General features: G+C 37.5%; 2 protein-coding genes across 10 annotated transcripts; one reads left to right on the top strand and one right to left on the bottom strand.

Moving 5' to 3' along the window:
• Window positions 1-6,303: 6,303 nt before the first annotated feature.
• mRpL2 (mitochondrial ribosomal protein L2) lies at window positions 6,304-7,523 on the top strand. Its single transcript, XM_083139636.1, has one exon. It carries the CDS (start codon window positions 6,467-6,469, stop codon window positions 7,370-7,372), a length of 906 nt encoding a protein of 301 aa, XP_082995762.1. The 5' UTR covers window positions 6,304-6,466; the 3' UTR covers window positions 7,373-7,523.
• Window positions 7,524-35,778: 28,255 nt separating this feature from the next.
• On the bottom strand, window positions 35,779-137,298 carry LOC146002475 (uncharacterized). 9 transcript variants are annotated; one of them, XR_014443717.1, is made up of 25 exons: window positions 136,994-137,298; window positions 119,833-119,960; window positions 117,566-117,639; window positions 116,559-116,670; window positions 113,351-113,496; window positions 109,414-109,584; window positions 105,296-105,432; window positions 102,500-102,637; window positions 101,305-101,477; window positions 99,520-99,652; window positions 98,579-98,824; window positions 92,136-92,281; window positions 91,764-91,835; window positions 79,527-79,623; window positions 78,894-79,018; window positions 76,369-76,579; window positions 74,826-75,050; window positions 71,879-71,998; window positions 66,707-66,836; window positions 65,969-66,156; window positions 62,293-62,439; window positions 60,231-60,467; window positions 52,751-52,897; window positions 47,375-47,519; window positions 38,090-38,226 (listed from the first exon to the last, which is right to left on the bottom strand). XR_014443717.1 is itself a non-coding variant. In XM_083140346.1 (24 exons), the coding sequence occupies exons 1-24, from the start codon at window positions 137,046-137,048 to the stop codon at window positions 37,970-37,972; spliced, it is 3,615 nt and encodes a 1,204-aa protein (XP_082996472.1). In that variant the 5' UTR covers window positions 137,049-137,298; the 3' UTR covers window positions 35,779-37,969. The 9 variants fall into 9 exon arrangements, 7 of the variants coding, with proteins under 7 accessions (XP_082996472.1, XP_082996473.1, XP_082996474.1 ...); XM_083140346.1 differs by lacking the exon at window positions 47,375-47,519 and having other exon boundaries at window positions 35,779-38,226; XM_083140347.1 differs by lacking the exon at window positions 47,375-47,519 and having other exon boundaries at window positions 35,779-38,226; window positions 76,369-76,576.
• Between the last annotated feature and the right edge of the window lie 6,881 nt (window positions 137,299-144,179).

Genomic DNA, 144,179 nt, shown 5'->3' with positions numbered 1-144,179 from the left:
TTCCTCTCTTTGACGTTCATGTTTTTAAGGAATACTTTGTCAAATTGGGTTATGACCTCACCAACCCTCCCCTGGGCACGTCACTGGAGATAAATGAATAAGCATTTAATCATATTGGGAGAAGAAACACTAGATGTGTTGGGATCGGAAGGGTTTTCATTGTGAATTAATTGTTTCGAACTGTATTCGAGAAGACTTACTTTGTTTCGTGCCAATATATGACAAGACTGCGGAAGTTGTGACAGAAATTGTGAACACTTGCGAGTGCTTAGGCCTCAATATGAATAATTTGGTGGGTTTCGGCTTTTATAAGAACTGTAAACATGGGAGGACAAGACACAGTAGTGGTGTTGAGGCTCGAATCAGAGAGAAATATTCGAGAAATTTCTGCGTCCAGTTCGCAGCCAACAGTTTGAGTCTCGCGTTGTCGAGTGGATTGTCCATACCGTGCGTGTGTAACAGCTTCGTAAAAACACTCGAAGACGCCATAGATGTTTTGATGTCTGATGATAAGAAATGGACAAACACACATACTGAGATGGTTCCGGCACACAATGTTAATGCATGGAAACAGAGGAGTTGAGTGGTAAAAAATGTTCCGATTTCACGTTCTGAATAATTTGGCAGCCTTGAACAGTGGCGACGATTTTGGGGATAGTTGCTCCCCATTCTTTTGCCTTCACACTATGACCTCTTTATGCTAACCCTTGTATACCAAGGGAAGAGAAAGTAAACTTTTCTTGCACCCTCACTCCCCTTTTGAACCCAATTGCCACCACTGGCCTTAAACATACAGTTGTGAGGTTCTATCTATACACCTTAAAAATATGGTGTTCAGCCCCCCACGAAGGGAATTCCTGGATACGTGCCTGACTCGCAGAGAACACCTATGCCTATGCTGGGACTTGAACCGGGCCGGCGAATGAATTAGATGATGGTTATTGTATAAATGGTGTCTTTTCGGGAAACATTCAAATAGCAATATTTCTTTCAGGTAATATATCCTAGGAACTTCATTCTTGCGGGCTTACTAGGTTCTGGCATGTTGGCCAACAATCTGTGTAGTACTCTGTACTGTTTGTGATCCACATGGATTTGTGATCATCCATTTCATCTACTCACCATTCATTTTCATCTTTGCGATTAGCCAAGGGGTAAATTATACTTGAAATAAAACAAAAGCAATACAAATACAAAACAAAAATAATGGAACGATTATGCTGTTACGTTTTCCTGTATTTTAGGCACGTCGCATTTATCAGCCAACAGTCGGAGATTGCTTTTCGGTCGAATGATACTTCTAATAATCGGAGGTAAATGCAAGCTGAGAATTATAATTTGATCTCTTATCCACCTGAGTTGAGGATCTAATTTTTTGGATTTTATTTGTAACAATATTTACTACTGCGAGGAATTAAAAAAAAACTTACGGCTAATTTCGCCACTGGCTTCCTATTCTAAAATAGTTACATTTGTTGTAAGGACATAATACATTAATTTACTTTGTATAAATATTACATTATCCATCGCTTTTCCTAATTAAATCTCATACCATATCCAACACACACATAAAATGTGTTTTACTAATAATACAGGTAGGTTTGGTTTGAGTTGGTTTTTTAAGTCTACTTTATGCACAGTAAGGCTAATTGGGACTGGACCCACAGTTTAAAGTGGGATCCGAACCACTTTGTGCCTCCACCGGGTATCGAACCCGGGACCCCTTGATTTCAAGGCGATGACGCTACCACTGCGCCATCGGGGAGGACGTGTTCCTTGCATTTTTCTTCCAGACGGCCAAGGGTACTTGCAAGGGGCACAAAGGGGCAATTGCACCCTTCGATTTAAAATTTTATACAAATAAAAATACCTAGTCTTACCATAAATACTGTCCCAAAGTTGTAAGTAAATAGACACAAAATGGTGAGAGATATTGTAATATCAGAATAACATGAGGTGCATGGATGCATTATGAACCAAAATCACAAATAATTATTCGAAATGGCCACCATTAGCACTGACACACTTCTGAAGTATTCATGGCCACTCATCAATGGAATTACGCAACACATCAAGTGGAAACTCCGCAGCTGCCTTCTGAACAGACCGCTTTAAACTGTCAATATTGGGATGTCTCTTCTTGCAAGCCATCTCCTGAAGCTTGGACCACAATTTGTAGTCCAAAGGGTTTAAGTCTGGACTGGAAGAGGGCCAATCTGACGTGGAAATGAAGTCAGGAACATTTGCCTCCAACCACTGCTGGGTGGTGCGTGCTTTGTGTGCTGGGGCTGAGTCCTGCTGGAAGCTCCAATTCTCTCCATGGAAGATGGTGTCGGTAAGATTCTTGCATAGTTTCTCAAGCACTGTCTGCTGGTACTTTGGCTGATGTTTTTACCCATTTTCACAGAAATGGAGCGTGCCCTCATAGCAAATGTTCCAGACTTCATTTCTACTTCAGATTGGCCTTCTGCAAGTCCGGACCTATACCCTTTGGACTACAAATTGTGGTCCAAGCTTCAGGAGATGGCTTGGAAGAAGAGACATCCCAATATTGAAAGTTTAAAGCGGTCGGTCTCTTCTGAAGGCAGTTGCTCATTTTCCAGTCGATGTGTTGCGTAATTCCATTGATGCGTGGCCACGAAGACTTCAGAAGTGTGTCAGTGCTAAAGGTGGCCATTTCGAATAATTATTTGTGATTTTGGTTCATAATGCATCCATGCACCTCATGTTATTCTGATATTACAATATCTCTCACCATTTTGTGTCTATTTACTTACAACTTTGGGACAGTATTTATGGTAATACTAGGTACATTTCGTAAAATTATCTTGCTCGCTTCGCTCACAATTTCTCCTATTCTTATAGTCCAAGTTCAGAGCCATAGCTATATGGGGCGGCGGGAGTCGGCCCTGGGAGCCCCCGTAAAATTATTTGCGCCCTATTAAAACAATTTCTTTCTATGAAACTTAATATCAAATATTAATGATGACACTGTAATCCAAGAAGTCATTGGTCAATCAAGGGATTCCTATTTTTGTCAGGTGTCGAAACATGTATTTCAACTATAATATAATACAATTCACACAATATTTTGCAAAATGGTTAACGTAACCAGTAGGCAAACATTGTATGTAGTGATACAAGAGTCTCCCCTTTGAAGGAAATAGAGTCCGTGGTGGACTAAGGGACCCATGTTTTAATGTTTTAGCAAGGTCAAAAAAAGTATTACAATTTTTTCCACAATTCATCAAAGTGCAGATCCTAACCATTATTATGTAATTAATCCGATTTTGCTTGTACAACACAACACAATGGTGTTGTTGGATTCTCGATAGATTCCTTTGTGCGTAAAAAATCTTGCGTACTGGAAACTAGAGGGAATCATTATGAAGCATGATTTATAAAGGGCTCCCTTAATCAGTTCTGCAGAGAGGCCCAAAGCTGTTGTTAGTCATCAATTAACATTATCGACCTGTAAATATCAAGTAGGGTGAAGGCACATAATGGTTCGGATCCCACTTTAAACTGTAGGTCCAGTCCAAATTTATTTATTTATTTATTAAGTGTGCATAAAGTGGACCTTAAACACCAAATCAATCAATTACAATATCAAGTAGGTACAGTCTCTATTAGCCTATTTATGTTAAACTTTATATTCTTTGGCAACCTGGAAAGGTCATTATCGAAATATTGCTATTTGATGTTGCTCGAAGTTTTTTTTTTTTTTTTTTTTTTGTTCGTTGCAGTTTCAAGATACCATCCCTTTTCTGTTACTTATAGCTTTTGGGGGAGGGGGGCAAGTGCCTCTGTGTACTCTACCATAACATGTGCCAATGCGACACAATATATTAAAATATTGCCCCCTCTAGGATTGACTTCGCCCCCCCCCCCTACAAAAAATTCCTGGCTACGGGCCTGATAGAATAGCTTCTTTGGTCATTATTTACATGGCAGCTCTTCTCATTGATTGACGAGAAGATTGAAAGGATGTGCAGGGGAGAAACGCCTGTCCTGTAAGTCGTACATTATATTTTCAGCACAATTTCTCAACAAACGCACATAAAGTAAAGTAATAGTGCAATTGTTAATTAGTGTTCGCTACCTACGAGATGTTCAAAGTATTATTGTCGCGGACGATGTTTCAACTTCAAAGCTAATAAATCTTATCTTGCACTCAATATTCAATGAAGCAATACTTAGAAACTGAGTTCCGATTGTGTAAAGGTTTTTGAAAGTTGCATACGTGATGATACGGAAGGCGAGTGTGGAAGAAAAGGCCAGAGGCGCAACCACGATTTTTTGTCTGGAGGGAGAAAGTACCAGAATAAACGTACCAATAATAATAATAGTAATAATAATAACATTAATAATGTCATTATTATTACTAGTGGTAGTAGTGGTAGTATCAAAGACGTTATTATCCTCATAAATTACGCAAAAGGTAGGTAGATGTCTGTGCTAAAGCATTTAATTGGAACAAACGATTTGAAATATTTTTTCAACACCAGAAATTTTACATTAGCTAATAATTGAAAACAAGCACACAAACTGTATTTTTGAATGTCAGAAAATGAATGATAAATGCGTGCCGAAGATATTTTTTTGGTACATATAACATGTATAACTTTCATATGTTTTACACATAAGCAACATGGAGCGACATAAAATAAGAAAATACATATGCAAGATGCTAACACTAAATTATGTACGTATTCAAAGTTTTTTCATTACACATATACAAGACATATTATTTAAATACATCACATTAAAAAAAAAAACAATTATATTGCGAGCGAAGCGAGAAAGTAAATTTTTTGATCCAATTTTTGCAATTTAAAACAATATTGATTTAATAAGGAACAAATAATAGCACATGGCGCCAAGGCATTCTCTCTTTCACATTTTTTAAAAATTAGATTATTTGGCGCCCATGACCGACTCCCGACGCCCCCTAGCTACGTCTCTGAACTTGACGAGACTGAGAAAAGCTGGCACTGCAAGCAAAGCGAGCAAGAAAATTTTAGGAAATGTATTTTTATTTGTATAAAATTTGAAATAGAAGGGGGCAATTTCTCCTCTGTGCCCCCTGCAGGTGCCTTTGGCCATCAATGTTTGCCCCCCCCTAGAATTGACTTCCGTCGAAGGTTGGGGGACAATGCCCCTGCCCTCCCCTGTGGTTGCACCACTGAGTAAGTCCGAAATTTGGAGGAACAAATTGAATCAATCCTGCTGCAGCAACTTTTTGGGAAGCGATTATCACTTTATTCCAGGCGATTTTCTTCTATTATTATTGCACGTGGCAGGAGCACAAACATGTTGATTTGTTCTCATTCTACCGGCATTCAAGAAAAAGTGTGTATAAGTAAATAATCGACCCATTTATCTCAAGTTTCCGTATACGATAACGAAGTAAATTCCATTCTGTCCGCTTAATGACGTCTTAACGCGCACAGCATCATGGGAATAAATCTCGGAACCTCGGGAATGGCATACCTTATAAAGGTACCTTGGGTGGACAATATGAAAAGCCGGCCAAGGTTTCTTTTCGTATGTAATGGTATTAAATACAGGTGCACACATCGATGCGACCACTTCTTTAGCAAAGTGTACTTCCCTTACGCAAAGGAGCATTCGTCTGCAGCGTGATTTTCTGAGAGCAAATATGGTTCCATCGCTCCACACACATTTTAAGGAGATTACCAAGAGAACAGGTGAATGAGTAGTAGCAAGCACAATGTAGTAGAATAAGTTTGCAATGGATTGAATTTCTGTGTTAAGAAAGATAATGCTCATAAGTCATAAACAATATACGCTTTTTTATTGGGTGAATTGAAAATAGGTTCTTTTAACAGTAGCACCTTCCGTCTCCTGTCAAATTACCAAAGGGGTTTACAGGGGGTACAACTCGATTTACGGGGTATAGTACCTCTTTCAACCCGTTCCTGCGCCACTGCAATCAGTAACACATGCCAATAATGTGGCATTTCCAATAAAGCACGAATACATCCTTGGGCACGCCACTATCTCCCTGCATAAAATAAGAAATGGACAATTTGCTTGATAAGACATGCTACACTCTACAGATACTACGATATGTACATGACTTTGAAAATGATTGTGATTAAATTATAACGGCAAGTATGTTTATTGATTGCAGGTTATGTGGCTATAAATACCATTTACGTTTGTAAATTAATACCATTCGCGTTTGTTATGAAGGATATATGTATATTTGTTCCATCTTCCTTTCTATTCTCCAAAGAATACAAGTCCAGTTCAATTTGTATGTTCGTAATACATACAGTGCAAAATGTTTTTTTTATATATTAGCACGAAACTGAAAGCGTCACAAAATTGATGAAGTTTGATCAATTTTTCACCTTTATTGAGTGGAACTGATAAGCTGAATAATTGACGTTGAGTGCATTATATTTATAATCAGTTGTTGAAAGTCATCTGAAGGAAAATGGGAACTTTACTTAGAAGTGCTGTCCATAGGTTTAGTGATCCTCTTTACAAACTTACCGGTATGCATAAGAAGTGGTCGATGGTGGTCATCCCTGTGAGATGTCAAATGTATGAAGTCAAACTTGACCCTCCAAAGCCAGGAGAAGGAAAAAAACAATACCGACGCATTGTTCATTATCCAGAAAATTACACCGTCGAACCACTAAGAGTGACTCGTTTAGGAGGAAGAGACCCTGTTACAGGACGTGTGGTAGCCAAAGGAATTGGTGGTGGTCTCAAATATAAAGTTCGTTGGGTTGATTACAAAAGAGAAGGACCCAAAGAAGGCCCACCAATAGTGGAAAGGGTTATTACAGTCCTGGAAGAATTTAGTCGTACAGCAAACGTCGCACTTGTGGGAAGAGGTGATAAATTAAGGTACATTTTGGCAACTGAAAACATGAAACCTGGTGACATCATTAAAACTTCTGGTAATATTCCTCGCATAGCTGTCAAAGCCAACGAAGGAGATGCATATCCACTTGGTGCATTGCCTGTGGGTACCAAAGTTCACTGTGTTGAAATATTGCCTGGCATGGGTGGGTATTACGCTAAAGCAGCTGGAACATTTTGCAATATAGTTCGCAAAGTTGGAGATCGTGTTGTTATTCAAATACCATCTAAGCGTGAAATGTCATTAAAAAAAGAATGTATGGCTGTTGTTGGAAGACTTTCTAACATAGCCCATGCAGATACACCTATTGGAAGTGCACGACGGAGCCGTCAACTAGGGAATAGACCAAGATCGGGATTGTGGCAACGTAAAACTGGACGCTTTGGGCGGAAAATAAAGCCACCTCGCCCTGTTAAAATTATAGAAGACATAAAACCTAAACCAAGAAAACCTATGATGTTAACATTATAAGGGTTTTTAATGCCAGTCACTTGTAAATAGTTTTTATTTCATAGATAAAGCAAGAATAAATATGGGATAGTGTGTTATAAACTGTAGCAGTGTGTATTAACATACTAATGATGTGAAAAGACTTGATCTGAAATACAAATTGCTTGTTACTCTTAAGTCTGTGATTCATATAGCCTGATTAAGTAAAGGGTAAATATGCGATAACGCCCGGACACCTTTAACTCATTTATTTCCTTAATTTTACCACTGGTACTTACCTTTTCTGCATTGCGGAACATTCTTTAAGGTGAAGTTATGCCTTTTTCCATAAAATAGTGTCAACTTTTCATATTACGAGTGATTATTTGTCTTCCTTGTTCCGCTTGGGTAACAGGCAATATGGCATGTCATGGATCATCGCACCGTGCTTGTGTTTTGTCATTTTGGAGTGGGTATGCAGTGTTTCAACCTTCTTAATCGAAAAATACCTACTTTCGTGTTCATTATGTCATCACAAACCACTGACGGATAGCCCCAAAAAACCATTCACAATAGCCCCACAAACCATTGCCGGATAGCCCCAAAAAACATTCACAATAGTCCCAAAAACCATTTCTGGCAAGGTTAGGTTAGGTTGGGTTAGGTAAGGTAAGGTAAGCACAGTTAAAAAAAAAAAGAAAACAAAATTCTCGTAAAAAAATGCACGTTTGGAAACACTGACGAGACCGCGTGACTTTCGACGCTCTCGCCATCTGCACGCACACAATGGAAACAACGGCATAATATGGCAGGCAATGCAAGTTTCTTACGTAAAAAGTTATTAATTCTTGTTCGGCAGCATTCAAATACAAAGTTTTTAGTTTCCCGCAAAAGAAAATACCTCCAAGAACGTCCAGAATGCTAAAGAAACTCATTTCAGTAAGTACTTTCTCCTGTAAATTTGAAGAAATCCGTCCGGGCGATATCGCATATTTACCAAGTAAAGCTCCCTGTAGTAAACTTTAATATTGTGATGACGTTATTGACGAATGTTTGGGCATTTATAACATTTTCCAGCACCATTTAGTGAATAATTATATTTTTAATATTTTAAAGTGTCAAAGGGAGTTTCCTGTAACATGCATTTATTTTTCAGAGTGACTAGCTTTACCAGGTGATGAAACTAGCTTTTGACCTATTTTCTATTTAGGAATGTAATAATAATATAATTTTCTATTAAACTGAGCATGTGTATGATCTACAACCTGACCTGACAGGAACATCGGTTTCTCAAACGTGCTGATAGCACCAAACCAACTTACATGAATTATTTACACAATTAGAATTCTTATAATGAGTACTACTTTACTATACTGGAGACACCTATCAATGATTTATTTCGCAATTTTTTTCATTGCTAACGTACTATTCTGCATTGCGGAACATTTCTTTAGATGAAATAATGAATTTCTAACGAAAATAATGTCTATTTCTTACATTAACGAGTACTTACTGTTGTTCCTTATTTCCCACAAACCATCCACGGGTAGCCCCAAAAACCATTGATGTGAGCCCAAAAATTCACGATAGCCCCACGAACCATCACGGGGACAAGGTATGCCTACTAGGTTAGGTTAGGTTCCATTAGCACACCTTTCGTTCAATTTAGCATATACGGACAACATCGGCTTGTAGCACAGCAATAGCGCGTCGGAAATAGATTTTCGTAGAAAACCACATGCATTCGCATTAAAATGGATCAAAACTACATTCCCGAACATCAACAACGCTACAGAAAATGATTTGCGTAAGTACTTTCTCCTGTAAATTTGAAGAAATCCGTCTCCGGTATAGTAAAGTGGGTAAATGTCTGTTATATTGGAGACACTTTTCTTCAAATTTACAGGAGAAACTACTTACGGAAATGAGTTTCTGTTCCATTTATCAAACTTCGTGGAGGTATTTTGTCATTATGGAATGCTGCATAACCGAAAATAAGCACTTTTGATGTAATAAAGTAGCCTTTTGTGTGAAGGGACAACATTATGCCGTTGTTTCCATTATGAACCTGCAGATGTCGAAAGTCACGCAGTCTCGCGAGAGGAAGAAGTGTTTCCAAACGTGCCTTTTTTTACCAGAATATTTTTATTTTTATTTTTTAACTATGCTTACCTAACCTAACCCAACCTAACCTAACATTGCCGGAAATGGTTCTTGGGGCTAACGTGAATGGTTTTTGGGGCTATCGTGAATGGTTTTTGGGGCTATCCGTTAATGGTTTGTGATGACATAATGAACACGAAAGTAGGTATTTTTCAGTTAAGAAGGTTGCAACACTGCATGCCGACTCCAAATCGACAAAACACAAGCACGACGCGTGATGATCGACAGCTGTGCACGAAATATTCTATTATCCGCAACGGAAGAAAGGACCCAAAAGAATTACTAGTATTGTGAAAGATCGAAGTTATTTTCGTGTAAAAAGCATAACGGCACCTTGAAATAGGTTCCGCAATACACAATTGGTAAGTACGAACCATTTGCAACTGAAAATATGCGTTAGAAATGTGTCTCCGATATAACAGACATTTACCGTAAAGTGTTACCCTTATAATGCCTACGTTGTTAGCTTAGGAGGCCAGGTTTAGGGCTGTTAGCAACCAATTTTCATGACATGTTAAGCTGGGTGTGCCTCTCACTCGACCTGACCTGTTACATGGATGCGTTCTTTAGTTGTTGCCATGTATAAAGGCTTATGTCGATGTGCATATATTTTCATGAGTGCAACAAGTACTTTATTTCTGCACATCATGGAGTTGGAAAAATACTGAAGATGTTCAGATATGTCTCGTGCTGTGTGAAGGGGTATTACATTCCTAAATGCTTTCCATGTTAGGTTATGTGCATCAGGTTTAGGCAGGGTTTTTAAAGATCGAGGAACCCATAAATTCTATTTGGTTCAGTAACAGTACCTGTACCTTTAACAACCCTGGGTAACGGTTCCAATTGTTTAATGATTTTTTCAAATTCTCTTAGCAGACTAATATCTTAGAATTTGGCAATCATTGTCACACGAAATTTGTACCTTCCTTAAAATAACGAGTACTGTTTGGATTTTGAAAAAAAAGTTATAGCTGTATGTTGTAAAAAGAACTTAAAAATTACTTTACACAAGCATGCATGCTCCATTCTCCGCTGATAGACGAAACAGTAGACTAGTGGGAATGAATGCATACGTAATTTGGAATCTTCCTGAAAATAAAATCTTCAAACCTTTTGGCCACATTTAGTAGTACAGAGCATTTAGGGATCTTATTTTAATGCTGAGAGATATAAACCAGACCATCCTAACCTAACCATGAAAGCATTTAGAGTTATTATTAAAATGGTAAGGGAACTAAACCTGACCTGCCTAACCTAACTACGAAAGCATGTATTGAACAAAATCTAAGTAATTGCTAAAATTCGGCAGTCTGTGTTAATGGACGTAAATTGAAATCAAACCGTGTAAAAAAATGGGTAACACTTTACTATACCAGAGACAGATTTCTTCAAATTTACAGGAGAAAGTACTTACACAAATCATTTTCTGTAGCGTTGTTGATGTTCGGGAATGTAGTTTTGATCCATTTTAATGCGAATGGATGTGGTTTTCTACGAAAATCTATTTCCAACGCGCTATTGCTGCTGCTGGCATTTGCTTTCTGCACGAGAGCACAATACCCTCTCGTATTGTCCGTATATGCTAAATTGAACGAAAGGAGTGCTAATGGAACCTAACCTAACCTAGTAGGCATACCTCATCCCCGTGATGGTTCGTGAGACTATTGTGAATTTTTGGACTAACGTCAATGGTTTTTGGGGCTACCCGTGGATGGTTTGTGGGAAATAAGGAACAACAGTAAGTACTCGTTAATGTAAGAAATAGACATTATTTTCATTAGAAATTCATTATTTCACCTAAAGAAATGTTCCGCAATGCAGAATAGTACGTTAGCAATGTAAAAAATTGCGAAATAAATCATTGATAGGTGTCTCCGGTATAGTAAAGTAGCATGATGAAATTACAATAAAACAAAGAAACTTGGGGTTGCTGTTAGCATTAAAATTACTTCCAATACTTGATTATTTGATTTCTGGTTTCCAGTACTTTCTTTTGCTCTCACCACATGGTAACAGCAGTAGTAACACCCATTTTAAATTTACATTTGTTTCTTAGCAGTAACTTCAGTTCAACAATACTGCCAATAAACATAATAAAATATGATAAAATACAATGTTAGGTATGATTCAGGTGATTATTTTTGCTGTTCTCAGCACCTAGTGAAAGCCACGACCTTTTTTTTTTTTACCATGCCTGTGCAACCAACAGCAAATTGTCCATTACTATTTTCATTCTACTTTCTTCTTCTATGGCACTCCGGTCCATGGCCTCCCCAATCTTCCTCTTTTATTCCATTCTATCAAATTCCTAGTTCTCAGCAGTTGTACTGCATCTGCTCCAACCGCTTCTGGGTCTCCCCACTGATCTTTTTTCTCCAAAACTACCTGGCATCACCTTCTTGGGGATTCGGCTGTCATCCATCCTTATTAAGTGTTCTGCCCACTAACGTTTTAGCTCTTATATAAGCTGAAATGGGTAAAGTTCAAGTAATTCCTGATTGGTTCTTATTCTCCGAATATCTTGCACTTCACCATTTCAGCTGCGATTTGATTAAATGTGCATGTTTCACTCCCGTATATAATTATGCTGCGAATTAGGGTTTTATACAAAGTGACTTTGGATCTATGGTTTACTCCATGATATTTTGTCAATGGTAGTAATGAGAAGTATGCTTTATTGGCTCTTCGTAATCTATTTCTTACTTCTATCATCTCATCATTTTTGTCTGTGGTGAATACGCCTAGATAAGGAAAACTTGATACCACTTCCAATTCATGTTCTCCAATTTTTATATGATTTTCTTTGAACTTTGCTTTCTTTGTTTGAACTAATATTTTTGTTTTGTTTGTGTTAATTTGTAATCCAATTTCCTTCCCTTTCTCGTCTAGTGTTTCCACTATTTCTTTAATTGATCTTTCTATGATATTGATGTCATCTGCATACTCAATTATTTGGGTTGACTTATATTCTAATGTTCTTCTGGTATATATCATTAGTTTCCTTATCACATATTCCAGAGACAGATTGAACAAAAGTGGTGCCAAGCCATCTCCTTGTTTGAGATCTTGTTTAACTGAAAAACTTTTTTGCTTGTATCTTCACACGTGCTTTGGTGTTCTGCAATGTCATTTCTACCAATCAAATTAATTTTTTGGGTTTTCTGAATGTACTCAATATGTTTCCAATCTTAGTTCTATCAATGGAGTCATGTGCTTGTTTAAAATCGACAAAGACTTGTGTTATATCCATGTTCCCTTCCCAACACTTCACCAGTATTTGTCTGTGTGTACTTGATCTATTGTAGACCTGCCTTTTCTGAAGCCGGCTTGGTACTCTCCCAATGCTTCTGCATATGGTTGTAGTCTTTCCCTAAGTATGCTTGTCAATATATTGTATGCTACACACAGCATTGATATTCCCCTGTAATTTTCACACATTTGTTTATCCCCTTTCTTGAATATGGGGCAAATTATAACCTCTTTCCAGTCATCTGGCATATGTTCTAAGCTCCAGACTTTGCGTAGGAGTAAGTGTAGGGATTCTAACGTCGTCTTTCCTCCATATTTCTGCCGGTAACCTGTCTTTCCCTGGTGCTTTGTTATTTTTTAGATTCCGAATAGCTTTTCGAATTTTTGCTAGTGTGGGTGGTTCTTCCGACTCTTCTTCCCTCCCTTGTCTCATTTCTTAGTCTTCATTTTGGGGTTCTGTGTTGTTCAGTAACTGTTCAAAATATTCAGCCCATCTATTTAATATTTGGTTTTCATTAGAGTTGCAAAAAAGCTGGCTTTTTTGAATGGATGTTTTTTTTTTAAAATTTGGCTTTTTTTTAAAAAAAAATGAAATGTTGGCTTTTTTGGCTTTTTACCAATTACAGCTAACCTATTTCACTTGAAGTTACTGTTATGAGTTTACAGGTTTTGCAGTAACATATTTCACAACCAGCTAAAAAATTTACATCATGTAGCAGCCAAAAGACAGTAATTGGCCAATCCCAGGTAAAAAAAAAAAGGTAAAGTGCCCCCCTGTGCATAGCACCACGCATATAGGGGGTGTGGGGGTAATGCTCCACACTTTCTTGATCCGGTTGGGAGTGGGGGTGATGTGATCAGCATCACGCCCCTGACTGCCTTTACCCCCCAGGGTTTCCCCCAGGTACCCATGTTATTCGACGCTGGGTGGGCGCCGGGGCCGCTTCCAACATTAGGAAAGTTCCTGGATTTGAACCAGGGATCTTTAGCATGGTAGTACCGACTGAGCGACCGTGGCCAACCAAGTGGCCAATCCCAGTGAACACATATATTGCATACTGGTTAAGATACAATTTTAGCCCTAGCGAACTGGGGAAATGGGGGGGGGGGGGTGTTCACAGGCCAACCACCTCTATTTTTTAGATTTTTCAACTGTTTGAAAATAATAAATTACATTGTTTCCTAGGATTTTCCCAATATTTCTTTATTACTTTTGTTCATAAAAAACACAAATGTAATGTAATTAGGAGGCAAAATGCACTTTGTGGGCATATCAGGCGCCATCTTTGAATGTGTCTCATTCGAGACACTCATACCAGTGACAGTGTACATATAACTGGTTGGTAATGATTATATTTAATAAACAAATACACTTCTGCAAACTAAAAAGCATTAATAAAAATTATTATTTTGTGAGTTTTTTTATTAATAATAGTTATTTTTGTAATTATTATAATTAATAAATTACTGCTTATGTAATCAGCAAAGGAAGCAGTGATTCAATAATAAAATGGTTTATTGAATTTTAGTGATAAAAAAAGTGTGGGCCTGTGAGTCGTCCCCTATATGTAAGTTTCTCGTACGACATGGGTAAGCTAGGGTTAAAACTGAACACGTAGTCCTGATGAGCACATCTGACCATGACATGGTTTGTGTGTCAATTTAAATGTTGTCATAAAATATGAAACAAATGTTAATATCAAAATATTCGATGTTTCGAGACAATTAAAAATCTTTACTGTTCACAACACATATGCAGAAGTATACGTATTACGTGAATGTGTGTATATATCCTGTTTAACGGAGCTTTCAGACAGAAGCGACACGTGGATCTTGGAAACGTACCCTTAGAAGTAAATGCAATCTTTCGAACCGAAGCAACATAAGCTGCAAGTCTCTCTCGTCACTTGGTCTGTTCAGTTTTCTCAGGGAACTTTCAGATCGAAGCAACAAGTGACATGTGTCACTTGGAAGCAGACCTCAGTAATCCATTCAACATTTTGAACCGAAGTGCGACAACAAGCTAAACATGTCACATGCATGTTGCTCGGACTATACCGTTTTCTCAATGGTGTGCATCGTGCCACTTCGGTCTTGTTCTTGCATGCACGGTGAATGTTTTGCTTTATACTGAAGGAGACTGTGTCACTTGTCATCTGCGACTTCAGTCTGAAAGCTCCTTGAATGGCATGCATCATGTCGCTTCAGTCTTGCTTGTGCATGCATGGTGGATGCTTGCTTAGACTGAAGGGGCGCTTGTCACTTCAATGTGACACCCCCCACTGTCATGTATTGCTTCGGCCTGAATGTTCTCTAGGTAACAAGATTGTTTGCTACTTCATCACAGATTAAGATTTAATTTAGCCTATAAATTACAGAAAACAAATTCGCAAGTACTGTTGGAAATAATTCTGGCATTTTGATAGAAGGTTCCTATCACAATCATGAATGGGCCTCTGGAGTGGAACAAAGTAATGCTGTTGCCTTGTAATAAGAAGGGGTCTGAGGTTCGATCAGGGACGGCGACAGGGGTGGGCAAACACCCACCCAAAAATTCCTGTGCCCACCCCATCAAATTCAATACATATATACAATTAGGGAAATTTAAACGGTTCTGTAAGTATAGGCTGGTCCTCACTCCATGTATATTTTACTTGTGAATATTGTAGATACTAGAAAATTCACAAGTTTCAATTCATCCCATAACAAGCTTTGCTGTCATTTGGCGAAACTTTTCTCTAATAAGTAAGTTTACGAAGATTCTTGTTGAATTAAATTAATTTAAGCTTTTCTTTCTACGTCCTTAATTTTGTCATTGGAAAGGAACTCTCAGAACTCTTTTTTAAAATGCAATCTAATGAACACTGCTATGATTAGAAGCAATCAATAGGCTTAGTAAGTTTAATGGGATACTACTCACAATTATGAGGTATGTGTATATGATCAAGAGTTCATCAGGATTTAGGAGGATTTGGAGGGTTGCAGCTCCCAGCTTTCAATGGAGAAAAATTGCTTTGAAATCAGCCATAAATTGAAGAAAATAGATATTAGGAATGTGGAAGTATAAAAAGTATAACTAACCATCTGACATGACTTGGGCTAAAGATTATAGACTAACTGAAACTGTGCATATATGGGAGTGAGTTCTTGTTGTCAGCACCGGCCCATAAATCTCAGCCTGATCAAAGTAACAAACATTAAACAAAAAAAAATATTCTTTACCTTCATCGCAATGATGAGTATGAATGGCGATGATGATGGGACACTCACAAAAACACCCATGCTCAGACCAGGATTCGAACCCGGGAGCCCTGGCGTCATAACGCACTGGGACAACCACTCCGCAAGTAATTTGTGTCACTTTCTTTATTCTATCACAGTTTCTTTTTACATAACTGTCATCTTCAAATAATGCAATGTTTCTAAAATTACAATTTTTAATTTGTTCTAATTAATAACGAGTAATCACAATCACTACAATACCGACGGGGCCAAATTTTAATGTAACAGTTTACTGAACTGATGTAATTAGTAGCTAGCACTATTTACAAGTTCTCTTCCTACATATAAATTTTCACTATCAGTTATGCAGTTCTTATGATTAACTTGCAAGAATTTCAAAGAAGATGAAGAAAGGGTGGAAAGAAACCTTCACTCGAGGGTGTCAGAGACATATAATGAGACAGCCAAATTAAATAAGAAAATAAATAATCAGGACAATAATCCAGGAGTGATTTTTTTTTAAAAGTCCACGTGCTCAAATAAGCTAATTGTCACTAGATCTTCATTTTAAACTGTAATCCTAACGAGTGTGCATTGACTTCCACGGGGAATTGAACCCAGGACCCCTTAATTATAAGACGAAAGCATTATGCAATCGGAGAGACGATATAGTACGGAAAGAACTCTCTCAACCGTATCATTTTATCATAACATAAGATGCGTCCATTTAAGAGGTGGATTACACTATTATTATGATTGGCCCATGGAGGTCCGCAGTATTTTTTCCAGGGAGGGACAAGCATGGTAACTTTTCCAGGGGCGGCAAACAAGACATATTCCCCCCGATAATAGTGCTGGAAGCTATCATGTTCCTACAGCACCCTTCCAATAATTAACATAAATTACTGTGAATGAAATAAAAATATATGTGTGTAATTTATAAGTTTATGGTAAGCCCCATTTTCTAGGGGGGCGTGCCTTCCTTACACCCCCTCCTACCGGACACCCATGGATTGGCCTGAGATTTAAACTATTTCTTTCACGTACGGACAAAAATATTTGAGACTTTTGAGACACGTCGTTGCTCGTGGAGTTATCTGTTTTGATAAAAAAAAAATGAAGCATTGTGGAGTTGAAAATACTCTCTCAACTTTCTAAGTGCTGTGAACTGTTGATACTCTATTTGTGGAAAGTACTGATTTGACTCATTGTTATATGTATTTCAACTTCAAGTCGATTTTCTGCTATTTCTGACCAATGGTGACGGTGAAAGGATCTTCACTGCAGTTTCAGGCGCCAGAGATTCATTTGCCTACGAGAATAGTTCCAGGATGTACTATTCAGAAGAGAGGTTGACATTTGAGTGTGTTCAAAAATATCACACTTACAGCCCAAATGATCTGTAAAAGAGATACGATGATTATGTTTGATGAATTCCTTGTGTCCAAATAGCTTTCTACACAAAGTAAGAGGGAAATCTCGAGTGTGAGAGAGGGGGGATACGTGTTAGTCAAACTCATCTTCAAAGTGTACTGCCAGATATTATATAGACAATTACAAAAATGGTGTGAAATTTTTTATGTTCTTTCTCCTCTGCAAGCTGGATTTCGGAAAAAATTTCAGACAATAGACAATGTACTTTTATTGCAGACATTGATACAAGAAAAACTAGGGGTCAAAAGGGGGAAATTATATTGCTGCTACGTTGATTTCGAAAAGGCTTTTGACACGGTAAACAGGCAAATGTTGTGGGACGTTGGGGTATCCACCAGAATGATCAGAGCTCTCCAAGCGGCATATGAAAAAGTTAAGTTTTGCGTGAAGTGTGGGAACGAGGGCGTAACAGGGGCAAATGAATCAATACTGGGGGTGAAGCAGGGGTGCGTTCTCTCCCCTCTGCTGTTTATCCTCTTCATCAACGATATCGTGGAGGAAATAACGCAGAGGGACACGGATCCACCAACGATATCCGACGTAAAGGTACCACTTTTGTTATACGCAGACGACCTGGTACTGGTTTCGAACACAACAGCAGATCTACGGAACGGTCTAGACACGTTACACAGATATTGCGGGAAATGGGCCATGCGAGTAAATATGAAGAAGACCAAAATAATGGTATTTAAGAACGGGTACGTATTTGGTAGGGATGAACAATGGAAATACGGGGAGGCAAGTGTCGATAGGGTGAAACAGTACGATTATTTAGGCATGGTGATGACAATGACGGGTAGGTGAGCAAGGCACGTACACAGGAATAAATGTAAAGCAATTTTTGCGTTAGAAAAAACAAGAAAAATAAAATACAAAGTACCAAATATTCCAATCAAAATTCTGGAGGGGGTCTACGAGGCCGCAGTTAAGGCAACACTATTCTATGGCATCGAACTATGGGTCTGGGAGGGAGGGGAAACCGTAAACGTCGTACAGTCTAGATTCCTAGAACAAGGGCTAGGAGTAGGGAGGAATACGGCAACATGTGGGGCACTTGGGGAAATGGGAAAATTAAGAGAGGAAGTGGATGCCAAAATGAGGAGCATTAAATATTGGGCAAAACTGATCACCATGGAGGGGGGAAATTTGAAGAAACTGTGTACAATCACAGGTAAGGGGGGGGGGGTAATGGGAGGCAATGGGTAGCAAAAATAAAGACGGAATTATAGAGTATAGGGCTAGGATGGGTGTGGGAAGAGGGAATAGAGGGGAGAATTGATACGCAGATGCTAGGTGCCATACGTGCCAGGCTGGAAGATATTACCAAACAGAAAATTTTGGCAGAATGCGACGCAAAAATATCGTTAACATCGGCGAAAATAGTGGATACGGATCGAGAATGGGGAAGGAGGAACTACGTAGATTTGTGTGGGGCAAAAGAAAGGTCAGGATTGGCCTGGTTCAGACTGGGGGGATGGGCACAAGTTAGACCTAAACGGGAGGACGGGAGCGTAGAATGCCCGTTATGCGGCGAAGACGAGACAAAATTTCACATTCTCCTCCAGTGTAAAGAAACAGGGGAGGCAAGACAAAAATATATCAGGGAAATAAATGAAGATAACATTGAGAATATAATGACAAGCGTTATTAGGAGGGAGAGACCGAGAGGGGGGGAGGTGCAAATAAGGAATCTGGGAACTTTCCTACACTATGCCTGGGTAATGAGATCAAAGAAGCTCAGTGGGGATAGCGAACATGTGTGAAAGGGGGGAGGGGTACTAAATAAATAAATTAATAAATAAATTTGAGAATATTTAGGAACCACTCAGGTAACAGGGCAAGTATAGGGAAAGATTTCAAATGAAATAGTGTTTGTGAATTCCCAAGCAGTGGTGAAGGTGGAAGCAGACTAAAAATGAGGAAGGGTGTAGGGAAAGTACATGAAAATTTTTCACTTGTATGGTATGTATAGCTGTAAAGGCTCATACTGGAAATAAATTCTATTCTATTCTAATGCCTTACGTTTGTACTGCCCACCCTAATTTATCAATATGAAGTTTCTGCGCACCTGGTCGAAAAATTCTGGCGCCGCCCCTGGGTTCAATCCTCAGTGGAGGTAGAATGCTTCAGATCTCATTTCAAACTGTAGGTCCAGTCCAGATTTTTTAAATATTTTTTTTCTTTTATTTGTGGCCAGTCTCATTTGCTTCTGCTTCAGTTTTAGTGCCAGTGTTTTTTAATCGCCGGTCTGCAAAAGGTCCGTTGCACCCAGGGGTTGACAACTAATTTAAATGTGATTTTACATTTGACAGCAAGTCTATACATAATTGAACTATCATTATACCATAGTTGATATATTAATATTAATTAAGGGTGCATATTAATATCCATATAAACTTTAAAGATCAGAGATGTATTTATGAGTGAAATTGTTGGGAACAGGACATTGACTTGTAAGAAATAAATTTACTGGGCTGTGGTCTCTCAAAGGTTGAGGACCACCGCAACAAACAGCCAAAATACATCACTAGTTGCTCCGTGAACAGGTTTAGGCTCCATTTAGCCAAATTATACATTATGTACTGGAAAGCCAGAATACAAATATATTTTACTGAACACAAAATTTAATGTAAAGAGATTTGATACTAGATTTTCAAAAGGTATAGCAGTATTTTCTTTTTTGCTTCATGTACGTGTTCGTATAGCAAATTCAATAATTGAAAATCATATCGTACTATTAGGTTTCATTAAAAACACATACAAAACTACTCTAGTTATCTAAATATGTTTATACTACATTGATATATTTAACAAGCCAACCGAAATATAAAGTTAACACTCGGAAAGAACCTCCCAATCAAAAAAGCCAGCTTTCTTGAAAACTCTGTTTATGGCTAGCTACGAATTTCATAGTGTAAATTGTATTTTATATTTAGAAGCGAGTGTTTATTTTACAGTAGGAAGATAAACGAAAACCATGGAACAGGAAAAATACTGCCAACTCCTGTATTTTCATTGATTTCAGACACTTTTGTGAGAAAGCCCAAAAAAGCCTCTGTAAAAACCTCCCCCCCCCCAAGCCATTTTTTTTCGACCACTTCCAACTCTACTTTTCATTCCCCAGTAGTTTTCCCTCTTTATCTTTGCAGATGTTTGTTCTTGGTTTAAATCCTTTCCTTGTATGCCATGTATGTATTTCTTTGTTTAAAGTCTTGATTGATTTTATTTATTTTCTCTGTTACATGTTTTCTTTCTTCATTCAGTGAAGCCAACCCTAGCTTTATGGTTCTAAACCTAGTATAATTTGAAGTTCGTTGGCACCTAACACCCTGTGTTTGGCATGATGTTAAAATCTAGCATCCTCTCGAAATGCACGTCCCTGGAAGACAGATAAATTGAATTCAATGCAAGATACTTTCAGGAAATGTATTTTTTTAGAGTTATATCTTATTTGTACTTTTCCAACGGACTTTTTTCAAACACAAGGAAGTATGACGGCCAAAGGAAAAGCTTTTACAATCACATCCCAGTACACCCTCTTTATCTTTTCCTTATCCTCCCCGATTTAGCAAATGAAAGGAAATCGGAAGAAAATTGGAGTTCACAAATGAAACACAAGCTGCCGTTCCCAATTGTGAATTTTTTTCCAACTTTTTTTACACTATACTGAATCCATTTAATTGGTTGGTTGATCCACTGTAATTGATTTGATGTGCGAAATTCTCAAATGTTGCCTAACTATAGTAAATAAAGGATAACCAAGTTCACACCAAAATAGCTGCACAAATTGAACTTAAAACTACATAATTAGTTGCATTTAGCATAATTTAAGAGTTGCAGAAGCAATATTCTTATCACTGGATTTGCAAAATACACTATGACAGGCTGGGAGGACTCCACAAATGTAGAACCACAGATAAACTTATTATACATAATACGTTTATCTGTGGTCGATCCAATCAGCTTGGTCCACTCAAAAATGGGTACAGTGTTGCAGCTACGAGGGTCACTATTTATATTTTGAGCCTTGGCAACACTGATTGAAGTTAGGCGCGATTTGATGTTTGCACGGAATCGTCTGGCATTATTGACCATAACATACTTCAAATGTTTTGTCAATAGCTTAATTTGTGTTGTTTATGTTGCCTTGGAGATTGCGCGACAACAATAAAATGGAATTAACTCGTGAACATTTTCGTGCGATGATTTTTTTACTATTTTCGACGTGGATTATCAAGACAAGAAGAGTGCATCGATCAACTTACTTTCACATTTGGCGATGAAGTCCCATCCTTTGCCACTGTGAAACGCTGGTATAACGAATTTAATCGTGGCCGCCATTCGCTCACCGACGAGATTCGCGAAGGTCGTCCAAAATCAGTTGTTGTTCAAGAAAACATTGATGATGTGCAAAACCTAATACTGCAAGATCGTCATGTGACATACTGTGAGATTGAGGCAACCATAGGCATTAGTTCCACCAGCATATATAAAATATTACATGATCATTTAGCTGTGAGAAAGGTATGTTCTCATTGGATCCCACACAATTTGACAAAAACTCAAAAAGACGCTCGCGTCAATTGGTGCAAACAAATGCTCAATAAATACAATTGTGGTGGTGCTTCAAAAGACGTATATAAGATTGTAACAGGTGACGAATCATGGATATATGCATATGAGCCGGAACGTAAACAGCAGTCGACTGTATGGGTGTTTCAAGATGAACCCAATCCAACAAAAGTTGTTCGCGCTCGAAGCACATCGAAATAAATGGTCGCCTGTTTTTTCGGGAAAACTGGTCATGTGGCAACTGTGCCTTTAGAGGAACGTAGAACAGTCAACTCTGAATGGTACACAACAATTTGTTTTCCAGAGGTCTTCGGTCAAATACGGAAAACAAACAAACGCCGTCGGATCATTCTTCATCAAGACAATGCCAGCTGTCACACATCTCGTCTAACAACCGACTTTATGAACAGTCAAAAAATCGAATTGATGGGTCATCCGCCGTACAGTCCTGATTTGGCACCCAATGACTTCTTCTTGTTCCCGAATGTCAAGAATAAATTGTCTGGACAACGATTTTCGTCGGCGGAAGACGCCGTTGATGCGTTCAAAAACCATATTATGGAGGTGTTTCAAGAAGATTGGAAAAACTGCTTTGACAAATGGTTCGAACGAATGCAAAAGTGTATTGACCATAAAGGAGAATACTTCGAAAAACAATAAAGCAGTTTTCAATGCCAAATTCCTGTTTTTTCATTGTTAGGCTCAAAATATAAATAGTGACCCTCGTAAATGCAATGGATAGTACAAGTGATATGTCTGCATCTTTAATTGAACGCATTTTCAAGTCTTTCCTTGGTCTGTTTACCATAACTTCCTTCATCTAAAAAAACCCACAAGTCGCAACTGTTAATTAAACATCTGGCTACATTAAACTGCAAGTGCCGGTAGCGTTTAATGTAATCAGGAGCATGCTATGTATTTTCAAATCTGAAAAGTGGCTCTATGGCTTGGAGCAATTGGGGACTTGATAATTACGAAGGTCATACTGAAAGTAATGAGCAAAAATTTTTCATGAACCAAGTTTTGGTTTTATTAAAGAAAAACATGCTACATCGTAATCTACAGACTTTTCTTTACTTTTCAACAAAGTCTCCATTTCTTTGCACACAATTTTTCCCATAATTTTTGGAAGCTTGAAAATACTCTTATGGTAGAACTCCATTCCAGCTGCCCACAGACACTGACACGTTGCTTTCTGTATGTCCTCCGTCGTCTGGTAGCATTGGCCTTGTAACTGTTCCTTCACAAAACTGAACAGATGATAGTCGAAGGGTGCAATGTCGGGACTATAGGGAGGGTGAGGCAGAAGTTCCCACCCCATTTTTCAGATTTCCTCAGTGTTGAGTGGAGTGCGGGCGTGCATTATCTTGTTGAAGGATGATTATCCCGCAATGCAGGAAGTGTGAATAGCTTGTGAAGTGTTTGGATATAATGGTAAACATTTACCCCCCCCCCCCCGCTTTCCATGTTGCATTCCGTGGGTGACTGTTCCGAGGTTTAACTTTGATGCTCGTGTTTCCATCTTTAAAATGTTTTACCCATCTTCTCACACTGCTAGCACCCATGCATGGATCTCTATATGCACGCTGAAGTCTAGTCTGAATTTCAGCAGCAGGAATTCCACCACAATTTTTAAAAAATTGTTGCTTATTACTTTCAGTATGGCCCTCGTACTTACCTTCACAAAAAGTTCTTACATTTTTGCAGTCAAAGTGCATGAAAATTTACTTCAGTATAAAACATGTGATCTACTTCTGTATCTTTCTACTATGGATGGGATAACAATGTGCATTTCAAAAGTTATACAGAGAAGCACATGGTTATGTAGTATACTTAGCATTAGGAAAAAAGATTTCTAGTTCCATACCTATTTTTTCTTGTTCATCGTAGATTATGCTATTTACAGATCTCTGCGTTTCATGTACACAACACCCCTCTACTGAAATTTTATGGGAAATAAGTGCCTAAATGAACCATGAATTCCTATGCATGCCTAAAAACCTGGATTGCACCTTAAAAACACTTTTTAAACCTTTCACGTAAGTCAAAAAATAACTTTTAAGAACAACCCTAAATTTCCACCACAAAGGCACGAGACCTTGAACGAATCTGAGCAGCAAAAGTAGCAATACAACAGCAAAAGGATATCAGTGTCTGCTGTGTGCAAATTACCACCATCTTTGAGCCTGCATCACGAAACTGGAATATTTGACATGACACTGACTGGATGAGGCATTCTCCATTCTTGAATGCTCTACTTGCCAGACAATTAGAGAACTGTAGATGTAGCACACTAAACAAAAATGCAGGCTTTTTTGGAACAGAATCCTAGCTACAAAATGAGTTGTTAAAGGAGGGCTTTATTCCCAGCCTCCAATAGCATAAGTGTTCTGGAGGATTCCAAGAATATACGTGTCTGGTTGGTTGTGATAAGTAGGAAAGGCAATCCAATCCCACAAATGGAAAATCATGTTGCCTATTTTCCCCCTTATACAATAGTCGAAGTGAAAAGGGTTCACATTGTAAACGACAACTGCCCTAGAATAGGGGGATGTTCAATGAGCAGAGAAGACACTGCGAACCTGCCCTTTTTTTTTGTGTGGTGGTAGTTGTTGTAGAGTCCAGTTTATGCACAGACAGGTTTATTGTGAATGAACATACAATTTAAAGTGGGATCTGAACCACTATGTGTCTCCACCAGGTATCAAACCAAAGGCCCCTCGATAACAAGGGGATGATATTACCCTATGCCATTATAATATTAAAAGGTTATTTGGACTTTTTGCATCGCAGTTTCGTTTACGCTAGAGCTAGAACAGATTTTTCCACTTTTACACTTCTAATTTACATTTTAAAACACTTAAGAAAAGCCAACAATTCTTTACTAGTTTTTATTACAAATTTCCAAATTAAAACAGTAAACAATAATTTTAATTTGCCCTGGAAAGCTGGAGGGTTTTGTTTTACTTAGTTGAAACTAATACGAAAGTTACCTCTGTTACCTTAGATTAATCTGTAGTGCCACCCTAAATTTATTATTTTTTTTATTTTTTATTATATAATTTTGGCTTTTCGTTTTTCTTTTATCAGTTAGTTTACCAGTTTTTTTTTTTTTTCAAAGTCGCACCCAGTCCCTTGCTTGGCATGGCGAGAGGGAACCGGGCTCTTCAGGCAAGTTACACTGGCTAGGGTGTCCTTTTTTTTTCTTAGTTTTTTCTTCCTTTTAGGTATTTGTGTGTTTGTGTGTGTGTGTTAGAGCCACTGTACAATGCTAAAATCTGCAACATTGGAAGAACACAGGGGAAGTTTGGGCGTCTTTGGGGGAAAGACAGGACACAAGGATATAGAGGTGAGAGGAGGAGCTGTATTTTGAAATGTGGCTAAATTTTGCGTATGGCATCCAGCGATGCAAGGAGACACATGTTGCCAAAGTAGGTGAAGTGTGGCTGTTGAGCAGCTGGCAGCACCGTGCAGCAGAAGGAGCGGTGTTTTGTTCCTGTGTAATTCGAGCTACTTCCCCGTGTTAATCACAACATGTCGCAGGAGCATCAGCCACCAAAGTAGGTGAAGTGCGATTTGTGACAGCTGACAGCACAGTGCAGCAAGAAGAGCTGTGTTTTTAATTTTGTGTAAATGGAACTACTTCCGTGTGGTTACTGAACAATACATGAAGCAGATCACACCATGTGACCGGAACATCAGCCAACCTGACCTGAAGCCGTGAATAATCCTCTTTTACCCCCCCCCCCCCCCTACAACAACGAACCACAGCCATCCCCTTCAATCTAAAGTAGGAGCAGTGTGTGTGAGGAAGTGCATCGCATAAGTGACAATAAAAGGTAAGGGATCCCAACAAACATTTACTTATGGCCATAAGATACATGAAGGTTATTTATTACTTGTGTTTGTATTTGTATGAGCTATGCCGGGTTAATCTACATATTTTCTTAAGATCAATAATAATCTTCATAACAAATTTCATGTTATTTACATATTGCCCCACCACAAATCTTAGGTGAGAAACTAGAAGTAACATAGGTTATTAAAGAGAAAATAAACTCTTTAACCTTAAAAAAGGAATATGGTCGCCCTCTACTTACGAGAACCAACTACCTTTGCAAAGAACTCGGCACTGCATTTTTACTTTTACTCTCATCGACACTTCGATATGAACACAGGTCCGTTAACTGTCACTTAGGCAAACGACTTAAAACATAAACAATCCACGAATAACTGTGACTTGCTGCAGATAGCACAATCAAGTTCGCAAAGTCTTGCTTTGCGGAAATCTCAACGCCAACTTCTGCATGCAAATTTCTGCAGCCAATGTGCGAAGTAACATGGTCTTCCACTCAAAGACTCTGCAAACACTGCTCAAAAAACGTCACCGTGTTTTTCTTTGTTCCTTTACAAACTGCGTAGTAAGGACAGTAAATTTTGCCCGAGGGGTGTTAATATCTCTATCCATCTTCTCGGAAGAAATCATCAGTCCTCAAAATAATCGGTTATACCATTGGGGAGGCCCGAACCTGCTTTGGGAATCAACATGAGTTGGATTTATGAAATTTGCACCAGTAACTTCCTCTGGCATGTAGAAAAGTTTCATGTACCAGTACCTTCTCACTGACGACCGGAAGAAATTCACCACAGAGAACATTGAAAAGCATATGGTGGTGCATCATAATGATAAAGGTTTTGTATTGGAGAAATTGTATCTCTTTTATAATGAAAGAATATAATTCATGGCACTGAAAATTGCATCTAGAACTAGTTATTTCATAAAATTATTATTAATTAATAATTATACATAATAATTACAAACACCTGAAAGTCCTAAAGTGGAGTTTATAAAAAACTTTTAAATTCCTCTTCTTTAACACCTAAGAATCTGTTCCCTACTTATCATACCTTATGCGTGTTTATTTTGCATCACATATTAATTGATATTATAACAGGATGCCTACCAGTCAAAGAGTCGAGAAAAAGTCAACAAATTATGCTTTATGTCAAGAACTCTTGCTACTTTTTACAGTATAGTGAACTTACATTGTTATATACCTGTACAGTGATTTGATAAAACTGAAAATTTGAATTAAGAATAAAGATGGACTATTTTACAGGCTGCAAAACAGCCACATGGTTTTCGTAACCGCTCCATTCCATTATGAAAGCTGAAGACAAAATGTTCTATCACTTCTGTAGGTCAATTAGCAATTACTTTGAACACCACATGATGAGCCACCTCCCAAGTTTGTGACTGTGTTTGAAATTTGTTTTATTTTTTGTGTCCTGTAAAAAAAAAAAGGTGAAAATTCCCCCCCAAAACTTATTCTTGAATTAAGTGCATAATGATATCATTTTATTCTTTAATTTGTTTTGTTTTTGGCAGATACTGATAAAGTACTACACAAATTTACTAATAGGCCTACCAAACTGATAATAAAATTGCAAGTGCTCCTTGAATGTTCGATGAATGGTTTAATCACCACCTAAATTATGTATATAAGTGGGTGTTTGTGGTGGGTTTTGCCTTTGGAAAGGAACTACCTATTTAGACATTTACTTTGCAAAACCATGACATTAATTACATGTTCTTAGTCATAAATTAAATAACAAGATGGCAGAATATTGCACTAAATTACAGATTGTTTATAAATGTATCAGATCGATAATACTACTGATAAAACAGATGCACCATAGGCCACTGTAAAATATATTTAGAATAGTAACGTACTGGGTATCAAGTACTCTGGAAAAAATGTGCAGATTCTGGAAAACTCGGGGAAATGCTTGCTACAGCAAACTCTGTACAGCACTCTTTGTTGTGGCCAGTCACATGAATAATTCAGTGCAAATCTTCGTCTTGGACCAATATATATTGCAGGTGGAAAGTTAAAGGGCCTGAACATAGTAGCTAACACCATATTATCAAAAGATCCCAAATTTGATTCCTGGTGTGGGCACATTGCACAGTAGTTTGAATTCCACTCTAAACTGTAATTACTGTCCTGATTATCTATTTGAACATAATGTGGATTTAAACAAACTTTTGTTGCTCCATTAACCAATGGTAGTGCACCTTCTACTATCTGTAATTTTTTTTTTTTACCGCAAAACATCTCTTCCCACTGCCAGTAACTTTGCTACATTTATCCATTAATAGTTCACATACCTTACTAGTTAATATTAAAAGAAGGAAATTATCAGACTGGTAAAGCTTAATCAGGAATGGACCTACAGTTTAAAGTGGTACCCGAATCATTGTGCAGTTTTGTCTATTTTCAATTGTATACATATGAAGGTATGACATACTCCAATCACAAAACAACATAAGTTATTTTTTTTCCCTTTTCAAAATGGGGGATGAGGGTTACATGTCCTCAAGCAGTGGTCTTTTGTTGTACTTTTCTGCAAATTTGGTCCATCCTGTGTCCATAGGGATGACACTAGAAGTGAATTTCCATATTTTTTTTTGTAAGATGGCAACACTACTTTCCTATTCCTAATACACTGTTAATATTTCCCCCCTCCCCCAAGAAGTATGTGGATATTTTCAACATTACTTCAATTGATTGAATTGCTTTCTTTTACTTTGCTTTTTGTGCCGCTTTTGGCCAATGTGCGAAGACAGGAATGAGTGATGATATGATGAATGGACACTCACAAACATCCATGTCCAGGCCGGGATTCGAACCCGAGACTCCTGGCATCGTAGCACAATGTGCTAACCACTCTGCCACAGGGGCCGGCAATGTAACTTCGAATGGTTGTAGGAACAAAATAGTGTTATGTGCTAGATTTTTTGTTTACTTTGGTGGTCATTGTGTTCTGAGAAATAAGAATTAATGTGTAACATTTCAATTTTTTTCTCTTTCTTTTCTAATGTCTCGCAATTGAGATGTAAAATAAGACAATTAGTTCTAAGATTATTTTGTACATGGCCGTGCAGTCTAAGGTGTAAAGTTTGGCCCCCGGATACGGGATTACAAGCTGGTTAGTCTCTCCTGGGGAAAGCACAACTTTTCTCCTGAGATTTCGGCCTGTGTATGGAACCGGTAGTCACCCACCATTGTGAGGAAATTGGGGTGTTACCAATGAATCATGGAAACGTGGGACAACTGGGGGTCCATCCTGCTGACCACACATCACCCTGTAACTGATTGGATAATCACTCACCTCAAGTGGGAGTGAGGCCGGCAGTCTGTAGGTAGGACTTGAACTTGAAGGGACGTTGCACCTCAGATTATTACACAGATCTGCATGGGTTCGGATGACTCACAGATGACTGTTGTCTCTGAATAATTTCAGCATACTGATTCCAAAAATGAAATCCATTTTTACCCATGTTGTTTTTTTCAGAAAATAGCAATATACGAGGGCTAGTCAAAAAGACTGAGAATGATTTTTTTACTTACGAAATACATTAGGCAGGCTCCAGGTTGATTTGGTCTTTTTCGAAGTGGTCCCCATTGAGTTGTATAAACTTGGCCCAGCAGGTCTGCTAGTGCTGGAAGACATGCTGGAACGTATTTTTACATCGTCTTCAGAACCACCTCCATCCTCTTTAGAATGGCCTTTGGTGAGTCGAAACGCTTGCCCCGCAGCTCAGATTTCAGACAAAAAAAAAGGTCACATGGAGCAAGATCTGGGATGTATGGAGGATGAAGAACACATTCAATGTTTTGTCTTGCCAGATATTGGTCAAGATAATTGGAAACGTGAAAGCGTGCATTATCCTGGTGTAGGTGCCAACCAGGTGGATGCAGATCAGGGCACTTTCGACAATGTGTTCAGCCAGGGTCTTCAAAACTGTCACGTAATACTGCCCAGTAACCGTGGTATGCGGGGCACTTCATGTTGGTAGACCATTTCACGGTAGTCAAAGAAGGAAATCACCATTACCTTATTCCCTGACGGAACAGCTTTGGCTTTCTTTGGCGTTGGAGAACTGGGTGATTTCCAGACTGTGCTCGCCTGTTTGCTTTTGGGATCGTAGTGGTGAAGCCAACTCAAGTCACCAGTTATGATGGAATTCAGGTAGGCCCTGCCATGATCCGCTACCAGACGTTGAAGCTCCTGAGACACCCCAATTCTCACCTGCTTCTGTTCAGGTATTATCAATCTCGGCACCAATCTTGCACATACAAGCCTCATGTGCAAGTGACCATGTAGAATGGTGAACGCATTACCATGGGAAGTGTATAACACGTCCGCCAGTTCATCTATTGTTATTCGGCGATCTTCCCAATCAATGACTGCAGCTGTGTTAACCATGATCTTGTTCACTGCGGTGGCCAGAGCGGCCACCCTGCTTTGTGGTCAAACACAGCCCTCCTTAAACTGTTTGAACCACGCGCTTGCAATTTTATCTGCAGATTCCATGAGACATGTTCTTCTTGCCCAAATATGTTTCATGGCTGCATGTTCACTGTAACAGTTGGGCTGAAAAGTTCGTAGGCTAACATAGTAAAAAATATTTTTTTGACAAAATTCGATTTTATTATTCAATATAGTTGCCTTCGAGGGCGATACAACGATTATAGCGGTCATACAATTTTTCGATGCCATTTTTATAGAACGATTTCTCTTTAACTTCAAAATAGGTCTCAGTTTCGGCGATTACCTCTTCATCAGTGCTAAATTTCTTTCCAGCGAGTATTCTTTTAAGGTCTGCAAACAGGAAAAAGTCACTGGGGGCCAGAGCTGGAGAATATGGTGGATGGGGAAGCAATTCGTAGTCTAATTCATATAATTTTGCCATCGTTTTCATTGATTTGTGACACGGTGCATTGTCGATTGTGAGCACGCGCGGCACCCATTTTGCACACAGCTTTCGCATGTTCAAATATTCATGCACAATATGTCCAACACGTTCCTTTGATATTTTTAAAGTCTCAGCTATCTCGATCAACTTCACTTTACGATCATTTAAAATTATTTTGTGGACTTTTTTAATGTTTTCGTCGGTAACAGCCTCTTTGGGGCGTCCACTGCGTGCATCGTCTTCGATCCTCATTTCGCCTCGTTTAAATTTAGCAAACCACTTCTCGACGTTAGATTTTCCTGGTGCAGAGTCCGAATAATGTTTATCAAGCCAAGCCTTGGCTTCAACAGTATTTTTTTTCACCAAAAAGCATTGCTTTATTAACACACGAAATTCTGTTTTTATCCATTTTTTCACAATAACAAAAGCTGCTTCACTCACAATGCTATATCTCACGAACTAATTATCCGGCAGCTGTGAAATTTATACACGTATCTTTTGAAGGTTAGTATTAAGTAAAAATCACATGGATTTAATTCTAGTAACGCCATCTATGAGTCAGCCTACGAACTTTTCAGCCCAACTGTTATGATATATATATTTTAAAAAATCATTCTCACTCTTTTTCGACTAGCCCTCGTATTAAATGCCTTAATTTCACAATAAAATGTGCAGTTCTATCATTTTCTCAATAGATGGCTCTGTTTAGATGGTGGTACAATATTGGTTTTCTAGAATACAAATCCTCCAATTTCGAACTATAAATGCACATAGAATAGTAAGCATTTAATCCTCCTCCTATCTTCACAAGACACATTGACATGAAAATTGTAAACTTTGATAACGTAAGTTCCATTTTCGAAATCCTTTGTAAAAAATTTCCTTCACAAAATGTCCAAAACTCCATCTTATAATACAGCAAGTTGATTTGACTTAATGACGTGGAGAAAAATCCTGACATGATCAGCATTCAAAATACTTCCAGAATCACCTATTGGTTTGTAAACAACCAAAATTTCCTTTGTTTAAATTCATTTTATTGCGTTCTGTAATAGGTGTAATGGAATGGTGAATATGAGAATTTTGATTGTGAAAACTCCTGACGTGATGGAAAAAATGGATGTCATTTCAGTGATCAGCATTCAAAATACTTTCAAAATGACCTATTGATTTGAAATCATCCGAATTATTTTTAAAAAACGTAGGGTGGTGGTATTATTATTATTTTGTATGTCGCAGAACATTTGAAAAGCATCCCAGCAGCAGATACTGGCCGTTAAAGGTTAAAACAGGAGTAATTTTATACCATGTATGGATGTTGGAGAAAAAAACAAAAGAAAAAAGTCATCCGAAAGTTTGTTTTAAGTCTATTTTATGCTCTGCCAGGCTAATCAAGAATGGACCTACAGTTTTAATATTGTATCTGAACCACTATGCAATGTGACTCCACTGGAAATCGAACCCCCGGCCTCATTACAATGTGAAAGCATTACTGTTACTAACTAACTCTCTAGCATTCTTAAACCCGAAGGTTAATGGCTGCAGCAACACAGGCCTTCCATCTGTCCCTATCTTGAGCAAGATCTACATACTCTTTTCCATCCCTACCGATTTCCTTTAGGTCCATCTCAACGTTGTCCCTCCATCTTCGTCTCTTACCATCAGGTTTCCCAACAAGAATCCTGCAAACTCCTCTTTCCTCTCCCATTCGTGCCACATGGCCTGCCCACCCAAGTCTTCTTGATTTAATTACTCTAATAATATCTGGACATGAATACAAATTATGTAGTTCTAAATTACGTAACCTTCTCCACTCACCTGTCTCCTCATCCCTTTTAGGTCCAAATATTTTCTAAGGATCTTATTTTCAAATACTCTCAATTTATGTTCCTTTCAATGTAAGGGACCAAGTTTCACACCCATATAATACAACAGGCAAAATTACTGTTTTGTATATTTTAACTTTTAGTTTTAGATATTAAACGACAAGACAAAAGTTTATGAAGAGAGAAGTAACATGCATTTCCTGAATTAAGCCTACTTTTTATTTCCTCTTTAATATAATTTTCACTTGTTAATATTACTCCTAAGTATTTGAATTTGGAAACTGGTTCAAACAAGTTGTTATCAATAATTAGATTTTGATTATTACCTAACACTTGGTTTCGGCCTGTAAGCATATATTTACTTTTATCTTTGTAAACTTCCATACCTATCTCTTTAGCAGTTTTGAAAAATATTTTAGCATTATTCTTAATTGTATTTATATCATCCCCTAATATATCTACATCATCTGCATATGCTATTTGGTCTAGGAATTAATTTGTGCGCCTGGACAAGAGATGGCGTAACGAGCGTATCGTCCCACAGTTCCATGTATCCACACATGCGTTGAAAACTCCTGTCAGCGTGCATCGTTCGTAGTATAGGGCAGTTGATTGACGCGTCAACAACAGCATTTTGTAGTCAACTGAACATGGCGCAGTTCGTGCCAGATAAAGTGTTTTTGCGGGGTGTTCTGCTTCATTACTTTAACATGCAGAAAAGTGCTACCGAAAGTCATCGTATTTTGGTGGAAGTGTATGACCATGCGCTAGCTGAGCGAACGTGTCAGAAGTGGTTTGCATGGTTTAGAAGTGGTGATTTCGGCCCGGAAGACCAAGAGCGACCTGGACAGCCAAAAAAATTTGAAGACGAAGAATTGAGAGCATTGCTCGATCAGGATTCATGTCAAACGCAGGAAGAACTTGCAGAAGCATTAGGCGTTGATCAAACAACAGTTTCCAAACGCCTCAAAGCCATGGGAATGATTCAAAAGATGTCACATTGGGTTCCACATGAATTGAAAGACAGAGACGTTGATAGACGAAAAACCATTTGCGAATTGCTGCTTCAAAGACAGAAAAGAAAGGGGTTTTTGCATCGCATTGTTACTGGCGATGAGAAGTGGATCCATTACGAGAACCCGAAACGAAAAAAGGCCTGGGTGAAGCCAGGTGAACCAGGTCCATCACAACCGAAACAAGATATTCACTGTGCAAAGGTTATGCTGTGCATATGGTGGGATATGAAAGGTGTGGTGTACTATGAGCTGCTGCAACCGGATGAAACTATTAATGGAGAATGTTATCGACGACAATTAATGCGTTTGAAGCAAGCTCTGGCGAGGAAACGACCAGAATGGGAGAACAGACATGATAAACTTATTTTTCAACATGATAACGCTCGCCCACATGTCGCAAAACCGGTCAAAACCTATTTAGAAAATGTCGGATGGGAAGTTTTACCCCACCCGCCGTATTCACCAGACGTTGCTCCTTCGGACTACTACTTGTTCGATTGCATGAATAACGATTTGATTGGACAGCGGTTCACTTCTTCAGAAGATATCGAAAAATGGGTCTCTGACTGGATCGTTTCAAAGGATGAGGACTTCTTTCGCCACAGAATCCGTAACTTGCCTGACAGGTGGGCAAAAGTGGTGGCTCGCGACAATATTTTTCTTAAGGTATGTATGTATTTTGTGTTTGAACTACAGCTTCAATGTGTGCGTACCAAACGCACAATTAATTCCTAGACCAAATAACAACTGAGTCACACCATTTAATTTTAGTCCTTCATTAGTTTCTTTTACCTTCCCAACAGCATATTCTAAGGCAAAATTAAAGAGCAATGGAGATAATGCATCTCCTTGTTTGAACCCATCATGAATTGTAAATTTGTCAGACACATTAATACCCACACGAATTTTACTTTCTGTTTCACTGGTGCATACTTTTATCATACTAACAAGCTTCTTAGGTATTCCAAACTCGACTAATATATTACATAATTTATCTCTTTTGACCGAATCATATGCTTTTTTGAAATCAATGAATAGCTGATGGACGTTTTGATTATATTCCCACTTTCTTTCAAGTGTCTGTCTAATGTGAAAAAATCGATCTGTAGTTGATCTGTTACGTTTAAATCCACATTGATAATCACCTATAATTTCATTAGCGTATGGGGTTAGTCTTGTTAAAAGAATGTTAGATAATATTTTATATGTTGTTGAGAGTAGAGAAATTCCACGGTAATTATTGCAGTTCATTTTATCACCTTTTTTAAACACAGGAACAATTATGGATTCTTTCCACTGTTGAGGGATTTCTTCTTTATTCCATATTAAACAAATTAATTTATGAATTTGACATATTAATGAATTTCCACAATATTTAATTAACTCAGCTGGTATTAAATCAATGCCAGGTGCATTGTTATTCTTTAGCCTTTTAATAGCATCTTTAACTTCAGTCAAGTTAGGTTCTGCTGTGTGCACTTCATTTACTTCTGATTTATCTCCTGTATGAACATTTAAAAGGTCATTAAAGTAGTTCTTCCATCTATTTAGAATATCGCTTGGGTCAGCTAGAAAATCACCGTCTTTATCATTTACCAAGTTTACTTTAGGTTGCCACCCCTTTCTAAATTCATTTCCACCTTTATATAAATCTCTGATATTTCTGTTAGCTGTTTGTTTCAATTTCATTAATTTTGCTTTTAAAGTAATATTTTTTTTTACTTCTAAACGTGCGGTTAACTTCTCGCTTTATTCTATTATAATTGCTTAGATTTTAATCATCAGAGTTATTTAACCACCTAAGTCTAGCCTGATTTCTTATTTCTATTAGATTATGACATTCATTATCAAACCATGGCTTACTTTTTCTTGGTTTATGGTATCCTATACTTTCTTTAGCTGCTGATTCTAGTGCATTACGTATGTGCTCCCAATTCTTATTTACGTCTGTTTCATTTATACTTTCATCATCATTTAAATCCTGCAAAACATCAAATCTATTTGACAGTTTAATTTGGTAATCTTTCTTAATTCTTTCATCAGCAAATTTTCCTGTATTAAATTTTATAACTTTTAGATTTTGTTGCTTATGATTTATCAATGCATTACTATTACATTACATTTAATAATAAATAAACCAAGACACATTTAATAATAAATAAACCACGACAAACTAGAAAGAAATCAGCTTGTGACCAACAATAAAGGAAAGATATCTTTATTTCATGCAAATTTTCTTCATGACCAATACAAAATCAGGAAAAAAAAATTACAATGTGATGAATTTTGAGAACGAAATTTCTTAAGATATCTCTTGAATGAACTTCTGATTTTTCTATCCTCGATTTATTTAACTTTGTGTCCTTATGTTTGTAGACCTTACTAATAATTTGTCACACTTGAAAAATCAAAAATAATGAAGACACTGGGAAAAAAAAATTCAATCACTAACAAATTTTCTTCTTCAGTTTACAACAAAGAAGCTTCACTAGGCTTTTTGATTGAGGTTACTTTTCTTTGTCTGAACTGCTTGTGGTAAATATTCTTCATTGCTATATATCTTTTTTCCTTTTTGAATGAAACAGGGGGAATGGGGTGCAAGGTATTTTTTAAACAACTTCTAGCATGCCGAGCAAAAATTTATTTTTTGTTCGCCTATTTTTTTTAGGAGAATTACGCTCGACCACTCGAAATACCACTCATTTTCCACATTCATTCTTTAACACATTCAGTCTCTCCCGTTCACACATCATGCTTAATATTACAACATTTAGAACACAAAGCAACTGAAAAATAACAAGAAGAGTGGAAGGAGAGGCTCGTGAACTGGTAGCAGACATTTTCTCTCACGAAAAAACAAAAAAACAAAAACAAAATGGAAGCTTGTTGCTCGCTGCTGCACACACATGCACTCATAAATGTAAAGCTACGGAGAGACTAAAATCATCAACGAAACTTAAAGAAATAAAAAAAAAAAAAATGATGAAATAAACTATCTCTTCTATCTCACATAATTTACATGTAACATATTTAATTCATCTCAAAAAGTAATCTCTCCACTGGTCCTGTCTTTGCCTCGCACTGAAATCACAAAAGAAAGATAACAACCTCCTCAATTTTTTTCTCTGGCAGTGACATATAGATTCTACTTTCCGCACATGTAATCTCGACGCACACACACACACAAGTTTTCAAAAGTAATCTCACAATGTTCTCATTTCCGACTTCATTGCACTTGCCTCTCAGACATTTATACCAAAATCATGATGCAAAAAACACTTAATTTTATTTTTTTTACATGTATTTATATGCCTCTGGAAAAATGCAGAATTTTCTCATGCACACGTATCATTCACATCATAAAGTCTTGAATGCACCAAAAATATGGCTTGAATCCTCCAGGAAGCCTCTCCCTCCACACTTGTACATGGGAAATATTTACAATGTCAATAACAAAGCTATGCACGACTAGGACACAACTTAAGGATTAACTATGCCTTAGCATTAAGCAAACTACGTGTAAGTGTCCGTTGTTATTCCTTGTTCATCTTATAAATAATCGCACAGTCTTCATATTTACGTCTTCTAGCATGTTTTCTTTTAAATATACCACCACTTGCACACTAAAAAAATGGAACTTATAGAAGTCTTTTTTTTTTAAACATTAAGTCAAGAAATATAAACTCAAACGACAACGAAACAGAAATAGTGGTTTGACCAGCTGAAAATTCATTCTGAACTTTGGAAACAAAACAACACTACGTAATCCACACACACATTCGCACTAGCTGCAAGGCCATTCATGCACACACACACTCACGCTATTTTCACATCAGAAAGAATAATGTGAAACTACTCAATGGTGACTCATGAATTCAAAAGATCGATGTTCAAGGAAACAATGACGAAAGGAGATCAAATCGCACGCATCCATTCGATAAACAACCAACCACACTAGAAAAATATACTTCTCGCTTCAGTTCCTGTACAGCAACTTTTCCTGAGCATCTAGTGAAGCATCCTAAATGCTAGTGTGGATCACAAATTCATCCACATCTGGAACACCCCTTTTATTCCTAATTCTCTTTCTCGTTATTCTCCAGCTGAGCACCCATGTTTTCATAAAAAAAAAAAAAACAACTCTCATTCACACAAAAAAACACATATATACATACAACCTCTGAAACTCAGTACTTGTACTATCGGAACACACTTCAAAGAGAACGCAGCCTCTTTTATTGTTTATATGACGTAATCCCACTTGGCAGACTTAGTTTCTTCTCTATCCTAACACAGCCTTTTTTTTTAAATGTTCTCCCTCCACGCACCACGAAAAAAAAATACACCACCACCTTAGCATTCAAGAACGCCAAAGCGTTCCCAGGACTGGCGATTAGTTGTGTACAGCCTCCGCCTGCTGCAACCTCTCCACTTCCTCCAGGCTTAGGGCGTTCTGCGTGGAGATTGGTGGCATGTCGGGCAGCTTCCCAGCCCGAGCTTGCTCCAAGAGTTCTGGCGAGAACCACCGAGCAAGCTGATTGGTTGGAGAGGAGGAGAGATTGGCATGATCACCTGAACTTAACGAGCTGCTGCAACCAGGTTGTGGGTGCCGCTGCTGGCGGACCAATCCTTGATTCATCATTCTGGAATCTGCAAAGAAGTGAATTCAGTTTATCACACGTTGGGGATCTGTTTCTTAACAAAAGTCACATACAGTGAGAGACTGCACACACATGGTGGAATTCTCTTAGACAAGAACATAATATTTCTGTGTATCTATTGTGAAGAAAGTAATTATTCACAAAAGAGACATGGAATCATTATTGACTTGTGTAAGAAGAAAATCACTTTTCGCACCTACAGATAATCTTCACACATTACTGTATTTTGTATTCTTATTACTTATTAATGCATTTGGCTAATTGTGACAATGAGGATGAGTGTTGATGTAATGAAATATAATTAAAGGACAGGGACATATGGAAAACCTTTCATTCATATTTAGGAATGAAAGAGAGTTCGTTAAAAATTATAAGAATTAATATTACGGCTTGGAAGTTAACGATCTAAAAATTTAAAAAAGACCTCTAAATTTACCATAGCTATTAACACTTAAGCTTCAGTTCTCCATAAATCACAACAGAGTCATGCACCTGTTTGACACAACGAGATGTTTGGTGGTTCCAACTATTGAAGCTAAAGAAAATATATTATTAAAAGTACTACAAGGGCTGTTTGGAAAGTTCTAAGAATCGGATAGAAAGAAACACAATATCAGTGATTGAGGTTTTATTTTTCAACATAATCTCCTTGAAGGTTAATGCACTTCTGCCAACGGGCTTCCAATGCATTGACACCTGCAGAATATGTGGATTCGTCCAGGTCTGCAATATAGCCTGTCACTGTGGAGATGACTTCTTCATTGGGCTGAAATTTCTTACCACACAAGAATTTCTTCAGGTTTGGGAACAGGTGGAAGTCACTGGGGGCAAGATCAGGGGAGTATGGGGGGTGGGGTAGCACTTGGAAGCAAAGCTCGTCAAGTTTCCAGCCTGTGACCATGGCTGAATGCACGGGTGCGTTGTCCTGGTGGAACAGCACTTTCTGTTTCTTCATGTGAGGCCTCTTCTCTTGGATTACCGCCTTCAATTGGTCCAGGAGGTTGCTATAGTAGTCTCCGGTGATGGTCTTGCCGTTTTCCAGGAAGTCTATCAAGATGACTCCTTTCGTGACCCAAAAACTGACGCCATCACCTTGCCTGCCGATGCAACTGCCTTTGCCTTCTTTGGTGGTGGGGAATCTGCATGCTTCCACTCAGGCATGTAGTGATGAACCCAAGTTTCGTCCATAGTAACATAATGCTGCAGAAACTCTGGAAAAGCACCAAACATTCAGTGGAAGTCACTGCGAGAACACATTTCTGCTCCGGTGTGAGCAGGCACGGCACCCATCTCACCGAAAGCTTCCTCGTGCCCAACTCATCAGTGAGAACTCCTCTGTCCACTGAGATGCCCACTTCATGAGCTATCTCCCGCACTTTCAATCTTCAGTCAGCCAGCACCATATCATGGACGTTATAGATTGTTTTTGGTGTGATGGCAGTTGGCGGACGTCCACTGCGGCAGTCATCTTCAACGCTGTCCCGTCCAAGCTTGAACAGAGTCGTCCACTTGCTTTAAGTGGCAAATGATGGGGCAGAGTCTCCTAACACTGTGTCCAATTCGGCTCTGATGGCTGTCGCATTTAATACCTTCTTCACCAGAAACTTGACCACACGAACTTCCTTTTGTTCCATGTTGTCACGTCACTTGCACTTTTGCTCCTTCAAGTGCCTAAGGAAACCAGACCAGGAAGAGTGGGGATGAAATTTTCCCTGCACGTTCAGAACAGACGTGACCTTCTAATGCACATGCTTTTGTTCTGATTGCAATGCCATCTCTGACCGATTCTCTGAACAACCATCGTATTGCACTTCTTATTTGCAGCTGCTTGCCACATTATGTTTTCGATTCATTCCCATCTTGGTCCTTATGCGAGACCAATCACCAAGAAGATGGCTGCTCTCTCTCTTTACTTGAACAAAATTAAAACTTTGATTTTCCATTATAGAATTGAAGCAAATGGGAGTAATGGAGCTTTCAGACTGAAGTGACAAGTGGCAAGCACCCTTCAGCCTGGTAAACAAAGGCATTCCCTGCACATATGACAAACAGAACAAACTGAAGTTTGTTCAAGTCCACTTTATGCAGTGGGACCCAAACCACTATGTGCCACCACTAGGTTGTCAAAACCAGTATCCCTGGATTCAAGCTTACGTTACCATAATGCCACTGAGGAGACCTGGAGAGCAGGGTTACCAGACGTCCTGTTTTTCCCGGACATGTCCTACATTTCGAGTGTCACTCGAATTGAGAAAAATACGTGTTTCAGTTGAACAAAGGGAAATTATGCAAGTTACAAGTCTGTGGACTGCTGTCGAAACTCAATAGTAAAATTTATTTTCATTCAATCATGACCCCAAAAAGAAAAGAAAAGTTTGTCCTACTAGAGAACAAATGGGAAATAGGAAGCAATTAATGAACTAAGTTTTGGGGCTACATTCTGATGATGTCACTGTTCAATAACTGAGCGGAATTTCTTGCCTTGGGGTTTACACTGATGGAACAAGGTGTTTCCCATTCTTATTTGATATTTTGATTGTGAAGCAGGGGGTATAGAGAATAGAGTTATTAAGGGTGTCTACCTGTCAAGAAAGTCATGACGGTCAAGTAAAAGTAATCAACAAATAGGTCAAGTGGTCAAAAATTTTTGCTATCACAATGACTGACTGATTGATTTAGTTTATTTTACTTGACTTTTCTACCCCCTTGGATAATCACTAGGATCAGGATGAATAGTGGTAAGATAAGATGAAGGGACAATCACAAACATATAGGGACAACTCAAGCCCTCACATAAGATGGTACTGATCGAGAGTCGAGATGCCAGAGCCTCAGAGCCTTGCTAGTCTGCCAAATAGAGTCCGACGGCATTAATAGATAAAGCAGGTCTAATTCTTTTGTTAAATACAGCTTCAATTTTCATCTTAACTGGCCTTTTGCTAGGGGTTTTTCTTTAAATATACAGGGTGTTTCCGGGCTGATGATACAAACTTTCAGGGATGATGGAGAAGGGCACATGTATCAATTTGAGATTAGGAACCCTGGTCCGGAAACGACTTAGTCGAACGTTATAAGCTAAAATCGGTGTATGAAGATGTAATACTTTTATTACCTGCACAAGTTTCACAAGCTGCTACATTCACAACAGTTGTTCAAAGTGGCGTCCCCACTTGATTTCTTCTTGTGGGGTCATGTGAAAAGTCTTGTGTACGAGACACCTGTCGAGACTGAAGAGGATCTCCTGGCAAGAATTCTCGCTGCCTGTGAAATTGTTCGAACGACCCCGGGGTTGTTCCAACGGGTACACCAGGACTTTGTGGGACGATGATGTCATGCCTGCAGCGAAGCTGGGGGACACTACTTTTAACAACTGTTGTGAATGTAGCAGCTTGTAAAAGCATTACATATTCATACACCGATATTCGCTTATAACTTTCGACTAAGTCGTTTCCGGACCAGGGTTCCTAATCTCAAACTGATACATGTGCCCTTCTTCATCATCCCTGAAAGTTTGTATCATCAGCCTGGAAACACCCTGTATATTTATTTTCTTAATTGCTAATCTTCAACTTTGCCTAAGTAGGGGTCGAATAAATAAAGGTTAAGAAAAAGGAAAAAAAAAGGGCCAAGAAAAGTCCTGAAAAAGTCAAGAATTTCGGATTTGTTATTTTGGTAGGCACCCTGTTTGTGAACTAAAAACTACCCAAGATGAAACTTCTGGAACCATTTCAAAATAAGGTAATTCCTGAATATTTGTTTGCCATACAGGTCATAATGCAAATGTTGAGAGAGTACTTTCATTACGATCAGCACAGCGGATTCACGAGAGAAATGCTTTCTTTCATAAAATCTATAAAAAGTTTGATACAGGTCACTATAATTTCGAAGAGCTTAACTGTCCAATCTCTCATGAGTATATTTTGACTAAACCTGAAATTTTGAGAAAACTTGCCTTCTCTGAGAAGTACCAGTTGAAACATGTAGTAAGAGGTGGTGCATTATTTAGTATGATCACAAATTTTGACATTTTGTATTTACGAATTCATTTTAAAAAAATGAAAAGTATCATTTTTAAATTACTTAATAACGTGTGCATGAGAAAGATTGCATTTACTTCTAAAGGTTTGTTTCCAAGTGACAAATGTAATTTGTGGCTTCTTATTTTGGTCTGAAAACTCCCTAATATGTACAAAATGGCCATGCAGAACTAAAATAAAGAGTTCAAAAAACCTTAATAAAAAGCGTTAAGTAAAAATTCAATAAAAACCTGTAAAATGAAACCAATATTTTCAGGTTCTGTCCGAAGGAAAACATGCTAATTTTACATAAATTAGTGCAAGGCACATTCGGAAACAAAAGTACAGTGGATTCACTTAAATCATAATGTAAATCAGACGTTTTTTTTAGATTTAAATCACTTTAAATTAATAATTTATAGAATAAAGTACATAAGGATTTTGTAGCCATCAGAATCACTTTTGGGTAAAGTACATTAATCTTGTAATCATTTAATGGTGTTTATTAGGTTCCAAGAAAGGAAACAAAATATATGTACTGATGGGGTGAAGCTCATACAAAAGGATATGTAAACCGTAAACACACTTACATTTCTCTTGATTTAATATTCAATAATTTTTATAGGCAAAAATAGTAAACATTTTATGTAGAAAAATATACAAAATACTAATCATATTAAACTGTAAATAGTGTCATTATCATTAAAATGTACATAAGCATGACAATAGATATGTTGCAAACTATCATTAATAAAACTGCCACAATTTAGCTACAAAAATATTTTAAGTTACAATTATAGAGTTTCATTAACACATTCAACAAACATTTCCATAGTAGATTCATATATATGGTATCAGAAACAGCAAAATGTACACTATGTTGCCATTCCTCACTGGACAACCCTCAAAAAGTGCTTGCAATCGTCTGTACATGTCATACAACCTATAAAAGGTGTTGCCGGTTGAGAATACACTCATACCAGCTACAGCAGTCAATATGGACAGACGACGCGAACTGAGTGAGGCAGAAAGAGGGATGATCATTGGAGACCACAGGTTTGGGCATTCGACCCGTGAGATTTCCAACAAATTTCAGATACCCCGGTCGACAGTGAGTGATGTTATCGTGAAGTGGAAGCGAGAGGGGGTCATGACATGCCGACCCAGACCCAGTAAATTGAAAATATTAACAATCGTGACCGTCGATGCTTGAAACGTGTGGTGAAACCGTCAATGCTTGAAACGTGTGTGAAGTCAAACCGGAAGGTGTCGTTACAGATGGTGGCACAGGAGTTTCGATCGGCTTCCAGCAGTGCTGCAAGTGATCGTACTGCCCGCCGGGAGATCGTCCCACTTGGTGTTTTCATGGTCCCGCAGCAGTTCACAAGCTGCATATCACAGCCTGCAATGCGACCCGTCGGTTACAGTGGTGCAAGGAACGCCACCATTGGACTCTCGAACAATGGAAATCCATCCTATGGAGTGATGAATCGCGCTACCAGATGTGGCGGTCCGATGGACGTGTGTGGGTGTGGCGTATGCCTGGTGAACGCTGTTTACAGGACTGTATCGTACCCACAGTGAAATTCGGCGGAGGTGGCATCATGGTGTGGTCCTGCTTTTCGTGGTATGGTCTTGGTTCTCTTGTTTTAGTTTGGGGAAACATGAATGCCGATGCGTACCAAAAAGTTCTGGACAATTCTGCGCTACCGACATTGTGGGAACAATTTGGTATTGGCCCATACCTGTTTCAGCACGACAATGCTCCATGTCATACGGCAGGCATTATCAACACGTGATTTGAGGACATGGGTGTGCAAAAACTTGATTGGCCAGCCCAAAGTCCAGATATCAATCCCATTGAACACCTTTGGGACGAGTTGGAGCGTTGCTTGAGAGCCAGGCCATGCCACCCAAAAAAAATCACTGAGCTGTTTGCCTCTTTGCAGGAGGAATGGGGCAAGATTCCCGTCGGCACGTATCGCAAATTGGTGGAAAGTCTTCCTCAAAGGGTTGCGGACGTCATTGCGGAGAAAGGTGACCCCACATGATACTGATGTGGTGCTGCGACCGGATTAACGTACTGGTATGGGGTGTCCGGTGACGAATGGCAACATAGTGTATATTTACTAATATTTTTTTATTTCCTTTAATCAAACTGTTCAAATATTTTAAAGGGCCGTTTATTATAAAAACGACCTTCTAAAAAAAAAACATATACAGTGGTCCCTCTATAATCCGGCACTTTGTCACTCCGGCCGCTCCCGTAGTCCGGCGTTGAGCAAGTGGGGAGCGTGAAAGGTAAAACAAGTCAGTGTCCGAGACCTTGGCACGAGGTAAACATTAGGCTGAGCATAGCAATCTGTACGCGTCATTGTTGCACACGCAACCCCATGTCCACAGTTTTTTGTCTCAGTGTTAATTACGTGTATTGCTCTGAATGGTGAAAAATGTGCCTACAGAGCTAACAAAAACATAAATGTGCAATAAACCTAGGTTTTGCTATGAAAATGCATTTTTCTAAAAATGAACCTCCACTAATTTGGTGTTTTCATTAATCCGACAGTCCTCTGGTCTGATATCTGCTGGGTTACTGAGGGATTACTGTATCTATATGTATGGTGCCAAAAACAATACAAGCAATTTAACCCTTGTCCAGGCAAGGTATTTTTGTAACATCTATCAGACTGCATTATTTAAGTAGATCATTTCCTTCTATTGAAAGATTTTAATGTTTTTTCGCTTTGGAAACAAGAGAGTAACATGATCCTTAACCTAATCATCACTGTCATGTTCGTAGTTATTGTATCCATCATCATCATCGTCATCATTGCCATTTCCTTTTGAGCCATAGGATATAAATTACATTAAGGTGTAATGTAATATAAGGAAATTGGTTTACTGCTCTAATGGAAGATATACTCTTTCAAAAGACTTTGTATTTTAGCTTTAATAATAATTTGAAGTGGTGACTTGTTAATTATTTTTATTATTTATTCATTAAAGTTTTGTTTATACGTTTACATATCTTAGAATGAAAATAATGCTGCAATAACTATCTGCATGATTGATATGTGAACATTAAAAAAAAAAACACTTGTTGTATTTACCTGTGGTACGTTGTACTGTTTTACACTTTTTGCACAGGTGAGTTACTTCACTACATTCATTGCACACAGACAAGTTGCATTTGCTGAAACACTGTTTCTATGTACAATATTTCCCTTAAGGGCACAAGTGACATCTACTTCTTTTATATGAACGTAGTATTAGAAGCAGGGAAGCTTTGCGTCGGTTTTGAAGCAACAAAGCAAATTTGATAAACAAAACAGAAAACATGAAACAAAAAGTTTAGAACACACCTTTTCATGTAAATCGTACAATGTGTTTGACAGACACTGCATGCCCATTTATGTAAGTGTAATGGAAAATATTTTTTCACACCCAACCTTCTTACTCAAATCAAGTCAAATGTTCTGAAAGACGAATAAAGATATAGCCAAACAAAGTAAAAAAAAACTTCGTGGTTGCAGGAAGTATCATTTGGAGTACGTGATAAAAAATATATGCTACAGTGTCTGATAAGACACTTACACGTAAGCTAGGTGATGAATATTTGCTGTTTTATCTCTGATTTTATAGCGTCTTTTTACTATTTATGTAATAACATATTTTTTTAGTCAAGATAGAAAGAACAAAATAAGTATTAATGTTGTCTTTCCTCAGTTTCTTAGTCTGTGGTTACATACAACAATACTCCATATGCATCGGAGAAATTAAGTACTAATTTATTAATTTTAATATTATTACAAATAATTATATTAACGTATTAAACAGAAACAATTTTATTATTATATTTCTGACACACTTGGCTCGGACTGGCTCCCCAAATTATATATTTCTTAATATGTGCCTAGTGATGTGACGAGTTAGTATGACCCTGTAACTAGCCTTTGTTATTTTGTACTGGAATTATACAAGTATCGGTTCAGCTCTAATAATAATACAAATTAGTATGACGGAAATTAAGTCGAGGCCTATGGAGAGTCTGTTCTTCATTATAGCGCAGCCCAAAAGTGGTTTAAAGTGTTAAAGAGGGGAGGAAATCAATATTAAATGAAGGAGGACTTGGAGCTCTGGTGAGTGCTCCATTTTTATGAAAACATCAACACTGATGCCGTCATTATGAGAGAAGATCGTAGAATAATGTTAAGAGTACTATCAGAAATACTGAAAATTTAATTTTGTGCTATCCAAAAAGCATGGCTGCAGCATGATAACGAACACCCTCACATCACAAATATTGTTTCTGAATATCCCATGCAAAACTATGTGAAGTGTCATCCTCCCTATAGTCCAGACCCATGTGACGTTTTTCTTTTCCCCAATTTGAAGAAATGCCTTCGCAGGAGTGCAGGCTGCGGAGGCAATTCTGAAGGACCTGTCAAATAATGGCTTTCAGCATGTCTTTGATGACTGGCAAAAATGCTGGGACAAGTGCATTGCATCGAATGGGCACTACTTTGGAAACGACCATCAAAATTATGAGGATGAGTAAAGGTATGTTGTCAAACAAATTAATGATCATTCTTTATTGAACAGCACTCGTATGTATGTGATGTAATCAGCACTATGCTCTAGTCACCTTTATCTCTCTCCAGCGCAGAGGCTGGGGGAACCCCAAAACTGACGTTACATGCAGGGACTGCTCGAAAAATTTCTACTTGAGGTCAACAACCCTGGGAATCCAACGTGCTTCTCCCACGTGGCAGTCAAGACACACTACTGACGGGACCATCACATCTCTTTATAACATACCGCTTTATAAACATACAATTTCATCAATACACATAATCAAATTACTAACTTTATCTGTGACGTACTTCAATGGTTTTATTAATTTTGGAGGCCCCTGCCACCATCCACTTGGGAACTGGTTGCTTCACAAGTTTTCTAGCAGTTGGTGGCCAGGATGACCAAAATTAATAGAACCATTAAAAGTAAGTCTCCATTCTAAAACAAATTAAAGTCTAGCAGCATCATAGCACCTACTTTTCTGGAAACTTTCACTACTCTACTTGCATACTAGTACTCAAAAAGAAAACTTATCAAATCACTTACAAACTGAAACTAAAATGAACTCAGGAAACATCCTCAAAACACTAAAATACAAGTCAGTATTTTATCCAGAACAATGAATTGGAAGTGTGCAATATTTAGACTTCAAATGTGATATGGCTTTCAAGGAACTTATTACGGATAAAATCTGCAATTGAAGAAGAGTTTTTTTATTGATCAATTATTTAAAAAGACCATGCTCAGAAATAACTAAATAATGATGTAAAAATTAAAGAAAGGAGAGTTCAAATAGTTATCAAAGGGAGCATAATTATTTTAATCAGAAAACTTAACTTAACCAAGTTCAAATATCATGAATTTATACAAATTATGGCACTGCAAAACAGATTTACCCACTGTGTACTTTCGTTTACACCAAGTGACAAGTCACAGAGAGAACACTTACGCTGAAGTTGGGACTCAAACTTTCAGGTGACAATATAGAGTCGACCATTCACTGTGATAGCCGACAGAGTCAAATATGGTGCCTTTAAAACCAGAAAAGAAGTTAACGAATCTTACAGTCTGCTTACAAGTGAGAAGAAATGTTAGAAGAGCAAAGTTTGTTGTAATCCCACATCATGCTCAGATAAACTGATAAGGGTGGACCGAACAACAGTTTAAAGTGGAATCCGGACCATTATGTAATGTATCTCCACTGCGATGTATTAATAATTACAAGAAACAACATTAATCACTATGCTACAGGTCCTTCAAAACGACTGTCTTTACAAAAATTCCAACTTTTCTTGCAAGTTCTACACGAGCTCAGTCAAAAATTCTTCAGACTTCCAATCTAAGCCGAATTTTAAGTCTCCATTATCAAGAAGCTGGTCCTAAATACAGAAGAAAATCAGTTAATCCTTACATGCCAGAATGTGACAATCAGGTTTATGAACCAAAGCTTGACTGTTTGATACATTTGGCTTTTCTGCCACTTTTGGCTAATTGCGAAGATGAGGATGAGCGATGACATGATGAAGGGGTACTCACAAAGCACACCCATGACCAGGCTGGGATTCAAACCTGGGACCCCTGACACCGTAGCATGCTGTGAAACCACTGCCATGCAGGTCGGCAACAACAGCGCTGGATCGGGAAACTTTCACATATGCAAAATTGGGGATCATACTGTGGCTCAATTAATGTTCCAGACATTCATGTTTGTATTGATTCATGAGCTTTAACATGTTTCATGACCAATTTTATCACTGGCATAGACATATGACAACAGGGGGTGGGGTCAGATGCCTTACAACTTGTCAAGATTATGTCCAGAATGAGTCAGGCCTATGCAAAAACCAAGACTCCTGTTTCGTTTATATTTGAAAAAATTACTTAAACTTAATTTACTATATTTATCTTGTAGTCTATGGTTGTTACAAGAATATAAAGCATTTTTTTGATGTAATGTTTTGGGAGAAGACACACGCTCCCTTCATCAGATATTACAATAAATATCTAATGACGGGAGCATGTGTTTTTCTGGAACGTTATGTCAAAAATTGTGATACAGAGGTTGTTTCCGATCTATGGTGAAATTGCACACCTTGTGCAGCACCACCAAGCAGGAAGAGAACGAAGCTGCCAGTCATGTGGGCACGTTGGACCATTCACTGTGCGTGGCAGGTGTGGTCAGTGCGTATCTGGAAGAAAATCAGTGCATATTGGGAGGGTTACATAACTTCACTTTCCGGACGTAAACTACAGTTATAGTGCCATTATAAAACTGTGCAAGGAGCGCGAATTCACTGTCCAAAAATGGCATCTCATAGGTGTTGAAAGGGGCAGATAAGGCGAGGCGTGGGATGATTCCTGTGGGGCAGAAACAGGCCAACCCCCAGCCTGCCACTAGTCGCACACACCAGCTACAGGGTGCTTGTCACCAGGGAGAATCCAGCTACACAAAGAAGTATCCCGAACCGGCTACAAACATCACTGAATACAGTGCACACCATCATTCACAACAATTTTGAAAAGCAACACAAGGAGAATGTTCATAAGCCCCTGGAAGAAAGAAAGAAAAAAAAAGGAACGTCGCAGCACCTGTCAGGTGAAAAGTGGAAGTTCGTTCTTACATTGGACGAGGCATATGTTTATCTTGATGACTGTCACAAGCCACGTGCAATTTTTTATCGATTGAGAGGTGTGAGGGACTTTCAAAGATGGTTCACTGAACGTAACGAAAGTTTTGGCACAGATTTCATGATCATTGCTGGATACTCATACAATGGCAAGCTGACCATACATTGTGTTGCCAAAAATACGAAGGTTAATTCCGATTATTATCAGGCAAACGTCCTGACACCCGTTTATCGCCATGACATTCCCATCTCTACGGGAGGGAACAGAATCGTGTGTGGGTGCATCAAGAAAAGGCGTCAAGCCACACATCTCGCTCAACCTGCCTCTTTCTCCAACAAATGGCAGAAGAAACTGGAATTCGTGCCATTCCTTTCACAGACATTCCACTGAAGACACCTGATGCCTCACCGATGGACTCTTACACCTTCGGCCTATTAAAACGAGTCTTGTCTCACAGGAGACCCCGCACCATTAAAGGACTATGGAAAGCCTGTCAAAAGGAGTGGTTGCGGCTGGACATGACTATAAACTTCATGCCAGTCTCCTACAGTAGAAACTTCAGTCAGGCAAATGCCAAGATGCAGGGCCACGAAATAGAGCACTCTTGATGGTGGCGACATGGTTTGTCCAGTGGCACAACCACAGGGGGGGCAGCTTGACCCCCCCCTCCAACCTTGGTTGGAAATGAGTTCAGGGGGGCAAACATTGACGGCCAAATGTACCTGCAGGGGGCAATTACCGCCCAGAACTTCAAATTTTATGCAAATAAAAATACTTTTCATAAAATTTTCTTGCTCGCTTCGCTTTCAGTTCCTGCTTTTCTTAGTCTTATCAAGTTCAGAACCATAGCTAGGGGATGGCGGGAGACAGCCTGGGCATCCAACGATCCAAGTGAAAAAAAATTTTGTAAAATTGATTTTTTTTAAAGTCTACTTTATGCACAGAAAGTCTAATTAAAACTGGGCCTATAACTTAAAGTGGGTTCTAAACCACTATGTGCTTCCACCGGGTATCGAACCCAGGACACCTTGATCACAAGGCGACGATCCAATCACTACACCATCGGGGAGGTACAAAAGTTGTAAATGATATAATGGCATGGCATTCCGTGAAATTACTTGCACCCTATTAAATTAATATTGATTTCAGCCTGCAAAAAAATTGTATACAAAAATTTTCTTCCTCGCTTCGCTTGCAATTTCTGTCTGTTCACTGTAATGCATTGTAAATCACCAGACAGAAAAATAAGACTTGTCTTAATTGATTTTCTTGTAAATGCATGAACAATTGTTTTGAGGAAAGGGAGCGTGCACATTTGAGAGACAATTTATGTAACTTTTGCTGTTGGTTTATTGAGAGATGGATGAATTGGTTGTGTAATGTATTTTAATAATATATGCTGTATATAATATTTATTAAAGAAACTTTGAATACATACACAATTTAGTGTCCACGTCACTACACGTTGCATATCTGTGCAACATATATCATGCATGAAAGTTATGTTAATGTAAAAAAGAATTATATTTGGAATGCATTTATCAAGCATTTTCTCTCTCACAAAAATAGTTTATGTGCTTGTTTTCAGTTATTAATGTGAAATTGAACATGTTAAAAAAATAATTCAAATAGTTTGTTGGAACACAAATGCCTTAGCACAAACATCTATCCCCTTTTTGCGTAATTTACGAGGATAATAACGTCTTTGATACTACCACTACTAATAGTAATAATAATGTTGATCCTGGGTTGGAATCCTGCTTTGGGCATGGATGTTTGAGAGTATCCATTCATCACTAATCCCCATCTTCGCAAATTTGCCAAAAGTGGCACAAGAAGTGAAGTAATATAAAGCAAATCAATAATAATAATAATAATGTTATAACATTATTTTTATTAACATCATCATTATTGAAATTATTATCATCATCATTATTATTATTGGTACGTTCATCCTGGTACTCCCCCTCCCCCTTCCCCAGACAAAAAATCGTGGTTGCGCCTCTGGGTTTCTTTTAAGGTAGGTGCAGTTTGAAATCGTCACCATAGATCGGAAACAAATCCTGGATGCTCGTAACAACAGCAGACTACAAGAGAAATAATTCTACAATGCAAGCAATATGCATATAAAAGAAAAATAATAAACAAATTTACTTTGCAAATATGTTTGTACTCTTGTCAGCAATAAAGTTCTGCCAGTGCTGGAGCCAAACAATCATTGTGGAAAAAAAATTTAAAAGCATGATATTAGAGCCTCATTTATGCTGAACAAAAGGAAGATTGACATTAAAAAATTTCTTACGTCACCTGCTGGTAACATTCTTGTTAACGACCCACACAAAACAAATAAACAGGAAAACACTATAAAGTGTGTCCAAGCTTTTGACTTCGTCGTCAGGGCTGTTTGAGAGACTGCAATGATGATGTGGTCAAGTTTCGGATGATGCTACTTGCTGTGTCTGCCAGAAAATGTCGTTGCAGACCTGAAGTTCATTTTAACTCTGTTGTACCATGATGAATAAAGTTATCATTAAGATTATTTGTATTTCCTTAACATCCCGATCAATTTTCCCTTTGGCAAGGAAACACAACCCTGTGTTGTCGCCTCTTGATGCTATTTAGTGGTTGGTACATCATGGTATCGTCACTGACACTTCTGGATTGTAACAAACTCATTTACTTATAACTGGTACACTACAACCCAGAAGTGTCTGTGACTGTACAACACAGTTAAACTGAAAAACCCTTTTCTTCAGACATGGATGTTCGCAGGATTTTTTCCAAAGAGGGGCAGCAAACTAATTTATTCCCGGGGCGCAAAGAAGGCATATTTCTGCCCCATAATAGTGATGCTCCCTCAAAAAAACACTGCTTAAATTTCAAATCACCATGTATCTTCAACGTCCTTATAATAATTAACAAATTACTGTGCAGACATTCATTTTCCAGGGAGAGGGGGGTGGAAGACAGCAAATAGCATCATCAGAACCTTGACTGCACCTCATTTGCTGTCTCTCGACCAGCCTTGACGATGACTCTGAGATGAAGTAGAAAGCTTGAACAGACCTTTCAAGTGTATTGTATCATGTTGTTTATTTCTTTCGTGTAGTTTTTGACAACAAATTTTATTTGGAGTAATATATAATTTCATGTTTCATGCCAAAAATAGCCTCGACATTCAGGTCGCTACTGTGGAAAATAGCTTGGCATCAAAGGGTAAAAATACAGGAATCCAATGTACATACCTAACACTTGCCCATGAAAACAACAACAAAAATATAGTAGGTCCCTCACCTGTCTTACTCCCAGCAGAAGAGTGCTGGGATCTCCCGTACGAGCCGAGTGAACTCTGGTTGAGCAGGAGTTGCTGAAGGGAAGGGTTGAGCCCTTGTGGGAGGCCTCGCTGCTGAAGAGTTGCGAGATGAGCCTGCAGGGACTGGGCTGGGGACAACACAAGACATCACAGGGTCAACGCAAAAAAGTCTCAATCATCAAGAGGCGACAACACAGTTCACAACAGGCAACATACACAACACCAGTATTATTTCTACAATGCTCGCTCTACATGAACACAATTTGCAAAGATTTATTCAAAACACCCATGCAACGACATGCTCGATAGACCCGACCAAGAGATTCACGAGGAACTTCCACAAAACCCAACGCAGGAAACTTCATTACATTTGCCCATTACCCGAAAACAACAAAACCAATGATCACTGAACTTTACACTCTGCTATTCCAAACACAATCGCCAAATAAGAACTCAGTTCTCTTCTGTACATTGCTTGAAATATGAAGAAGAAAAATTGTATTAACTCATTCACCTGAAGTCGCAACTGCAGCTTGAGCTTTGCATCATTTGACCTGTTCGAGATGGAATAATGTATATGTTACTAATTTTCCCCTTGATGGTGCTGACTGCACCTTTCCTGGCTTGTACAAATACTGCCCATTCCTTCACATTAGTCTTTTTGTATTCCCTTGGATGTTTTTGTACAAAACCATGTATTGCATCATATTGCACTAGTTTTTTTCCTATTCATAACCCATACTACAAAGAAACACCAGCAAAGCTGTGGCTTGTGTGTCACAAAAGTGTGAACTCCATCTCTTATCTCCACAAATGTTTTAGAGGTGCACCAAAACCAAACACAAACATTTTGAGAAATCATCCATTTCTCTCGCAAAATGCAAAATTTCAGGTCAACGTACACAGAAGTGTTATTTCTATTAAGTATCATGTGAAATACTGCAGAAAGAGCCTAGCAAAGGTCATTTAATTGATTGATTTGGTGTTTTATGTCCACTTTATGCACAATAAGGCTAATCAGGACTGGAGCTAAAATTTAAAGTGGGATCCGAACCACTGTGCACCCTGCCACCACCAGGTATCGAACCCGGGACCCCTTGATTACAAGGCAACGATGCTACCGCTGCACCATCGGCGAGGACCTTGAAGGACATTTAAATCTGAGTACTGGCGAACTGTGGTGAAAATTTATTAGCTAATGGGTTAATACTCTGATGCAACACTAATTTATGAAAACAAGAATATGACACACACAATAGAGGATCCAGTGATATTGAGGGATTCTTAACCCTCCATCTGTGCACCCGGGTCTAGCAGACCCTGCACCATTAGTATTTTTCTGCACGCATGTGCAATAGACAATGCAGCCAATTATTGTCTATTTGTAAAATCACTTTGGTGTCAGATGTGCTAACAGCTGGGAGTGTAGTTTGAGATAGAACCACTGTGATTCATTTAACTTTCTGTCGCATCTTACATGGTTTCAGACCCTGGTGTACAGAGAAAGTTACAATATTTTGAGTACTGAAATCTGCATTTCTATTGTTTAATTATTTATGTTATTTGTATGTTATGTTCAGCATTAACACATTTTATATTTATTTATGACAATCCAAAGATGGAATATAATGACAGGGTTTGTCGGACTCTGGTGTACAAACCAAGTAATAAAATTATGTGTACAGACAAAGGGTTAATATTTGTAACATGCACTGTTACTATTAATATTATATATTTTATATGTACACACACACACACCAACAAACACTACATAAACTGAAAGTATCAAAACAAGCATCAGTGCACAGCATTATTATTGGTATTATTACAGCAATTCCAAAGATAGCAGAGTGACACTTAAGAAGCAGTGTTATTTATATTTAATTTCTTTGTACATGTTGTGAAACACATAATGGGAAAAAATACACTGGAACCTCGATTTTACGTTTTTCAGGGGATCATTGAAAAACACTTAAAATGTGGGAAAATGTAAAATTTTATAATATTTTGATATGTTGGGACCATCCAGATAGATTGAATATATAATGCAGGAAAATGTACAATCTGGGGACATAAAATCGTGGTGCACTATATAACCCAGGAACGTCTGTCTCTCTTTTTGCGCAAAATTTCTTCAACTGTATTCTGCCAGCACTTTATAAAAATAAATTTAAAGGTAACAGACCGACACAATTGGCAACCCATGAATCTGGATTTTCTGAATCAAAGTTAGTGATGTGGGGCAAGAGGGACTATGTGGTGATGGCTCCATTCACAAAACCAGTTCTTCCTCATAGTTTTTAGTAGGCATGTGTCGAAGCAGATTACAGATGTATGAAAATCGGCAGAAATTGCCATATCAGCATCGGCAAACATCCAATATTTAAACCGGTACAGATTATACTAGAGTTTTACCTTCTAATAAGTTTTATATTTTAATTTTGTAAGATTTATTGAAAATTAGGTTATGATTCTTCATAATTGTAGAGTTTTTGTAATAAAATTATTGCAAACTCTCATTCAGATGATCAACCTACCTCATACTCAGAAATAGGACAGTACATTCCTGAACCAACTATTCCACATGACCAGGATCTGCTGTTGTATTGGAAATTCAAAAATTAATATCCAAACCTGAAGCAAGTGGTGAGAAATTACTTGAGCATGCCTGCTGCATCAGAATTCAGTGAATGAGTGTTCAATGTTGCTGGACAGATTTGGGATAAGAGAAGAAGTAGGTTAATTCCAGAAGTGATTCAAAAACTTGTTTTTCTGAAGTTGAATCTGCCAGCATTAAATTTACAACATTAAGTACAGGAATTAATTTTGCATTTCAAAGAACTGCTTGTGTACTAATGATAAATCTCTTGAGAATCTATGTTCTTCTTAAAGGTTCACATAGCTTTTTGTAGATGCAAATGTACATTCACATCTCTTGAGATGCATTAGAAATGTACATAGCAAATTTATTTTTGTAATGCTGAAAATAACATCCCATTTCTGTTGAAAAATATTATGTATCGGAATTGGTTAAATATCGGCATGAGTATCGATTCCAAAAATTATCAGTGAGTACATTGGCATCGGTAAATTTTCAGCTTCATCATATCCCTAGTTTTTAGTCTACTTCCTAGTTTTTTCATAGTTACAGGACTGAGTCCCTCAATCCACTTTTAAACTCACAAGTCTCAAAAACACAACCAATGGAACCCTAATGCAAACCAGAAGCATTTAATTGTTAGGTTTTTTGACGAATGTGGTCAAATCCGATAATGTGAAAGAGAATTTAATTAGTCTAGGAATGGATTCAAATGGCTAGTGCTCCCACCTGTGGTGGAAGAGGTCTTGGATTTCTTTCAGGTCCACATTACGTTCAGAGGGGCTGATAAGGATTGGATGTACGTTTTTTAAAGTAAAATTTAGCATGAGGACAATTGCAGAGCTACTTCAAAAGAAGTAATGGGCTCGGCAAAAAAACAAAAAAACAATAACAGCAGTGATGGGGCGAAATATCCTTGGTTCTCTAAGGGCTACTGTGCCACAGGGTTTAGCACTTAGTTTGATTGATTGATTTGGTTTATTTTACTTCACATTTCAGTCACTTTTCCCTAATTGCGAAGATGAGGATGAGTGATGATATGATGAAGGGACCCTCACAAGGAACACCCATGCCGGGATAGGAACCTGGCATTCCAGCTTTCTGTGCTAACCACTCCACCATGGAGGCCTGAAATTTGTTAACGGTACAAAAATCGTCCGTGCATTGTACCTTGACTTGAATGCACACGGGTGTGGAGGTAGAGCTCAGTTTGTGGTATGTATATTCAAAGATCTATGTTATACAGACAGTTGCTACACCAATAGCCTACTTAGGAGTAGTTGGCAACACTGCTATTTTTATTCCTATTGTGTAATACATTTATTTTTTTAATCTTTAGCTGATGGAGCCTTGTACATGTTTCTAGCCTTTTCAAGGGACTTTTCAAGAGTGCAATTTTCAAACTTGCTGCAAAGTATAAAAGAAAAAAACCATAGTTGGATAACTAATTGTCATAGAGAGATGAAATCAGTCTTGTTTTCTTTCTTAAACAGACTGATACTTGTTGGGGGAAAAAATAATAAGAATGTATAACAGCAGCAGTATTGCCATCTTAGAGAAACAATTTACTTCTAGCACTGGCCCTATGGATGCTGGATGGACCAAATTTGGAGGGAGGCAGAACAGAAGGCCACTGATTGAGGAACGTAATGCCCTCAAATTTGGAAAAAAATAATGAAATTAAGCAACATTTTTTAAAGACCCCTGGACCCCTAATTGTTGAATGTTGTTTAAGTGTTCTTTTGTTATCATTATTACACGTAAAAGTGAAACATATCACGAAAACAAGTATTGTTTTCAAATACAAATATTTATTTCTCGGTCAAGCGACTTTTGGGACACCCGGTATAACAGGGAAACAAAGGACTTTTTCATACTCCGCTTGGTAATAATAGTAATAGTAACAATGCATATATTGTTTTGTAATTCAAGTATGTCATGCTAACATGTGTACACTAATGAACTAACGAACACACAAGACAGAACTGAAATATTGTGCGTAATTTTCAAGAAATGGCACATTAATTGCTAACAATGGGGTATATATACGTGGGTTGGAAATTTAATAGTGGCAACTATTAATTAGAAATGATACGAAAGAGACACCTTTGTGAAACTTTTACTGCCCTTCAATGTAGTCGCCAGCATTGTGTACAACCGTTGCCAGCGATGTGGAAGTCGTAGTATTTCTGTAGCAGTGCCTGTTCTGTTGATGGTTCTAATGGAGCGGTCTATTGCCTGAAGAATCTCTGGAACAGTTCCGAAGCTTCATCTTAGGGATTAAATCAAAGTCACAGGGGCTGGTTGAGGATCTGCCAGCCACATCGAGCTAACAAATCAGCCACAGGTTGCGCTACATGCACCCGAGCATTGTCCTGCAAAATGATGGGAGGATTCAGCAGAAAGTGTCCAGTCTTCTTTCGCAATGGAGGTCACAGGTTATGTTCCAAAAATGAACAGTAATACTATCCTGGAGGTATGGCGAGAATCACCAGAACTTTCACTTAGTGGGGTTCTGACTACACAACTTTAGACTGCCAACTCCAACGATACACCATTCCTCTCGTCACTGCTCATACGCCTAGTGTTGGATTGAAGAGTTCATTTGCTGGGAGGTAGCATAGTTATGAAACTAACATGTGGTATAAATGAGAAGCACCGGTTCCGTTTCATGGTGTATATACAACAGTGTTGCCACTATTCAATTTCCAACCCACGTATACACACACACATAAATCCCAACCATCCTCAACGTGTTTACTGACCATGGTATGTATACATATCCCATCCATCGACTAAAGGTTAAATGATAAATTTCGAGCTATATTTAGCACAATTGTAGGTTCATAGCAGTGTTACATTCTGGAATTTTGCTATTCAGTTCAGTTTTTTGTTCTCCTTCTCCCTATTTGCATCTAGATGGAATGTTACCATTGTACTTCCTGCACAAAGCCCTATTCAATTCATCCATTATGAAACTAACTTCAACTCTTTACAACGATTAGCTCTGATTCACAATTTCTTCACCCCTTAAGTGGCCGCGGTGGCTCAGTCGGTAACGCGTCTGACTACCATGCTAAAGGTCCCGGGTTCGATCCCCGGCCGGTTCAAATCCGCGAACTTTTCTAACGGTGGAAGCGGCCCCGGCACCTACCCAGCGTCAAATAACATGGGTACCTGGGGGAAACCCTGGGGGGTAAAGGTGGTCAGGGGCGTGATGCTGATCAAATCACCCCCACTCACGACCGGATCAAGAAAGTGTGGGGCGTTACTCCCACACCCCCTATATGCCTTCATGACGTGGTGCTAAGCACAGGGGAACACATTTTTTTTACCTTTTTTACCTTAAGTGTGGAATTTGTTGAACTAGTCACTACTGGAAAATGTAGGTTTTTTCGTCAAATTCAGTATATGCTATATGTTTGTTTCAACTATATTCGATTTACTGTGGCGAATATACAGTGGAACCTCGATTTTACGTTTTTCAGGGAACCAAGCTAAAAAAAAAAAAAAAAAAAAATGCAGGAAAATGTAAAATCGGGGAAACTTTTATAGCAATTTGCTCTATTGGGACCATGAATATTGAATGTATAATGCGGGAAAATGTAAAACCGAGGAACGTAAAATCGGGGTTCCACTGTAGTTACACGGACGTTTGGTGAGATAGTTCTAGCTGTAGTAGAAACAAAAAATAGTAGCAAGAGAGGAAAGAGACTAAAAAGAAGAAGACAAAAAGAAAGAAGAAGGAAAAAATTAGTTACAGCTAGAACTATCTCACCAAACGTCTGTGTGACTATATACGCCACATTAAATCGAATATAGTTGAAACAAACATAAGGTGTATATATACGCCTTCTGCACTACAGCAGCACAATGCGGAGGGCATATATATATACGCCATCCACACTTAAGGGGCTAAGGACGTTTCTGTTCATTTGCAAAGAACCATGCTTTAAAATTCATCCAATCCTCGGATTGCATTGCAATTGGAGGATGCCATACCTTCACATGTATTAGTGTCATGCATGGAACCACTTTCGCTAGCTTGCACACGTCCGAGTCTCCCAAACTCAAGCATATACAATCCAATATCATTTTAATGTGACAATAATCGTAGACACATATGTGTAAAAAAACCACCTTGGTAGTTTCAGCCCACAATCATCTATTTCATTTTTCAAATATCACTGTGTACTGGTGAGATAGACTAAACTTCATTTTAACATGGATATGAATATGTTTCACTAAAGTTTAAATTTCACTGCATCTTTGACGGCCCACTATTACAGGCAAATTATGGTTATACATGTACTACTGGGCTTTGAGCGTATACCACTCATTTTGCCTGTTCGAGCGTCATTCACTCAAGTGAAGAAGCTATCAATTCTGCAAGCTGTCTAGCACTGTCTGAGCGAAATCCACTCTCTGCACCACTCCAACATGTATATTAAAGAACAAAAAGAGACAGAACTGAAATATCAACTGTAATTTTCAATAAATTACCTGCTAAATTGTTGAAGCTGGTACATTGATTGATTGAATTATTGTTCAGAGTCCACTTTATACACAGAAATGCTAATCAGGACTGGACCTACAGTTTAAAGTGAGATCCGAACCACTGTGTGCTTCCACTGGGTATCGAACCCGGGACCCCTTGATTACAAGGTGATGACGCTACCACTGCACCATCGGGGAGGCCCTGGAACTGGTACATATATGGACCAGCTGTCCACTCAACGTGGTGTCTTATCTGAAAACACACTTGTCCATGCACATCTATCTTGCCATCACCCCACAACAAAGAAACCAAAGCCATTATTATAACTAACAATGCACAAGAAAAAAGTAAATTTGTGCCCTACCTCGAGCAGCAGCGGGGTTTAAGCCTGGGGGTATCATTCCCAGCATGACTGGGTTCATGTACTGAGGAACCCCAACATTCGGACGAAAGTTTTGTCCAGGAACATTTATCTTTGAGCGGTTCGGATAGCCAGCAGGTGTGGGAGGTGGTGGTATGGCGGTATTCAACTGAGTCTGGCTTCGATCCATATTCATCCCATACTGGAAATTATTGTGCCCACCTTTGACGATTGCTCTACCTATAATAATGTACACAAATTCAAATTGAAACAGCTAAATGAAAGATACTTCAGTAAGTAATGTTTAAAAAAGTGGATTCAGAATACAAATATTTATAGCTCTTTCACAATGGAATTTGCCAACTTGCATCATTCAAAATACACCCTTCCTACTTCTTTTGAAATACAACATTGTACACACACAAATTAGATTGTACAAATGTGTGAAACATTAATATTCACTGAACCTGCACAAAACACAACTAATATTCATGGTGTGGTGTGGTAAATGCAATGGTTTTGGCACAGTAAATGCTATTAAAGAACTCAATAGGAGAACTTTCATATTTTGCCATAGAGTTTATCCTGTTTGCACAATAATGCATTAATGCCCAAATTATTTTTCTTAGTTTATTCACTTGACAACTAATTACATAAATACAATGTGATGAAAAAAAATTTTTAGTTTTCCAGAAAAGTGCCATCCTTAAATGAGGCTGCTAGGCTAATATACTATAAATTTCTTCTTCTTTGTAGCTTTTCAGTAGTGATTCATTCATTCTTAGTTTTGGACTGCATTATTTTTAAAATTACCGACATTTCGGAGGCTGATCAGCTACAAAGAAGAATTGAATAACTGGTATGGACCCGGACTGATACACACATTCCGAGAACTAGCCTGCAAATGGAGGGTAGTTCCGAAACAGCCTCCGAAACGTTGGTAATTTTAAAAATAACACAGTGGTTAAAAGTCCAAAACTAAGAATGTATAAATTTGTTATGTAAAAGAAATATTATAATTTAATCAACTATTACAGTGAAACCCTGATTTTACAACACTTTGCTGCATTGGGACCATCACGACTGAATGTATAACGTGGGAAAATGTAAAATCGAGAAACGTCACATCGGGGTTCAACTGTATACATATGGTAGCACGTCACTGATCTGTTTACTTTCGATTTGATGTAGTTCTGATATCCCCCATCTGGTAACACTGGTGGATGTTGATTGTTAGGTTTACTATTTCTCTGTGCTTTCGATTGACAGCAGTTCTGATTTCTGTCACCTGGCAGTGTTGGTGGGAAATCAGAACTAGAGAAGCCACTACATCCAGATAACGGATATCTGGAAATTATCTGATATCCGTTTTGGATTCAATGGATAATCTGGATATCTAAATATCTGGATTCATTTGGATATCCAGATAATATGTATATCAGAATATCTAATGCCTGGATTGAAAATTATTATATGTGGATGAAATTTTATCCACACTTAGGCTATCCATAATCAGAACTACAATCAACTGAGAGCACAGTGGTGTCCACCACACCACCTTCACAAATGGTTATTATTATTATTAGTGGGAATCGTAAGGGTATCGATTAGGGATGGACAATATTGGAAATTTGATATCGCGATATATCGTCAAGAAAATATTGTCATAGACGATACGATGATATTTTTTCCATATCATGATATCGGCGATATATAGTCTTCACGATATATATTGCTAAAATATTGTGACGATATATCACACCAAATATCATGATAATATATTGCCAATATTATATATATATATATTTTTTGCCAAATATCATGACAATATATCACTGACATGATATATATATTGCCAAAATATCATCGACACAATATATATCACCAAAATATCATGACGATATATTGCTGATGCGTTATATATTGCCAAAATATCGTGACGATATATCATCTAATTGATATTGCCTGGACATCTCGCCCAACACTAGTATCAATTCAATTCATGGGGGATAATGTAGGTTGTAGCAGCTTTTAGCTCTGTACGAAAGCATGTGATTCTACGTACCCTGGTGCTTTGGTGCTGAGTGTTCTGATTTCCAAGGACTAGTACTCTGCTGATGTCGCTGCAATTGCTGAAGGGCTTGCTGCTGCTGCTGCTGTTGTTGTTGTTGCTGTTGCGTGATGTGAAGGCCCTGACTCTGGGATTTTTGGTCTGCAAAGATTATATATATGTTATTTGTGCATCTTATTATGCATTCATCTGTGCTGAAAAATTACGGATAGAGTACATTTGCATCAGAAGTGGCTGCTGGCTCTGAAGTTATCTGAAGAGCTACTAGGGGGAAAAAAATGGTTTAATGGAGAAAATCAGATCAATAGTGTTCAGCATTAATTGACACTTAATATGCTCAGCAGAATCTCAATGTTTGTGCAGTGATCATGCTATATCAGTGTCTACCAAAAAAACGAATCCGAAATTCTTGACCCTTTTTCCAGTTCGCCCTCTACTTAGACATACCTGGAAATTAATAAAAACCACTTCCACAAGGCCGGTTAAGATGAAAACTGAAGCTGTACTTTAACAACAAGAGATTTAGACTTGCTTTAATTATTAATGCATGTAAAAATTAATGCTTCAGATCTCATCCTGAATGCGGAATGGCCAAATTACTTTATTTAATATATTTTTACGAAACTTCACGCATACAAGAATGCAATTCTTAAGAAACAAAGTTAACAAATCTTAACCACAACTCAATTAGATTTCCAAATATTCAATTTTATCAAATCCCAGTACAGGTATATAACAATGCAAAGTCACTATACTGTAAAAAATATTAAAAATTCTTGACAAGCATAATATCTTGACTGTCTCTTGACCTACCTGTTGATTTCTTGCTTTTCCTTGACTTTGACTTTCCTGATTGGCAGACACCCTATATATGAATTTTCTGCAGTCGAACAGCAGTTCTAAGAAAAGACTCTAGTAGAGTTGCAATTTATGTATTTTACCTCCCAATAGTTAAAAAAAAAATAATTAAAAAATCGAAATTTTAGGCAAAAATTTGTATTTGGTAACGTCCTATAGTCACAATAGAACACAGTTAAAAAAAAAAAAGGTTGTAGCAGCAGTGCACTCCTACAACCATGCCAAGTCATGCTGAAAACAGTCTTGGGGGGATAACAATGTATAAAAAAAAGCAGTGGAGCCATCTCATGGAATAGATTTCTAGAAAACTAGTTTAAGGGTCACATCCAGGTGGATGCATCATACTTTGAGTCCACTCTCAGGAGTAATCTCAGTTCTCCAGTTGTGTAGAACGAGTGGAACTAATTTTTAAAAAATCATAATTTTTGGTAATTTTGAAAATTGGACCCCAATTGTTGCAGGTTATGAACAAGTTTTTTTTTCTTTTTTTTTAAATGTCATTATTACATGTAAAAGTTAAACATGTCAGTAAGAAATGATGATTGAAAAGTCATACCCCCTTCAGATGCTATGTTTTAAATAACAATGTATAATTTTTATTGGAAAAAATTGGTTTTCTAAATGTATAAGTTAAAAATAGTAACAATGATTATACTGTTTTCTCGTTTTAGTATGTCATACACTTACATGTACATAAATGAACAAACAACAACAAATTGTGGTATACAAACAAAAACTAGCAGATTTAGTAGACAATGTAAAGAAAGTAGGACTTGTGATTAACTGTAAAGACCAAAATGCTGAGGGTAAACTCCACAGAAACATACCTGTTTAGTATTGGTGAAGAGATTATTGAAGATGTGGATATCTTCACTTATATGGGTAGTGTGGTGGCCAACACTGGAGGGACTGGACAGGATGTTTGACAACATATTAAAAAAAACAAATGGCACCTTTGAGAGGTGTCAGCAGAAAGAGCTGCAGTGGTCTAGTCAGTTGGGTGTCTGACTGCCACGCAAAACACCCGGGTACGATTCGCAGGGTGGGTGACCTAAGGTTGGAATTTTTTCGGCCCTGTCCCCCTCATAAAGCAGCTCTGGGGCTTACCCAGTCTCAAATCAATGGGTACCTGGGGGCAGCCCTGGGGGTAAAAGTGGCCAGAGCATGGTGCTGTTCACATCACCTCTGAAATTGGCCAACACTGAGAATGTGTGGGTTCCTACCCCCACATACCCTAAATGTGCCTTCATGGCACGGTGATATATGCATGGGGAACTTTTTTATTTAAAAAAAAAAAGAACTTTGAGAGGCTCTATCCAATATGGAAAAACAAGCTATGAAGATCAAACTTCATATTTTTTAAAGTAATGTTAGGTCTATGCTGTTATATGGATCTGAGACAAGGAAAGTAAGAAAAATGATCACCTGTAAACTACACACCTTCATCCCCTTGGAGAAACAGAGGTGTCCATGAATATAAAATTGTAGGAATGGAAATGAATAGGGTACACACTGAGGAAAGAAGATGGGGCTGTAGAGAAACGCACTAGACTGGAACCCACAGGGAAGAAGGAAAAGAGGGAGGCCTAGACAGACGTGGTGAAGATCTGTTCACGCTGAGGTCTTGGAGGAAGGAAGGAGCTGGAATGCAGTGAAGAGAATTGCCGGCAGTAGGACCAGGTGGAGATGCTTTGTTGATGCCTTATGATCCGCAGGAAACAACAGGAATTAAGTCAAATGAACAAAAAAGAGAATTGAAAATATCATCTGTAGTTTTCAAGAAATTATATGTTAATTGCAGACACACATATAGTTTCGTTCAAAAACCAGCCCTCTTCAAGTGCACAATTTAGATCGTTTCATTTGAAACCAGCCACCAGCTAAAGGATATCTCATACGACACATTTTTATAGAAAATTTCCCAAAGTTTCCCAGACTTAGTTCTCTTGTAGTCTACGGTTGTTACAAGCATAAAAACACAGTTTTTGTTGTGACGTTTCAGAACACACGCTCCCTTCATCAGACATTTATTTTTAGTTCAATTAAAGATACAGTTATAACAATAGTTAAATTTTTTTAACAAAAAATATCAGTTATACAATGCATCTTGTCAATGTTACATTGTTGTAACACAGACTTAACTGTGAAATTAGCAGTCTATTTTAATATTATTTTAGATGATTTTTTTTACATATTTTTAACTATAGATCCCAAATATCATCAGGCAATTTAAAAGCATCATTTTTAGAGATTCTTGATGTCTTCCATTACATTAAAGTTTAAAAATCATTGTTTACCCCACAACTTCATAACGTTGCCATTCTCATTATTTAATTTCTTCCAGTGTTGTTCTGCAATGAATAAAGCTTCCCAGACATTCAAATCCATGTATCCAGTCCCTCTTTTTAAAACCTTTTCTTTTTAATCATATGCTTCTCCTCGATGATGTGAGCTGAAAAACCAGTTCTTGGGTTTTGATCTATTGAGTTGGTGTTTTAAGTCCATTTTAGGCACAGTAAGGCTAACTGGGACTGGACCTACAGTTTAAAGTGGAATCCGAACCACTATGTGCCTCCCCTGGGAACCGTTCTTGGTTTTTAAATTTTGATGCCCAAATCGTGTACTTATCTTATTGCCATTTTCTTTTTGTTTGTCCTACGTAATCTTTTAAACATGAACAACTTATTCTACAATCCAATGCGTACATACAAGAAACATTACTTTACAGATTTTCAATGGATTCCAGTCTGCTGGACACCTGGTTTAATGCAAAGAAATTAACGCACTGCACATTGCATCATCATCATCATACCTTGTTTGGTTTCAGTCTTGTTGCTATCAGATTCCTTCTCTGCAGTCATTTTCCTAAGGACCGATGTGGGAGTAAATGCTAGAGGTGGCGGCGAGTGCTTTGCTGGGGACATGTCTCCCACTTTGCTGCCCACAGCGGTACAGACTCCTGAAATATTGGTGGTGGAAGCACTTGACGTGTTCTGGGAACTGCAAGAAAAAAAATTCTTCACTAAAACAACAGTTCAAACAAGCATGGACATGAAAATTTCAATCAACAATGTTATGCACCACATTTTTATACACACACACACACAGAGGGAGGGAGAGAAAGGGGTGGGAGGGAGGGATATGAACAGTTTTATAAACTTACAGGCTGCAAAACTATTAAGAATATATAGGCAAAAGCAAACCACATTAAGATTCACATGAATGCTCTGGAAGAAATTCTAAGCAAAGGAATTTTTGAGATTTTGGAATAGCATAACGGTTTTTTAAAAGAATAGGAAAATTTAAAAACGTCCTGGGCCCCCAATGAGGTAAAAGCTGCATTGAAAAGGGTCACCAAACAACAACATGGAAAAAATATAACTGCACACACAACTTAGCCTAATGTTATATCTGAAATTGTACAAAGGGGAGGCTCACGAGCTGAGCCACAGCCTCCACATTTATAAATCCAGGCCTGGAAAAGACTGACAAGTGACACAACAGTTGCTTTCAAACAACTAAGTTTACAAAGAAATTATGTTAATCTTACCGCTGCATTTCTTGGCGCTTGCGATAGTTCTCGTTCTGCTCTTCAAGCTTCTTCTTGATAAGAGCTGCATGCATTATTTGCTGGGTGTGCACAATAAGCTCTTGAGGAGATGGAACACGATGTGGGATCCCTTGAAAACAATCAAAATACAATGAAAACTTATGCACAAAATAAACTTATACTAGAGAATTACTAATCATAATTTTTGCATGACACTGTAGTAATATCTCAAGTCAAATCAGACGATTAACAGCCATTTTTCAGGCAAATTCAATAAAAACAGGACTGCAATTGGAACACTTATTTTGCAAACATCTTGTCTGCGAGTTCAAGGACTATTCCTTTGGAACCAACATTCTCAGATAATTATTTTTCTGAATGTTCAACTAGTCCCTCCATTTTTTTTATTTTTTGTTTAAAGCAGTTTGACTGTCCAATGCACTCTTTCCACAATTACATTTTATGCTGTAAATAACTGTCTTTAATATAGTACTACTATACTCGTCTGACTACCATGCAAGAGATCTGGGTTCAATCCTCAACGGGGGAGAACCGGGATTTTTCCCTACCAGTTCAAGTGGCTCTGGCACCCATCCAGCGTCGTATAAAGTGGGTACCTGGAGGAAACGCTGGGGGTAAAGGTGACCAAGGGTGTGGTGCTGATCACATCACCCCCACCTTCAGCAGTGATCAAGAAAGTGTGGGGCCCTATCTCCACGCCCCCTATACACATTCATGGTATGGTGCAAAGCACAGGGGAGCACTTTACTTTTTTTTTAATATAATACGAGGATAAGTCAGTAAGTAGGTCACAAACATTTATTAAAACAATACCAGTGAGATACTGACTTCAAAACCATTTTTATTTTTTTAACATAATCTCCACGAACACTGATAAACTTATCCCACTGCTTTATCAGTGCCCTAAACCCAGCTGCATAAAAGTTTTTGGGCTGCTGCCCCAGCCAGTCACACCTCAGATTCAACATTATCATCATCATCATCATCATCCGTGAAATGTTTGCTGCCAAGGTGAGTTTTTAGCAGTCCAAACAGGTGAAAGTGGGGCTAAGTCAGGACTGTAAGGCAATGTCAGTTCGAGCAGCTTGGTCTTCGTCAACACAGTTTGACTGTTCTTGCAAGAATGTATCGAGTCAGTATGCATCCCTTTACGCAACGAACACTTCGACGTAAACAGAAAACATTTCCTCATCAATATCCTTTGCAAGGAGTCCTTTTGCCCACAAAAACACACAACAGCATCTGCTCTTCTAATGTACACTCCTCAAGCATGGGCACCACTTTTAAACTGAGCTGCTCATGCATGTGTCTGGTATCTAGCGACTGATAACTAAATATCATCAAGCTGGATTTAGCTGCCACCTAATGATACCCTTAGAAACTACTCGCTACTATTTTCAACTATCCCACATCAGTTTGTGACTTATTTAAGGACTTCCCCTCGTCCTTTTCAAAGTTTCAGTGGCATTACACATCTGCTGGTTTAAAAAAATATCTGCATAAACTTTCAGATATAACTTCTTGTTTATATGATTTACCATTATATCATTTTTGCAAGGTGATGTTCTTAAATGAATTGTCTATTACTGCCACAGGATATCCATTTCATTTTCATTAACTTTTTAAACAATGCTATTTGTTGTTCAAAATTTTCTGCTTCTGTGCAAATATTAATTCCTCTTTATGTAAAACCACCAATTATTATTTTTTGTGTCATGGATGATTTGATACAAAATGGATAAAGGTAAAATCTTGCATAGGATGAAATTTATCTTTCTCCAGAAGAGAGACTTTTGGTTCATTTTTTTCTTTTTCTGTTGTTACTTATCCCAGGAGACACTGGATTCCATTTATTTAGTTGCAGATTGAAATATCCATTCTCATGTGAGTATTATACAGAAATCAACCTCTAGTAAGCTGGTGAAACAAACAAACGAACAAAAAAAGGAGAAGGTAGTAACCCTAGCAAAAACAGTGTTTGGCCACTGTGTCTGCCTGCACATCACAGAAATGGACTCTAACGTGCAATAATGGGATCGAAAGACATATGACTCCTGCTTTGACTACACACTCAACATTTCTAATGTTTGCACTTTTATAACCTTTCTATGAATGCTGTAACTTCGTAATTTTGCTAAAAGAAACTCACTGTATGTTCCTTTTCATACATACTAAGTATGTTTACCTCTGCTGCATAAATTACAAATTTTAAAATATTGGGAACTGCATTTTGACTTACCCTGTACAAATGTAATGTTTCTAGGAGAGGTTGCAACTTACTCTTCTAATATAACTCACTATGAGTAACAACGAAGCGTCATATACACTGTTTTTGGAACGGATTCATAAATCATGTTCTTATATACCAGGGTCATCCAGAAAGTAAAGACCGTTTGATTATACAAAATGAAAAACACAATATTTATTGAAAAAAAAAAACAATTCTGTTACATACCTGAAGCTTCCATCATTTCTCTACATAATCACCTCCTACATTTAAACATTTGTTGTATCTGGGCACAAGCTTCAGAATTCCCATGTTATACTCTTCTGACGCTAGTTCATTAAGCCAGGTGGTCACTGCAGTCTCAAACACTTCATCACTTCCAAAACCTTTACCGTCCAGAAACTCTTTCAGCTTAGCAAGGTCCAGACTATAGGGTGGATGATCAAAAAATTTCCATCTGAATTGATCCAACAATTCTCTTGAGTTGCACCAGAAGTGTGAGGGCGGGCATTGGCGTGAAGAAGCACAATTCCTCCAGAAAGCATTCCTTGTCTCCTGTTTTGGATGGCTCACCGTAGTTTTCTTAGTCTCTCACAATAACGATTTGCATTGATCGTAGTGCCTTTTGGCGGAAATGCGTGAGTGGTCTTTTGTTTGAATGCAGTGACCACCTGGCTTAGTGAACTGGCGGGAGAAGAGTATAAGATTGGAATTCTGAAGCTCGTGCCCAGATACGACAAATGTTTAAATGCAGGAGGTGATTATGTAGAGAAGTGAAGGAAGTTTCAGGTATGTAACAGAATTGTTCTTTTTTCCAGTATTGTGTTTTTAATTTTGTATAACCAAACGGTCTTTATTTTCTGGATGACCCTCGTACAAATCTAAGTTTACAAAAAGCACCACCTGGCTACACACATTTATTCAAGGTAAAAGGTAAAGGTAAAGCTATTCTCTCTGCATTGCAACGTGCTATGAATGTGCATAGGAGGTGAAGAAGTAGGGTTCCACACAAGCTTCAGCCGTATAAGGGATAATCTCACTTAAATGCCCATGTTTCTTCGTGCAGGCTCAAGCAGCTCTGGTGCCTGAATTCACAGCCAGTATTAATACCCTATCAATACTCTTCTTACAAGTTCGCCAAACCACTCTTGACTATTACAAAATAGCACAGTATATGTTACTATAAGATGGTTTCTATCTGGAAATTGGAGCAGGATGGGTTGATCAAGAAGAAAGTGGAAAACAAATTGGGTAAGTTTTCACAGGACAAAATCTCAGAGAGGACCCAACCTGATCACCAGGGAACAGATTTATAATGTAGTAAAAATGTGCTAATATGTAAATAGACATTTAGTTATTTTCACCAAAATATGGACTTAAAAATGTTAAAATTTAGCTTTTTAATTTAATAATATAAGACAATACACAAGCTACATAAAATACAGTCTCTGCATTGTAACTATTACCGTGACTGTCTTGAAGAGAAATCAGAAGCGAATCCCGTACGTGTGCCAACGATCATGCAACTTGTTGGGGTTAGGAATGGGCTGCTCGACATGGGACTCTCTTCCAATATTGCCAAAATAACGTTTGTAACAACAATGAGCCAATGCTTGAGCCCTTATTCTCTACTGTTGACAACAATTCTACATAAGTAGGAATTTCAAGTGTTCCACAATAGCAAAAGAAAAATGGGAGGTGCAAAATTGGATGAAAGGAAAAAAAAAACATTATTGTTTGAATGACAGAAAATTTGTAATGCAATATGAGGGCATAAAAAAGGTCGTAAACTTTTAATTTATAGTCGCTTCGGACTTTGACAGTAATTCGCAAGAAATTCACCCAACACTTTCCATCACATGGGGACATGTAGTTATTGCGCTAATGTGGAAAATATGTTCTGAAATATGGAAATAATATGTAAAAATAACTAAAATATGTAAAATATGAGTAAAACCTAACACACGTACAAATATGGAAAATAAAAATTGAATTTTTTGAGTCTACATGCCACTATGTGCAAAGATAATACAAAATATAACTGATTTCAGCTTCATAAATACATATAAATCCATTCCCTGCTGATCATATTTTATTAGTGTAGAGTGGCTAAAGTAAGGTTGTCTGTGTATCTGTGTGTGTATCTTGAAATGTAAGCTTGAAAACTGTCTGCTGAAGCAGGACAAAACATCGCCACGACAATAAAAATAATTTTCTTAGTAACGTTTACTGTCTTATTTCATAAACACAACTTTGCACATGTGTGTTTGTAACTGCCTCCTCATCAATTGCATTTATCATACTAATAGCCATGATTACCAAAAGTGGCAGAAAAGCAAAGCAAAATAGAAATACATGATGCACAAAATCTTGATCTCTGCTGTAATGGAAGTGATGTGTTTATACTTGACTATTTTAGATGACTTTTCTCCTACTTCAGGCTCCTCGCTGCTATGAGATGAAAACATTCACAAGCACATGCAGACGAGACATACAAAAAACTCTACTGAGGATTATTACGGCTGTGATTCTAGATGGCAGAGTCTTGTTGGCCTGTAATAACGCAAAAGAGGTAATGTGGTCGACACCATGCAGGATCGGCAGAGAAAGCATGTGGGAAAATTACTACACCTAGAAGAGTAACCGTTTGCCATTTTTATATTAGATCTGTTCACTATGTTATCGAGTATAGTTGAATGTTGCTTTTGGTCACAATATTCCCATAGTAACAACCTAAAAATACTGGGATTTGAGTAATTTTGAACACACGCATTCAAGTGAGACCCTTCTCAATGCAAGTAAACGAAATGGCAAAACAAAGGTCTGAAAAGTTTCAACCTTTAATATGGTACATGCAAAGCTCTCCACTTCCACACTTCAGCAACAACCAGCCATCACATCGAGATAACAACAATGCAATTTACCTGAATGCTGAACTGAAAGTGTGTTAGGGTTCAAAGCGACTGAACCCATTGGTTGCGCTAAGTGAGCTGCAGTCATGGGAGCTGCACTGGGCGTGATTATTGGAGGCTGCTGGCAGAAGCCTATAAAGTAAGACGAACAAGAAGAGTGGGGTTTTAATGGACTTAAATTTACAAGTATACAGGGTGATTCATAATTTCTTCCATGGTTTTGAATGTTTATAGTACAAGAACTGTAACATACACAGCAAAAAGGTGCATATCAGAACATAAAGGATCTCTCCAATATGTGCACCCCTGGTGACGCGGCAGGCGTCAATCCTGAAATCCAAGTTCCTACCACACACGTCCCAACATAACCTATCATGATCAATACCAGCCAGTATCTTTGTACTTCTTGAACCACACACGTATTGTCTTGACTGTAGGTGCTTCTGTTCGATATTTCGTATGAAATCTCCATTGTACCATCACAAACGACTCAAATTTAGCAAATTCTAAGACCCTGAATGCTTTTTCCCAGTGCATGCTGTGTTATTCTGCCACCTAGAGGCAAAATCTACAATTACGTGATGGGGTCTATTATGAGTGCAAACTTGAAGAGATTCTTTATGTACTGATATGCAACTTTTTGTTGTATATGTTATAGTTCTTGTACTATAAACGTTCGGAACCATGGAGGGAATTCTACACTCTGTATATGGAGAAGAAGAAGAAGAAAGAAAAAACCACGTGTCATTGTGTAATTGCAATATCCACACACAAATATGAAAATCAATTTTCCAAACCATTGTAAATATGTTTGTATGAACACACTTGTCACCAACTCTTCATAGAATAGAACAACTATTGTGGTGAATGCATGGACCAGTTTGCCTGGTGATGTTCATTATAGTGGTAACAGGTGGTTTATAATGAATGGAAAATAGCACATCAACTAGAAAGTTATTCCAAGTTCAAGGTACAAAGACTGGTGCAATTTCTGCAAGCAAAAAAGTACTGTATATTTCTGAATACAAGACGAGGTTTTTTACAGCAATTTCGTGCCCAGAAGTATGGGGTCGTCTTGCTTTCGCGGCATGTGATGTGGAGTTTTTCTTTTCTTTACTGAACAGAACCACGAGCTTCCATTAAGCTCTAACTCTACCGTCTGCCACATCTACCGCTTTAGCCTTGAACATTCGCATGCACTTGGAGCATTGTTGTGCGATAACACGTAGTGAGTGTTGTGGCAAACATTTATTTTATCAATTGTTGTGAGACGTTGCAGATTCCACTTTTAAACTTCCTAGTAAAGTGTGATATACTGTACTATACAAAGGTGGTACATATACGCTATCATCTTGACTTTATTTTTTGTGTACCGGTACTTTTATTGTCTCCTCCAGTTACTTATAATAAGGTAACCATTTGTAAGTTTTGAAAATAGTTTTTCTGTAATCCCTTGTTGAAAAATGGAGGGTCGTCTAGGATTTGGAGTCGTCTTGCATTCAAAGATATACAGTATAATTGTTCAAATAATAATTGTGGAATAACAATGGGACAACTAAATTCATCACCAGTCTATGGTGCTTCCAAAGAATTCAGCTTCTATATCACCAAACCAATAAAATGCACAATCTATGATGAATGGGGCAAAGGCACTGTCAATTTTGCCCTCTCCTTCCCCAGAAAACTGTAATTGTCCACTCACCTATTCTTTAAGGTAGATATTTTGTTCAAGACATTGCAAAAATGTGGCTGAAGGAAATTTCATTCCATGTGAAAATGCAAAGAAAAGTGACTTTTAGAACTGAGTTAATTTCATTACTAGTTACTTCAAAAAACAACCGAGTCACTTCCAGTTACTAATTTTAAAAATAACCTCCAATTACCTGAAAAGTAATTAATTATAACCGTGCTAATGTCAAACGCTGTCAATTAAGATACTCTTTTAAGTAGAACTAACCTCATTGTGAGAATCGAGTTGCACTGACTACATAAGTGTAATTGCTGGTATACTTACCTTTCTTGCATTAGTGTGGAATTAAAACAAAAACTGCAGCAATAAATGCTTGTGATCAAGATTGATGAAAGAATAAAGTTCTACCAACCAGAGTCTCATTGGTTTCGTCATATTTCTTGCTTCCACTGTTTTATCCAGGTGCAAATTGGCACCCAGTGATACAGCAATGGAATTTGTTGCCTTTAAAATACCGGTGACCGACAATACCTGCCAACTACAAGCTGAATAATATGTTACATTTTTGTGCAACTGTGTGTACAGAAATGGTAGAGTATGTAGATCAGGGTTTGAATCCTGGTCAAGCAAAAAAATTTTTAGGATGATGCAGCAGATGAAATGTCATCAGGAAGAGGATTCCAAACCTTTGCAGATCAGAGGAGCCTTCGAAACTGACTGCATGAATTTCTACACAACACATTGTCTGCATGTGCTAAAACATAAGTTAAGACATAAAAACAGCCATTAGATTAACAGAATATGAATAAAATCATTAATAATTACACAGAAAATTAGTACTCATGTTTTAAGTGAAGCTGTTTTTTAGTTCTATTAATTTCAGTGACAACTAGCAAAATTCTTGTTTGAACTTGTTGCACTATTAACAGTGAATAGTGCAACAAGTTCCATAAAAAAAAAAAAATTATCACTTTCCCAAATTATTCCAAGATTTTATCTGATTCTGCCATGTTTCAAAAGCACTTTTTCATCGAATCAATAAATTTCCATAAACCCCCAAGCAAACGAAGATAGTGAATAGTGCAAGTAGTTACAACGAGGATGGTGGCAGTGGCAACTACAATTAACAGAACAACTAAAAACAGATTTGCTGCAAAGATGAGTACTACATTTCTCTGTAATTATTACTACTGGGTCTCTAATTTCCCAAAATATGAAAATCTTTAACAGAAAAAGGTACCTAGCATTTGTTTGCTAATTTCTGCTTACCCGTATTCATGGGCGAAGGAATTCTCAGCTGCTGCTGCTGCTGAAGAAGGATTTTGTGAAGAAAGTCAGGATGCGGAGAAGTAGCCCTTGGAGACATCACTTGCACGCCACCTTGGATCTGCAGCTTGAGGATATTGATAAGGATTTCCCTGTGACGATGCTGCATTGCGGAATTCTGCAACTGCTGGATCAGGTGTTGCTGTGTGATTTCACCCCTTCTCAGACCTGTGCAAAGGAGAACACAAAATGACTAAAAATTAGGGATGGGACAGATTGACTCTAGTGGTATCTGGCAATATAGGCTCATCAGTGTATCAGTAAAATTACTGATCCGATATTGTAAATATAATGTAGTGCAATATTTTGCCATTTTGTTATAGTTTTTATGGATATAAAAAAATATAATCTCCATGCCATACTTTTTTTACAGACGCAAATGTCTAAACATACAGCTTCTTTTGCATTGCAGTCATCTGGTAACGCATTTATTAAGGTCAATGAATAATTCAGGTTCTTAAAGGACAATTTGAAAATTTTATATTGGATCGACAGATTTTTATTTGATTTCTTGATTCAAGTCCACTTTATGCACAAAAGGCTAATCAGGACTGGACTTACAGTTTAAAGTGGGATCTGAACCACTACTATGTGCCTCCACCAGGCATTGAAACTGGGACCCCTTGCTTACAAGACAACGGCGTTACCACTATGCCATCGGCCAGGGCCCGGATTAGTAGAATATCAGTTATTGGTATCGGTACAAATTACATCCTCACTTTATCAGCATTGATCAAAATTTCAGAACATTTTGGGGACAACTTTGTTATACATAGGGATGAAAACTTTTCATTTTAACAAACAATAGTAAGAAGTTGAGATAAGGGAAAGTGTAAACATTGGGGCTGAGGTGATATCAGTGACCATGTATCAGCATTGGTTTGAACCCACTAGTACACAGTTTTGCAGTGTCTGGGTATTCACATGCCCTGCAAAAATGCTACCCGAAGCTTTTTGCAGTTAAATTATCTTGGAAATTGTACAATATTTGAAATATACATTTATTTTGCACCAGTATTGTGCGATTAATTACAACTATTTCAGTATTCTGATGTAATTGAATATTTTAAAGCAAACCTCTTGTAATCCGGTACAACTGCAATGGAATGCATATGGGTGATTCTACGATTAGGGGACAATTTAAAGTGCCAGCTCTGTAACAATAGTTACTAAGTTTGTGGAGTGATTCTGAAAACTTTCCCATGTTCTAGGTACATAACCCTTCATGCCACACCAATTATAATCAAAATATGTTCAAAAATAAGATAAAAAATTATATACATGCAATTTTTTCTTAAATGTTGCTTTTTATTTATGAAGTAAAAATATTTTTTTTGTATAAACTAAGTATGATAAATCCTAATACCATGAAATGAAAAAGTAATCAGAAATAGAATAGAATGGGGATGTGATTAAACTTTCCCACTAGATCCTACGTCATCAGACATTTTAAGGCAACGTAACAATGGAACGGAGACATACTTACCTCTCAATATTGCCTGAGCCTCTGGCCTCTGTAGCAGTTCTCTGCTTGGTTGAGCTTGGTTCACCATCGTCTGCAGTTCGGGGGGCAAGGGGGACAAGCAGTGAGAAGTGGGATAGGTGCCAGGTGCAAGCTGACCTCCACGTTGTTGCCCGATCAACTTGTTAAGTATTTCCTGCTGCTGCTGCTGTTGTTGTTGTTGCTGCTGCTGCTGCTGAAATAGATAATAATAATAATAATATTTATTTAAGTGATGAGCACGATTTAACAACCAGGTACATCACAGTCAAAATTGGTTATACAAAATTATAGAATTGGTTTCAACAAGATCAGATACTAAACCTCTGCCCTTATTTAGACATAAGAATTGAGATATACCTATAGGAATATCTGGGAATTTTATAAGATATATTATTCGAAAAATATTCACTGTCAATTTGGAAAGTTAAAAGCCCGTATCACCGCTGGTGACGATACGTAAAAAATAGGTTCATGCGTTGTGCTGCTGTGCTCGAACTGTCAAGTGTGTGGCATTTAAATTTTACTGAGTTAAAGATCAAATATGAAATTATATTGCGAAGCCTTTTTAAAAATACATAATTTATTACATAGTTTTCTTTATCTCAATTTTGTAAAATTCACTTGCCCACCAATTGTATGTAATAACTTAAATCAACATTCTAAGCACAAGAAAGCTTCAACTGTTCTTCCATAGAAAAGAAATGAAACTGATCTTACACAATTTTCTTTAGAATGTATATAGCTTTACAACGTGCAGAGCAATGTACGTTTCTAAGCTGGTCGCGCTATTCGTTTCCTCCTCTGTACTGCTTGCGCTCCTCATGAACCCTCCCTTTTCCACCATCCCTTTTTCTTCCACAAGCAGCTAGTCCCTCAAATGTCTTCTCTTCCTCAAGTGGCAAGAAAGCTGCACGCTAAAAAAAGGCAGGGAACGGTTTTGGGGGAGAATCAATGGTTTGGGCGATGCTTGTAAACAGTTCTTCACTACGCGATATCCTAATACTAAATCACGATGTGGTAAATTGTAGTGCAATGACAACAGTGTAGGATGGGGGATTTCCCCAGTATATTGTTCACAAATCGGAGGGGCTGATTGCACAGACTGAAGTACACCTTTACAAAAGGTTTGCACGTGAAAGAAAAATTGTGCCAAATTATAACTTTTTTTTTGTGAGAACATGAAAGTCTATTACCAAGGGAATTTTATTTAGGGGGAAGGTGACTTTTGGGTAGAATTTGGTAAATATGTGTAACCAAAGTTTTTAGGTAAATATTGTGTAAATTCTATCTGGTGGTGGATTATCAACCAGCCATGCAAATGAATGACTTCTTGGCTGTCGATCATAAATAAGTTCAATGAACGTTCATTGTCAGTTTGAGATATTTCTGAGGGTGAATGGTAAAAAATACTTGATGATCTATTATGAAAATAGTGCTATTTTTAAACATTTTGAACGTCCGTTCAATTTAATTTCTAATTTGATTCCTTTCATGTATTTACTTAATACTTTACTCCGTTATTATTTCACCAATTACATATATTACAGTCAGACCCATATAAGATAGTTCTGTGTCATCATATACAAAAGTACTTTTAGGCACAGGTCTTATGTAAAATAAAATACATTAATTATATGTTGCTTTTCTTTTCTTTTCCAAAGGCATTATTTAGTGGAATAATATGGCAGACTTACTATTGATAATGACCGTACAAAACACACCATAAAACTTTTATTCACTTTCAACTTTCTGGGGCCGGGCCCCGTAGCAGTGGTTAGCACATTGTGCTATGACGACAGAGGTCCCGGGTTCGAATACCGGCCTGGGCATGGATGTTTGTGAGTGCCCATTCATAAATTTCATCATATCATCACTCATCCCCATCTTCGCAAATTGGCCAAAAGTGGCACAAAAAGCAAAGTAAAATAAAGCAAATCAATGAACGACAATTTTGATTGATTTGTGGTTTTAAGTTCACTTTATGCACAGAAAGGCTAATCGGTACTGGACCTACAGTTTAACGTGGGATCTGAACTACTGTGCTATGTGCCTCCACCGGGTATTGAACCTGAACCCCTTGATCACAAGGAGGCACTGGATATACGACAAATAACACTATGTAATGAACACTATTTCTGTGTAAAGTCCTAAAATAGTCCTTGGCTCTATTACATGTATGTTGTATTGCGATGTTCGTCAATGTGTGTTTTCTTCTTTCAGACACTCGGAAGAAGTTTCGTCTTGTCACAGAAACCCTGTCAGGGTTGTAAATGTGAGGGCTGAAAAAAAAAAAGGTCTGTTATGGTCAGACCTTAGCAGTGTGAAGGCTTCACCCTGTCCAGTAATCTGGGCAGGCAGACTTGCTTTGATGGTGTGAGACTAAGTGCAAAACAGAAGGAATAGTGCAGAAAACAGAGTGGTTGGCATCCCACATAAATAAAGAGAATTTGGTGAAAATTATGCCTGCATGAGGCCAACCAAAAACAGGGAAACCAATTCTTACATACCTGTTGAACTTGCAAGAGCCGCATAACCAAATCTTGAGGAATTTGCATTTGCGGCTGCGACTGGTTTGCTGCGGGGCCCTGGCTACTCTGGCCTGCTTGTGATGCGCTGTAACCACTCAGTAGTCCTGATAAAGGAACAAATGCATAAAAATCAGCAAGTAGAGATAATACAATTCAGATAAAAACCACAAAAATAATTTCCCAAGCCAAACATATTTCAAAACAACACATTAATTCTTTCTTTATTAATAAGTATCAATTCATTTCTTGCTGGAAAGTGCTTCCACTGTACTTTTGGAAATAGTTTCTTACTTAACACAATTTTACCTTTGTAAGCTTTTAATAACAACACTGATATCTCACTCAAAGAGTGAAAAAAAGTAGTAGAAGAAAAAGAAGTAGAAGAGGAGGAGGAGGAGGTGGTGGTGGTACTGGTGGTGGTAGTAGTATTAGTTGATTTGGAAATAATTTCAAATCTGGAATGTAATTTTGATTAAGGCTTTCAATATCTAGCCACATCTGGCTAATTCTAAAGAAAATGCCGAGTACAATTGTGACTGTGTTCTATTCAGAAATTTATCTAGAATAAATACATTTATTTACACTGGCATTTGATGATATTTTGCCACTTACCTCCTAAACCACCCTGGTCGTTTGATGTAGGTGCAGTCACATTTGATCCTTGATGATGGGGCGACACTTTGCTGACACTATCGTGCTTGCTTAACATCTGCAAAGAAACAAAGTATCTAATGAAGAACTTTTGGGATTTTGTAAATTTATAAAAAATTAATATAAATTGAAAGAAGCAACGTAACTGCTCAGTCCAGTATGATGTTACAGATCAATTGCAAATTCTAACACTAACACTCCAATTGTAAGGATAATGATGAAAATCGAAGCATGGGAACATACACAACACATGCAGTATTCAAATGTTTATAAAAACTTTTACTTAACTGTCTCCAAATCCATATAATATTGTAATTTTGGAGCTGGCCGGATGCTTTATTTCATATTTGTATTCCTTTTCTACTAGGGAAGGATTTTCTAATCTAAATCCAATTTATCCAAATCCGTAATGCTAGATGATATCCAAATCTTGAATTCTGAATTTGATATCCAATTCTAGAATACTATATCTGATATCCAAATCTATGATGAAAGTTTTGCGAATTACTCACAAATTTAATATAAATATATTAATAACTTACGTTTTGTGAGTATCTATGTTGCTCCTGCGACGTTTCGGGACACAACTGCTCCCTTCCTCAGGCTGTTCACGTTTACGTTATATATAATTCATAAACACGTCGACCTCTCCATAGGTACAGGATATGGGATTGGTAAAACAGTTTTAAAGTTTTAACATTCCAAGGAGCAGATTCTAATCGGAGAAACAGCATGGTACTATGACGTGCACCTGTAATGGGTTTTAGATTTTTATTGTTTTTTAACCACACACCTTTTACCAATCCCATATCCTGTACCTATGGAGAGGTCGACGTGGTTATGAATTATATATAACCTAAACGTGAACAGCCTGAGGAAGGGAGCAGTTGCGTCCCGAAACATCACAGGAGCAACATAGATACTCGCAAAACGTAAGTTATTAATATATTTATATCCAAATCTAGAATCCTGAATACAATATCCTAATCTAGAAACCTGTACAAATCTTGAATTCTGGATCAATGTCCACATCTTGAATCATTGATCTAATATTCAAATCTAGAATCCTGGATCCAATGTCTAAATTTTGAATCCTTGATTTGATATCCAAATCTAGAATCCTGGATGCAATATCCTAATCTAGAAACCTGAATTTTGTGTACAAATCTTGAATTCTTGATCTGATATTCAAATTAGAATCCTGAATCCAACATCCAAATCTCAAATAATGTATCAGTTGTTTGAATCCTGTATCTCATCTTAATATCTTCATTATCTGAATACAATAGAAATCGGTTTTCAAAGTTTTGGATCCAACTGTGCTTATTCTATACTTATTTAGATTAACTGCATCGATGAAGATGCATAATGAAGACCAAATAAATGAAAGAAACTTCAGAGGTAAGAATGCAGTCAAAAACTCGAGAAAGCTCTGGTTGAATCTCAAATCTATCAAATTCTACTTATATGCCTAAATTGGCCAACTGATAAAGTACGAATTAACCTGTTTCTTCCCTGTATTTTGTAGAGAACAGTATCTTTTATGCTACTACTAATGAGAATCAAGAAACAACATGCATTTTTTAGATAGCAGCAAACATGTTAAATATTACCATTGGAATTGATCACTATCATGCTGTCAAATCACTTGGAAATAAAGAAACAGGATATTTAGAGAACTACTTCAGAATCAGCTTATGTGAATTTTGCATTTGTATTCACAAGAAAAGTAGCAAATATCCAGTGAGTTACAGACTATTGAAACGTCAAATTGATAATTGATTGATTTGCTTGGTTTTATTTCGCTTTCTGTGCTACTTTTGAATAATTTGCGAAAATGGGGATGAGTGATGATATGATGAAATCGATGAATGGGCACTCACAAACATCCATGTTCAGGCCAGGACTCGAACCTGAGGTCCCTGGCATCGTAGCACGATGTGCTAACCACTCTACCCTGGGGGCTGGCTCAAATTAATGTTGCTAATAAAAATCTAGCAATTAATCAGTTCTACTCAGAGTAAAAGTTATTCAGAAAATGCATTTGAAGTAATTTTTATAACCACTACCTATAGTTACGAATAAAACGTGATATGCCACACAACACAAAAACATTGCTAGATACACATTGCATCTAATGATATCAGTTTGGCGGGCCACACGAGTCGCAAAATCGATCGCTGGAAAAAAGTTTCGCGAAAAAATGAATAGTAAGTATATAAGAGTTAATTGCTAGATACTTTCGCAGAGTTTAATAACAAATTATCAATTTTGCAAGAAAACACAATTTTCTTGATTTTGCAACAATATTGTATAAATTATATATATTCGGAAGTACTTTCAATTGTTACAATTTTCAACTATCAATATTGAAAATTGCTAAAAGTATTGGCATTAGTTCAAAATTGTATTGGCTCAGACCTGCAAATAACCCTTAGCAATCCAATAGCACATAAATAATAAAAAAGGTGAAAAAATAGTCATTAATACCTTAAAACAAAGTAAGAGTGTAATTGCTTCAAATCTTCACAAATATTACAGAATATCAAGTAGTAAATACGTAGTTTGATTACATATTACACAGGTCCAGATGTCGGGTACCAACATTAAGGGTAATATAGGAATAGATGCACCAACAGTGGTGAAAACTTTCCTCAAACAGATGTGTACAACATTAAGTTCCATGTCATAAAATCTTTAATTTGACAAAAATATTGAGTACTAGTTGACCACCCATCCCCTAGTTCCCAATAACCTCTGGGTATATGGAGTGTTCGTCCTCCTCTGTAGCCATGCGGTCCAAGGCACTGTGCTTTGGACTCAGACTGCGGGATGGTATGGGTTTGTCCGCTTGGGTTCACGGCCTGTGTATAGGACTGGTGGCAACCCACCACCGTGAGGAAATTGGGGATCTACGAGTGTGTAGCATAACCCGGTCTCGGAAATCTCCTATAAAGGCTGGGGGTTTGACGTGCTGACCCCACATTACCCCATTACCAGTTGAAGATCTCCACACCTCTAGGTAGGATTGTGGGAGGGAGACTGCAGTCGGGAGATCGGCCTAGGCCCTTTATGGGCGATCGAGCCACGGGTTATTATTATTATTATTATACAGGGTGAGCATAAAGTCTTTCCCTGATTATGAATATTTATATCTCAACTTCCATGGTAGATAGGCAAATAAAACCTACGGCAATAAGTACATCAAGTTTTTCCATTTCTTTGTTTTGTCCGATTCTTATTCTGATTCCCTTATCATGGCCAACACGTTCGCCTGACATAACCCCTCTTGACTTCTTTTTTATGGGGTTACGTTAAGGACACAGTGTTTAGTTCACCAGTTCCTGATATGCAAACTCTTCAGACACGAATAGGGGATGCTATAGAGACGGTGACGGTCGCCTAGACGTTCTAAGGGCAACAAAGGGAGCACATGTCGAAGTGTACTGATAACCAGAGCTAGGAATTTTAGGTGCAAAAATTTGCCAATAAAGGTGCAAAAAAGGTGCTAAAATAGGTGCTAATTTTCAGATGTAAAATTTATTGTGAGCAGTGCACACATATATGATTCAACTTATCTGGATAAACACATACAGTATTCTCTGGTTTTAAATCGTTTAATATAACTAAGCAAAGAAAATTCTCTGATACATTAGAAAGCGACATAAAGGAAAACATGCTTCTTCTTACTTGCTTAGAATTAGTCATCTAGAAAACTGTTAAAATAGATTACATTCAAAATTTCTGTTCTTCTGAGTGAGGCTACATCTGCGGTCACTAAGCAGATACTTGTAAGTTGAAAAAGAACGTTCAACGTCAACAGACACAAGTGTTGCATATTTTGTTTTCAACCGGTAATCCACATCCATGTTGGTTGCGACTTCTTGAACATCAGGGTTTTGGGATAAACTTTGTTCTAACTTCTCTTTCCCGACACCTTGGAGCTCTCGTTGCACATCCATCAAAACAGCCCACTGTGCTTCCTTTTCAGGACACTGTTCCTCCAGTTTTGTGATTGCAGTAGTAAGGAAAGAGAAGCCATGTACAATATAGAGTTCATCTTGCAATTCCTGTTTAAGTGCAAGTTTGTTGGCTTTTTCTACAGCAGAGGAATCACTAGGCAAAGCATCTAAAAATTTCGATATTGTATGGAAGTGATTGCAAATAAACACTGCAGATTTTAACCATGTACCCCATCTTGTGAGGATGGTAGAGGGTGATAGTTGTAGTTTCGTAATTTCTACGTACTTCTGTATTCTAGAAGGAGCCTTTTTGAGTATTTTCTTAATGCTAGAAACAAATTCATTCACTTATGTATATTCATCTTTAAGAGCTTCACAAACTCGATGCAAAGTATGAACAATGCAGGTCACATGTTTTAAGTTAGGATACATATTCTTCAGATTAGAAAATGCAGCTAACATGTAAGATGCTTGGTCTGTAAGAACTAACCACACTCTTATCATATTTTACGCCCTCCGGCCACAATACAAAACATGCATCATTGAAACTTTGCATTACACTTGCATTATCTGTTTTCCCGAGAAAATAAGTTTTTAAAAGCATGGGTTTCACTTGATGTCCATTGAGAGGTGCTACTAAAATTAGTGTGGGCTAATTAGTAGACTTTGGCCTGTCTCGTCTCGTGGAAATGCTGTGAAATGTTGTCTCGTCTCGAAAATATTCGTTTGTCAAAGGGACATGATCAATCTCGTCTCGTCTCGAATTTTAAAAGCCTGTCCCGTCTCATCCCGTGGGCAACACTAACTAAAATGTTCAAAAAGTACTTGTTTTGCCTATCTGAAATAGACTGGATGATCATCTACTACTCGCCTGATCTGCGAGATTTTAGCTTCATAAAGAGGTTGAAGGTAAGATTTCCTTAAGGTGCTCTCATCTGGAACTGACTTCCCAGTATATTTTTGCACATATGATTTCATGAAAGGATTGTTAAGTTTCGAAAGAGGTATTAAACACGCTATAAATGTCCTTGCTCTCTCACTGAAAAATTAATTTGTATTTCTGGAACTCGAAGATGCAAGCGCCTCACCAATGAATTGCTGTCACTTCCCACCTTTACCATCTCGTAGTTCTTTATTCCTGACGTGCTTCCCACTTTGTAGATGCAGCACAACCCGAGTGCGTTGGTGTTTGTCATCAACAGCAATAGAAATATCACACACATCACACCTCAGAATAGATCCATCACTCTGAATGCCGTCCGTCACCGCTAAACTGTTTAACAATGTCCTGCAGTTTCCCAACATTTACTTTGTTTTGGCATGGTGAACAAGCAAATCCGATGCATCGATCATTCGATCACAGACTGCAGTTACCTTGCTCGCTGAGACGGGAGAAGGAAACGAAAACAAAACAGATTTTCCTACAACAATTCGCAAACAATACAGCATAGGACAAAAAGAGCACAACTTCTAGCAATTGTAACGTGTCATTGTTGGCACTGTTTAAAGTCTGCGCGCTTACTACATTAACATCCAAGAACTGAAGAAAGCAGATTCATTGTTGTGCGGTAAACAAGAATCGCGTGCCAAGAAGCCGTGCCTCGATTGTGGGTGGGGTTAAACAGCACGTGAGTTGTATTAAAAAAGATGATAAAAATGCAAAAAGGGCGAAAAGGTGAAAAAGGTTCCGAGATTGTGAAAAAGGTGGAAAAAGTTCTGAGATTGTGAAAAAGGTGCAAAAAGATGTAACCGAAACACCATGAGTAGAGTTCAATGCGTGCTTATTTTTGGGATGAGTCACTTTTTTACCCATTTTCACACAAAAAAAATTTAAGGTGCAGCACCTAAAATTCCTAGCTCTGCTGATAACAAAACATTATGAGTTAAGCTACCATTTCCAACAAACCGCATATCTGTATCTAGCATAGTTCTTTAGCAATAAAAGTTTGTAATCAGGAAAAGACTTTATGCTCACCCTGTATGTAGTGTTTACTATTGGGTACCCCTATCAATATTCAAGGTCTACTTATGAAGCTCTATAATATATGACCACGGAACATCCAGTGTCATGGACAAGAAAACGTGTAGTTTTAGAAACATTGGGAACCTGTGTTGGAGAGCTCCAAACAGGAAGAAAGAAAGAAAAAGAAAAAAAAAATCTTCGAAAATAGTCACATTCTAGTAGGTCCAACATATTTTAGACAGATACTATGCATTTGAATAGCTTTTTGTAAATGTAAATATCCAGTGCCAAGATTTAACCTTGATAGAGGATGTGCACAATCAACATCTTGGCAAGCAGTATGCTTTGATGTTAAATCTGACAGTTTTCTACATACTACAGCAGAAGCCTGATTTTATATTCCAGTATTATACATTCAATCTTCACGGTCCAAAATTTATCCAGATTTTACATTTTGTCACCTTGGTCAATTGAAAAACGTAAAATCGAGGGTCCACTGTACTATTGTGCTTTATAGTACAGATGTGCTGTCCAAAACTTGTTAAAGAATGTGACAAATTTCCGTGACTACAACTCTTATGGGATATTGCCGAGGAAAATAATAAGACTATACTTAGTAGTGATGGTACAGGTTAATTGGTACTCTATTGGTGCCAACCAATATAGGCATATTGATGTACTGGTAATGGATTGACTTGTTTTCCGTTGCTTCTCTGCCACTTTTGCTAATTGCAATGATGGGAATCAGATGAAATCACAAACATATATGAAGGATTATACTGGATGTCAGTCCACACACCAGTCTCAGTTACTCTGCAAAATGCAGTCCAGGGTATATTATGTGGAAGAGAGGGTGATATTTGGTAATACAGGGTGTACACAAAGTGTCTGACACATTTTAATTATTAATAAATCAGAAACTAATGAATATAAAAACAGACTGGTGGCAACAACAGATAGACAAACTCAAAACAGTTTATGTCTTGTATCAATACACTTCTATGTGTGTTCATTTTGTCGCACGAAGGATGTCAAAACGATAATAGATTTTTTACACGTTCGGGTTAGCATATCGACATACACAGTAGATATTGCCTTGTTTATTCTGGATTTATTTTCATCACTTTTGTAAGATACGTCAACATTGTTTGTCGTGTTTTGAATGAATGCTTGCCGGGACGATTAAAATGACGTGGTGGTCCGATTCCTTGTCCCACGAGATGACCCAACACCATTGATTTTTTTTTTCTTTGGGGATATGTGGCAGAAATTTTTATGAGGCAACAGTGATGAACATATGAACTGAAAGCCACAATAAACAACGCGATAGAGACTGTGGATGTTGGCATGCTGACCCGAACATGTGAAAAAATTGATTATAGTCTTCGTGCAACAAAAGGAGCACACATAGAAGTGTGCTGATACAAGACATAAAACTTTTTGAGTTTATCTATTATTGCCACCAGTTAATTTGTATCTTCATTAGTTTTTGTTAAAATGTGTCACACACTTCGTGTACACCCTGTATTACTAATCTCATATTTCTATAAATTGCCTACAACGTAGTGCAAAACTGTGACACTTTATTTTTTATGATTATAAAAATATAATTCATATACCCTGGTAAAATTCATGTCTTAACAATTCATTGTCTTTTTGTAAGTAAAAACTCACTGCAGTCACATAGTTATGTACATTAATTAATAATTAAGGAGGTGAATGAACCATTCAGAGTCTTCGTGGATCAATTATAACTTTAGTATTTTACCAGCATTGCCAAAATGACAGAACACCATGGGCAGTTCTAAGATATGGAATCAGGTGTGCAGAACTTATGATGTGTATTTCATGGAGAAAATAAATATGTTTATCTACATTGTCTAAAAATATGTAACACTGCACGGAAAAATGAACAGTGAACTTATTACAATGAATGTTTTATATAGATATTAGTTTCATACATAATATATAGATGCTCTGAACCAGATGATGTATTTTTATTTTCATCATTACTCTTACTACATAGCTGTTTTAAGGCAAAATCATAACTAAATACTATTAAATTATTAATAGTTCGCAGTACAGTTAATATTTCAGCTTATGTGTTTATTTGCATATCATTATGGTGGGCTACGTCATGGCAGAGTAGTTAGCTAGGACACCAGGGATCCCAGACTTGGATCCAGGCCTGACCATGAGTGCTGTTTGTGAGTGTCCCTTCATCAATTTTATCATACAGAGCCTCCCTGATGGTATATTGGTAATGTTGTCTTGTAATGAAAGGGCCTTGGGTTTGATTCCTGGTGGATGCATATTGCACAGTGGTTTGGATCACACTAAATAGTAGGTCCAGTCCCAATCAACCTATCTGTTCATAAAGTGGACTTAAAATAATTTTTAAAAAATCAGGCATATTGTTATGGCAAATATACAGCAGAACCCACACAGACGCACATAAAACATAGTAAAATATCCAAGACTTCCTTAACATTATATGCTAATATAACTACAATATAGAAATTGACCAAAATATAGAATGTTAAACAAATAATAAATAAATAACAGCAATGAAAAATTGTTTTTAAATGGTATTTAAAATATTACCCAGGGTAATCAGCAAAGGGCCTATGATTCAATCATGACCATTCACACCAAATAGTTGTAACACAACTTTTACTATGTATAAAAAGTGTTCAATGATTTGTTACTATTATTTAGAGATGGGACTAATTAATCAGTACTCTTATCAGTATCGGACGATATAGGCATATCAGTGTATCGGTAAAATTACCGATTATTTTACCGATATATCGATAAATATTTTATAATTTAGTGCAAAATTCTGCCATTTTGTTGTATTTTTTATGAATAATCTTCATGCCCTAATTTCTAAAAAAGTAAATGTCTAAATATTTAACTTCAACAATCATTTTTAATTTTATATCAAATCAGTAATATATCGGTTATTGCTATTGCTAAATTTTATATCGGTACTTTATCGGTATCAGCCATTATTTCATATTGGCCCATCCCTACTATTATTGCTGTTGCTGTTTGCATTTGAGTTTTTGTCACTTAGCACAGCAGTTTTGACCCTTTTAGCTAATTGCAACGGATGAGTGATGATATGATGAAACTGACGAAGGAACACTCACAAACAACACCCTTTCTGGGACATGAAACCAGGAACTTCTGTGGTGACATCAAAAGTTGACCACTTAAAATATTCAGCCACCGAGGCGGCTGCTATTTCTACCAAAAATACAAGGACGGCCCTGTAACCTCTTGGTGTTGCCTACGCAGAATACCGTATTTCACCGCGTAATTGTTGCAGACCTTATGCTTTTCATTACTAGGTAAACTGTCTTTGGTGGAAGACTAGGATGCACAGAGTACTAGTAATGTGTGTTAAAATTGAATAGTTCAAATTGACACACATGATTTCTTTCTGACATTTTCCAGGTAAAGTTGATTAGTTAACACATTAGTTGTTGATTTGTGCATTGAAGAAGTCTAAGTATTATACTTGAGAAAATTTATTGCAGTGTTACGAAGTATGGACTTACAAAATTTAATCATCTGCATCCGAAGATTCTGCACTGCTTTCAATGGTTTTGTTATCTTACGTGCCGTGGCGACGATTACATGGTGCAATATGGTACAATTTCCAGAAATTGGTGAAATTATCAAAACTTGTACCAATACACTAATATCAAATTGATCCTTCTACCAATTATCTTAACACAAGGTGCTGAGAAATACCGGTATTTACATTTATTCTGATATCAAACAATGTTAGCAACAAAGACATGTATATTGGTATACAGAACTATATCTGTTAGGTATGTATGAACTTCAGCCCACGTTAACAAATCAACTTAAAAGAAAAGGACACAAGTTTAAACGGGTGCCGATCACCGTGACACTTATTCCTACCTGAAATACAATCCGATGTTGAATCTGAGTCACAAGGGGGAAATATATATCAGGTTCTGAACAAAAATAGGATCACTAACGAATAGAAACAGTGAAAATTGGACAGAATTGATCATTTATTGAAAAAATCAGCAGCCATGCAAAGAAATTATACTAGAGCGAGATCAATTATAGAAAATTGCAAATTTGTGCTTTCATTCTTAGTAAATAAACATTCTCATGCACGAGTGAAAGAAAAAATTACAAAAATGCTATTGCAAAATTAAACCAGTGTTAGTAAACTGAAGCAAAAAAAAAAAAAAAAAAGCAAATAAAAGGAACTCCCACGAAATGCTCATTCCAAGCTTTAGCAGCAAACATATATGGCTATGAAGTCTGAATTGAAACACACTAAAAACCCTGTAGATAGTAGGAAGCTGTATGTTAAAAAATCTCATGAGCCACCTGCTGCATAAAACTAAGGGGAGGAGGTAAGGACACCTGGAAATGGATAACGGATTTAAGGATTAAAACATTAGGTGTGTTCACACAAAACCCAATTGCTGAAATTAAATATTGAAAGTTGATACATAGAAGTGCTGAGCAAAGTATAAAGAGTATCAGATAGAGTTGAGCCCATATTACTTTGAACCGATACTCAATTTCCAGTTATTTTTCTGTTAACTATCTGCCAATTCGAGATAATCACCAGTTTTAACGAGCAGCGAGTTTTTATCTGAACGTAAGCGGCAGGTAAGGAACTCTTAACTTTGTACTTCAAAATAGTGTGTTGGCAATGCTGAAGCACGGAAATATAGGGAATCTATCTGCGTGCCATCTCTTTCAAAACACTGATTGGCACACAGCCTGGCGTTTAAATGTAGAACTACAATCACTATGTACTTTTTTGCATTGGAAACAATTGTAACAAAGGCTGCGTATCCATACTGTATGATTATGGAATAAATTTAACGAAAGCAAGCACTACAGATTTGGCTTTCTTCTAATAAAGGTTAATCCCATATATGTCAATTGCTGTTATAGAGCACAAGCATACATACTCTCTTCTACAAGAAGCGTGAAGAAATCGGAAGTCGAAACATATAATTCCTGTCTGTCGATGTAAACGCTATTAATACGAGGACATGCTGAACTCTCAAGAAATTCTTTGTCACATACGTTGAGAGTTCCTCGGCAGGGGTTTTCATTGTGAGCATGAACAGCACAACATACAATAGTGACATTACACATTCATTGCCATAAAAAGCCTTCATTCTCTGACGAATGTCAATTGGGGGAAACATTTTCTGGAGTCAGACCACACGCAGATTCAGGTGCACCGACATAGTATGGTTACATGCTGCCATTTTTCTCGCTCTAGTTCACCAACCCCTAGTTATATAGAAGTTTGAAACTTGGAATGGAGAAGGGGGGAAGTCTGAAGAGTACAATGCATGGTTGCTCAAAATCCAAAATGTCTTTACATGGTCACAAAAAAATAGGAGGCATTACTTTTCAGCATGCCCTTGTATGTAGAAATTGTACATGTTATTTGACTGCAAGTATTGTACCACCTCTATGCAGGTTTGTTGAATGAAAGAAAAATACAACTTGTGTACCCTTCTTCTCTGAACTTCCAAAAATATGAAGGTACAAAGAGAAAAAATAATTTATAATTTACTGTAATATTTTTCTGAGGTAAGATAATTTAACAATAATGCTTGAACACACATAAATAATTTTAAAAAAAGGACCAGGACTATGAAATGCAATGTGCTCCGCAAGCTGGTGCTAACCACTGCACCAAATCAGAGTGTGCCTGGTAGACCGGATATCCTTTCAAATTCTCCAACACAACCTTGTCAAACAAATTCTAGCAACCACGCTGCTTAATTTCCCTATTTGCATGGACATTGGTAAGCTCTGCGAAACAAAGCAAGCCTCCTTCTATACCAATTGAACTTTTTAATGAATCATATTTTGTTTAATGTAACTGTGAAGTTGTCGAGTGTGGAACTTCGATAGCTCAACGAGGTAACCATGCTGCTTCGCAACTTCCAGTTAGGTTGGTAACTGCAAGAAGGAGTAGCGGTTAAGATTATCACCACCAAACTTCCAGTTACGAGCTAACAGAGCTAATTCGTTCAATTCCAACAGATACTTTCAGATACCGACAAACAGCCAGAGAAAATAAAAATTCAAGTTTCACACAGTTCGAAATGGGCCTTACTCAGCAACAAACAGTTGCACTAATAATCTTGAAAAAACACTGGGTTTTGTGTGAAGCACCTAAGAAAACTAACTAACAGTTAAAATGAGAAGGTAAAGGCAGGTTGGCCACACGAAAATTCTGATTACCTGCAGTAAACTAAGAGGTTGCAGGACACCATTGGCTGCAGGAATGGCCTGCCCATCGGACACCTGTGCAAGCTGAAAGAAACACAAATATGGGAACTAAATAAATTAAATGAAAATAAAAAAGTAGTTAAGGTTTTCATTGAAAAAATAAAGCTTCAAGAGATTTGCAAGGAAATAAAATACACATGCATATAGATTATGTAAGTAAAAAACTAAAAAAAAAAAAAAACTAAAATTAATAGATACCAGTACTACATAGACACAAACATGCTACTTCTCGTCAGCTACGTAATTATCAATTGGGGATAATGATCACGGTATGAAGAATAAGTACAGTAAGGAACAACTATTGTGAAAATAGTTGATATATACCAGTTTTCTGAAAGCTGAGAGATCGTCTCCTTTCTTCTGTGCTGACTCCGCCTGTTCCCTGTTGCTTCCTCCATTGTTAGCATTCATGTTCATTTGCCTCAGCTTGGCCTCTATTTCTTCAACATTGTGCACTTTGCCAGCAACTTCTAAATTTGAAATTACAAAATCATATTTAAAAACATGCATTAAGGACATGGTACTATCAGTGCATGAAAATACAGTACAGCTACAATTGCAGATGTTATTTAATGACCCAATATTTCCATAAATAGCCTGTACATTAGTGTAAAATCACACTGGTCAACATTCTGAATAATTTTTTGGGATGTTTTTAAAACCAATAGGTGATTCTGGGAGTATTTTGAATGCTGATCACGGAAATGACATTCATTTTTTCCCCATCATGCCAGGATTTTTCACAATTTCACAATTAAAATTGTCATATTCGCCATTACACTTGTTACTGAAGGCAACAAAAGAAATTTATACGAGGGAAATTTCAGTTGTTTCATTCTGGAAACATTTTGAATGCTGATCACGGAAATGACATCCATTTCTTCCCATCACGTCAGGATATTTTGCTAGGTCAGAATTTTTCCCCACGTCACTAAGTTCAATCAACTCGCAGCTACATGTCATAGGGGATGATCAAGATATTTGAGTTTTGGACATTTTGTTTGTTTGTTTGATTTGGTGTTTTAAGTCCACTTTATGCACAGTAAGGCTAATAGGGACTGGACCTACAGTTTAAAGTGGGATCTGAACCACTATGTGCCTCCACCAGGTATCGAACCTGGGACCCCTTGATTACAAGGTGACGACCCTACCAATGTGCTATAGGGGAGACCCTTGGACATTTTGTGAAGGAATTTTGAAAATAAAACTTGCATAATCAAAGTCCATACAATATTTATGCTAATGTGACACAGTTAATATAGTTTTCTGAAAAAAAGTAGACTGTGATGGGTAAAAATGCATTCCACTTTTGGAATCAGTATACTGAAATTATTCACAGACAACAGTCATTTGCAAGACATCCAAACCCATGTCAACCAGTGTTATTTTTATGAATATTAACCTTTTGCCGCCCAAGCATCTCGATCGAGACGCTGTGTCAAGGTCGTAGTTTTTACGTTATAACTTTTCTATTTTTGGCTAGAATTTCGATTTTATTTTTTTATATTGTTCCTAACACATGTATTTAACAGAAATGGTTTTTTGCATTTTTTTTGTCTTCATGAAAATGGAGGGGAAAAGGTACTTCTCTTTTGCGGCTCTTTTCAACGTCAAATTTTTGCCGATAAAGGAAGATGGGCTTTGTTGTTCTAAAGCAATGCTTTTCACTCCCGTCTGCTAACTGCATTCGAAGGAAACTTGTTTATCAGTATCCGATGTCAAAATGAAAGTTTTCCGTGAGGATGCATGCAGGGGGTGCGGGGTGGGGGAGGGGGAAGACTGGTTGTTGAATCTGCGTTGTGAGAATGGAATTTCGAAGCACGCTGAAGGAAACCTTTTCTTTTTAGCACAAGTGTCCACAAGTTGCGACAAGGGTTACCCTGCATTGTCTAAAAATAGAATTTCAAGCAGCTGCAAGAATCGCCGCTCATTTTTCACTGCGTTCTAGCTTTTCGTCCGTGAATGTTGTGCGTAGGTGTCGTTTTGTGCCCAAGTGCGAGGACATTTTTTGGGTGGTGACAATTTTTTAAAATAATTTTTGGTGGTTTTCTCCCTTCCCCCTCCATATATACGCCAAATTTGCATAAATTTTGCATTTTGACATTTTTTCGGGGGTGGGGGGAAACACCATTTTTTAAGAAAAGTATTTTTGAGGGGATTTCCCCCCTTTCCCCCTCCATATGTACGCCGAATGTGCATAAATTATATATCGTCTGAATCTGTGATTCATTCTGCGTACAACGGTATATCTTTCATATCTCTAGGGCATTTAGTTTCTGAGCTATAGTCATTTCAAGGTACCGCTGCATTTTGAAGCTTGAATCAGTGGCATGCCCACCATTCCTTTTGTGGGTACAACTCAAGTTACATTGGTCATACGACAATGATGCAAATATTTTTCTGTTTCTTACATTCCAGCGATAATTTCTATGTGCATTTTGAACTTTTCATATCCTTTTTTCGGGGGGGCGGGGGGAAACCCCATTTTTTAAAAGAAAAAGTATTTTCAGGGGATTTCCCCCCTTTCCCCCTCCATATATACGCCGAATGTGCATAAATTATATATCGTCTGAATCTGTGATTCATTCTGCGTACAACGGTATATCGTTCATATCTCCAGGCCAAATAGTCTCTGAGCTAAAGTCATTTCAAGGTACCGCTGCATTTTGAAGCTTGAATCAGTGGCCATTCCTTTTCGGGGTACAACTCAAGTTACATTGGTCATATGATAATAACGCAAATATTTTTGTGTTCCTTACATGTCAGCGATCATTTCCATGTGCATGTCGACACTGTCATGTACTTTTTTCTTGGGGGAGGGTGGGGGAACCACATTTTTTTTTCCGAAATTTTGGAATTTTGAGTTAGCCCCCGCCACATGTACTCCAAATTTGCATAAATTTCATATAGTCTGAATCTCTGGTTCATTCCGCGTACAACGGTATATCACTCATGTCTCTAGGGCAATTAGTCTCCGATCTACTCATTTAATTGAAACTCTGCATTTTGCTCAAACTCAGCTCGGTACCGAGAGGCTTACATGTGAAAATGGCCTTGGGCGCCAAAAGGTTAATGTACAATCCACACACACCAGTGTTGTAATGTGAATGTCTAAATATTAGGGTTCAGCTGATAGCACTTTAACTTGATACCCATACTCTTACTGAATCTGATTAATACAGAGTGGGCAAAAAGTCACAAAAGTGGTTTCAACAGATCACACCTTTGGCATATGATAGTGGTATTTTATAGTGACATGTGGGTGATTTCTTTCACCCATGTGTGGAAAATTATTTCACGTAAATACCCACCATTATTGACTTCGCACACACAAGCTCTTGCCACAACATTCATCATTACACGTGTCAATGTTGCCAGTTTTATGGCTTGGATTTCTGCACGGATGTTCTCCTTGAGCTGCTGGATTGTCTTGGGGTTTGGTCAACATAAACCCAAAAAAGTGTGCTGCTGACAAATCTGGTGAACATGGAGGCCAATGAATGTCTGCATTTCGTGAAATGATTTGATGCCCAAAAATGGTTGAAAAGGACCACCAAGGTGTACCATAGCTGTGTGCGTGCTGTGGCTACATCTCACTGAACGGTGGTCAAAAAATTGTCCGGTACGTCTATTTTCTAGATAAACAAATTAGATATTCCGATAATTAACATGGTCATTATCCAGTGTTGCAAACCCTGTCGTGAATTATGGCCCATTCTGTATAAGAATTGAGCTATGAAATATTAAAAAACTACATCAGTACTCACAAAATAGTTTTTCTCACATAATATTGATAGCAAATCAATGGAAACTTTGAATTTTGGATAATTAGACTCCATAAATCTCGCAAGTGATCAAAATACCAGAAAAATATTGGTCGATATAGGTAAATAAAATCCAACCGATACTTTCTGATGCAGCTACATTAGCACTGGTATCGGTTCAGCTCTACTAAATATGAAACTTCTTTTTCAAAGCAAAATGCATTGCAGCCATCTGGTGTCATATGTTAATCAGATAAACCAATCATGTTCAAGGAACATTTGTAATTTTGTAACAGATCGATAGAATTGTATCACCCTGGACCCCTGGCATCATAGCTTGATAGTCTAATCACTTCACCAAGGGGTCCGGCTGAAGCGTTGGAAGTAACTTGTTACAAGTATATTACACCGGCGACCTTTAGTGGATCCTTAAACTCCACTGACACGGGAACCGACAGGAAATGAAATGAAATAAAGTCAGCTTTATGCAAAAAGTACGGTTAACGACAGGATGGAACTCGCTCAACGGCTTTAACCATTGTAAATTTGATCTCACCTCCAGTTGTAGTCCGACAGTTATAGTGTGAACAGTTGTTGTCTCCAATTTAAAGTCTAATTAATTATCGATTGATACGCAAAGATTTACAGTGAGGAGTGGTGCGCCACCGAAGCTTAAGTTCAGGGACTGTGCCTGCACACCAGAACCGGTGGAGACAATCTTCACATCTAGAACCAGAGATAACAAACATACTTTTCTCTTACATCATGACCCTGCCAGATCAATCAATAGAAGCGTTAAATATTGAATGTTGTTAGTGTTGTCCTTATTTCACAGAGGCGAGTCCCCTTACATGTAAAAGGCACCTCACATAGAGTCGAGTTGCTCTAGGCTGGCAGAACCTAGATTTGATCCTTTAACACGCCGTAAGGGGTTTTATACTGAATATTTGTTATTGGTATCAGAAAGTTGTGTATTGGTATTTTCATTAGTCATCATTATCATCCTTCGCAGTTTTTCCTGCATCTGGTTGGGTCGGCATAGAAGTCAAGCCTCTCCATTTTTTTCCTGGTCTTCCACCACTCCTCTCTTTCCACAGTGTTCCAACCTTGTACTCTTCTCCTAACACTCTCCACTATCTGCGCTTTCCACCGACATCTTGGTCTCCCCTTTGGCTTTATTCCCACTCCTTGTGCATTATAAACTCTTACTGGCAGTCTTTCTGCATTCATCCTCTTCATGTGTCCGAACCATCTCATCTGTGCCTGATCTATTCCACCCTGAAGCTTCAACACCTCCACTGTCTGTCGGATCTCCTTATTCTTTACTCTATCCCTTCTAGTCTTCCCCAATATACTTCTTAAAAATTTCATCTCCACCGCCTGCATCTTTCTTTTCTCTCTCTCTGTCATTGTCCAAGTCTCTGCTCCGTATGTAATTATTGGCACATAGTATGTGTTATATATTACCTTCTTGCATCTACACTGCTTTGATCAGTATCAGCAAAAAATCCACCATAATAATATATTATTTATATCAACGTGACATTTTAGATGCATATAATTTTGACCGGTAGCACTAGAAACCAAAAATTGTTTCTGCAGACACAGAAAAAATGCTCAAATGGTAATCTGATGATGAAAATATCACAATTTGCCTTACATGGGTGAGACCTGGAGACACCTGGCTACCTTTGTTTGATTCACCATAAGATCCATTACAGAAAAATGTTGCATGTAAGGAACTATCTTACTGAGCCAAACAGAACACTACTAGTGTTGCCAGGTGTAATGTAAAATTGTAAGTACAATTTCAGAGCAAAATTGTAATTTATATTTTTCATAATATTGGTATATTGTCTGTGCTTATGTGACAAAATTCTGACCTGCTAGTATTGCCAACCAATAGTAAAAGCCCCTAGAAAAGTTATCTTTCTTACTTCATCCATAAATGTTGTTATTCTGAATTCAAGTGCTGCACATGAGCCACAGTGGTCATAACCCACAGATTAATATGGCACCAGTAGTAAAATGTGATATTTTTTTACGTACTTTTTTTTTTTTTTTTTTTTTTTTTTCCAATATTGGCATTCTGTGATAAAAGCACTGAGACTTCCTTCCCTTCTAAAATTATAGAACCTTGTTATGTGGAACAAATTAGCAATGTACAGGATTAAAAATTACCCCAATGGAACAGGTTTAATAATGCAGAGAATCCTGTATGTATATATACGGTTGTCATATTATATGTAATCATAGCGTTGCATGACACACTGTAAAAACACTATTCAGGTATATTTGCCTAATGCTATTTTAAGCATATTTTTTTCCCATATACAGTGGAACCCCAATTTTAAGTTTCCTGGTTTTACATTTTCCTGCATTATACATTCAATCTTCTTGGTTCCAATAGCTCAAAATGCTATAAAATTTTCCGTACAGTATTCTATGCACCTGCTCATGTAGGATAATGAACAGTGCCTGCCGAGGGGTTAATAAAGTGTGATGATCGTCATAGTTTGTTATAATAATAAATAAATAATAACTCGTAACTTGACAGCCGTCAAAGGGCCTTGGTCTATCTCACGACTGCCAGTCTCCCCCCAACAATCCTACCTAGAGGTGTGGAGATCTTCAACCGGAAATGGGGTGACGTTTGGTCAGCTCCCCAATTTCCTCCCGATGGTGGGTTGCCACCGGTCCTAAACACGCTGAAAACCCAGACTCAAATTCATGCCGTCCTGCATTCGGAGCCCAAAGCACAGTGCCAAAGACTGCACGGCCATGGAGTAGAACTCGCTGTTTGTTATGAGAGACATTTTCCAGCCCATGTGCATGTTTCTTATGCGGGATGTTTGTTGTGCAAGGCACCACTGTAGCACACTCCAGTCTAGAAACCCATATAACAGCAGTGATCAGTGTCGAGGTGCTGACCATACATCACCCTAAAAATCTGCTCAGCAGCTCTAGTCTATTATCTTTGAATATCTGAAAGTTTCCACTTACCAAGGTCCTTAATAGTAGGAGTTTTCAGACTTTGACCCAGAGACGGCTGCTTCGATTCATCCTGTTGCTGAGACTGGTTCTGGCCACCCCTCTGCAGCATCTCCAAGAGGAATGTTGGCTTAACAGCTGCATCACTAGACCCTGGTCTAGCTTCCGAAGCCACTCCTGTGCTTGCAGCAGGCGAAATAGGAGCAAAGTAGGTGTTGGAATCATTGATAGAAGGAATTATAATATTCGGCTCTATATCTGGAAGAAGAAAACAACTATAATTAGAAAAATAACATTACAATGATGAAAGTAAGACAAAAGGGCACAGTCAGAAGAAAATCATCAGTTATGGAATTATTAACCTTTAGTGGACGGCTGTTTCAAACGAAACCACACCCAAATTATGTGCTTTCAAACGAATACAGCAACACATGACAGCAATTAATGTTTCATTTCTTGAAAAACTACAGGTGATAATTCAGTTCTGTCTTCTTTGTTTATTCACAAACATATGAAGGCACCATATTTCACTGCATAACCGTCATGCCTGTTTTATTCTGTCCAAAAATTGGTGTGACACTTAGGGGTCCAGCGGGAGACCTCCAATTTTCAAAATCACATGAAAATGATGATTTTCTAAAATTAGTTGCATATTTTCAATTTTTTTGTTTCCAAATTGTGGGACAGGGATTGCATATCCCTAAGAACGGTCTTTTGTTGTTCTTCCCTGCAAATTTGGGACATACAGTGTCCATAGAGCTGACATTAGAATCAATATTCTGATTTTTTTTGTGTAACATTGCAACACTGCTTCTACTTTACTCACATATTCACAGTAAGTATAAAAGATTCTAATATTTCTTAATGACATCCACCTGGAGATCTAGGTATAAGATCTATTGTTTTAGCATATTATTGACTCTCAACTCGCATGAGTAGAAAATAAAACTCACCATTAATGATATTTTGCAGCAACTCATCTTGGAGCGAAGAACGCCTGCTATCATTTCCATGGTGGGCAGGACTGTCCCTGCGAAACCACTGGCTGAATTTGGACCCACTCTGACCTTCTGAAGGTGTGCCATTCTGCAAAGTAAAACAAGATACAGTTTCTTAGAAAAAACATATACTGTATGAAGTTTGAGTGTTTATTTTGAGTATCCTCTCTACCTATTTAGTAAAACTTAGTGTTGGGTGATATATCATCCAGATGATATATCGCAATATTCAAATTTGGCGATATACGTATAGTGTTGGTGATATATCGTCATGATATTTGATGATATATAACGTGTTGGCAATATATCGTCACAATATTTTAGCAACATATATCATGTCAGTGATATATTGTCATGATATTTGTCTACATATATCATATTGGCAATATATTGTCATGATATTTGGTGATACAGTGTGCTCTCTTTAATTCGAATTATTGGATAATTTGAACAAAAGCACATTCCCATTGAAACCCCTATCTAAAACAATGTTAAAAATGACTAATTAATTCAAATTTTGAAGGATAAATTTGGATAATTCGAAGTCAGGTTTCCAATAATTTAACACAAATCTTTCCAAGAAAGACCAAAGTGGTTGCTACTTAAGAAATTCCAACAGATTACTCGTCCCACTTTTCTTCTTGAAAAAGTTGTTTTTATGGTTAACAGATGTGCCCGCGGCAGATAAGACAGGGCAGCAGGAATCCCCAGAGCTTTTGTTTGCAGGAATGTGTTTGCAGGGAAGAAGAAGTACAGAGACAGACTGCTAGTGAGTTGAAATGAGGAAATGAGAAGAGCAGGAATGATATTCAGTGCAAAAAAGAGTGAGGTGCTAATAACAAGAAACATAGCCAGAAATGTACCAAGAATAAAGGTTCACACGGAAGAGTTGAGGGTAGTGGAGAGTTTCAAATATCTAGGATGCATAATTGAGAGAAGTGGAAGAATATATGAGGAGAAATGGGTGGTGGACTCTATCAAAAACGTTCGAAGATTAATATGGAACAGCGATGTATCTATGAAATGCAAGAAGGTAATAAATATAACACACATGTGTGCCAATAATTACATACGGAGCAGAGACTTCGACAATGCCAGAGAAAGACAAAAGAAAATTGCAGGCAGTGGAGATGAAATTTTTAAGGAATATATTGGGGAAGACTAGAAGGGATAGAATAAGGAATGAGGAGATCTGACAGACAGTGGGGGTGGTGAAGCTCCAGAACAGATCAGGCACAGATGAGATGGTTTGAACACATGAAGAGGGTGGATGCAGAAATACTACCAGTAAGAGCATATATTGTGCAAGGAGTGGGAATAAGGCTAATGGGGAGACCAAGAAGTCGAAGGAAAGAGCAGATAGTGGAGTGTTAGGAGAAGAGGACATCATGGAAAGTGAGGGGTGGTGGAAGACCAGACGAAAATGGAGAAGCTTGACTTCTATGCCCACCCAGCCAGAAGCAGGAAACGGGTAAGGATGATGATGTTGCAGCTAAAATTATTATGCCACTGACAAAAGGTGAGGTTGTGTAGGAGCAATAAGCACATGCATCGGGAAGATACAGATAATCAAAATAGGATGACGCTGTCTGTGGGTTCTCGTACCAGAGACTCGTTTGCATGCAAGTATAAAATTTCCAAGGTGTACTGTACCTGAAAGAAGTTGACACTTGCGAACATTCTGAAAAGTTTGCCACTTTACACCTAACTTATCTGTACTATCACTGGCATTGCACTTACCGTAAGCAGTTCAGAAAAGGAGTCCAACTTGAGGAAGTCTTCAAGGTTGAAGTCTGCGGGAAGGTTTCCACTGGGATCAGATGGAACCTCGACTTCTGGAATAGTAGCTGGTACTGGAGTATTCCTCTCGGACCCTCTGTCAGACTTCCTCGATGCGGACCCAGGCCTGGAAGCTAGAACATACACATGCTTTTTAAACAAAGCCTTAAACTTAGTTAAATGTTTTGTAAGGTTATCAATAGGACCACATATTTATGGTGAATAGGAGTTCAAGATTTCAGAATAAAAAACTGGGCACATTTAGGAATCAAAAGTTGTATATAAAATGGTATTTTGGTGTTAAAATGGTGAACAAAACCCAAAATTTGATTTAGAAACTGCACTTCTTACACAAAAATGAACATTTCCCTTCTAATAGCACATGTAGTTATCAGAGAATTAAGTTTATTCCCATATAAATGAGTAACACTTTTGCAGAATTAATCAATTTTATGTGAATTGCAAAACAATTCTGACTTTAGAAAGTGTCACATAGGTTAATAAAATAAATTTCCTGTTATTACCAGATATTGATGCCAGTGTATTTCAAATTCAATATGAACACCACAACACGATAGAAATAAAGGATATATGTCTCTCCACTGAAATATTACTTTCTTTTATTCCGCCGAATGTTTTTGCTGCAACTTAACTGGGGTAAGTGTGTTTATGTCGCTGTCGGACGAAGCTTCAATTTGTCTTCCGGAGAACTCTTCACTTATTCTAACTCGATGGTTAACATGGCCTCTAGCCACTAGCGCCTTCTGGTGGATGGTTTGAACAAGTGAGTCGTGAAGAAGTCAGACCACGATGCACAAGATAATGAATGCATAATTTCTATGAATATACAAAAAGGTTACATTCCAATGTGTAATATCTTCCGATAACTGAACAAATAAGTTTCTATCCGTAATTTTCTCAGGTACCTCCAAAATGAGGCCATTTAGTCAACCAATCATTGCTCACTGTTTTCAATTGACTCAATGTCTCACATCGATAAGAATCTCTTGACAGATGCTATACAATTTTATGCCGTTACTGATACAATTCTGTTTTTATGATTCCAAGTTACATTGTCGAAGCCAAGCACCATGAAATCTACATTCAAGAAGGGTGCTTACCCAACGAGTAGGCTAGTGTAGATAGAGGATCTCACCTGGTTTAGCATTTCGTTCTTGAAGAGGAGATGCCCTGCGAGAACTGTTTCTGCTTCCTGTCGATGTTCTAGTAGGTTCCTCTGGAATGTCATCAAAACCACGAAGCTCAATAGTGTCATTCTGGGATGTTGGACCTCCTGCAAAAAATATGCAAAACATCTTTTAATACCAAAATATGGTAAGCTTACCTGCATGTTGGTTTTGACTTAAAGCATTAATAATTTTCATGTAACACACTGCAATTTTTTTTAGAGTAGCAGTACGCATGATACTAGGTCAAGTCAAAAATTATTCGCACTTTCACCGTAACTTTCATTAGGTTGGCCACACTGCCTTCAGTGCTCGCATGCTGACAGGTTATACTCTTGTGGTTACGTGGCCAATGTTTCATGTAAATTACCAAATTTTTATTTGTTTTGTTACAGAGTAAACATGGCTGTACCACTGGCAGTGTGCACGAAGGAAAAACAGAGTTGCAGTGTGCACCAAGGAAAAACAGAGATCAGTGATCTGAAGCTTGTTGTGGATGATACGAAGGCTGCTGGAAAAGTTTCTGCAATCAATATGAAAAAAGACATGTGAAATTCTGGGAATGGCTTTATTGTTTCTGAAAGTATTCACCCTTAAGATCGATACACTTTTGCATAAGTTCAAACCAATTTTGAAAGCAATTTTTTCCACTCTGAAGCTGATATCTCAGAAACTGCTGTTCGGAATGCATCAACAGCTGCTTCAGGCGACACAAATCGCTCACCACGCATCTTATTTTTCATATGTGGGAACAAAAAGAAGTCATTAGGTGATAAATCAGGTGAGTACGGACAATGAGTCATTAATTCGATATTTTTACTGGACAAAAAATCAACAGTTTGGTGTGCTGAGTGGGAACTGGCGTTGTCGTAGTGAAGAATAATGTGACAATTTAGGTTTGTTTTAAGCAATTCATTGATGACCTCTGGCACACAAATTGTTGTACACCACTTATCATTTATAGTCCTTTGATCTTCTGAAGCTATTAATGCCACATGTCCAGTATAACCGAAGAAACAAGTTGGCAGCACTCCTCGAACGAACAACTTTTGTTGGTTTCGGCTCACTTTGAAACACCCAAACAGTGGATTGCTGTTTAGTTTTGGGTTAGTATGAATAGATCCAAGTTTCATACCCTGTCGAATTCTTTGAGCATTTCTTTACACCAATTTACACGGCTTGAAAGTTTCCGTATGTTCAGATGACCATGCAAAATTGTATGTATTGCTTTCATGTCAATGTTCAAGGATGCCTGAATCTCACGGTATGTCACATGCCGATCTCTCTCAATCATTTCACGCACAGCATCAACATTACTGGCAACAACAGACGTGGATGGGCGACCTTCACGAAATTCATCACTGAGAAATGTGCGACCACGCTGGAATTCGGAAAACCAATTGTACGTACACAGTCCTATTGGATGGTGCTTCATCCCCAAAAGCCAAATGAAGTCGCTCGATGCATTGTTTCACTGTTAAACTACATTTGAAATCCTAAAAAATCATTGCTTGAAAGTGTTCATGACAAATTTCCATTTCTCACACAAAACTACTACTTCAAACTGCTGTGAAAAATAAACAAATAGGCTTCAACAAACAATCAAAGATAATTTAAACATAAAATAGGTCTATTCTTCCGATTTTTATAAAAGCGGAACACTATCGCCACTGTTGGTGGTAAGTTTGCAGAAACTTTTCCAGCAACCCTCATATCGCACACAGAACCATGGCTAACAACGGCGCACCCAGAATTTTCAAAAGGGGAGGGGGTTATGTATCCTTTTTTAGTAGTTGGTCCTCATTACGCCTCTTATCCTACCTTCCATGTTCTTTTGTTTAGGAATATTGGGCCAAAGGGGCAGGGGAGGGGGTTATAAGCACCACCCCCCGGTAATGCTAAAACTATTTCAATTGGGTTGCTTTGTTAGGGCATATACATGCATATTTAGACATTTCTCCATGATAGAGCATATTTTAATCATTTTAAGGGTATATCTTCACTATTTCAAGACATATAGAATGTTCTTTATACACTTAGCTATTACTAAACTGAATTAAATTTGCTCCTCTTGTGTGTATAGAGAAACTCTCCTGGGTGTAAGGCTTTGTTGACAGACAACAGACTGTCATTTACAAACGGTTATTGTACTTTGCAACTCATGTGAACTGACAAGAAGAATGTAAAAATATCCCAGCACATAGCATTGATATGAGAGAGAGTCAGATGAAAATCCCAAATACTTTTTATCGTGAAATGTATTAAGTACCAAAGGTAAACAGTTAGATAATTTTTTGACATAGTCCTGATGGATGGGATACAAGCATTCCAGCACTTTGACTAGCACTGGTGGCTAGGTCTGGCAAATAAGGTGGATGTGAACAGCACTCTTGAGGGGCTACTTAACAGCAAACATAGTGGTTTCTGGTCTTGGAAGCAAAAAAAAAAAACAACTTGATGTGACATGATGTGCTGAACACGAATCACCCAATGAAAAGCTGCCTGGGAAGCATTGGCCCTTCAAGGGCTTGTGTGTCCCTTGTGGAGCCAAAAATAAAATAATACAGCATTTTAATACAGTAGAATCCCGATTTTACATTTTCTCGCATTATACATCCAATCAGATGGTCCCAATACAGCAAATTCCTGTAAATTTTCCCTCGATTTTACATTTTCTCGTATTTTAAGTTCTTTCACCTTGGTCCCCTGAAAAACGTAAAATCGAGGTTTCACTGTATCCTCTACATTCAACAAAGTCTCCTCACCTGAAAACCACTCAGGCTCCTCCTCACGACAATCACTAAACGCCCTCCTCCTATCATTGTAGCGGTTTCTGTGCTGATTTCTCTCCTTATCACGGTCTCGAGATTCAAAATCCCTCGTGAAATTCCTGCGGTCAAATCTAGAAGGAAAACATTGGGAGATTAGCTTTGAAAACCAACAGGCAGATACAAATAAACTGATATATAAGTCAAAATTTCAGGTCAGTTGTAAACATTCTGAAAGTTGTATTTGTATTATACACTACCCACAAAAAGTTTGGAATGTCCTTATATTAAGAACAACAAGTTTGGAATATTACTATATTTTCGGCAATAGGCGATAGGCACGATGGCATATGTCTGCGAGAAGACAAGAACATCCACCAGACAGATACCATGTGTAGTTGCATGTGGGTGAATATTTTGAAAACGTACATTTCAATGGAACTGGATGATAAAACAGAATTTATATAGCTTTGGCATATTTCTTAATAAGTATCACATAGAATAATGCTTTGTGCTTTAGTTTTGCTAAAAAAATAAATGAAAAATATTAAATTTATAAAAGTTATTACTTGAACAGTAGGTGACATGTCCCCTTCATGCAGAGTAACCAACCTGAGTTATGTCTTTAGCATTAATGTTATTTTCTTATGAAATTAAAAACATTTTAGTAATGTACAATACATTGTTCACTGCATTAAGTTAAAAATTGTAAAATGAAATGGCAAGATTTGTTACAATCTTGTAACCAAAAAATATGTCAACTCTGTGCAGCTGAACAATTATTTGAAAATCCCGCTGCAATGCTTTTTGGGTAATGATCAGAGGTTATACTAGGAACAGGAAACCTGCAACCATGACACTTGTAGTGAAGCTTCGGTGGTTGTTTAGAGCACATGTGAGTGAATTATCCAGATTGTTTCACTGTTGGAATTTGTTCATCAGTACCTGTCATCTCCGTGTGGAGAATATTTTGGTACGTGCAGTGAATATTTAATTACACTTATAATATATTTACTACTTTGTTGACATACTAAAAGCATTGCAATGTGGAGAAACCTAACCTCATTACTTATGCTTAAAAACAAATATTCACTGCAGATTTGTCACCTCCGAGCAGACTTTGTTGTGTCACTTCCGTGCAGACATGATATACAGTGGCCATCTGAGACATGATGCAGTGGCCATCTGTGTATACCTTGTTGAGCGACAGCCCCACTACACAGTACCGGAACAAAACAATGTTTTATTTGATGGGAAAATACCTCACAAAAGAACTTAATGTTGACACTCTAATGTGGCATTTTTCTGAAAGTAGCCACAATAAAGGAGCTCCTGATGGAGTAGGGGGTTGTCTTAACCGACACATTGGTGAGGCTTTCGGGAGACATCACAGACTGCAGAAGCTTTTAACACCAATTGAAAGAGAACTGGCCCAGCATAACAATTTTGCAAATAGAAGAAGACAAAATGGGACAGATTGATAAAAGTTTGCCAGATGAGTTAGTAACTTTCAATGGTACGATGAAAATTCACCAGATTGTTTGGAGGAAGTCGGAAGGCCATTTACTTCAAGCAAGAAGCCTTTCCTGCCTTGAGTGCGAAGGAAAATGCTCACATGTATCCTTTTCATATTCGATTTAGACTAATTAAAATAATTAATACACTTCAAATCATGACAAAATTGTATGAAAAAATGTTGACATGTTTAAATTTGTAGGGTGTGATTCCGAACATTGGGATTTAAAACAGTCCTGTAGTTTTACACAATGGAAAAATGGCTTTCTTGAAAATCCATGTCAATCATATATATATTTTTAATATACAAGTGATGTACGTATTGATGAAGTATAATGAGTGAAGTTAGAGAAGAGGCTCATTTAATACTCTCTTCCACTGTTCGTTAACCTGCCTCCTTCACCGATCGTCTCCAAGTTATCCCAGGAATGCGCTGCATTTCCCATTGCTTCAATACTGAAGTTCTACGGGAAGTGACGAAAGTGAGCTTCGCCGATAGAGGACAAGAGGTGTAATAACCTCTAGTCCAGCGTGAATATAAATGCAAAGTCTGGAAAGACATCGCTCTCATTCGCTCACACTTTTACTCTGAATCTACTGCGATATACTCAGCGTGGGATAACGGAGGACAAGTTGGTCAGAGTCGAAGCACGGACTCTTGACACGATATGGACACAACACACATCTTTATCTAGGACAAGACTCTACAAGAACTTCGAGCAGGTATGATAGTGTGGAGAGAGCGTTCTCTCCCTTTTGCATTAGTTATGAACCATAAACCTCTCACTTTATGATTTGCTATTTCCCGGTGACCCTTAATCTCCCATCTTTATTTGAGTCACACTTCAGTATATTGAACTCTTTAAAATTACAAAACCATTCAATATGGCACTGATGTCTGAAATTTCACATTCATTAAAATATCAAGTCACCACTTCCTAAAGATTTTACACATTTTAGAATTCTTCCTTGACATTTTTATTTAGCTCAATGTTCTCGACTGCGATATAAAGATGTTTACACTTCTGACGAAGAAGAGAGCATAAAAGAAGATGATGCTAAGTATGCAGCATTAACTGAGAATACTTTTGTTTTAGTCAAATTCAGAACAAACAAGACAACCTGGCACTTTATAGGCGTTGTTCAGTACATAAACAACGAATGTTTGGTTAACTTTTAAGGCAATCTGGATCTTATTTTGTTTTTCCTCGATGTGAAGATATAGCTTTAGTTGATAAAAGATGATATTGTTTTGAGAATTATTTTCCTGTAGTTTACGGTTATTACAAGCATAAGAAAACAGTTTTTGGTTGTGACGTTTCAGAACACACGCTCCCTTCATCAGACATTTATTTTCATGAACTGTTTTCTTATGCTTGTAATAACTGTAAACTACAGGAAAATAATTCTACAATGCAAGCAATGCGTACATACAAGAAAAACTATTGTTTTGAGACTAAACCAACCTTTACTTAATAACAGGGGCCAATACAAGGTTGGTGAAAGTTTCCCTTACAAAAGTATTGGCTAGCTAAGATAAAATGATTGTTTGTACAAGTCTACAATATTATATATATATATATATTGTTAAGGTCTTAAACACCTCTTACATACCATACACTTTTGATCTAATCTTGCTTACTTTCAAGAATAAACAGTTTTGTAAGATTTCTATCTATTTTACCAAATGATAACTCATTAAACTGAAAATATTGATAAATGTCACCTCTGTTTTGTGTGTTTTCAATAATTATTTTTAATTTGTAATTTTTTTTTTATGTTGCACTCTGGGTATGGTGGTAATCTATAAACATTAAGAAAATTAAATAACTAAAAAAATACTTTTTTTTTTTTAGAAAAAGCATTAGTTAAAATGTATGTTTTGAAAATATTCACCCATGTGTCAATCACCTACTATCTAACGTAACAATATTTCAAACATTTTGTGAGGAGTGTACATCATTGTTCTGTCTTTAGATTAATTATGATCAAGGAACAGTTGTATAATGTATGAAGCTGAAATCAGTTATATTTTGTATTATCTTTGTGCATCATGGGATGTAAACTTTTAAAATTCAGTTTTTATTTAACATACTTGAGTTATTTTTACATATTATTTCAATATTTCAGAACATTTCTCAATATATACTCCATACGACCTTTTTTATACTCTCCAATTGCAATAATTACAAGTTTTCTGTCATCCACACAATAATAATAATAATAATTATTATTATTTTGGGGGGCAGCTGACAGCAGCACCAGAAGCAACAATTTAGTGGCACCCGTACAGGATTCGCTTCTTGTACCTCTTCAAGACAGTCACGGTAATAGTTACAATGCTGAGACTGTATTTTATGTACTTCCTGTAGCGTCTTATACTATTAAAAAGGTAAATTTTTAAAATTTTAAGTCCATATTTAACTCCATACTTTTGTGAAAATAGAACATGCACAAATCATTCCCAGATTATAATTAGAATAAATGACGAATACATACGACCAATACTGATGTGGCTAAATTTGAAAGTTATAAGATTTGGGGATGCAAGCAAGATGCCTATGGAAGTAAGATGCACAAACATTAAATTTCTTCCGTACCTTTCCTCACGTTCCCTTTCACGATCGCGAAGGGTGCGGAAACTGAAGTCCTGGTCCTGTTCTTTGTCGCGATCGGACCGGAAATCCCAAATGTCGCGATCCCTGTCTCTGTCCCGCGACACAATGCGACCGCTTCCTATACGACGATTGGGGATTTCACGATGCACTTCCCTGCAAAAATAAATTACAGATTATGGATTGAACAATATAGGTGTAAACAAACTTGTGAAATTATTTTATATTTCTCAAATAATTTGCTGAGTACATGTTCAGGGTGAGAGTGAATTATCGTAACAGGTTAAGTGCATTATCGTAAAAGGCTAAGTGCATTATTTAAACAGGCTAAGTGGATAATAAAGAGCACAAACTATTGCTTTGCGAAAATGCATAGGATAGCTTGAAATTTTCAACATATTTGGAATTAAGCCCGAATCACACGGAACTGGATTTCCAGTAGGAATGCCCTAGTTGGCGCTGGACTGACTACCCATTCGCTAGTTTTTGCCTCACACGATACTTGTTACTGTACTTGTCGATAGTCTTTTGTTCCCTTAAGACATTGCGCAGAGCAGACAATCTGTAAAGATGGACGAGCAATTTGAAGAATGTTGAAGGAGAATTACTGCTTTGTGCTATTATTAAAAAAGGAAAAGTATGGACTAGAGATTGGTTCGAATACAATATGGTAATCAATGCATACTGAACAAGCATTTTAATGAACTCGGGTATGCATATTCATACACGAGATTCACAGGATTCATTCACACACACAAAAAAAAAAGTCGAACATTTAATACACTTGTAATAAGGATTTTCATTTTCGGCTAATCATATTTGTCACGTACACATCTCATCGCTTTGCATAAATATCTAAATATTAATGAACTGAACTCAAATGCACTGCACGTCTCTCTTTACTTATATTTTTATCGAGAAACTAACAAAATCAACCAACACTCGGAAACCACAGACAAAAAAAAACTTTCTTTTACAAACTCACAGATTATCTTCACATCGCTAAACTTTGCTCTGATTGGCTGTTCCACAGAATCCAGTCGAGGAAAGCCAGTAGCAATTAGAACATGACCTATTCCTCAAAACCAGTCTAGCAGCCAGCCAGGAAGCCATCACTTCCAGTCAGGTAGCCAGTTCAGTGCCAACTAACTGGATATCCAGTTTCGTATGATTTGGCCTTTAGTGTCACTGACAAGGTTTCTTATATACATAAAAAAAACTCTATTACTACAGACACACCAAAATATGAACATACAAAGCCACAAGTATTTATAAATTTTAAGATATAAATTTTCTATTGAAATACCATATCTTTAAAACTATTCGTAATTTCACATCATGACATAAGTATTTAATTACAATGTTGTTACAAAAATGATGCATGGAAGTGTGCTACATGGCATCTTTGTGGACCATGAGTCACCTGGACTCTGGACAGTATAAGTTCAGTCCTATAGTTCACATTCCAATGTTGTAATTATCAGTTGATCAAATGCTACAAAATATGACATGTGTAACCACAGTGGCTACTCAATCTTGTGGCTTCAAAAGCTTGGGACATCCACCTTATTTCCCAGATTGGCCCTGAGGGTCTACTAAAGGTTTCCTAAACTAACGAAATGATTCTGATGTCATGGATGCTGTGAGGGTTGCTTACAGGAGCAAGACATAACATTTTATTCTACTGAAATTGCAGCGTTAGAAAAACAATGGCATTAAGTGTTAGGTGCTTGGATGTGAAAAGTGTTGGAAGAAATTTCCTGGTACCACTACCGGAAGTGAGCCAGGGCACGAACTTATTTTATGCCCGTCATATATATACAGTAGAGCGTCGATTATCCGAAGTAATTGGGGGACATGGGTGTTCGGAAAACTGGTTTGTTCGGATAATCGAACTGTACATGTTTATTTGCTAAAAAGAAGTACTGTACAGTAAATGTATTCATAAAAACAGGCATCTCTTTAAGTATGTATTACAAAGTAACGTACAAAGGCAACTTTAGTAGGAATATATAGTATGTGGTACAGTTTATTAAACAAAAATATGTACATATTACATACGCATTTTGCATGAACAATACACACAGTACACACAATTAACGTTTAAAAAAATCCTTTATTTTGGTCTGTCTAAGCAAGCCTACACGCTTACGAGCAGCTAAGTCACGTACTTTTTTCATTACAGATATCTGAAAGTGAGCGAGTACACAGTTCGGTTAAGCGGTCGTTCGGTTGACCGACATTCGGATAATCGACGCTCTACTGTGTATATATATACACACACACACATTTTTGATTGTCACACTTACATACTGTATTAATTAGATCCTATACTTGCAGGCAGGAGATTAACGTATTTAAAGATACCACTTCTACAACGAAAGACTGTGTCCATATTTGTTGTTTAAGTGTTCACCTTCCATATTGCAAAAAAGAAGAAATAACAACATCTACACGAATAGATTGTGCAAACAGATGATACTTTTCCATTTCTTAAAAAATAATAAAGCTTTAAGTCATTTAATTGTATCATGCTATTGTAATGAATGAACTGTGTAAACTTTGTGTTGTAAATACTATAATTACTGCAAGAAATGAAGACACATCAAGGGGAGACTAAAATTTGTGAGAGTTATAGTGCCACTTTTCTGTGGTACGTGCAGGTAAAATGGCAACAGAACTGCAACCCAAAAATTCTCCAGTGTGTACATTTGATCGCCATCAGAATGCCTCAATTTCTCTCGGTGATGCAAAGGCGAAAAACACTGCGGAAGTAATTTTTAATGAAGTTCTTTTACAAAATTTTCCTCCAAATGTTGACAAAATTGTGGGCATAATTGGTATATACACCTGTTGATATGTACGTGTGTTACACACAGTATCATAGTGAAAACACGGTGGGTTTTGTGTTAGCTGTTGGAATTATTCCGTGTATAACATGTACCACAGTTTTTGGGGTAAAATTTTGGAAAAAAGTGGACATTATACATGAGTAAATACGGTATTTCAGTAGAACCATTTTAAAATGCATATGGAATGTACAACTCTGTACACAAAATAGTAGCGATGGGACTGATTAATTGGTACTCTATCGGTATCGACCGATATAGGCATATCGGTGTATCGGTAAAATTACCGATTATTTTACCGATCCGATATATCGATATTTGTTGTAATTTTTATGGATAATCTCCATGCCCTACTTTCTAAAAAAGTAAATGTCTAAATATGCAGTTTCTTTTACACTGCAGTCACCTTGAAACACACATTTATTAAGAAGGTGAATGAACCTTTCAGGTTCTTCAAGGACTATTTCTAATTTTATATCGGATCGGTAGAATATCGGTTATCAGTATTGGTAAATTTTATATCGGTATCGGCCAAAATTTCATATCGGCCCATCCCTAGAAAATAGTTGCCAAATAAAAATGTGAATCTGGTCATATATTAAAGTGATTCGTAGAGTTTGAAAAGTGAAAAATGCATGTTAGGGTAAAACTTGAGCCCATGAGTCTGGTATATCATACAGTTACTCAACTAACCAAGCTACAAAGTATTTTTCTCATAAAACACTCAAATGAAAAATCAGGTGAAGCCAGGCCTGCCTCGGTAGCTCAACTGGTAGAGAAGTAGCCCAATATAACACCTGAGACCTGTGTTCAAGTCTGATTTTTAATTTAAATTTCTACAAAGTAAATCTCCTGTGTGTGCCAAATCTTAAGGTAAGTACAGTGATTCTTTGACAGAAAGAAAATAAAAGGTCTCTTATTATATATAACCTCGGGACTTCTAAAATTGATTATTTTTACACATTTGAAACAAAATGAGAGGTTATCGTCACACATATGCTAACATTTTACCACACATATGCTAACATTTTACCAATAATTTGACAACCAGTCAACGCAATATAAAATCATACCTATCTCCCTTTCCAAGCGGGCTGTCTGGCCTTCTATTTTGAGGAACTGTAACGTAACATCCGGAATTGAAGCTACGGCGCTGCGGACTAAGTACAATGCCATCCTGTTCTTTCCTTATACGTTCTCTTGGATCACCAGGGCGACGCTGTCAACGAGAGAAAAATCGACATCAGCTTTTGATTTGTAAGTGAAATATGTTTTTGTTTAATATTTCTAAGCAATTTCTACACTACTTGACCACAGCAAAACGTGCTGAAATATGAGATTCTTTTCAAATCAAGTTAAGTGTGCCATATGAAGATCAAGGTAAATGGTACAACTCCCCTATGACTCTTCGTAAAAACTATGAGTGGCAGCTGCTGCTTAGGTGGCAAAGTTGCGCAAGCACCACTCACTTCTGGACCTACATAGATATTTAATAATGTTAAGTTATAGTGAATATAATACTTTCATACCGTCAACATGAAAGATACAAAATGAGTGAGAGAAGTAAGTATGCAAGCTTGACAGGTTGAGTGTGAAATTGAAGTTAGCACAGAAAAATGGGTTTCTCTTGAAAAGCTTGTCTGTATGTGTGGGTGGTAATGTGATGCCAAGGTTCGTGCAGGCACCCTTGTTCAGGAGGTCCTTCCATAACCATGTGCAGTGGGATCATAAAACTGTGATGTCAATGTGATTGATTGATTGATTTGCTTCATTTTACTTCGCTTTTGTGCCGTCAATGTGGAAACAAGTGTTAAGAAATTCATATGTAGTGTCAAAGAGATGGAAAGTTTGTATTCAGTTGCAAATAATTTGAAGTTACTCATTTACTATATTGAAATTCTATTCTTTAGTGCACAATATGTCTATCAACTAAAGGTTAAAAGATTAAAAATCAGTAACTTACGTGTGTGACCATGAGATTGGTCAAACAACGTTTTGAAGGTTATACTACCTCCTTCTTCAGGTTGATGCGATGTTTTCAGACACCTGACATGGTGCCTCGTCGAGAAAGTGTTGGTTGAGGATTTAGGTCAAAAGGTATAGGGAAGAACACTTACTAAAAAGATGTTGTAAAATATACTAAAACCGCACAATACTCTATTAAAACAAAAGCACATTCAAAGTTGCTGAAGGCAAACTAACGATCGGCGCTCGGGGTAGGCGAATGTACTCCTCCTCTCTGGCCTTTCCCCAACTGGGGCTCGTGAGTCACCAGTCCAACGTGAATTCTACTTCCACCTCGGCGACTTTCCGAACCTCGGGGGTAATGTTCTTTTGTTTTGATTGACCAATCTCATGCTCACACACGTAAGTTACTGATTTTTAATCTTTTAACCTTTAGTTGATATTTGATTGTGACCAATTTGCACATTATCAGTATGATATAGAATATGTCTAATTGTCCTGCAAGTACATGCATAAACTATAACAGATAACAGAAGACACCATTGATTTTGTTCATTACAAGAAACTGAGTTTTTATGTACTTTACATTTTTATACCAGTATCTTTATTTATATATAACACATCTATGAAATATAACAATAGGGCACTCATACATACTTTAACATTTTCAACTGATTCATCATATCTGTAGTAGCTATACATAATTTTACTTCTTTTCTAAATGAATCTGTAAATTGCTGCAATAAATGTGAATGTGTGTTTAGTCGAGTTTGCAGTAACAAAATTAGAAATGCATTACTGTGGGAATAAGGAGAATTAAATGAGCATAATTGACTCATGATTCAAATCTAGGACCTCTTTCAGTTAGGCAATCACCACCACTTTATAGGAAACTGTTAAATCCACTGCAGATTTATCATTTTAGTTCCCATTCTGGTGGCACTGTGTGATTATCTACAAGAATATGATATCAGACCCAAAATAATAGTTATTTTAAGTGGTTTATAAAAAGTGGTTATGCGAAACTTTTAGAACAACTTAGCTATGGTGTCGGGAACATCCTCACCCCTGACACCTAACAATGATGCCCTACAGAATATGCTTTCTCAGTTTCATGGGATAGGTAACTGCTACATGGACTATTTGCCAGTAGTTTGCCTGCCTGAAAAGTTTTGATTGAATTCCACTTTATACACAGATCGGCAAATTGGTAGTGGACCTACAGTTTAACTTTCAGTGGCCAGATGATCAATATATCGATCAGCAGTGCATGGCAGAAATTAACGCGACATTTCTTGAAAACACTGTCCTTTTTTGATCTTTAGTATACATATGAAGGTATGACATACTCGAATTACAATATATCCACTGTTACTTTTGTTTTTGCACATGGAAATAATAAACTCATACATATCCAGGTATGGATTTGTTAATTACCAATATTATCTTCTATGAAATTGACTTAATCATTCTCTATTATTTGAATTCAAACTGCAAAATAGTGAATTTGGAAAATTATCACAATTCACAAGCTAGGGAAGGATTACGGAATTTTATCATACACAGTAAGTTTAAAATAAAATACTTGATTATTTTAAGATACAACTAAATGAGATTAGAGTGAATACTTGCCCATACTTGGATACGTGCATGTCTCAAGTGTATAGGAGTATCTAACCATGTTTGAAGTCTCGTAATATGAATGAATTGCCTGTGGCATTGTCAATCTGGAGAGTTAAGGAAGGGATGGGAAATGGATTGGTTTTGCACCTTCAGTGGGAGATATTGGTTGTGGGATGAAGGGATATTGTGAACCAGGATGGTTTTGAGGTTTGAGGGTACCACTACGCCATCGGGGAGGCCTCTGTTTAGAAATAATGTGGAATGTTAACTACAGGTGGGGGAGTTGTGGATGGAAACACTGGGTCTTCGGTTGATGCCAGGTTTGTGAATTTTGGACAGTTGGTAGCAAGTACAGGGACAAGGGTTGTGTGGCCTTCAGGAAGGCTTCGAACGTGGGGAAAATTGTGGAATTTGATGAGATGTGTGGTTGACAGTGATTGGTTTGTGGGTGGAGTAGTCTCTCAGTTGCAGAATGGCTTTGCCAGGTTATCAAGACAAGACACTTTTCAAGTGGGAGGATTTTGATGCCATGGTTGTTGCAGATATCATCTAGGAATGAGCTGTCAGATGTAGTGGAATGATGTACCTTTCATGCACATACACACTGACATGTGGATATGACTGTCATGAATACTAAGACAGGGGAAAAGATGAGCATTCCAGTACGAATAAGATGTTATAAAAATTGCTTGCCTTGTGAGTTTCAGGAGGAGCATCTCCACGACCTCCTCGCTCATCGTCTGGAGGGGTTTCAGCCCTTTTCTTTTCCAAATGCCATCTTTCTGGATCCCAAACTCCCCTGGAACTATAGGTAGCAAAACATTACTACACAAAATAAGAATAGACAATATTCTTTTAGCAATTAAATTATTACCTTATTTTTTTAAAGCTTTTAAACACACACAAACATAACTTGTAAAGATCAACATATTGAAAAGAAAATGGAAATAACAACGTAAGACTTTTACTGGCAATTACACTATATATTTAAAATAATAGGTGTGATTGCTACTTACATATACAGGGTGTGCACATTAAAAATTCCTAAAAATAAAATGTTATGATTTAATAATCATGTCTCATAAACTTGCCTCTTCCCCCCATCTTATTAAAAATACTTATTACATGACTTCTTGTGGAAAGTTTCCTGTTTTTAAGTTGGACTATCTAGATCACCTAGGAAAATCCAACCTTAGCAAGAATAATGGTTTGCATTGTTCATAGTGAAAAATAAAACTTATAATTTTGTCACACTTTGATGTCGGATATCAACAAAATTGATAATCGTGTTCACATTTTAAAAACTTGCTGAAAAAGAGCAACAATTTATCAAAGACAAGATTATTTTTATGTGCAGTCACTTTTCTTAAATGTTCAAGTTTTGTCAGTGTGAAGATTGGGGTTACAGGCAAATATTAGTATAGTAGAAAGTCTATTTAATGTGGAATACATCTCAAAGACTGAGATAAGAATGTGCCATGTTCAGACAATAATCACTATTTGGGAACAGCAAGCAAAACATTGTTTGGATTAGAAAATCAATTATAAACATCAGTACAAAATATCACGAGTTTTTAAAAATGGTGATGCAACTAGTTCTTTTACAACTGGGTGATTTCAAATGGTAAGATCACGAAAAGATGTACAGGATATTCAAGCAATTTTTTTACAAAAAATATTTTAAACAAGAAAATACATACTTATTGTATACTTGATCCAAGCATGCTGGCCTTTTCTTTGAGAGAGGGTGAGTCTTCAGCTCCAAAAGTTCATCCTAAAACGAGAGAAAAAATAATAGAAATTACATAACATATGTCCTCATTAACAACACACAATTGAGACTATAACTATAAAAAAAATGTGGTCTCCCAGTTTGAGTTCTACCTTGCTTTAGCAAGTAACATTGATTAGATATTATTCATTGTCTAGTGCTTTTAACTACTCCCTCTGTCCCATAATTATAGTCCGGAATGTCAAAATGGTAACTTTTTATTTATGTTCTTTTGGATACTTGATCGGCCATTTTTGTACTGATCCTTGAGTAATAACGTTGTATGACTCATTCCCGTGTTTCATTTTCTTCTTCTGTATACAAAAATTACAGTTTGAATATCGGACAAGTATTTTGTGACAACAAACAAAAGTGTACCGGACAATAATTATGGGACAGAGGGAGTACTTATTCTTGTATGTAAATATATCCGTTTAGTGGTTACGTGGAGAGAGGTAATTTAATAAGTTCATGTTTCAAGACTGTACATGCCTGATGTAGGTACCAGACAGGTGGTGAAATCAAATGCGAACAAAAACTGCACGAAAAATGAAATGTGACTTTATTAGAGTGAATTATACTTATTCTAACACTACATTTAGACAGAGCACCTCTTCCCTAATGTTCAGGCGAACATTTTTTTTTCCGCTGGTGGTAGGGATAGAACCTACAACAGACCTGTGATCTTACTTCAAATCCAGGGTGTTACTCAACTACTGCCCCCTGAAATCCTGTAATATTTTTTGAGGAGAGGGGATCATATTTGTTTGAATTCTATACTGGGATAACTTAAATGGTTTTGGGCTTGAAGGTTGCTGCTTTGATTCTTCTTGGTTTCCAATTTGGTTCTTTGTGTAGTACTGTTATGTTGCGCCACTGAATTCTGTGAGATTCATTCCATGCATGTTAAGCAATTTGCAACCTACCTATTTCACTTTTGCATGTGTGCTGCTTGTGTTGTTCAACTATCCTCTTCTCTATAGGACTTCTCCCATGTAAGCTTGCCCACATACAAATGGCATGTTGTATATGGCTTATATAGGGTGGCTACTCTAGGACCATGATAAAATTCCAGTATAATTCCAGGTTTTCAAGGCAAACTTTCTAAAAATTCAAGGTTACAAGTAGATGTTTCCTGCATTTCAACCTTACGCATTACCACCTCTTGCCACCCACACACAAATATATTAACAATATAAAAGGCATGTGTGTATAATATTTAATAAGGTGCGGAATTTACATTTGCCATTTAAAATAATCAGACTCAAAATACATGTACAAACATGTCACAAATGTTACGGGATATACTAATCTACGAAAAATTGTTAATTGTGTAAAAATTTCGAACTCAAATTTACCTAATCAACTTCTATCTTTCGTCTGTCAGATAGACTGTTCTGAAAGGACACTAACAAGTAAACATATTGAGAAAATTCTGTTTCTGCTAAACTGTGAATACTTGCCTCAGGACATTTATAAATTCAATTGGATTTGGATTAATAATTTTTCACGTCTACAGAGAAAAATTCACGCATAATTCCCGGAGCCAATAATTCACCTGGAATTTAGCCACCCTGTTATATGGGTTTCCTGGTTTGGTGTTTGATATTATTTTTGCCATGAATAGGTATTGTTACCCCATCCCTCTTCCTGCTGAAACCACAGCACGTGCAATGGTTGACAATTGAAAGCATTGCCACATCTTTTATTTTCCCTCTCTTCATAATGCTGGAAGTGACTGGACTGAATCATTCTCCACCCTTGGAAAACAAAAACAGTGAGTGAGTGAGTGAGAGAGAGAGAGAGTGAATGAGTGAGAGTGAGAGAGAGGGAGAAAGAGATATAGTGAGTGAGTGAGAGAGAGAGAGAGTGTGTGTGTGTGTGTGTGTGAGAGAGAGAGAGAGAGAGAGAGAGAGAGAGAGAGAAAGAGAGAGAGAGAGGAAAAGGAAGGAAAACAAACAAAGCAGGGATGGACAGGGAGGGAAAGAAATAAAGTGAGACACCAAAAGAACAATGCCTTCCTTCTCCACCTTCTAATGGCTCCTCTCATATGAACTAATGGGCACCTAAAATATTAATTTCATTGAACCAAATAACTCTTCAATTTCCTTATGAACTTAATACAGGCAGCAACAATGAAATTAAACAATAATTGACACATTAACCAGATGAAGAAATCCTCATGAAGAAACTTACTCGAGTGTACTGATATTGCAAAGTTGGTGGAGTCTTTTTCTCGGGCAATTCCTCACTCTCAACAATATCATTCACAGGAGATTCTGTTTCCTCTGGTCCTGGAACACCGTTCACTTCCTCTTCAGTCACTGAAAAGAGAGAAACAAAGAACTAGTAGATATCTGTGTGATTACTAGACCTCAGATTTTTAGTTTCTAAAAATCTTAAAATAGGTTCTAAGCTTGAAAAATCCAGAAGTTGGTTCCAAAAAACTTAAAATCGTTCAAAATTACTAAAAAATATCGATTTGGTACAATTGTTAAAAACAAAATTTCAAAACAACCGTAAGAAATTTTAATAGGTGTACACATAATAACCAAATATTAATTTCTTAACCAAATTTTCATTTGTATATATCATTTTCAAAGTTATTCACAAATTATTGTAATACTATACTCACATTTAGCAAAAGTTGCTTGTTTAATGAAAGAAAAACCTTAAAAAAGGTTCAATTTCCACATATAAACCTAAAACAAGTTCTAACAAGCAAAATAGGTTATTTTAGGCACTATAAAACTTCATTATTTGTTTTGTTTTTTAATGAATCGCAGACATAACTTGTTAGGTTAAAAATCTAAAATCCGAGGTCTAGTGATTACCCACCTTTACTATAGTTCTCTTTCATAGAATGCCCACAAATGAATGAAAAAGTACTTTAGTCATATTGTCCAAGCAGAAAACTTGCAGATTCCAATGTACTTTTCATTAATTTTTAAAACAAATTTCAATATATGATTATGATTAAAGCAATCAACAACATGCAAATTACAATATGCATTGATGACCCAGAATTGGCATATACCAAGTGGTCCAAAAGTCCCGAAACGGGCAAATATCGTGAGAAATACACGTCGAATCGGAAAACAAAAAAAAAAGTGTTTAATAAGTGAAAGCTATTCAATGATATCACACTTGATTCCCCAACCCCCACCCCCTGGGGGTGAGGTGGGGGCAACTGTGAAATTTTAAATGGAAATCCCCATTTTGTATTGTAGAATCGGATTTTACGTAAGAAAATAACTGGGTTTCTGTACTACATTTCCCGTAACCCAGGAACAACGACGTGTAGTAGTATTTTGTTCCCATCGGGGTGTTTGTTTTAGGTGTCCTCACGCCTCTGTGGTGACCGGAACTTAATTACCTGCTCAAAACTGCCTTTTCTCCGTTCCCAACGTTGAAAAGCTTAAACGTCTGATTTGTTCATTGATTACGTAACGGCCAGATTTGTTTTTCTTCCAAAAGAATAGAAAATCCATTACTGTTCGTATTCTGTCAACGATGGCATTGTCAGAATGGGAAAGGATAACAGTTCTCATGATGTGGGGGTTTGGTGATAGGGAACGATCATACGGAGACGTTGTGCATTTATTCAACGATACGTTCCCGAATCGTGCATGCATTTCAAAATCTACTGTTTATCGAACCGTTGATCGCTTCGAAAGAACTGGAGCAGTTAGGGATGAACCACGATGTGGAAGACCTAAAACTGCTACAAACGACGAGAAATCCTTGCAAGATTTAATGCATTTCCAAGAAAATGCACATACCTCGAGTCGAAAAGTAGCTCAACAAACCGAAGTAAGTAAAACATCTATCCTTAGAATTGTGAAGTCGCATCGGTATCATCCATACAAAATAAAACTAGTGCAAGAACTCATCAGAGACGACTATGATTGTAGACTTGAATACTGTGAGGAAATGAAGTTACGATTCGACATAAATAATATATTTCTGTGGTGGACTTGTTTCTCCGATGAAGTTACCTTTGAGTTGAGCGGATCTGTCAACCAGCATAACATGAGGTAATACCTGAAATACAAACTATTGTTGGCGATGCATTCACGAATGTTTGGTATCAACAAGATGGAGCTCAAGTTCATTTTGCTTTAATTGTTCGCAAGGTGCTAAACAACGTTTTCCCTGACAGGTGGATTGGTAGAAGGGGCACCATAGAGTGGCCACCGAGGTCACCCGATTTGACACCTATTGATGTCTTCTACTGAGGATATTTGAAAAGCAAAGTTTTTGAAACCAAACCCAACGATATTGAGGAATTGAAAGACAGAATTCGTACAGTGTCAAATGCAATTAGTTTGGAGATGTTACAGAATGTTTCCAATGGTGTGTATCTTCGGTTGGGGCTGTGCCAAGAAAAGGGGGGGGGGATACCAATTTGAGCAGGAAATGAATTGAGGTTGGCGAGAACACCGAATGGTGAGAGGCGAGGGGACGCACATACTACAAGCAACCCCGTAGGTGAGAGGTGAGGGGACTCACCTAAAACAAGCACCCCGATGGGAACAAAATACTACTACGTCCACGTCGTTGTTCCTGGGTTACGCGAAATGTAGTACTGAAACCCAGTTATTTCCTTACGTAGAATCCGATTCTACATTTCAAAATGGGGGTTTCCATTTGCCCCCCTGCGGGGCAGGGGTGGGGAATCAAGTGTGATATCATTGAATAGCTTTCTTTCACTTATTAAACACGTATTTTTTCGTTATCTGATTCGATTGATTACCTTGCGCAAAATTTTCCAATGTAAAAGTTTGCCTATATTTGGCCAACAATGACTTTTTTCTGCCTCTACTGACAAAAGTGGAATAAAATTAATCTATTTTGGAAATATCTGGTTGTAAGAGCAAGTTCTTTACCACTTAAAAAGTTAAACAAGTTGAATATGACCTGAAAATTGTTAAAATATGATCTATCATGTAGAAAATGGTCATGTACGCAGTGCTTTTTTTTTGAAAGGGGGGGGGGTAGGAAAGGTTCCGGTACTCTTAAAGATTCTTTTAAACTGTTATTGTGTTCACCATAAGATCTGCCTAAAATAAAAAATCCTAGCCCTATACTAGATTAATTTGTAATTATAAAGATTAACGTAAGCTTGCTGGTGGGACAATATTATGTTCTTTCGTTTATTGCATTCTTAAAACTATGCTGGCAAATAATGTTAGTCAATGGTGCAAGCAGTTTTTCCCAATCTGTAATCCCTGTAACAATGAAATAATTGTTGCAGGTGGAGGTTTTATGTATGCATAATATTACATTGTGTTTCTTGCCGATATCGTATTTAACTAATGCATATGTCACATGCATACCTTTTTTACAAATTAATTTTCTTCCTCTTTCATTCTCATTATTGGAGGCACAATGTGTATTTTACTTCTGCTAAAAGCCCAGTCTTTAAGAAAAAACTAAAACTGAATTAATCTCTCTACGACAATAAGTTCTAGAGCTATGGTCTTTTTTTGTACTTCGTTGCAAGTTTGAAAAGCATGCACCTGAAAAGGTCACGCCTGCAGAGAGTTTGTCCTTGTGTGACGCTCCGTCAGCTGAAGGTTCAGTATTTATTGATGATAATACCCAGATTTGTGCTGGAATCCAATTTGCTTAGCGTTAGAGGAGACCATACATTAATATGAAGTTCCTATGATCATGAAGCAAGATGTTGGTTTTAATTGGGGTCAGTTTTTACATGACAAATTTCCTATATGCCGAGATAGAGCTGGAGTTTGGTCAATGCATTGCAATAGCTTTCTGTATTACACTGAATAAAGATTTAGAATCATCAGAATACTGGTGCTAATTGTAATGTTGTACAGCATGTTTGAAATGAAATAAATCATATATAGTAGTGGATGAACAGCTTTAGTGTTTCCGCAAATTAACAATGCTTTCAAATTTCCATTAATTTTCTTAAACCAGCTCCATTGAAAAGTAATGATAATTCTATGTTTAGAAAATAATATATTTATAAATTAAATGTTATGTATTCACAATTATTATTACAATAAAGAACATGTCTAAATATGAGTTAACAAAAAATAATAAAAAAGAGAGACTGCATTTCGAAGAAAGGCGGGACAGGGATTAAAAGTAATGGACTGTCCTGACTAAATCGATGAATCAGATGGCACCAGGGGGGGGGGGTGCTTGCACACCCCTTAATTTTTTTTCCGCACCCCCTACGTTCAACTGAAAACACTAACCCTTACAATGTCATATTATGCCGTCGTCATATTGAGCGCTGAATGTTAGGTACTGAAGTAAGACTGTTATTATTGTATGCAACAAGCAAGCACTGAAAGAGATGCTGATATACAAAATTTTCTGCACTGGTGGCAGCCTCTATAAAGATCAGCGGCCGTTTTTTTTCTTTCCTCAGCATTATTGTTATCCATTTTTCTTCTCTTGTTTCTTCAAGTGGTCTGTTTGTGGTTTTCCATAATTGCCTATAGCTTAATGTGAGTTATGTCTTTATTTTTCCTATTTTCTTTCTTGCATTGTTGATAAACGGTTTATTTTCCATCTGCTTCTTTCTTCCTCGCACTGGAGCAAAAATTTTAAAAAAGGTAAAGTGTTCCCCTGTGCATAGCACCACGCCATGAAGGCGTATAGGGGGTGTGGGGGTAACGCCCCACACTTTCTTGATCCGGTCGTAAGTGGGGGTGATGTGATCAGCATCACGCCCCTGACCGCCTTTACCCCCCAGGGTTTCCCCCAGGTACCCATGTTATTCGACGCTGGGTGGGCGCCGGGGCCGCTTTCACCGTTAGAAAAGTTCCCGGATTTGAACCGGCCAGGGATCGAACCCGGGACCTTGAGCATGGTAGTCAGACGCGTTACCGACTGAGCAAAAATTTTAGCTGTTTTAATTATTTAATGCCAGTTGCTACGTGAAGGGTGCTTTCTTGTTAATGCATTCCATGTATTTGTTCCACGTCTAGTAAATGTATAATTTCAGGCCTTTTTCAAAAATTGTTAGAAAGAACCCCAATGTTCACGAAGAAATTTTACAGTTCGTTATTGGTAATAGTGTAGCAGAAGGGATTTTAACGAAGACGAAGTTGCTATGCATTTTGCATTTTGTCCTGTGGCAGACGGAAGATATAATGTACTATGTATTTTGTACCTCCATTGGTTACATTGAAAAGGTTCAAGAATTGTGTTTTAAAGGCAAGGTTTAAAGTTTTCAAATTTATGTATTTCTCCTACTTTTGCGTCACTTTTCTGTAACTTTTGCTAATCATGACATCATCATCCTTCGCTGTTTCCTGCCTCTGGCTGGGTCGGCATAGAAGTCAACCCTCTCCATCTTTTCCTGGTCTTTTCCCACGTGTTCCAATCTTGTCCTCTTCTCCTAACACTCTCCACTATCTGCTCTTTCCACCGACATCTTGGTCTCCCCCTTGGCCTTATTCCCACTCCTTGTTCATTGTAAGCTCTTACTGGCAGTTTTTATGCACCCATCCTCTTTCAAACCATCTCATCTGTGCCTGATCTATCATGTCCTGAAGCTTCACCACACCCACTGTCTGTCGGATCTCCTCATTCCTTATTCTATCCCTTCTAGTCTTCCCCAATATACTCCTTAAAAAAATCATCTCCACTGCCTGCATCTTTCTTTGTCTCTCTGTGCCATTGTCCAAGTCTCTGCTCCGTACGAAATTATTGGCATATAGTATGTGTTATATATTACCTTCTTGCATTTCATAGGTACATCCCTGTTCCATATTAATCTTCGAACGCATTGATATAGTCCACCACCCATTTGTCCTCTTCTGTTTACCTCCTCATCTATTCTTCCACTTCTCTCAATCATGACAATGAGGATGAATGATTTATTTAATTATTCTCTTATCTATAGTCGCTTTCTGCCACTTTCGGCTAATTGTGAGAACGAGGAAGAATGATGAATGATCAGCAGTGTGGGGGATTGAGGAGCAGGAGGATCTCATCCTCCCAACTTGTCGTCTTTCCTAGTTTTTGTTTTGAGTCCATTTTATGCATAGCTAAGCTGATTGAGACTGGATCCTAACCACTATGTGCCTCCACTGGGTATTGAACCTGGGGCCCTTTTGTAGTAAAGGGTTCCAGGTACTTTTCATTCAAAATGCTGACTTGATATTAGACTATAAAAAATGAAATATTTATTCTCAAGAAAAATATGTTGATGTGAACATAAATACGTAATCCTACCAAATTTTATTTGTGTATAGTTGTAATAATTAATTTGGGTAACACCCTAATTGCAATATTCATATATCAAATTTGAATTGATATGCCACTTGCATAGGTATGGTATTCTCAAAAACTATAGTAAAAATAAGTAACTGAAATAACACTGCTATCAAAATTATCGAATGACTGGAATCTTGATAATAAATAACAGAATCTATTTACCAGTAGTAGGGGATTTTTTTAATACCCATATGGTTGTTTTCATTTTTTTTATGCAGAAGTAGCGCAAAAAGTAGCGAAGTAGCGAACAGGAGTAGCGTAGCGAGCTACTTTTTGGAAAATGTAGCTGTAGCTGTAGCGAAGCTACATTTTGGAAGAGTAGCTGTAGCTGTAGCGAAGCTACTTTTAAAATGTAGCGTTCTGATCACTGGATATCACTGGGTCACCCCTCCATGTACTTAGTCACTGAGGCAGTTTGTAATCATAATCAGCAAATACAAATCAGATACCATCCTTCATATGCTCAAATGCAAGTAGCAATTATTGTCAATATTCTTAAAAGGTTTCCATACATTTATACTAGAGTTGCAAAGAAGTTGACTTTTTGGGGAAGGGGAATGGAAATATTGGCTTCTATGCCAATTGCAGATAACATATTTAACTTGGTGTTTCAGCTGCCAGTTTAGAGGTTCATAATGCCATGTTGGGCTAATAAGCCACAGTACCCACTCAAGAAGTATGTTGATTTTTTTTAATCAACAGATTTGGAAGTTTTAAGGAATATATAATTGGTTCCACCTCACAGAAAACACAACTAATGGAGATTTGTGATCCCAAAGTATGGCACACATAAGTAAAAACCTGCTATCTCAGAGTACTTTAAAAAAGTATTAACAAACACTGTTTGTACGCACACTAAAATAGCAAAATAACATGTTGGAAATTACTATCAAGTTCAAACCTAACGACATAAAATTATAGCTGCTGCTGTGGAATGTCACGTTGGGTGCTATATTCAGTTGCACAAAGCCTTCGGGCTGTTCTGTTTCATGCTAAGGTAACAGGCATATTTAACACACCTGTTAAGAAAAAGGCCAGCTTTTCACAATGTCTTTCTTATGTAAGAATGACAAAGTAATGGTGTCACCTTGTAATTAAGAGGTTGCAGGTTCAATACCCAATGGATGTACAGTGGTTCAGATCCCATTTTAAACTATAGGACCAGTACCATTTAACCTGACCGAGCATATAAAGTGGACTGTTAAAATGTTTCTGAAAATAAAAAGGGGCATTTCCTTTAAAAAAAAAAGTACCAGCCCCCATGGCAGAGTGGTTATCACATTGCACTATGATGTGAGGGATCCTGAGTTCAAATCCCAGCCTGGGCATGGATGCTTGCAAGTGTTCATTTATCAATTTCATCATATTATCACTCATTCCCATCTTTGCAAATTAGCCAAAATGGCACAAAAAGCGAAGTAAAATAAAGCAAATCAATCAATCTTAAAAAGAATGTACTTATTTGCCACTTGCAGCCAATCTATTTCAGCTTCTGTCTCTGGCTAAATCTAAACTTAAATATCTTTCTCATTCAAAAAAACACCTTCAGCAAAGTTTATACTATGTTGAGCCTCAAGAGGTCTCTCTCTCACTGTGGTGCAAATTTCAGATTTTCCCTGTTACCTATTTTTTATCTCTAATTTTTTTAACTTGTCTGGCAACGCATAGCAACATAAGAATTATGGTTAAGATGATTGGTCTCCTTCGTGTTTATTTTCTGCCACAAAGGTGAGAAATTATGAAAAAAATAACTATTGGATTCATTGTAGTATGCCTATAGCATGGAAACTTCTAATCTGAGAGCAAAATTGGTAATGAACAAAATGAAGGAGCATTAATTTCTGAAGACAATTGTTTTTGAATTATTACATTTGGAATTACACAACAGAAGTTACAGCAATTTTTCCTAAATGTTTGAAAATGCTAAAATCACCACATGTGACTAATTTAAAATGGCCGCCAGATCTAAAACAGGGTGGCTACAAACACGCAGAAATGAAATTCCCTGACTTTTCCAGGTTTTCCAGGACAAAATTTATATTTTTCCCTGACAATTACAAACTAAACAAAATCGATGTTTTTGCAAATGGAAATAATAAACTCATACAGATCCACGTATGGTTTTGTTAAGTACCAATATTATCTTCTATGAAATTGACTTAATTTCTCTATTCTCTATGATTTGAATTCAAACTGCAAAATGGTGAATTTGGAAAATTATTACAATTCACAAGCTACGGAAGGATTACGGAATTTTGTCATACGCAGTAAGTTTAAAATAAAATACTTGATTATTTTTAAAAATACGACTAAATTAGATAAGAGTGAAGAGAGATTGATTAAGAAATACAACGGTATTATACGTTGATATTTTCACTGAGGTTTGAAACCCTCTGCTTGCAACAACCATGAGTGCGGACTCATTTTTCAATGCATAAAGCTTCTCTTTTCTCTGTAAAGCAAACAACTTAACTCTTGCATATAAGTGAAACAATTGAATCGAACAAAATAAAGTGTCATATTTCCTTACATTATCAATGGGATTTCTGCTTCAGTACAGTATATCCAAGTGAAGTACTGTGAAACTGACAACATGCAGTTATACCATTAATGCTGACGAAAAGGGTATGTAGGTATTAGAAATTTAACGCAAGGAATTTATAGAATTGCATTGTATAGGTACCTGACTTAGCTAACCACAAATTAAAACAGGAAAACACTAATAATAAAACCTTCTGAAAGTTCATATACGAGGGGCATCCTGAAAAAAGCTCCAATGGTGCCTATACACAGCAATAGTGGTCGGAGAGCGACACACACACAAATGCAGACAGGAAGAAGTGGCATGTAGCTGTAATCTGGTACAGTTGCAATGCAGCCCTTTTAGGACAGTTCTAGGTTAAAGATTGCAGCTCTCACACAGTCTCCCACCGACTGCGATGTAGCCTACATTGCATGCTCAGAATTTGGCACAGAGCCACCAGCAATCGTGTGAGGTGTGCAGACCGGACGTCGTGAGTGATAGTATGGTCAGACGATGATGCAGACAATTCACGGATGGCCAATCGAATGTGCACAACCCCATACAGCTGAGTACACACGGGCCCTTTGCATCACTTCAGGTGAGAGATCTTGGACCACTCCCTGAACAGCCCTGGCCTTGAATGTACCGACTTTCATCTCTTTGTTTAACTGAAGAGGTTTCTGGCAGGGCAAGGATTTGACAGCTACACTGCGGTAGAGATAGTTCCAGTCTTTGCTGTCAGACACATATACCATGGACATACAAAATTTAGTGCCATGCTACGACAAATGCCAGAACAACGGTGGTGATTATGCCGAAAATTAGGTTAGGACTCACTGTTACTAATGCAATAAATTACAACTGATATTCTTGTTTTACTTATACCTAATCAGCACTCTCTTTGATATTTTTTTTCAAATTGCTGTATTTTCTTATTTTTTAAATTTTTTTATTATACTGTGTTATTTTTCCCAAAATTCACATTTTCATTTTAGCGCATTTTCTGGCAAATATCTGAAATTATTCCTTCATGGTGTTTTAAAACTACTGTTTCAAATTGTAAGTCACATGGCTTACGCCTCTTCGTGAGAGTTTGATATTTTGAAAGTTATTTTGGAAAAGTTATTTTCCATACCCCTTTTTTTAATTTTAAGGTAAGAATTTTAGATAATGGAATTTTCCCCGTATATACTGAAGGGTGCATAATGACCATAAGTGGCGACGCACCCAAAAAATTAAAATGAATCAATCTCACGTGACAGATACCGATATATTATGGCACCAAGAATTGGCATTATCTTTTTTTGACTTGTTAGTGTTACGTTTCCCAAAATTCGCGATTTTGTTTTAGAACATTTATCTGCCAAATATACCTACACTTAATACTCCATTGTGCTTTTAAACTATTATTTTAAATTGTAGGTCACATGATCTACGTATTTTCGTGATAGTTTGATATGTTCGAACAGAATTTTGAGGAAGTAAAAGTAAAGTGCTCCCCTGCACTTTTCTATGAAGGTGTATAGTAGGGGTGTGGAGTTAGGGTTACACAATTTCTTGATCACGGCCGAAGGTGGGGGTGATGTGATCGGCACCACGCTCGTGGCTACCTTATCCCTCAAAGTCTTTCTCAAGGTACCAGCTTCATATGATGCTGGGTGGGCACCGGAGCAGTTTGAATAGGTGGAAAACATCCCGGTTATCCCCTGCAGGGGATTGACCCCGGGTCTCTCGCATAGTAGTCAGACACCATAAAGACTGAGCTCCATTATTACTTGCTCGACAAATGCCGATGGTGCACACTTAGCTTGGTAATTCAAAACATATCTCGTGCGACAAATACAAAGATGTGGCTCCCGAGTGACGGTAGATACGCACTCGATCTCCTGTTAGAACCCTGCCACTTTGCTCTGTGATGCAAATGGTTTTGATAGAAGTTGAAAAAATCGTGCGAAATACATGATTTAATGTGACTGTCGGAATTATTCCATGTACGTATAACTCTATAGTTCACTCTTGAGTAAAATGTTGGAAAACTTGTATGTTCTATGTATACAAACATGGCCTATAAAAGACAAGAATGGATTTCATGTAATTTTTCGATGTTTTAGGACATTTCTTTTTAAAAAATCGCTAAAAACGCCAACAATTCGCATTTTATGCCAAATTCGCATTATTTCGATATTTCGAAAGGGCGAAAAATGCGTCCAGACATCACTGCACATTTAAACATAACTTCGCAGCAATTACCATTTTTCACGGTTTTGGCGTTTGCGAAAAATCAATGTCCCTACTAATTGGAAATTACTTTCTGGCCACCCCTCATATAAATCAGTAGATTGAAAGTGAAAATTTAGCAGGGCTGGCAGAGAAAAGTCAATTCTTGAAAAAAGTTATTTGCTCTTATGACTGAATGATTCGAGTAAATATGATATTAAAATATTGACGTATTTATTATTAGTTTTATTTCATAATATTGGACATTAACCTTATCAGTGAGAGACTAGTCACCATCTCTCACGAGTTTAAAGAGACAGGACAGAGAGTGGCGTTAATTTCATTGTAATACTAGTGTTGCAGTAAATTTGAGGTTGGGAGCATGCACTTGCCAATTTTTATAACGTTCATCAATACAGATTTATGTTTCACTTTTTCGGGATAATATTCAACATATATCCCATTTGGTGGGATTCTTCTTGATATCTAAGAATAGTGCAATGCCATTGTAAACGTATGGTAACTAGTGCAAAACCAGTAATACGTCAGGATGATAAAAGAAAACCTTTGTAAGCACTGCTACATTAAATAAGGTGAAGTGAGCCAGAAGAGTAATAAAATTCCTGCAGCATATTTGCAGTCTAAAGCTCTTCTTGTTTATGCATGCGATTTTTGTTGGATGTTGCAGTCCATGCAATTTCTGTCGCATGTTGTAGTGAGATACTTTGTCGGGTGGCGATATTCGACAAAAATCGTTATGTATCAATGGGACCTATTTGTTTCCATGTTCCTTCGGTTTCTCCAACAAAATGACTTACTAGGACGTCCGACAACTGTCGGACGGCACCACCCGCTCCCATCCTCTTCATCTGTTGACAGTTCTGTCCCTTACTACTTCCATACGGACAAGAAAAAATGATAATTCAATGCATTTTCCACGTAAAATTTAGAGGCTTAACCTTTACTCCCCCGATGATACCATATGGTATCATCAGAGTAAGGTCGTACTCGCCCGATGATACCATATGGTATCATGGTGCTGATTACGAAATGAATGTGCTTTTTGGAGCTTCATACTCTTATGTTTGGGTGGAAACTCTGACACAGGTCTGGAGCAAGCCTGGGAAATTCATATTCATGACCAACCTCCCCCCCTCCCCCCACCTCCGAACAGAGTTTCACATTTTGGCTCATTATTGAACTTTTATGGCACCCAGGAACATGAAATGTGTTTCAATCTCTTTGGAAACATCCATTCTTTGAAGAGAATACTAAGGTTTGTGACTTCTCCACAAAATAGCGGGAGAAGAGGGGACAAACTCCAGATTTTTATGTTTTTTCTCATTGAAATTCGGTGGTCACACCCCCAAATCCCCCTTCCCCGGTTTGCCGTTCTAAATTGTACACGGTTGCATGCTCTGATGTTCTATCTGAAAAACAAAAGTTATCCGAAGTAGATTGCTCCCATAGTGCCAGGGTTATAACAATTTTTCTCAAAAAATGCAAATTATACCTATTTTTCGTAAAAAAAATAATTTAAAAAAATCACTTTTTGGCTTATTATTCAACTTGTATTGCACCCAAGAACATGAAACATGTTACGTTCTCTTCAGAAATGTCCATTCTTTGAAAATAATACTAAAGTTCGCGCCTTCTTCCCAAATAGCGGGAGAAGAAGGGGCAAACTCCAGATTTTTATGGTCTTTTCATTGAAATTCGGGGATCGCGCCCCCCAAACCCCCTTCCTCGGTCCGGCGTTCTGAATTGTACACGGTTGCATGCTCAGATGTTTTAGCTGAAAAACAAAACTTATCCGAAGTAGATTGCTCCCATAGTGCCAGAGTTATAACAATTTTCTGAGCAATATGCAAATTACCTATTTTTCGTAAAAAACAGAGTTTCACATTTTGCCTTATTATTCAACTTGTATGGCACCCAAACACATGAAACATGTTTCATTCTCTTTGGAAACGTCCATTCCTTGAAGAGAATACTAAGGTTTGCGCATTCCACCCAAAATAGCGGGAGAAGAGGGGCAAACTCCAGATTTTTATGTTTTTTTTCATTGAAATTCGGGGGTCGCCCCCAAGCCCCTCTTCCTCGGTCCGGCGTTCTGAATTATACACGGTTGCATGCTCTGATATTCTATCTGACAAACAAAACTTATCCGAAGTAGATTGTTCCTAACAATTTTCCTCCAAAAATGCAAATTACCTATTTTTCATAAAAAAAAATATATATCACATTTTGGCTTATTATTCAACTTGTATGGCACCCAAGAACATGAAACATGTTTCATTCTCTTGAGAAATGTTCATTCTTAGAAAAGAATACTAAAGTTCGCGCATTCTCTCCAAAATAGCGGGAGAAGAGGGGACAAACTCCTGATTTCTTTGTTTTTTCCATTGAAATTCGGGGCACGTGCCCTCCCCCCAAGCCCCCCTTCCTCGGTCCGGTGTTCTGAATTGTACACGGTTAAATGCGCTGATGTTTTAGCTGAAAAACAAAAGTTATCCGAAGTAGATTGATCCCATAGTGCCTGAGTTATAACAATTTTCCTCCACAGTGTGTTCGAATTTAAAATTCCCGCCGAGAAAAATTTATCTCTCCCTCTCTCTCTCTCTCTCTCTCTCCTCCTGCTGCCATCACTGTTTTCTGACGCCGTGGTTGTGTTGCGCATAAAAGGGGTCTAAAAGTTGAGGCCGAAACTTACGAACGAGATTTCCTGTTCCCGTGCAGAGTTCCATAACGGTATCTTTAAATAAATAAATAATATTAAAAAAAGTCAATGAAAACGAAATTCCCTGACATTTCCCTGACTTTTTTTGACACCTCAAATTCCCTGACTTTTCCCGGTTTTCCAGGTTTTCCAGGTCTGTCGCCACCCTGTAAAAGCAAGCCTGAAAAAAAATTGTGAATGCCGATTTTGAGCACTTGAAGGATATAGAAATAAGTGGTTACATTACTGATAATTTAAAAAGGTTGAAACGACAAGGGTTGATCGAAATGGTATGGTATGAACCAAGTAGTAATGCATGGGCCCAACTTCTAATTGCTGGATGCTAATCTTGCCATCATGCATGCACGTGTTCTACATTATATACAGGCATAATGAAAACTTTAGTCTTTCTTGCAGAATAATTTTACTGTTTCATATATAGTCTACGTATCGTTAACTGTTGCCTAGGTAACAGTACTCTACAAAATCTTACGCACTTGAAAAAATACAAGTATAAAGGAAATATGGAAGTACTACTTGTGCAAGCATTTTGGTAGTAGGGTAATAATATTTCAAACACGAAAAGTACAAATCGAGAATATATGTAAAGCAATTTGAATTTAATTATTCCAGGTACTGTAGCATTGTCTAACATCCGGAAGGTGTTTTGTGTGATGTGGGAATGTTCATGTTCATTGGGTATCCAGTGCTTCGAACCGTCTAGGTTTGCAACGAAAGTTAGAAACATAACGTGTCATGGATGCGTGGTGAAATTCGTACAGGGTGTGGAAGATCCATTGGATTTCTTAATTTAATTGAACACGGGATCGTAAAGAAAGGAATGTCGAAAATGTGGCAGTGAATGTAAGTGACTCGTTAGAAGGAATGGGCTGTGGGTATATGCCTCATATGACGTGTCGTGGATGCGTGGTGAAATTCAGGTAAGTTTTCCGTATCCTGGAAACGGATTTCTTCAAATTTAAAAGTTTGGGGCTCATTTGGGGGCAGGTGACTCCGGCCAATTTCTAACATGCCTTTAACAGGGACTCTATAAAGAAAGCCGGGGAGCCGGAGCGGAGGCCGCGTTAGTGGTTGGGGGCAGTAGGTCAATTACCCCAGGGGCGGAGCCTGGAATGGGTGGGAAATTTGGACTCAAAAATTTCAAACGAAAATAATTTTTTAGTTTAAATTTCCCACCGATTCCGGGATGGATAGAGCCAAAAACCATTCACGGATAACGCCACGAAACATTACAATTTTCTTCGTAAAACAATGTGAAAAAGTTTTATATATATATATATATATATATATATATATATAAAATTGGATCAGATGAGCTTTGTTCACAGGTATTTCTTGGGTTCCGAAGGTTGAAACACTGCATAATGAATGAAAATCGACCAAACACAAGCATGACGTGCTATTATGTAGGAAGGTGTACACGCCATATTGTGTCTCAGGCAAGCAAAAAGACTACAAGAAAGAAGTGCTCGTAATGTGAAAAATTGCAATTACTTTGGGTAACAGTTTCATACATCGGAGACACATTTCTTCAATTTTACACAAGAAACTACTTACGGAAATGAGTTTCTCCAAGATTTACAACGTTCGTCGAGGTATTTTCTTTCATCGTGGAATATATTTGACCAGGAAATCAATCATGTATTTTTCAAGAGAAATATCTCACCCATGTGCCATTGCTTTCATTTGCTCGCCCTACGACAACCAGATGCTGCGTACGTTTGATGATGTAAGCCCCTGTCAGTGTTTCAACCCCCCTTTTTTTTACCATGCTTGTCTAACGTAACCAAACTTAACCTAACCTTATCGGAAATGGTTCTTGGGGTTATCCATCAGCTACCCACGCATAATGTATAATTTCCACTGGTGACGAACACGATACTAGGTATTTTTCAGTGAAGAAGGTTGAAACACTGCATACCCACAACATGAGTCAAGATGTGCCCGCCATATTGTGTGTTCCAGAAGCGAAGAAAAGAATAAAAAAAACTCAGAATGTGAAAAATTGAGTTTGTTTTCGTGTAAAAAGCATAATAGCACCTTGATCTATGTTCCGCAATATACAATTGGTAAGTACGAACCATGCGAAACACAAAATACCTGATTTTAATGTGTCTCCGATCTATGAAACTGTTACCTTACTTTGATGAAAAAAACGTCAATACACCTTAAGGAATGTTCCGCGAAGCAGATAGGTAACTACGAAGGAGCGATTTTACAATACAGGGAATTTCTCCATTTTGTTTGAAATTCGGCATACTCACTAAATTAGGGCTCCTAATCACGAATCTGAAGTTAAAATTTGGCGCTCACGTGTCAAACTTTCTTTTTCGAATACTTGAAGAACGAAATATATATATTCCTGATATTACTACGACCCTAAAATGTAACTGTTTCCTAACCTAACCTAGCCTAACCACGTGCCAATGGTTCGTGGGGCTAGCACCAATGGTCCGTGGGGCTAGCCATAATTCAGGAATTTCTATACGTGAGCGCCAAATTTTAAGTGCACATTCGTGATTAGGAAATCCAAATTAGTAAGTATCCGAAATTTCAAACAAATTGGAGAAATTCCCTGTATTGTTAAATTATACCCAAATTTTTACCATTACATTCACACATATAGCTAGCAAATTCATGAAATGTACCACATGCATATTATTATTTTGCAGAACTGTTTGTGACCAACCATAAGACATATATGAGACATTTGGTGTTGACAAAAACTTATTAAGGATTTCACATAGTTTGACCAATTCTACTGCATAAGTAAAATACCAAAATTCATTTAAAGACTATTGAATTGTAAACTTTCACACAGTACATACACCGAACAACATAGTAAAAGCAATCTCTATGCTATTTTGGTGCAAAAAAGTGCAGAAAAGGCTATTTGCTATCCACTGAATGCAATTAAAAATCCCATCATATGAAATGGCTAGTTGGCCCATTATACGAATATGTTGGTACTATACTTATAATAAATGTTCACGAAATGAAGTCGTCACGGGCAACTCCATCCTCTCACAGCCACCTACAAGTTGTCCATGACGTTCTACTGTATGGGTATAATCATGTAGTCTATGTATATTTCCAATTCACTTGTTATTGCAATATGCTTTATTTTTTAAGTTTTAAATGTTAATGCATTCCAGCTTTGCTTGGCAGCATAGTAAATCGATTCAACGAGTGTCATATGTGGTTACTGATTATGCAGTTTACATTTTCCATTGTTCGTATATTAAAGCAGACTTCAATGTAGATGTAAACAACAATCTTGTTTTCTTTCGCTTAAACTACGAACACTGACGTTACTTGATCACCGTATCACGGCCTACTTTACATTTTAGTCCCAAGATGACTTCAAAAACGTATCACAGCAGCATGATGAAAGCTCTAATTAAACAAACGTATCAAAAATATGTCATGCATCAGAGTAGAAAACACGCAATTGCAGTTGTTATAAAAACGTAATTACAACCACAGGTGATTACTTGTTCTGACATTGTAACTGTCAATTTCGAAATTTGCTACTTGAACCGTGATAACACATAGTCGTACTACTCGTACGATATACTAAAATATACACTCCTACAACAGATATCACCACTAACCTTCAGAAATGGAGCATTGATTTTCACTGGATTTTAAAACTGATGTGACAGACATTGTCTTTAAATCTTTGGTCAGTCAAGTTTACTGCTTCAGAACTACGATTTATCACAGACTTTTTGTTTCTCACTTCATACACGTACCACACAACAATGCACACAATTGGAAAAAGCAGAGATAGTATTCAAATACCGTCTACAAACTACAAGGAGTCAAAGACACGCATACTAGAGAATTAAATGACAAATAAATTCACACTCATTCTTCCACTGATGCAAAAATAGAAAATGTCGGCGGTGAGCCCCGGATGTTCGACCTGAAAGGATCGTATACGCCATCTGTTTCCTTGTAAACATATGAAGAGCGTTTTCTGCAGTGGCTGGAGAGCGCGTTAATTCGTCTTCGTGAGAGAACAAAATGCTTGAATTTATATTTTCTATGTTTTACGTTAGTTTTCTACCTCACAGATTTAATTGCGAGTATAAGGATGATATAACAGAACATATATTGTTATTATTATTAACCTTAATATGTCATGAATTTTAAATAAAGTTCTACACACCCCGATGGCGCAGAGGTAGCGTCGCCGCCTTGTAATCAAGGGGTCCGGGTTCGATTCCCGCTGGAGGTACATAGTAGTTCGGATTCCACTTTAAACTGAAGGTCCAGTCCCGATTAGCCTTACTGTGCATAAAGTGGACTCAAAACACCAACTCAACTCTACATACCTTTGACAGTGATTCGAAGCCAGGTACCTCCGCTATTGCAAAAATCAGAGATCAATTCAACATCGGTTAAGTTGATATAGAGTGCTTCAAAATTATATTCATAAATTAAGATCTAATAAAACCATCTACAGTGCGTTCAGTTTGGCTCGGGGCCGAGATAGCGCGTGACTGCAGACGGTGCGGCATAGCACAGATGCCGACATTTTCGATCTATAACGTCCCGCTTATTTTTATACACATATCTTTAGCATGCAGACAATTATATTTATAGTGGCACAGGAACGGGAGGTACAGGGGTATAATGTACCCGCCTAAACTTTTGAAGGGGATACAGTACCCCCTAAATCCTTAAATCCAAGTTGTACCCTTTGTATCATCAAATAATTTCACATAAATAAGGTGTTACTGTTCAAAATAATTTCTAACATCTCAGAGCAAAACGTTTTTATTATTCACAAGCATTATCTTCCTTTCCAAAAGAATTAAACCCCTGTAAACCTATTGAGGTACATTGTGATACTAGTTAGTTCACTTGATCTGTAATGTGAAAAACTCCCCCACTCATTTGACACCTAAAATTGCCCAAGTTGGCACTTTATCCAGTTTCGTAGATCTAGCTCCTTGAAAGTTTTTACTCTGTTTACGGTGAAATTTAGCTCTTTTATGTGCATCAGGTTTGGCTAGGGTTATCAGACGTCCGGGGTTTTCCGGACATGTCCTACATTTTAGCCTTACGATCCGGCGTCCGGGAGGAATTTGAAAAATATAACAAATGTCCTACATTTTGGGCGTTACATAATATTAATTAGGAAAATACGCATGTGTTTCGTTGAACAAAGCGAAATCATTCAAGTTACAAGTCCATTGCCCAAAATGAAAATAAAAGTTTGTCCTGCTAGAGAACAAACAAGAAAACGGAAGCAACTAATGAACAAAGTTTTTTGGGTCTACATTCTGATGTTACTCTTTAGTGCCTGAGCGGAATTTCTTGCCTTAGGGTTTATACTGATGGAACAAGGTGTTTCCTATTCTTAATCAATATATTTAATTGTAAAGCAAGGGGTATAGAGAACAGAGTTATTCAGGGTGTCCACCAGTCAAGAAAGTCAAGAAGTAAAGAAATCAACAAGAAGTCAATAAAAATCAGGAAATTATACTTGTGGTCAAGAATTTTTGCTATCACAATTACTGACTGGTTGATTTAGTTTATTTTTCTTCACTTTTCTGCCCCTTTGGCTAATCGCGAAGATGAGGATAAATGGTGGTGAGATGAGATGGATGAAGAAACAATCACAAACATATAGGGACGACAAAACAAGCCCCACATAAGATTATACTGGCTGTGAATCCAGACGCCAGAGCCTCGCTAGTCTGCCAAATGCAGTCCAGGATGCATTAATAGATGAAGCAAGTCTAATTATCTTGTAAAATACAGCTTCAGTTTTAATCTTAACTGCCCATTTGGTAGGGGTTCTTCATTAAATATCATAGATATGTATTTTCTTATTTGCTAATTTCCAACTTTACCTAACTGAGATCGAATAAATAAACCAAGACGAAAAAAATTCAAGAAATGTCCTGATATTTTGGTATAGAAATCCTGTAATTATACTAAAAATCCCATTTCAGACTACGGTAATTGCTGAATATTTGTTAGCCATTACAGGCCATAATGCAAATGTTGAGAGAGTACTTTCACTACAAGCAGCACAATGGACTCACGAGAGATTTTTTTTTCGTAAAGTCTGTAAATGGTTTGGCGATGGTCCCTATAAATTCGAAAATTGAATGTTCAGTCTCTCATCAATATATTTTGACTAAACCTACAATTTTTAGAAAATTTTCTCTTCTGAGAAGTACCATTTAAAACATGTAGTAGAAGTGCATTGTTTAATATATTACAGTACATTTAAGAATTCGTTAAGAATTCATTTTTTTAAACTGAAAAAGTGTAATTTTTAAATTACTTTTTAACGTGTTCTAGGAATAGTATGTATTATTTATTGCGAATGTTTTCTGTCCTACATTTTGACATAAAGTCCTACGTTTTGGGACAACATGTCTTACATTTCCCTTATAGCGATCTGGTAACCCTAGGTTTGGCAACACTGCCAGGATGGCCGTAGGAGGTAAGGAGAAATACATTGCTCTTATGGAAGTATTATTTTATTTGTTCTCTTGGGTATATCAAAATTCCGATAGCATAGAAAAATATATCAACGGGAAAAGGACAGACTGAATTGTAATTGGCAGGCGAAAATGTTGAAACTTCCATTTGATTAGCTGAAACTTTAAGTTGAAGTTGATTCCCCATAAGGAATACATGGGTTTCTGAAAATTCTTATTCATCATATTTTTTAACATCGTATCTAGCTTAATAATCAACTATTAAAAAATACTTTCACGTGCAACATGTGGAGAAATTCATACTCTATTGAACGCCAGCTTTTTTCTTCAGTAGCATTGCCCATTCGGAAGATATTGAAATAAATGCACAATTGGTGCGAAATTGTCCCTCAACCCCTTAAACTATTGCGAGTAATATCTAGCCAACAGTGAAAGCAGACCACACGAAGATTCAGGCGAATGCTCTAGAAGGAATTTTAAGCATACGTAATTTTTCAAATTTTGGAATATCATAGCGGATTTTCGAATGGGAGAGTAAATTTCGAGGACGGTTCGCTGGCGTCGGTCGAAGATCCAACCGAGCCTTCTGTCTCCTTTGTGAGATTTTGTGCTGTGACTAGGGTGACTATAATATTTTGAGTTCAAAACGGGATATCCCAAGGAGGTCAAGTTGCACTCCTTTTCCCCTGAAAAATCGGTTAGGTCTAATTGTAAAATAATTGTTATTATTAACATATTATTATTTATTAAAAGTGGGGGTCACATACATTACAAACAATAAATGAAATATTCAAAATATATTAATTATTATAATCTCGGTATGACTTACATAGTGTTTCTGATCCACCTTTGATGTTAGCCCTACGCTGAAGTTGAGGAATGCCAGAAGCAGCGCTCGAAAAATTTTCTTCAAAGCTAGACGCCAGCTCTGAAAATCTGGTGCCAGGAAACAACCCAAGGTAAACCACCTACTAGAAATTGTGCATACTACAGTGTTTCAAAAGTCACGCAATCCAAACTTTGAAAATATATATCATGAAAATCGTAAGAGATATTTACACCGGGTTTTCTGCACTAAACTAATCCTGTAGGCTATCACTGGGTTCATAAATTTATGTTAGCATTTATCTAAATAAATGCAATTACAGTATTTTTTTTAAAAAACATTGTTAATTTGCTGAAAACATCTGAGAACTGATTTTCAACAATAAATGCCAACTCTTAAACAATTTGTGGGATCATTTGTTGGTGTTTGACTGGTTGTAAAACAGTTGCTTTGTGAGGTACAGCAGAAGCAGGTCATTTTTATTGGAAAACCCTTTGCACATGAGTGTAAGAATGAGTAGTAAAATACTCATAAGCAATGCACACGCACTGCTCCAATGAATACGCCATGCTGAATCAATTTAAATAAAAAAAAATAATAAAAAAACAGGCACAGTAGCGGCGCAAGTGAGCGAAGAGAATTCAATGTAACCAGGGGCGGCAGCCTAGGATTCTCTCAAGATTCCTATTTTGGCCAAAATCTTGATTTACGATTTTTCACGTATAAATGTATAGCCAATACTTAGACACATGTTGCATGCGACTGTTGGCAATATTTCGACTTGCTAGTGTTGCCATATACGGAGATATGTCCCGAAGATGGCACTCTTCACTCAATAAAATAAAAATCGCCAGTCAAAAAATCATCAAATGTTGCACATGACCAATATTTGTCGCAAATGACAGACTGATATGGCGTCATTCATCAAATGTCTAATTATGAACCTACGATAATTTCTTACATATCTTTCTTACTCTGATGTTCATTTCTGGAGTGCACATAGGAGAGATTATGGCGCAGGTTGCGCCATCAAGATTTTTTGGAGGGGGGGATTTTTTCTGTTCATATATATAATATAAAATTCAACATTTATATCTTTTTCCAAAATATATGTGGAAATTTTACACCTTAAATGCACCAAATTTAATCCATTACATGAAGAAAAGAAAAGGTTTACGGGTACTATCGAAGGGGGAGGGAGAAATATCACACTCTTACATATGAGGCCTTAATTGACACGTGGATTCTAGGGGGGATTCTCCATTAAACGTTGGGACCTTGGGGGGGGGGGAGTATCCAACTCTAGGTCTTAAACTAGGGGTCCCGGGTTCGAATCCCGCTCGGGCATGGTTATTTCTAAATGTCCATTCATCAATTTCATAATTCCATCCCTCATCCCCATCTTCGCAAATTAGCCAAGAGGCACAAAACGCGACGTAAAATAAAACAAATCAATCTAGGTCTTAAATTATGGCGGATATTTTAGTTACAGGAGGATTGAGCATTAAATTGAGAGAGGTATCCAATTCTTGTGTATACTTATTGCCTTAGACTGTTGCGGAAATTTTGGTGTGGAGATTGAGAAATTGAGAATTGATTTTTTGGAGGAGGCAATATCCACTCTTCAATATCAACAGTAAGTCTAAAATTGGCAAGGGAATTTTGGTGGTAGGATTGAGTATTAAATTTAAAAGAGGAGATAGAAAGCTCTTGATAAAGTGTTAAATCTTAGATTGTCAAGGGATTTCTGTAGTGGAGAGAGAGAGAGAGAGTTCGAACATTAAATTTTGGAGACTGTATTTAGCGATATGGTATACACACGTTTTCTTTTCGACCTCGAACGTGCCAAAAGAGAAACTGGAAAAGACTAAATATCTTGGGATCTTAAGAAAGTACTGACTCCCCATTAATTTAATATTCTTGAAAGCCTGCAAAGAAATGGATGTAAACATTTTTTATGTTGGGTTGATGGAATGCGTGTTTGGCGCTTTAATGAGGTGAATGTGAAGTTTTTATACTATAGCTGCATTACAAGACAAGCGTATTTCTCGATTATGATGAACGATTTTAGAGGTGGTCTTGAGTGATCTGTTTAGGGAGGAGGGGCAGATTAACTCTGTTCAGTAAAGCTAAGAAAAAAGTTACTTTCGGTAGACACGCTGTTAAATACTTTGTGGGGATTATGATATAGTTTGAGGGCGCGAATGATATGATTTGGGGGGACGCATGACATGATTTTTTTTGGGGGGGGGGATGGGCACCTCTGGGCGTAGCAACATATTGCGGGGTCTGGGCGAGATCAGGATGCAAAGCCCCGACATCTCAAATTGCATAGATACAAAATCTTCAGGCATACGTCAGCACAGGTATTATGAAATTTAAATACCGTATTCTTTCGAATTCCAGGAGCACCTTTTTCTCGGGTCCTTGATCTTGAAAATTTAGGTGAATCTTGGATTCGGTGGCGTATGTATGCATAAACAGGGGTAGAAAAATACAGGACGCCTGAAAAATTTCACCTGCTGCCTGAATTTTCAAATTCAGTGCTAAAATTATTTTTTCTTAAAATATTTCTAGTTCGGTTATGAAAATTTATATTACTTTCTTTTTTAAATAACGAGCGTAGTATGTGTTTTTTAATGTTTGTGTGTTTTCTGTATCACGTGTAACATTACATCATAATAATAAACATGCCATTATATTTTTTTCACTGTTGCTAGTCGAATATGGCGATATGGTAGAGTCGGCCATATATTAGAATTATAGCATAGTTTTTCATGTTGTTACTAGTTGAACCTTTTAAGGAAGGTCACTCTCGCGCAAGAATTAATTACTTTTATTCCAATCCAATTAATAAATTAAATGTTCTAAGATCATATTTCAAAATGTATAGCTTTATCTTCGTTGGATTCATGGCTTTCTTACGCCATATTTGTAAATAAAAAAAGAGCTGGGGGCTGGCGCCTGAATTCTAACCTTGTGGGTAGACCATGACGTTATGTAATATATAATGAAGTATTTGCAAATTTCAGTAATGAAGTTTTCTCCTCGATGTTTTACCGAAGTATAAGTATTGGTAAAAAAAAATCACCCTTCACGAAATTTTGTTTCCTTTAAATTTGTTGTGTTAAGAACAATCAACATTTCACAAAGAGTCAGTCTATTTCTAGTAGTGAGCTCTGTGATTTGTTCTTAAGCTGGTGTTCCTGTAAATAGGTGGTCAATGAACCAGCTTTTGCAAAGTGCACATCAAACGGACATTAAAAATGGAGAGACAGAAGAAGCATCACTCATATGATGCAGCACTGAAACATAAAGTTATTTTGTGTGCTGAGGAATTTGGAAACTGTGAATCGGGTCGACCATTTACCGTAAGTAAATTGTCCGTTCGTCGTTGGAGACGTCAACGACAGCAATCTGTCGTTATCAGCCTCCTTCCACTCCTGGATGATCTGGGAGTTAATTCTGCAATGGTAGGGGCATATCTGCCAATTACTTTGTAAATTC

Source organism: Lepisma saccharinum, chromosome 18, assembly GCF_977018435.1.
Source record: "Lepisma saccharinum chromosome 18, izLepSacc3.1, whole genome shotgun sequence".
Lineage (NCBI taxonomy): Eukaryota > Metazoa > Arthropoda > Insecta > Zygentoma > Lepismatidae > Lepisma > Lepisma saccharinum.
The sequence above is the reverse complement of the archived record's forward strand: the minus strand, read 5'-3'. Positions and strand labels throughout refer to the sequence as shown.

Bases quoted from the DNA above. Each gene is read 5' to 3' on its own strand.
- mRpL2 (XM_083139636.1), top strand. From the start codon at position 6,467: ATGGGAACTTTACTTAGAAGTGCTGTCCATAGGTTTAGTGATCCTCTT.
- LOC146002475 (XM_083140346.1), bottom strand. From the start codon at position 137,048: ATGTCTGTCACATCAGTTTTAAAATCCAGTGAAAATCAATGCTCCATT. The intron at 116,671-117,565 runs GTATGTATTTTC...TGCTACCTATAG, and splicing joins TTGGATCAAGTATACAATAA to TTCCAGGGGAGTTTGGGATC. The intron at 105,433-109,413 runs GTACGGAAGAAA...TTTTCCTTCTAG, and splicing joins GAAAGGGAACGTGAGGAAAG to ATTTGACCGCAGGAATTTCA.